Source organism: Sylvia atricapilla, chromosome 10, assembly GCF_009819655.1.
Source record: "Sylvia atricapilla isolate bSylAtr1 chromosome 10, bSylAtr1.pri, whole genome shotgun sequence".
Classification (NCBI taxonomy): domain Eukaryota; kingdom Metazoa; phylum Chordata; class Aves; order Passeriformes; family Sylviidae; genus Sylvia; species Sylvia atricapilla.
This window is the reverse complement of record NC_089149.1, coordinates 229,678-369,257: the sequence shown is the minus strand read 5'-3', so window position 1 is coordinate 369,257 and position 139,580 is coordinate 229,678. Positions and strand designations below refer to the sequence as shown.

Below are 139,580 nucleotides of genomic sequence, written 5' to 3'. Positions count from 1 at the left end.
ACAAACCCTCACAGAAGCAAAGGCCATGAGGAATTGTGTATTTTCTGTAGGGTTTAGGAGACACATCGCCAAGCAGAGTTCAAGTCCTGCACTAAATGTTTACTTGTTCTAAAGTATACAATGTACATGTTTAATGATTTTTAAATAAACATTTAAACCTCGATTTATCTCCCCAAACCTCAGCTCTCTCTGAGAACATACTCCTTTCCTACATCCACAGATAAGTCATTAGCTCTTCTATTACCATACATTTCCACTAATTCTGTGCTTGATTTCAGAGCCTCCCGGGAAACTTTTGGGAGGAACAGGAAGGGGGGAAGCCAAGCAGGTGTTCAAGGCTAAAAGAGAAGAACAGGACAAAAAAGAAGAGCAAGGAAGCAGCCAAACACCCAGGACCCATCCCGTGGCCAGGATCCATCTCGCAGGCTGAGCAGGGAAGCGAGGGCACTCCAACCCGTGCCTCCGCTTCAAGCCCTCCCCTGCGCGGAGCCTCCGGGGCGCGTCACTGCCAAGGTCGCGGCCAGCGCTGGGAAGAGCTTGGGGACAGCGAACCCCAGCCCGGGGCCAGAGCCCTCGCTGCCCCGCCGGCCGCACTCGCGTCTCTGCCCAAAGCTGCTCTCCAAGGAATCGCCGGGCCAGCTGTAGGCTGCGAGCCCGGCCACAGCTGGGCAGGGGCACGGCGCGGCTCCGCAGCCCGTCCCCGTTCCCCTTTCTGCTCCCAGGCCCCGCGGGGCTGCGCTGGGGCGGCCGGGGCTGGGGCACGGCGGGCGGCTCCGGGAGCGCCTCCGGGATCGGCTCCGGGAGCGGCTCTGCGGGACCGGGACCATCCCCGGGATCGGCTCTGCGGGACCGGGAGCGGCTCCGGGATCGGTTCTGTCCCCAGGATCGGTTCTGCGGGACCGGGAGCGGCTCTGAGGGGCCAGGACCATCCCCGGCATCGGCTTTTCAGGGGCAGGACCATTCCCAGAATCAGCTCTAGGGGCAGGACCATTCCCAGAATCGGCTCTCCAGGACCAGGATCATCCCCGGGATCGGCTTTTCAGGGGCAGGACCATTCCCAGAACCGTCTCTCTAGGACCAGGACCATTCCCATTCCCAGAACCGGCTCTCCAGGACTAGGACCATTCCCAGAACCGGCTCTCCAGGACTAGGACCATTCCCAGAACCGTCTCTCTAGGACCAGGACAATTCCCAGAATCAGCTCTCCAGGAGCAGGACAGTTCCCAGAATCAGCTCTCCAGGACTAGGACCATTCCCAGAACCGTCTCTCCAGGGCTCTCCAGGGCCGATTGTTCCATCCCCGAGCTCGGCTCTCCAGTGACAGGACCATCCCGGGACCGGCTCTCCAGGGACAGAACATCCCGGGACCGGCTCTCCAGGGACAGAACCATCCCCGGGTCGGCCCCCGGCCGTGCCCGGAGCAGCTGCCCGGGGTCTGGGTGAGCCGGGCAGAGGAGGGTCGGAGCACCCACCGCAGATACCCACCGCACACAGACACCGCACACAGACACCGCACACGGCCACCCCTCACTGTGCCCAGGTGAGTCACCCGCTCCTGTCCGCTGCAGTCGCTCTCCAACAGCCGCGGGTAGTTTTAATTAACTGCAGCCGCAATTGCAGGTTTTAAATTGGCAAATAAGGTGAGCATCCAGGCGTTGTGCAAACCACTACCAACTAATAGCACAAACGAGCAGTTTTAACTAACTAATTAACTAACTAACTACTACAGAAAGTGCTACAGAAACTGTTTCAGCCGTGGAGCAGGCTGCAGCTGTGCCAGCAGATGGAGGAACCACAGACAATTATCCTTCTTGTCTGCCTTAAAAAATACACTTTCCTTAAGCAACCACTTTCGTTTTAATTCATGGCTGAGAAAATATAACTATATGAAATTCATAGTTTAAAACATCGGAAAATAGAATGTAAAATAAAATATTTGAATGACAAATATTACTATTAAAATATAATATTAAAGGGGGAAACTTCCTTGAGCCACATTTTACTATTTTTAAAAACCCAGGATTAGGACAACAAAACTAATAATCATTAAAATGTTTTATTGACCCAGGGCTCTGGGTTTAGCTGGGCTAGAGTAAATTTTCCCCCAGTAACTGGTAAAGAAATGTGTTTGGGATGAAAAAGATGTTGATTATACCCTGAAGGTTTAGCTGATGAGCAGGGCTTGCACCAAGTCAAGGACTTCCCAGCTTCTCCTGCCCTGCCAGTGCAGAGTCAGCGCCACCAGGAAAGCTGAACCACTTGGTTTGTCTTGGGGTTTATCTCTCTCCTTGTTATTTTCCTTCATTGCAATTTCTTGTTGTTGTTATTATTATACACCTCTTAAACTACTCTTACCTGACATAACATTTTCTCTCACATCCACCACTCTCTAATTCCAACATGATAACTGATGTGAGACAGGAAGGATCTCAGTGGTGGAATTTTGAGTCTTAATTCAAAAAACTGAGTATTTGAGTTAGATCTGAAAAATATTCTACATACAAAGAGCTCAAAGCATTGCCCAGGTTTTCATCTGAGTATCAGGGTTTGCAGATACTTCACAGGCTACAATCTTTTAAGGCTAAAAGCATGCTCAGAATAATGCGTACTCTTCTCTCAAAATCAGAAATAAAAAGAGAATGAAAAACTTAGCTTATCAGGAAAACAAAGCTGTTGAATTTCAGATTCAAAAGAGAACAGAGACTGCTGGACAGGAAGAAGAAACCAAACTGGTGGTTTTTGCAGGACAGAAGTACAGTTCTGCCCTTGCGGTGTCCTGACACCGCACACCAAGGAACCCGTAGCTATTCTGGGAAATGCTCCACCTTATCTGCTCTGCTGTGTGTACCTGTTGGCTCTGCTCTCCGTGCCCTCCAGAGCAGCAGGGGCTCGCTGCAGGAGCCAGGGGAACACCAGGGATGACGTCTCTGGTGTGACCCCTGCGGTGTGACACCTCTGGTGTGACCCACTGCCACCCCCTCACCACAACATCCTGGCTTTGGCCTTTGGGGGTCAGCAGTGGGATTTCCTGCTCCTGTGGACAGTCAGTCACCAGCCGTCCTCCCCCTCACTGGGTGCAGCTGCAGGCAGAACACACCCCAGTGTCCCCAGGCTCACGGGGCACCGCTGTCACAGAGCCACAGTGACAGCCACAGGACACATCCGTTGTCACAGGAAATCCAGGGAAGGAGCAGAGACAGCTGTGGCTTTCCTGTGTGCTCTGTCCTGGCACCCCACACCTGAGGGCCCAGGGAGCAGGAGCTGGAAGGGAAGGCTGAGGCTCTCCAGTGGTTACAGCTGCACTGAGCAGCCCCTTCCCGGAGCCCTGCCCCGAGGGGGACACTGGGCACTGCCACACCAATGCCACGGCAGGTCCTCCCTCCTGCGGTGGGAATGGGACCTGTGCATCCTAATTCATCCTAGTTCATCCTAATTCATCCTAATTCATCCACTTCCACCACGGCAGATCCTCCCTTCTGCAATGGGAATGTGATTTATTCATCCCAATTCATCCCAATTCATCCCATTTCCACCACGGCAGATCCTCCCTTACTGAAACAGGAATGGGACCTATTTCTTCTGTCCTCCTGATTCCAGCATTCAGCCCATTTTCCTCCACTACATTCTGTGACAAACAAGAACAACCACCACCCAACATGCCACTTCCAGAGGCTAAAATAGCCCATTAGTATATTTTTCATACTTCTATTCTCTTAAGTATTAAAACCCAGACATTGCCCTATGAAAAATGTCATAATAAGAACAGTAAATAATAAAATTTTAGTCTCTTGGCAAACTTGCAGCAAGCCAAATGCACCCACATATCTCCAGTGTGGAAGGAGTGCCTTGCAGAGGAGCAATTCCAGCCAGGAGTGTCTCCCCTGGCCTGCACCCCGCCGGCTGCCAGGCTGGGCTCCTCTCTGGGGACACAGGCAAGGGGCAGAGCAGCCCTGACCACACTCAGGCCAAGAAGTGCCCCAGGGTTTGGGGGAGATGGGGACCAGCCCCAGCCAGGGACCCCCCCACAGTGCCCAGCCTCACCTCCTGAGCCTCAGCACCCTTCTGCCCCACAGGGACACCCACAGCAGCTTTCCCACTGGCTCACAGCAGCATGGACAGGGCTGCAAGTTCCACCAGCACCCACATTCCTACCACATTAGACAGAAAATCTTAAAATAAGGTTCTTCTTTTAGCACACTCAGCACAACTTGCAGTGGCCGTGGTGTGTGTGGTGCTTCCTCCTTCTGCAGCTTCCTCCTAACATCAGAGATAGCATCCTGCATGATCCCTTCCCCTGATTAACTCTGGTTTGCAGTCCAATGATTATTTCTGGAGGCAGTGATCACTGTCACCAGTTCCTGACCCAGTAACTCTATTACATGTTTATCAAACAGCTGCATTAGTTTCCATAAATAGCTCAAATGGAACTACACAACCTCTGGTAAATTCAGGGTAAGTAAATAAATAAATAAAAACGCTTATAAATATTATTCTTATGTTCAGTAAAGCAGGGTCAACTTTGAAACTTGACAGCCATGTCACAGAAGTCAAGAATTGCCTTAATACTGCTGTGGAGGAGTCACAGGGGACAGCACAAGGGTCTGACCTCAGAAGGGACTGAGCCTTTCGAATGGTTTCTGCAGCTTCCCTTTTGTGTGTTGTGCCAAGACAGCATGATTTGCGTGCTGAGAAAGTTCAGAACCTTTTTATATTTTACCCAATCAATCTTGGCCATCTGGTGAATCAGGCTTGCTGGCTTTGCACAACTAGCTGGCATTATCCATACGGAGTCAATGTACCTTGTGCTGGCCCAAGCGCTCAAACAAGAACAGTGCTGCAGTAGGAAAGGCTGTGTGCCAGCCCTGCCAGATTCTGGCACTGACACCGTCCCTCTGCCAGCAGCACTGCAGGAGCCCGAGGGACATGGGACAGGCCAGGTGACCGTGTCTGCTGGCAGGGCTGGACTTCTCACAGCAGCAGGACAAGAGCCTCCAAAAGGACCCTGGTAGGACAAGGAGACACAAAGAACAGACTAAAGTGACCCTGACCACAGAGGTGCCAGGCTCAGCAGGGCACAGGAGCCTGTCACCTTGCCCTGCAGGGACAGGGCTTAGCTCCATGTCCCAAACCATCCCTGGAGCTCTCTGAGAGATCTGAAGCTGTGTGTGAGCACTGGTCAGTGCTGGGCTGGGCTGTGGGAGCCCCTCAGGGCACAGTGCCAGGGGACAGGACTGTCTCTGTGTCTCCACAGCTGTCCCAGCAGGAGCAGAGGCCCCGTGCCCGGGGATGGACAGAGCTCTGGAGCCTCGGCAAAGAACCACAGCAGGCAGCTGAGGGAAGGTAAGGACATGGCAATGGCATGGAAAGGGGTGCAGAGCCTGGCCTGCCCCGTGGCTCCCTCTCACTGACAGACAGTGGATAAAGCTGCTGCTGTCAAACATAAACTTTGTCTGGGGTGTCCTCTGTGCTGCACCGACACAATGGACGTGACAAGGATTTGATGTCCACGTCTCTAGCCACACAGCTCTGAAATAATCCTCTGTTGTGTGATGCCTCAGCACAGAACACACTTCATGGACTTCTAAACAGTTTAGTACCTGCCCCCAGGTCCAAGCGCAGAAAGACCCACCTGTGGGTTCTTGGCTGCAGAAAACCCTACAGAGAAGGAACAAGTTCTTAACACACCTTGTGCAGAGAGAGGGTCCTGCTGAGACAACCTGGAGGGAGAAAGTGTGCAGGGACCCAGCAGAAGAGAACAGTTTTTAAATAGCATTTTTAAATAAAAATGCTATTTGCTATTAGTGCCTTCCCAGGAGATGCTTCTAATTTCAGCACTATCACCCCAAGCCCTACTCACAGCACCTCCCAGCTCTAACACATTGTTCATGTGGTAGTTTAATACCTACTCTCCAAACCACCTTTTACTTTTAAAACCCCAGCCAAACGAAAACAGATGCCTTGTAGAGCAGAGCTGAAGCCCAAAGACAGGATGGCAGGATAACCATCAGGAGGAGGTGAAGTGCAGGCTCTGGGGGTGTGTGCACGGGTGACACACCCTCCCCATGCTCCTCTGGTCCCTGCAGGCTCCAGAACACACCTGAGCTGATCAGCCTTTGCACCATCTGCAGGAGGTACAGGAAACAATACACCAAAGGAGACCGTGTTACCTGTTTGAGAAAAAATGTCCATTTCTAGTTATTGTATGGTTGCATTCAGGCTCTCCACAGAGACATCAGCTACTGACTCAGAATGGGGATAAAAGGAAATTCTTTCTTTTCTAAAACACAAGGTGGGGTTTTTCCCAGCTCCAAAGCACATATTTTCCAGTTGCTCAGGGTTTCACTTGCCAAATACAGCAGCATTATATTTATATCTATATTTGCTCTGTCCTCCCCACAGAGGATAATCCACCCCCACAAACATTCTGGCAAAGAAAAGCGGACAGCAGATGTGATTTCTTCTTGGAAATGCTTTAAAATGTAAATCTGACTGACTTGAGAAGACAGCTCAAGCTCCCCCATTACAAACCACTCACAGACGTGCTCTGTGTGCTGGGCTGCTGGAATTTTAAAGCCAACTCTGCCAGCTGCACATGCAGGTCCCTTGCAAGGGAGCACTGGGATATATTGCATACACTGGCTATCTCCACACTTCACTCTCAGAGGAGGAGTTTTACAGAACATTTTGACCAGGCACATTCCTACCCCTCATGTTTCATGGTAAATCGATGTTAAAAATACCAGTTCTTAAACACATCTCACTACCCCTGAGATGTCACACCACCAGAGAGCTGTGGGTCAGCCCCAGCTCACAGCACATGGGCTTGTGCCTGCAGGAAAGGGGCAGCCCTGGGAAATAGGTTAAAGTCAAACAGAGAAGCAAATGAATCCTCTGTTCAAAGCAACAGCATGTCCTGGAACATCACCAGAAGGTGAGATGGCACCACTCAGAAAATCCTCTGTGTTCCCTGCTGGAAATGCCGAGGTGTGGGAACGTGGCCATTTCTGAGAGGCACACTGGGTTTGTCTGGAAGTGAGGGCAGAAAACCCAGAGCAATTAGCAGAAAGCCCAGCACCACCCTGTCCTACTGAGACTCTCTCTTCTGTGCTTTTCAGGAATGAAGATACTGCAAGATGGTCAACTCCAGCACCATCTCCCTGGGGAACAACTGCAGCCACAGCACAGTGATCACCACCACGGTCATCCCCCTGCTCTACTGCTTCATCTTCCTGGTGGGGCTCTCGCTCAACGCCGTGGCAGCCTGGGTCTTCCTCTACGTCCCCAGCACAAAGAGTTTCATTGTCTATCTCAAGAACATCGCTGTGGCTGATCTCCTCATGAGCCTGACCTTTCCTTTCAAAATCCTTGCCGACTCAGAAATTGCACCTGCAGAGCTCAACCAGTTTGTGTGCAGGTACTCTGCCGTGGTGTTCTACATGAACATGTACATCGGGATCACCTTCTTCGGCTTCATCGGGTTTGACAGGTACTACAAGATTGTAAAGCCTCTGTTCACCTCCTTTGTTCACACAGTTAACTACAGCAAGGCGGTCTCTGTAGTCATATGGCTGCTATTAATGATTATGTCATTTCCAAATATGATTTTAACCAATGAAATCACTAAAGACAATTACTCCGCAACATGTATAGGTCTGAAAAGCCAGCTAGGCAGGCAGTGGCACAAAGCAACAACTTATATCTGCACAGGGATTTTCTGGATTGTTTTCTTTCTGCTAATCGTATTTTACACTTCTATATCCAAAAAGATATACAGCTCTTACAAAAAATTCCGGAGGAACTCGGACATGGCCAAGAGAAAAACCAGCCGGAACATATTCACCATCATGCTGGTGTTTGTCATTTGCTTTGTGCCCTACCACCTCTGCAGGACCCCATACACCCTGAGCCAGACCAGCTCCCACTTCACCTGCCAGTCCCAAAAATCGCTCTTCTACGCCAAGGAGTTCACTCTGATGCTTTCTGCTGCAAACGTCTGCCTTGACCCCGTTATTTATTTTTTCCTCTGCCTGCCCTTTAGAGAAAAGCTGTATCAAAAACTGCATCTCAAGCTGAAAGCTTCGAGTGAGGTTGAAATTTCTAAATCCAGAAGATCAAATACGCTTCGGGAAAGCATAAACATAGTGTAGGTTTGTCCGTACAGTAGTGCACATTTCAGGAGGTTATTCACAAACACAAATGTCCCAAAGAAACAACACGAGCACAAACAGGAGAGGGTTCAGCACAGCACCAGGTGCTGCTCCTCTGCCCAACCCCAGACCTGCCATGCCGATGTATTCACCACGTGCTGGTTCAGCTGATTGCATCAGGGTGTGCACGGCCCATCTGGACCCCAAAACCAGAGAGAGGGCACCTGGAACAGCACATTCTGGAGCTCCAGGCTGTGGGGCTCTGAAGGGACCATCCCCAGACCCCAAACCAGCCCAGGCTGCTTCTCTGGACTTACATGAACAGAAACATGTCCACAGCAAACTGTAACAACTCCCTCGTGCTGGTGCAGAAGGAGGTGAGACCATCACAGAGACACCTGGGGACACACAAACACAGCTGGCTAAAGACTCTGGTACATTTAAACCCAGAAAGAACGGTCTGCTGCTTTCCCTGCCATTTTTACACAGCAGTAAAGCATTTCTGTCTGTACTGAGGTAACAGCTAAAGCCACCAACCTGCTTTATACAAATATAATCTGTTTTGTAGTTTTATTTTTCATAGCAACTTTTTGGTTTCTTATTGATTTTATTATTATAAAGGGAAAATATACCAAGACCTAAAGTACCTGCTAAAGCTTTCAGACAATGGCTCTGGAGAGGAATGTCTTCATTTTACTTAACAAAGAAGCTACAGGAATAGAAATAGCAAGTCCTTCACCTTTCTGCTACTGCATTTCATCGCAGTCCAAACAGATCTAAGGGTGAAAAATCTTTCAACATTTGGTCCTTGCACCTTCTCTAAGGCTGTGGGTAACTTCTCCTGATCCAAGACCACTGGTCGGCAGCAGCAGGATTCTCCCACCCCACAGGATTGTACTCCTGTTAAAGGTCTGGGCACCTCCACTGGGTTCACACACAGCTTTTGGAGCAAATTCAGCTCCATGCATTTCCACCCAGCAGCAGAGAGGTTCCAGGCTGATCCCAGTGAGCACCAGGACCCCACACTGGGGGCAGCCTGGGTGTGGAAGCCGGGGGTCACCAGCCTGCCCACGGGGGCTGCAGGACAAATCTGTGTTCTGGTTGTGTTTATTAAAGAAAATACATAAAAGATATTAATATGGTTCTTCCAGAGCTCCCTGACTCTGTCAAACTGAGGCTCTGCCCTCCAAGCAAGGGAACCAGCCTGCTGGGGAAGGGAATCTGGTGCTTTGTGGGAGATCTTTTGTCATTTGTGGCAAAAACATTCAGTTCCCTACATGGCAGGGCTTGGTATTTGCCTACATAAGTTTATGTAATTGCAGCTGTGAAAGATCACTGGCATAGAGAGATGAAAACACTCCCACAAAATAATTTTTAATGACTTCTTAATTGCTCTGCAAGCTTTGAAAAAATTATTTATATTGTGCAATTGTTTCACACCTCACCAGATTACTGATGTTAGAACCACAAGAGTCCAAATGCAGGCAGTAGGGGAAGGGATGGTGACCAAAACCTGGGTTCAAAAGGGATGCCACACTTCCAACTTTTCGTTCATGTTGAAAAAAAATCCCCCTCCAAGAGTTTCCCAAGCCAGGAAATGGTTCCACGGCCCTGATCCTGCTGCAATCCCACACTGTGAGTGGCAAGTTCCAAGTGACACCAGTGTCAAACCAAGCCTCTGACCCATCTCCTCAGCCTTGCTCCTTGCTTTGCTGGATGAACTGAGGCTAATTTTTTTCAGCACCCGGTAAATTAATCCGACCACCTCTTTCCCAGCCCATCAGATACTCCAAGCCAGCTCCTCACTCACTCAGGGAACCCACGTTCCAATATCTGCTCTCTCCCATAACACTTCTGCAGGAAGGGCAGACCGTTCTGCAGTAAAGGTTTACCAAACCAGCACTTCGTCTTTCTAGACCTGGAAAAGTCCCCTGAGGGGTAAAGTGACTCCACAGTGAAGGAGAAGCTGGCTGACAGAGACACACAGACAGAAACAACGGCCACTGCTGCAGTTTGGGGATAAAAACCCCTACAAGTATAGGAAGAGCAGCTTTGCAAGAGCAGAACACAATAAAATGAGTGGATGTTTGCTCACAACTGGACACAGAATCACTCCAGATTATGAAACTTTGCAAACATTTTGACAAATGTGGTCTGAACTTTCAGTTTAAGGCTAAACTTAAAACCGGACATTCTTCAGCTGTTCCTCCACAAAGCTCTGGTGCAGGGTTTGTGAATTCCTGTGGATTCTCAGCCACAACCAAGGGCCACCAGCTGGAGTTTCAGTATTGCTGTCAGTACCTCACCCCCAGCACGGTGTCAGATCTTTTCTCACGCTTTCCCAAACCAATCAAACAACAAATAAAGACTTCCCTGGCTTCTCTAATGTGTCATTTTTATTTTTAATGGTGTTTGGAAAATATCCAAAAGTTTAGAATGTTCATTGCGATCAGCAAACAGAATCCCTATTAGTCTTCCAATCTGCCAATTAAGCTGTAACTCTAAAACAAACACCATGAGATTCCCAGAACCTAGAATTTCATGCAGCAGTATTAAAATTAACGAGGACCAACTACACTGCAAAATCCTGATTTCAGACAGATTTTCAATGTGAGATATATGCAGGGAAGGGGGGAAAGACAGTTTCAGACCCCGGGAAACTAAAATAAAGAAAAGCCACACAGTTACAGCCCCACACGCCTCTCCCCCAGGAACAGGAAACAGAGGGCTCTGGGCTGTTCTGTGAGCACTTATTTCTTTCTGTCTCTGCTCTTTGGGGTAATTCCACGTGATTCAGCCACTTGAACGCAGCGTTTAACTGCGTCAATCATCTCCTTTGGAAACCACAGCCCGTTGTCAGAGCCAGCAGAGGCAGCCCGGGCAGAGGTCACTCACAGCAGGGTGGGAGAGCAGTGCCTGGGGGACATCAGCCCTTGGCAGAGGATGCCCAGAGGAGCCCAGGACACCAGCACAGGTAGGTGGTTCCTGTCTCTGTCACAGCCTGTTTAAATCTCCGTGAATGTACAGCCCAAAATCCAAGTGCCAAAGCCCCCGGAGGTCGGGCTCAGCTTTTGGCGAGCCCCCCGGCTGTGGCAGTGGCGGTGTCCCCATCCCAGCCCCTGGGGGCTGGCTCTGCCCAGCAGGGATGGGGACAGGCTGCCCCAGGAGCAGGAGGTGCCTCAGCCCAGCAGCACTGCCTGCCCTGCCCAGACCCCCTGAACTGCTCCTGGGCTCGGGGCAGGGGGCAGCAGCCAGGACCAAACCGCCCTCCCCAGCCTCTCAAACCACTGGAGGGTCTGCAACCAATTTGCTTTACCAACTCTGCAAATCCAGGTACAATTTAACTGATTAAATTGTATGTACAGTAGTTCTCTTCTATTGTATAAAATATTCTGTACAACATAGAAAAGATAGAAAATATAAATAGAAATGGTGCAGTCTGATGCTAGACAAGACACAAATGTGTTGGTTCCAAGAAATTCAAAGGAGCAGCCTTTCCCACAGCCAGTCTCTGCAGCAGACTGACAGTGCAGCAAACAAACAAAAACCCCTCAGTCTTCCAGGGGTATTTAGTTAAATTAGGACCAAAGTTTTCTACTTTCCTTTTCTACTGAAGCCTACAAAGAAAATGATCAAAATTATTTATTATCTGCTTCTTTCAAAATGTGTTTTTTTCCTAAAGGCTCCATAAAAATACAGTTAATTTGTTCTCTGTTCAAGGAGGAATGTGATGGAATGTTTTGCAGTGTGCAAACCTTAGGACTGATGAGGACCATGTGCTCAGACATCTGACATACCTGTGTATTGCTTGGACAGTGCAGTCCATCAGAACTCTGCACTTTTACAGAACAGGAAGCCACAAATACCACTCTTTTTTCAGGCACAGCTTCAATCCGTCAAAGTTCGTATGATTGTTAGTAACCAGATGCTTGAATAGATTCAAACCCTTTTCTGTAGCATTTTGGCTGGGGAAGGGTGTTGAAGCAAACACTGCCAGAAAAGCTCCTGTAGTGGAAATGCTGCTCAGAAGGCTCTATGCTTTCAGAAACAAACCCAAAATCATTCCTAATTCTTCCTGCATGAGAACAAAGCCCTCCTCAATATTTGGGAGACAGCATCAAGAAGTAGAGAAAAATATTTCTTCCTACTTGTATTTTTGTTTGGAATTAATCAAACAAAATTCTAAGAGGATGACTGCTGTTGCTCAGGACAGGCTGATGTCATTGATGTCCTCTTGGTTCTTTTTGTAGGTCCTTGATTCCTTCTGCCAGCAAACTCGACTCACACAAAGAGTTTACAATGGCAGGTAACATTTCTGAATGCCATCTCCATGAGGAACTGGAACCTTTTACCTATTTTTACTACTTGATTTTTCTTATGGGAATTATTGGAAACTGTTTTGCACTGTGGGCGTTCACACGGAAGGACCAAGACCAGAAGTGTTTGAGCATTTACTTAATCAACCTCCTCACTGCGGATTTCTTGCTGACTTTGACACTGCCAGTGAAGATCATCGTCGACCTGGGAATTGCGCCCTGGAATCTGAGGATATTCCACTGCCAAGTCACGGCCTGCTTCATCTACCTGAACATGTATTTGTCGATCGTCTTCCTGGGGCTGGTCAGCGTGGATCGCTGCCTGCAGCTGACGCACAGCTCCAGGATGTACCGGATCCAGGAGCCGGGCTTTGCCAAGATGCTCTGTGCCGTGGCGTGGGTCGCGCTGCTCTTCATCACCGTCCCCAACATGGCCATCCCCATCCAGCACATCGAGGAGAGGCCCGGCGTGGGCTGCATCGATTTCAAAACCCAACTGGGGAGGGACTGGCACGTGTTCAGCAGCTTCGTGTGCACGGCCATCTTCCTGGACTGCTCGGCCGTGCTGCTGGTGGCCACGGCGCTGGCGGCGCGGCGGCTGCGGCGTGGGGAGCACTCGGCCGGGGCGCGCCGGGCGCTGCGGCACCTCGCTCTGCTCACGGCCGCCTTCCTGCTCTGCTTCGTGCCCTACCACGCCGTGCGCATCCCTTACACGCTGAGCCAGGCCAGCGCCAGCGGCGGCTGCGCCCTGCGGAGAGCCCTCTTCAGGGCCAAGGAGAGCACCCTGCTGCTGGCCATCGGCAACCTGTGCCTGGACCCCGTCCTCTACTACCACCTGTCCCCCTCCTTCCGCCTCACCTTCGCCGGCACCTTGGCGGGCCCCGGGGAGGCGAGGGCGCTGGCGGAGGAGCGGCAGGAGGCGGAGGAGCTGCAGCCCAGCCCGTGACACACCCGGCAGAGCCGACTTGGGGCTCCGGGACCGAGCCCAGCTTCGCCCAGGCTCCCTGCACACAGCGAGGGAGTGCCCCTGAGGCCTCGGGACGTGCCTCACGAGGAAAATGCCAAACCCCGTTGGTACAAGGCTTTAGACTTGTCAGGGGTGGCCCCAGCCCCATAACCACGACTGGACACCTTTCCCCAGGTAAAACCCTACAAACGCCGGGCTAACTGTGCCCCTCCTCTGACTGCTGCCTGCGGTCACACGCATTAAAATCGCGGCTCTGAGCTCTCCATCGTGCCCGTGTCCTTCATCAGCCACGTGCAACCCAGCCAAAATCGGGATTGGGGCCACGAGGATCCCCCCAGCCGGAGGGACCGACAGCCCGAGCAGGGGGAAAACACCACCAAGGGACACCTGAACCTGTGTGACACACTCACACAGCACACCTGGGCTCACACAGCACACCTGGGCTCACACAGCACACCTGTCCGTGTGTGACACACTCACACAGCACACCTGTCCGTGTGTCACACAGCACACCTGTCCGTATGTGACACACTCACACAGCACACCTGGGCTCACACAGCACACCTGGGCTCACACAGCCCCAGGAATACCTTCACAAACAGCTCAGAGGGCAGTGGTGAACCACCAGGCATCAGCAGTGTGTGAGAATGTGAGTTCAGACCCAAATATAATTTAGAATGATTTACAGCACACACCTGAACCCACCTTTACCCAGTTAGATTTTGTGCATTTACTGTATGAAATGACCTGGCGCTCTCAAGTGAAGAAATTATTTAACAGCAGTTCTTCAGCTGCAAAGCTGATGTGACAAGATAAACCAAAAGCATTTTAGAGGGCATTATTTACTCCAGAAAGAAATTTTAAATGTCATTGGTTAAAAATTATTGTATCTGCTTACACCACACCTGCAGGCTTCATAAATAAATCTCTTCTTCTTGCCAAGTTCCGTTGTCCCTCCTTGCTGCCACCTCAATGAATATGAGAAAAATAGTAGAAATTTCAAATTAATTGTGAAAGGAAGATAAAAAGTGTAATTATCCACAATGATCTCTTTGTTTGATCTATTTTCATAAAAATTTATGAAACAGAAATTAAGTTTGCTAATATTCCAATTTACAACTACTTCCAAACCTTATGCATATGTGGAAGAATCAATAATTGAAATTTTAAAATAACAAATCAAAACCCAAACTTCATGATGTAAGAAATTTAAAGAGGACTGTATATATCACACCGTACTTTCACCTGACACTCCCTGGACTGAAAGGATTTTAAGGTATAAAAGGATGTTGTCAAAAAGTTCTCATTGTTGTTTTAAAATAATAATAATTCTTAAGCAGTTTGAGGCCTGTTCAATATTTGGGGCCCTTTTCCAGCACAGTGGGAAGCGTGAGCACAAGGGCTGGGGTCTGGAGTGTCACCCATGGGCTCCCTGCAGTCCCCAGGAGGCCAGAGAGCAGCAGAAATCCAGGCTGGGAGCAGCGTGGGGTGGGCAGGAGGAGGAGGAGACACCTCCCTGTCCCGTGCAGTGCAGGGGGATTTCTTTGACCTACTCCAGTGTTCATTCTTCTGCCCAAGCCCAGTATAAAATGTCCTGTTGAGGAAGGTTTTGTTAGAGCCTGGGCCATGGTGGGATCCTGCAGTGCCTGATCCCGGTGATCCCTGCCCTGCTCTGCTCTCCCACCCCACAGTGCCACGAGGGGCACAAGCACTGGTCACCCACAGACCAGGGAAAGGCAGTGGTCACCCAGAGACCAGGGACAGGCACTGGCCACTCACAGACCAGGGAAAGGCACTGGTCACTCACAGACCAGGGAAAGGCAGTGGTCACTCACAGACCAGGGAAAGGCAGTGGTCACTCACAGACCAGGGAAAGGCAGTGGTCACTCACAGACCAGGGAAAGGCACTGGTCACTCACAGACCAGGGAAAGGCACTGGTCACTCACAGACCAGGGAAAGGCACTGGTCACTCACAGACCAGGGAAAGGCAGTGGTCACTCACAGACCAGGGAAAGGCACTGGCCACTCAGAGACCAGGGAAAGGTGTGGAACTGGTCACTCACAGACCAGGGAAAGGCACTGGTCACCCAGAGACCAGGGAAAGGCACTGGTCACTCACAGACCAGGGAAAGGCACTGGCCACTCAGAGACCAGGGAAAGGTGTGGAACTGGTCACTCACAGACCAGGGAAAGGCACTGGTCACTCACAGACCAGGGAAAGGTGTGGAACTGGTCATTCACAGACCAGGGAAAGGCACTGGTCACTCACAGACCAGGGAAAGGCACTGGTCACTCACCAGGGCTATGGGGAAGAGTGTGGCATACTGCAGGTGCCAAACGGGGTCAGAATTGTTTGGGAAAAGCAGTTCTCAGCCTGTCCCTCTTGGCTGACCTCTCACTGGTGACTGAGATCCGGATTTGCTGATAGTCAAATCAGAATTTTACTTTCTGATAAAGCTGCCTCACAAAAGCAGTGAAGGGTGATGTGCCCTGCAGCAGGAGGAACAGGAGCAGTGTACCCACAGAGCCTCCCAGCCCACTCAGCACACGGGATTTACACACTCCTTCCTCCAGACCTCCTCCACCTGTTTCCAGACTGTGACTTGCATCACTCTGACACATTACAATAAAAAAAAAAAAACATCCCCCCAATCTCCAAAGGCATTATCTGTCAGCTAAGGTCAAAACACTCCCCCAAAGCTCCATTTTACTTTTGACATTTTTAAGAGACACCGCATGTCTTCAGAACTCTGTATCTACGGAGCAGTAATGGGATATCACAGTAATAATGGGATGTAATATCCAGCACTTTTTCCTTGTGTGCTCCTGAGCTGCCTCTGCTGATCCCACTTGTCCCTCCAAGCTGGCCACCATCTCTGAAGGCTTCAAAATACCAACCTGCAAATCCAAGAGATGTGATTTCCCTTCTTTCCCCAGGATCAGTGGAAGCTCCACAGAGCAGTGATCATCACAAGGGCTGGAGCCAAGCACTGCACCCTCAGCAGGGGAACAATTCCCTCAGGGGGACTGGGAATTACAGACCCAGGAGCATGAAAGTTCCTGCTCCACAGCTGCCCCAGCTTCCCTGCTCAGACAAACAGAGCACAGGTCTGTTCTGAACAAGGCTGCTGACACACACAGCTAGGGCAGGGACAGGGCAGGGACAGGGGAAAGGCTTCTCTCTTACCCAGATAAAGCAGCACTGCTGTGGTGAGATGAGTGGGCTACCACCAGAAGCAGAGATGTTGGAGGTGCCTGAAGACAAGGCAGAACAGCCCAAAGACTCTGCTCCTCACTGCTGCAGACTTTGGGTGGCACCTCCAGAGCCGTTCCCACCCTGGGTGTTTGGGACACAGGGCCCTGGGACAAGGGAAGCCAGAGGGTCTCACCATCAAATATGTTATTTTGCCTCTGACTGGAAATAACAAATGTGGAGCCACACTGTTTCCTGTGTCAGAAGGCTGTACCTCAGGGCTTCCTCCCTTCCAGTACCACACTGACTCGCTCACGCACACTCAGAATGCACCAACCCCTCAGAATGATCAGGCTCTGGGTTTTCTGGGGTCCTGCACCTGCAGCTGCCCTGGCCTGGACAAGTGCAGACCACACCTCAGAGGGCTCAGAGTGTTCAAAGAACAGCATTAAGGTCACAGGAAAAAGCAAGCTTGCAGCTGTGTGCTCCTCTTAAATTATCAAAGTCACAGAATAAATTTTTTCATTCCAGAGAGATTTTGTACTTTATCTCCTTTAGATGAGCAGGAACCTGGTGTTGGATTTCCTAAAACAGTTAAGGATGAAAACACCTAGACAGGTAACTGAGCAATTTGAGGAACCAAAGCAATGTTAACTGCATTATTAAAACTGTTACAAGACTGCTGAGAACATGCAGTCAGAAAATGGATTTTCTCAGTGCTTGGGGAAGCAGACTGATCGTGTAGATACTATTTTGATCATCTTATCTCACTTTCCTGTCAAGCAGCCCAAGGCACTCAGATCTGGGTCTCTCACGTAGTTGCAAATGTTAAATTGAAGCTCCAAGACCCATCAGAGCTCCTTTCCCACAGCAGGGTGGGGAGTTTTGTTTGTCCATTTCATTTCCAGAGAAGTGAACTCAGAAAGATAAATATCAACTCTCTGCAGTTGTCATAGCCCCATTCATGAGAACCACATTCAAAACAAGACTTTTTCACTCCTAAGTGAAAAACATCTCTTGGCATCATAAGAATTCAGATGGACTTCAAAGACAACATCAGGAACAAGACTAAATACAAGTGCAGAGCCTTCCCACCGAAACACTTCAAGGTGCATAAATATCCATGGAGTTTCAGGATTCTACGTAGTGATTTCAAGAAATTCAGCATCAGTTCCTAAAACTCAGTCATCTCCTCTGTCCTCCACTCACTACTGCACACTGGCTAGAAAATCCTGCAGCCAAGCTGCTGTACCACGTACCCCCCACTGCTGAGGGCTATTTCAGGCCATGCTGAACCAAGCTGTGTTTTGTTACACAGGAGACTGACAAGTTCAAGGGTCTCACCAACCATTCTAAACGTCTTATAAAGGATTAAGAGGTGAAAAAGCCCCTCTTTCTCAGTTCCCTTCCACAGTGGTACCTGTGACAGTCTGTGACAGATAATAAAAGACAAGTAGTTCAGGTGTTAGGTGAAATTTGAGTAGGCTAAGCCCTAGGAAAATGACAGGTGAACTCACAGAGGAGTTGTCACAGACATGAGAAAATCACTATTGCATTCTCCAGCTCACCCTTCTGAGGACTCTGTTTCTGCCCAAATCAGCTCCTGCCCTCGCAGGGGCTCCTTGCCTCACGGGGGCTGCAGAGGAGCCACGGGTGTTCCAAGCCTGGACTGGTGCTGTGCAGTAGCAATACAGAGTGTTTACTGGATTACACCTTCACAAAAATCACCACTGTGGAAACCACTCTGGGGCTGTGCCTAGAGATGATTTGAGTCACGGAAATGTCACATGGGAAATACCTGTGGCCAGAAATAAGGTCAGTAGTTTTCTCTGCAATCCCATCTGAAAAGAAAGTGAATTTAGTGTTTTGTGACACAAAATAGATTTCTAGATTTTGAGTCCTCCTACTCGGGCAAATCTCCTGAGGAGCCCACAGAAGTCAAAGAGAACCAGAAATGAGAGGTCCTTTCGTTGCTCAGAGCACCTCACCAGGCAGTGGCCCTGTCCCTGTGTTCATTGTCATGTTACATCTTTATGGGCCAGCAGATCTTCCCACCAAAACAACTCAACAACTGCTATTGTCATCTGAAACTCCATGACCAACGAGCTGAGCCTCTGTCAGCTACCCCCAGAGCAGGGGTTTGGGCTGGTGGAGCCCCTTGGCTGCATGAAAACCTACCACAAGAGCAGCTGGGAGACAATCACAGAATCGTTCAGGTTGGAAAAGGCTGCTAAGATCACTAAGTCAAACCATGAAGGCAGCACTGCCAAGGCCACCACTAAAACATGTGTGATCCATGACAAAGGCTCAAACCAAGACGTTAAAACTGGACAAACAGACAGGAAATAGGTCCCAAACATGCTTCAGCTGGGCTCACATCAAAACACAGGCAGCAGGCAGCAGTCCTTCAAAGAGCATTTTTAACAATAACAATGTCAGTAGGCAGACGTCCTGGCTGTGGACATCCTATTTACAAAATAAAAATCCTTACAGGCTGACTTGAGCTGCCGACTGAAAAGAGTGTACACAGCCTCGTGACTTACGGCCTCTTCTGCCCGGGAAAAGCAGAAGTTTGTTGTGGGGAAGGAAACGAGAGACAAAAAGAAGACGAAGAGCCCCGCTCACGGTGACATCTCTGCAGCGCCGGGAGCGGGCAGCGGCCGACCTCCAGCGGCCGTGGGGCGGCTCGGCAGCTCGGGCAGCCTCCCGGGGCTGTGGGACCCTGTTTGGGGCTGTGGGACCCTGTCCGGGGCTGTGGGACCCTGTCCGGGGCTGTGGGACCCTGTCCGGGGCTGTGGGACCCTGTCCGGGGCTCTGCAGTGCCCTCCCCTCATCCTCCCGGGGCAGAGCAGGGCAGAGCAGGACAGGACAGGGCAGAGCTGCCAGGTGACAGCCTGCCCAGCAGGTGACACCTGAACGCACACAGGTAAGATGGATGTGTGGGTTCCCTGGCCGTGATGGATGTGTGGGCTCCCTGACTGTGGCAGGAGGAGGGAACTGCGAGATATTTAAGGTCCCTTCCAACCCAATCCTTTTTCTGTGCCTCTGCAGGTTCCAAAGTGAAAAGGCACGGGCACCGCCCGTCAGGCACTCTGCACCAGTCCCGAGGACTGAGCTTGAGCCAAGCAACAACTAAGTCTCAAAGTTTAATTTCTGGCGGTTTAATTTCTTCTCAGCTCCAGATCTGGCAAGGCAAGGCTAAAACTTTCAGAGCTCAGTTTTTCTTCTCTTGGAAAGAAGTCAGCACCTTCTCCGCCTCTGCTGTCCCTCAGATCCCTGTCCCTGCGGTGCAAACACGGGCACTCTGCTCTCACACCCAGCAATGCTTGATTTCCCCTCTGCACCCCTCACCTCGCACTGCAGCGTGGTGCCGGTAGAAGATTTCCTGCAAATCGAATGGACAGACCTGCACAAGAATGTCTGATACTCTGAACCGGGGAGCACAGCTCTAAAGGGCCACGCAGCCGTTTTCAAGGACACCTAACCTCAGCTCACAAAGCACCACAAGACAAGGGCAATAAAGGCAGACAGCCTGCATTTAGAACAGAAGGATGACTTTCAGAAGTTTCCCTACCAACACTGCCTTCTGAAACACAAAGGGAGAACGTTACTACAATTATATCTGGAAGCCAGAAGAACTTTGTAACACAGACAGAGGGAAGGAAGAAAAAGATACAAATGTACGTGCGACAGCGCTAAACCACATCAGTTGGCTCCAAAAGCAAATGAAAACAAGAAGGCAGCACCCAAGTGATAACGCATATCACACCCTATCTGTTCAAAACCACAGCACATCTGTGTGCTAAAGTCCTGATGTCACCCAGGCATTAGGGTTAGAACTGTCAGGAACCTCCTCTGCCTGCTGTGACAGCTCTCCTTCCTCAGTTTCTCTCTGATTGCCATAAAAGTGTGCTGGGAACACAAGGACAACTCTGGCAAGTGTTTCACTCCATCCCACCTGCTCTGAGTTCCACATAATGGTTTGTTGGCACGTTTGTCTCTCTGGAAATGCTCCCAGGTGTGTCATCCCCACCACACCACATTCTGCTTGTTCATGCGAAGCCACAAAAGCTCTGACTGACAGTGAGGAGGCAGCAGGTCTGTGCAGAGGGTCCTGCACTACAGCCAGCACTGGTGGGAACAGCCACTGACAAAACACAGGTGCAGTCACAAAACAGATCCACTTATGTGTTCCACTTTCAACTTTTACTCCAACCGTGTATTTTTAATGTCAGATATTTCTTCTTTTCTCCAAATACCTTCCAAGAAAACTCAGGAGTTTGACATTATACATACATCCAGTGCCATTACCATCTGCACACACACATTAAAAAAGGACTTAAGAATGCCAAGGATTTCTGATTAAATTTTTCATTGATCTCTGGAAATGTTTAGGAGTAGAGGCAAAATATAAAAAACTCCAAGAGGGCGTAGTGTAATCCTCAACATTTGTTTGGAATTGTCTCACCTGCCGCTGACTCTTGGCACTTGTCAAATGACCACAGCACCTCCAGAGCACCTCCATGGCCTCCTGGCTTTATCTGCTGTTCTATTTCATAAACCTTTGCCCAACCTGTGAAATAGAAAAAGAAATAGAGCTGCTGATCAGCTGGAGGTGGGAAATGCCAATTTCCCTGTCAAGCCTGTGACAGCCCTCTCAGCAGGAACAAGGGATCCATCCTACAGTGGCCCTGCACTTGGGAACGACAAACTGAGGGACATTCTGTGCAAATCTTCTCTGCTAAGAATCTCCTCACACAATAAAACATCATCTCCTTTCATTCCACACAGCAAAAGTTAACTTTTGGCATGTCTGAACAGTCACATTTCCCAATACATACACCAAGCTTCCTCTTACTTGTCATTTTACATCCTTAAGTAATTGCAGTTCAGTAACAGAAAACATCTGAATGTAAATAAAATTCCTGATGCTTTCCCAAAATCTGTCCTAGAATGAAGGTCAAGACCAGCACAGCACTAGTCTTGACACTGCACTCACAGAAATATCCAAACTTGGCTGCAGTCCTAATGACCAAAATGATTATTGGGATATAAACCAGTTCTTAATTATCTGGCAAGAAACAGATCTTGGCTGCTGGTTAATGGCTGAATTTCCATCTGGCACAGGTAAACTAGATGGAGCAACTTGAAGTAAATCCAGAGGTGAGCCTCATTAATGTCCTTATTTTCATTTCTGGAATAACTCCACACCAAGGCACCTGGGCAACAAGGAGTTACAGTCTGCAAGCAAGAGTACAAAACACGAGTAATTTCTTTTTCTGAACATGTGTGGTAGGCAACACCAACAATAAGAGTCTGTGAGATCAGAAACACTTTTGGTCCAACTGCTACAGTTAAAGAAACAAGACAGGCCTATGCACAACTACTTTAGAGGAATTTCCATTTGAGGAAATTCAACTGCTGTTTTATTTTCCTTCTTCGTTATTAAAAAAACCCAAACTTAAATATATATATATCTTTGATTCCCATTTGTATTGCTTCCATAACACCATCAAAGAGCACCACTAAAGGTTCATTTCAGCCAGATCCTCTCTGCAAAATGGTAACAGGTTAAAAAAAAATCATTTGTTGTTCAGCTTAGAGAAAAAAGCTACATGTGAAAAATGAAAATTTAAGAAATTAATTAAAATTAACTCCTCAGTCAAGACTTTAAAGCATAAAGGAGTAATTTAAATGCACCATGACCTTAGCATTTACTTCAGAAGAAACATTCTGCATCAACTGGCTTCAAAACATTCATTTCGCAGTGGCCTGTCTCAGGTGCCAGCACCCTGCAGCATTTGGCAGAGAGCAGAGCCAGAGCAGAACGTTCTTCTCGCTGGGTCAGGCCCTCAGCATCCCCTGGAATGGTGTCTACTGCCCCTGAAGGTGTCTAGTTCAGACACTGCTGCATTGCTCCTCAGGAAGTCCCCCAGCCCAGATGTAGGTGAGAATGCAGCTCCCTGGCAAACCCTTCCCACAGAAACATCCTCTGGGAAGACGGGGAGCTTGTCTGAAGGCAGGCTGAGCCACAGAGCCGTGTGGAGCTTGTCTGAAGGCAGGCTGAGCCACAGAGCCGTGTGGAGCTTGTCTGAACCCAGGCTGAGCCGTGTGGCAGCACGGGGCCAAGGGGGACAGCAGAGAGCAGAGCAGGCACACGCAGACACGAAGAGCAGAGGCCGAGCAGAAGGTGAGCAGCAGTAGAGTCACTGTCAGCAGTAGAGTCGCTGTCACACGCCAGAGGTCACAGCCCAGGACAGAGACCAGCCCGGCATTCCCAGAACAGAGCCACGTTCTGAAGGGAAAGTCACAGCCCACTGAGAACCAGAGGGATCCTGACCTCCAGCCTCAGGCCCCTCAGCAGAGAGGGGAGGACAGTCCCCCACCTGCCCCGCTCGGAGAGCACAGCACACCTGGGGACAGCCCTGCCTGCCCTGGGCTCCGCACTGCCCACGCCACAGCCAGGCAAAGCTGCGGCCCTGCGAGAGGGAGCTGCCACCAGCAGAGCTCTGAAACGCTGCCCCGAGCGCTGGGGAGTGTTAAACCAGCCTCACACGGTCCTGGGGAACCTGCTGTGGCTGACCTTCCCCGGGGAGGCACAGATCACAGCATCTGCAGAGGTCCCTGACCTGTTCCATGATGCTGCGGTCCCCAGAGCGCTGGTTCCAGCAGAGGACGTGCTCTGCGAGCCCCGAGAGAGACACCGAGCAAACAGCAGCAGGAGCCTGGGGGGAGTCTCACCAGGTCAGGGCTCAGGGAGGCAAACAAACACAGCTCTTGATTCCTCAGAAAATGATTACTCCCTTGATATTCCCGTGACTGCCGAGCAACAAACACAGGAGAGCAGACTCTTCTGTTCTACTGCCATAAAAGTGCCGGAGTGGGAAAGGCAATGTGAACTGCTCACAAACGTGACCAAACCAACACACCGTGTCCTGCCGTGGCCCCAGGCACCAGGGACAGGCAGGGCAGAGCCCGGGTCAGGGCACGGCTGCCACTGCCCAGCTCACTCAGCAGGGCCTCGGGGTGTCCAGGGCAGGGCGAGATGCACGGAGCAGACCCTCCAGCCCAGAGGCAAGGCCCGGCCATCCCAGGAGGCACAGCCTCTCCTTCCCCCAGCAGAGGTGCAGAGGACACAGGGACACCACGAGCCTCTCCAGGAGGCAACTCCGGGGCTCCCTTTGCCCACATCAGTGGACATCCCACAGCTGGCCCCTTCCTGACAGGGCTGCCGCTGTGATCACAGCTGTAACCCGTGTCCTGCCCTACAGAACGGCCTCCCCTGGCCCAGCAGAGCTGTCCTCTCCTCGGGTCTGGAGACCTGGGCACGTTCCTCCACAGGAGTTACGCTAAGGAAGCATGAGGACTTTCCCCCTTTCTACCCACTATTTATGCCACGTCCTCTCCCTGTGCTGCATCTCTGGGACAGCACAAACACGAGGTACTTTGGGAAAAGCAGGCTGCACACTGGGCTGCAAACAAGTGTAAAGAAGATTAACAGCAGCATTCTACAAATGAGCTGATGTTTAAATGTGCTATGGACGAGAACAGGCAAACCACGTGCCTTTTGTCTCTTAGCAATTCTCAAGTCAAACAATAGATAATTTGCAATAATTTGAATAGATAATTTGAAACTGGCAATAACAATAAAGTAGGCTGGTACTGACCTACATGGCCATGCATTTCGTGTCATGCTTGCCAAAGGCAAGAACCAACAAGTCTGATAAACAGGCAATAGCTTAAAAAACCCCAAACCAGATCACGAAATCCCTTTTACGCAGCCTTGTTCCATTTTAATTCCGGTTTTGCCTAAAAACCTCCATAGCTGTTTTTGAGCCCCCTGCAGAGCACCTGCAGTGCACGCAGTTAACAAAGCAGTGAGTAGATTTGATTGAGAAAAAACCCAAAGCCAGTGTTTGCTGAGGTCCCTGGCAGTGGGTGGGAGGACGCAGCCCTGGCCACACTCCACACACCGTGCCATGGCCCAGCCCCTGTGAGGAGCAGGGCAGGGAGCAGCAGCACCAGGACAGGAGAGGAGGACAGGACAGCAGCACCAGGACAGGAGGTGTGTGCCTGAGCCTCGGGGTGTGCTGGCTCTTCTGTCAGGCTGTAAGAGAAAACCTATTTGTATATATTCCAAACCTGGACTGAACAGTTCGCCTGAGCCTCCTGCACGCTGCAGCCAGAACAGCACTGTACATCCCAGACACTCGCCACGAACACCCTGACAGGGAGAGCAAGGGCAAGCAGGTGCCCAAATGCAACTGGATACTGAAGAGGGGCCTCCTGGTTTGGCAGGGTGCTGTGTGGTACCTGGGCATTACTTTAAAAAAAACAGCAAAAAAGAAATACAGTCGGGGGAAAAAAAATCAAAACAACAAAGCCCAAAGCAAGAAAAGAAAACAAAAACCAAAAAACCACAAGACAGCAGCTCAGCATTGCTGGCTTTAGAAGAAAACCCGCAGAAAGAAACCCTCTGAAATCTTCCTTTATGGAGAGCAGATAATCAGATAGAGCAGCCAAGCTCGATGTCTGAACCCCCAACTCATCCACACGCCGGGGGCTGGGACCAGCAGGGCACTCCTCAGATTACAGGGATCTGTCATCCTAAACCCTCGCTATCAAGTGACAGGGAATGCACTGAAACATCTGCGAAGCTCTACAGGAAAGCACAGGGAAGGAGAGCATTTACAGCATCCTCCAGCCAGGGCTGCGCACTGGGCACTCAGGACAGGACAGGGCACTGGGCGTTTAGAACAGGGCTGGGCACTGGGCACTCGGGACAGGGCTGGGCACTCGGGACAGGGCTGGCCGGGTGCCGGGGGTCTCGGGGCAGGGCTGACCGGGCACTGGGCTCTCCATCCGGGCTGCCGGCGCTGTCAGGAGCCGGGCACGCCTCTGCCGGGGCCGGGTGCCGCAGCCCGAGCGGCAGCATGCCGGCGCAGCAGAAGAAGCTGGTGTTCTGCACGGCCGGGCTGCTGAGCCTGGCGTGCGCCCTGGGCGCGGCGGCGGCCCTGGGCACCCAGCGCTGGGTGCGCGCCTCCGTCCTGTGCAGCACCGGAGCGCTGCTGGTCAACGCCAGCGGCCCCGAGCTGCACAAGTTCATCGGCCACGTCCAGTACGGGCTCTTCTCCGGCCAGCGGGTGCGGCAGTGCGGCCTCGGAGGGAGACCCTTCCACTTCTCCTGTGAGTACCCGGGGCTTCGGGCTGCCTGCAGCGCTGCGCCGGCGGGACGGGGACCGAGAGAGGGACAGGGACCGGGATGGGGACAGGGACAGGGACTGGGAGAGGGACAGGGAGAGGGACAGGGACGGGGACAGGGACGGGACTGAGAGAGGGACAGGGAGGGGACTGGGAGAGGGACGGGGACAGGGACGGAGACAGGGACGGGGACGGGACAGGGACGGGGACGGGGACGGGGAGAGGGACGGGGACGGGGACGGGGAGAGGGACGGGAACAGGGACGGGGAGAGGGACGGGGAGAGGGACGGGGAGAGGGACGGGGAGAGGGACGGAGCGGGGACGGGACGGGGACGGGGACGGGGACTGGGAGAGGGACAGGAACAGGGACAGGGAGAGGGACAGGGACGGGGACGGGACGGGGACGGGGACGGGGACAGGGACGGGGACAGGGACGGGGACAGGGACGGGGACGGAGCAGGGACGGGACGGGGACGGGGACGGAGCAGGGACGGGACGGGGACGGGGACGGGGCTGCCCACACGGACACACGGACACCGAGCCCACAGCGTGGCCCCGCCAAGACAAAGCTGCCCTGACCGTGCTCTGATCTGCAGGGTCAATAACTTGTTTTATCATACTAATGCAGCCTGGCACTAATGTGATCAAGAATCTATGGTGGAGTCACACAGATAGCCACATTCCAAAAGATTTATACTAGTACTTTTAAAAAGAATATTTGGAGGGGTTAATTAATCTCTGTCATCTTCCTCTGTGTGCCAGCATTACCACCTTACATCTGTGTTGGCAAAAAGAACGAACTAAACCAACAAGAACCTCAGGAAAGAGCAGGGCCACTGGCTGCTATTGAGAAACAAAGCAGCCCCAAAGTTTGCAGTCTGTGGCACTATTGGAAGGAGGACTGGGGGAGGCTGTCTGGGGAATGCTCCTGGCTTGGTACCTGACACACAGAATGTCAAAGTGTTAGTTATGCAAGGGAAGGTTGCCAGACTACGGACCAGAAACTATTTACTATATAACGTTTTCCCAAAATAGTAAACCAAGGTAATTTAATATAGTATTAGTAATTACTCTCTCTAAATTCTGTCAGTAGTCTGCTTAAACACTCAAGTTCCCTCTTGATTGCTTTGTGTGCCATCCCAGTGTGCAGTTATTGCACTGTGGGTGAATTTTCAGAGGGGTCTGTGCAACCCCCAGGATTTGGTTTAGTGCTGTAGTGAGACATGACCAGGGCTGGTCCAGCTGCCAGCAGCTCTGGGACTGACACTCAGGTTCAGGCAGTGACAGCCCTGAGGGGTCAGGAGCATTCACCTCAGAGAGCACTGAGAACAAGGTGCTGATCTGTTCCTGGGGCTGCAGCAGCCCCCTCCCATCACCTGGGTGCCTTGGAAGCTCACCAGGAGCCTTCAGGAAAGCAGGACAAACTCACAAAATACACAGCCATAGCTTAATGCACTCGCTGCACTTCAGCCTTTCCGAGGAGAACAGACATGGAAAACAGGCAAGATGATTTAGTTCTGTGCTTGTTCCCATTAAATGCTCCCCTCTGACCACTGTCTCTCTTTTAATTATAATTTGAATTTGCTCAGCCAGCAAACCCAGTTCAGCTGGGGAAAACTTCTGCTCCATTTGTTCCCACTCATTCCCATCAGTTTCTAGGTCAGTGGTTCATTTTCTAAAGGTCTCTGCCATGCACAGCACACATGGGTTCATTCAGCACCGTGGAGGAATGTTTTCCTCTCAAGACAACATTGCTTCTGGAATTAATTTTCCCTAATACATCACATATAAAATGTTAATGACAGAACCAGCTATAGATGCTGGTACCCAGGGGAGGATTCAATACCATGCTCTAATTTATTTTCTTAAAACAAACCATACAAAATTGTATTATTAAATGCAGAGCTCTGCATGTTTTCCCAAAACATCAGATAGTGTCACAGGAGCTAATGCTATTCCTTGTAGGAGTCCTGCACAGGGAAGCCGTGGGAGGGGTTCTGAGGTGTCCCCAGAGCCTTCGCTTCCTCAGGCTGGACACCCCCAGCTCTCCCAGCCTCCTCCATGGGCTCCTCTGGGCTCCCTCAGCAGCTCTGTGCTGTTTTGGGGCTGCTCAGCCCCACCTGGGCAGGGCAGAGGGGCAGCATCCCCCTGCCCTGCCCCTCACACTGTGGGGCCAGCCCAGGGCAGAGCACGGGGAGTTCCACAGCACCCCGTCCCTCTCCTCAGGGACCCCCAAGACATCCCACCCAGCCTGTGTCTGTGCTGGGGCTGCCCTGACCCACAGCCAGCACCTTGCACTTGGCCAAGCTGAACTTCCTGAGGCTTGCAGACGTTTGTTTCATTAATTTCCCTTCCATTTAGTCAGGGAGATAAATGGAGCCAATGCCCCATTACCTGCTGCTCTGTGGTGCTGCCTGGGGCTGCAGGGCAGTTCCCTGGTACAGACTTCACCAGGAGGAGTAATTGATGTGAGGCTGCTTTCCTCTGCTCACGTTACAGCCCCAGCAGAGCAGCACCAGGCACTATTAATTACCTCCTTCAGCCATGCCCACATGGATCAGGAGCAGCTGAGTGTATTTCACAGTTCCTTCCAAAGCACCTCTTTTTGCCAAACAAACAGGATTTTTTAAAAATCATTGCTCTTGCTGTCTGAATGACTATCCCTGTGTCCTAGACAAACAGGACTACAATCTGAAACAGAAGCCTAAAAGCTGCATAAAAATATTTAGAACAAATTATTCCTGAATTTGTGCATCCACAATCACGGCATAATTTTCTTTCCCATGTCACAGCCTTTTATGGGACCTCATGAACATAAATGAAAACAAGGTCTAAAGAAAGAGTTATTGTCCCACTCCCAGAGAAGAGTGGGTGGCCAAGCCCTCAGCCAAGGGAGATCAGCCCCATAACACTGGCACTGAGAGAGGCCTTGGTGACACCTTGTGCCAGACCTGCCTCCTCAAATAAAGCCTCCTGGTTTTTCCCCAGAAGATGCTTTCCACATTAAGGACCAAATATCACCCTCAGGAAGGAGGAGAGGCTTTCCCTGGAGCTGCGCTCTCTCTCTCTCTCTCTCTCTCTAGGCCAATGTATGAATCTGAGTTTCACAAAATTTTTCTGCCTCCAAACATCCATGAACAACCATTTCTAAATAATGGTTTCATCTGGCTGCATTTAGCAGAGCGGGATTAAAACAATTGTCATAAATGAGCAGGAACCCCCGGCCTGACATCAGAGACAACTTTGCCTAATATGTATAATAATAATGTTGTGTTTGTTTTGCTTTCAGTTTTTCCAGATTTGCTCAGAATTATCCCTGCAAGCATCCACGTCAGTGTCATTGTCTTCTGCACAGTGCTGATTGTCTTTGCCCTGGTGGCCGCAGGGTTCTTCACGCTCAATGCCTTTGGCAGCCCCTACGAGACCCTGCACGGCCCCTTGGGGCTGTACCTGTGGAGCTTCATCTCCTGTGAGTGCCCCGGGCTGTGCTGGGCTGGCACTGCCCCCAGCACCTCTTCCCAGGCCAGCAGAGCCATTAAACTGGGTTAAACTGGGCTAAACTGGGTTAAACTGGGGTTAAACTGGGATAAAATGCGGCTGCATTCACTCCAAACTGGCAAAGGCGAGGCAGCAGGAAGGCAGGTGACTCTGCCATAATCAAAGCCTGTGTTTTCCAGGTGGAAGGTGGGAGATTAGCTGCGGAAATCCCACGTGAGGGTGGGTGGCAGGATGGGAAGGGGCAAGCAGCTGCAGGGAGCCACGGCAGAAGGGCCCCAGGAACCCGGAGCTGGGGTGGCATCACTGGCACCACGCGCACAGTCAGACCCAGGAACCACACCAGAGCAGGAATAGGGGGAAAAAACAACCCAAATATGCCAGTGATGGTCCCACAACAGGAGGGCTGCAGGCAATGTGGGCGAGGCCAGCACCTGGAGCAGCACAGCCTTCCCAGGGACAGAGGAGCTGAGCAGCCAGAGGCAGGGCTGCCAGCAGCTCTGAGGAACCCCTGTCACACAGGGGTAGCAGAGGGTTGCTCTCTGGGCTGCTGGCCTGGCTGACGGGCAGGGTTGCCCTGATTTTACAGGGTATTGCAGGTTACAATTGTAATGTGACAAAGGATTCAGCACGTGTTTCTGTTCAGGGAGGTCCTTTATGCTCGGTGGGGCAATGAGCAACTTAAAGCTGAGCATCAGCCCTGACACTTCACTAGCTCAGGGCACTAAATGCTCCTGGTCCTGAGCCAAATTCACTTAGAAAAACTTACTCATTTCAATAGCCACTGGCTTGGGTTCCAAAAAGAATCCCTGTTAAAGCTGAGGGCCACATAAACGTTCTCCATGTGGCATTTGGCTGCAGCTTACTTCACACAGCTTGGCTGAGGGACTGCTGAGGTGATGAGCATCTCCCCCTCCCTTCCAGGTTCCTGTGGCTGCCTCATCATGATTCTCTTCTCCTCAGAGGTGAAGATCCACCACCTTTCAGAGAAAATTGCTAATTTCAAAGAGGGAACTTTTACGTTCAAGACTCACAGTGAACAGTTTGCAAATTCCTTCTGGACCATCCTGGTTTGCTCCCTGGTGCACTTCCTCAATGCCCTGCTGATCCGATTTGCTGGATTTGAATTCCCCTTTTCAAAATCAAAAGATTCCGGGACAATCACAGGAGCAGTTGACCTGATGTATTAAAATGATGGGATTTAAGAGTGTTTCAAGTAAAGCAATTTGTCACTATTACATCAACAACCAGCAATGGTACAAGCAGATGTACCAACTCATGAATTATTAGCTCTAGAGAAGGTTGAAAAAGGGAAGTTTCAAATAAGTGTCAATATGATGTAAGCAGAACAAAAGAAGATGTCATGTATGGTAATGTCTGGAGGAAAAAGCCCTCTTTCTTGGGGTAAGATCTTATTGAGACATTTTTTTCCTGTAAACTGTTTAAAAAGTGGCTGGTATGAAGACAAATAGGACTCTCAGTAGCGTTGCACTGAATCTGGAAGTCCAGTCAGTGGCTTTCAGTAGAAGCACACACTCACCAGCAGCAGCTCTGCCCTCCAGCCCTGCTGAAGGCAAGGATGCAGCCGTGACCTCGCCAGGGCAGCAGGGCCCAAGGACACCCAGCCAGGGACAGGACAATGCCCAGGCTGTGCCCCAACACCCCTCAGCCTCCAGCTCACCTGTGCAGTGCTCAAAGGGCACAGCCCAAACCCTGCACTTTGATCTGGCTGCACGTGCATGGCAGCAGCTCCATTTCCCTCCATGAAACTCTCGGAGTTTTTGCTTTGAACAAACCAGACTGTGCTCCAAACCCAAAGCCCTGGGAGCCCTCGTTTCCCCAGCAGCTGCTGCAGCTTGGTCACAAAGCTGGCACAGCGCAGCAGATGCAGAGGAGATGCCACGTGCTCCTGCTTGCCTGGGGGAGGCAGCCAGGCCTGGCAGTGCAGGACAAACCCTCTGCAGCTCACCAGGCAAAGGGCATTTCCAGGGCAGAGCAGCAGGGCTGAGCCCAGTACCTCCACCAGAGATCAGCCCTGCAAGTTCTTGTCAAACAGCACCAAGGAAACAACCAGGACCTCTGAAGAAGGGCAGCAACAACACAGGAGACAGGCTCCTGTGCAGGCTGCAGCTCAGCAGGGGCTGGGGAATGAACACAGGAGGGACTGGCCTGGGAAGGCAGAACAGGCTCTCGCCCCCTGAACATCCCCAGGTCAGCTAAAGCAAGAGCTGCTTCCCCAGGAAGGGCATCTCACCAGCAAACACCACCTCTGTGAGGTTCCCTGGGTGCCTTGGAGGTGAGGTGCTCCTCACAGAGCAAACTGAGGTGGAGAGCTCCATTTACCTGCAGGGACTGTGCCCAGCTGTGGGTGAGGAGCAATCCCAGCCAGCTGTGGGTGAGGAGAGCCCTGCCAGCATCCACCCCGTGCCAGGCACAGGTCAGACCCAGGGATCAGAGCCCTCTGTGCTTCAGCATCTACCAGCCCAGGAGGCCTTACTGACTTGGATGTCATTTTTTGTACTTTTACTGTGAAGGCAAACCACTGCTGCTCATTGTACAGGTTTGTCAGCTGTACCCTTTCCCGAGGGAGCTCTGCCTCTGCATCTCCCTGGGTTTTATCATGTGGAAGGGCTTCTGCAAGTCAGCACAACTCCCAGCCTTTTTCATCATTTTCTTCTTAATCTATATGCATATTTCTCCCAAAGTTAATGTATGTTCTTAAAGCATAATTTGTGTTGCATCTCACAGTATTGTTTACTATGCAGCAAACCCAAACACATTCCTTCACCATGCAGAGCAGCCCCAGCCTGGGGTCTGGGTGTCCTCACAAGGGTCACTGTGCCCAAAGTCCAGCCCAACCACCACCACGTCCCACCCTGAGCACCAGCCCAACTATTCCTAAGGCAAACCACAACTTCTTACCAGCAAAATAAAATTACAACAATGTTTGTGTGTTTGAGTGGCTGAAAGAGCAGGTATGGTCTGCCCAGTGCAAACCATGAGGGAACCCCAGCCTGGACCCTGAGGGAGCCCCAGAACAGACCCTGGACCTCCTTGCATCCATGAAAATGCCTCTCTCTGCTCCTGCCCCACTCTGGGAGACACTCTCTCTCCTGCCCCGTGCTGGAAAATGCCCCTGCTCTGCCCCACTCTGGAAAACATCCTCCCTCCTGCCCCACTCCTGCCCCACTCCTGCCCCTGCCCCTGCTCCTGCTCCACTTTTGGAACCACGCTCGTTCCTGCCCCGCTCCTGCCCCACTCCTGTCCCCCGCAGGCAGCCCCCCACGAGCAGCCCCCGCTGCGCCGTCCGCGCTCTGCTCCCGGCATTAATCATTGATGCTGCCGCACAGCCGGCAGACTGCGCTGGGCTGGGCTGGGCTGGGCTGGGCTGGGCTGAGCTGAGCTGAGCTGAGCTGAGCTGGGCCGGGCCGGGCTCTCCGGGCAGCTCCATCCCCGTGGGACGGGCGGGGACGTCGGCGCGTCTCAGCAGCGAGGGTCGGAGCGCGGCTGCCCCCAGCCCCCGTGCCCCGGCCCGGAGCATCGCCCGGATCAGAGCCCGGAGAATCCCCTGGAGCACCGCCCGAAGCATCGATCCAAGAGCCCGGAGCATCGCCAGGAGCACCGCCCGGAGCATCGCCCTGAGCACTGCCCCCAGAGCCCGGAGCATCGCCCGGAGCACCGCCCGGGGCACAGCCCGGAGGGAGCTGCCATGGATGACCGCGGCACTGAGCTCGCTGCACCCACGGAGCTGCAGGAAATCACCAGCAGAATCTCTGATCTGAGCAAATGGAGAGAAATCTTTAGTTTCCGTGGGTAAGAGTCCTATTCTGCTTCTTTAACAGAGTTTTAATTCCATTTATTGTAATTGTTAGAGTCATGTGTTATTACAAAACTTATGTAACAATGACAAACGGTCCTTGTGTACTCAGTAACATAAATTCTACAGCTCTTACTCTTCCTTTGTTCTGGGGTTCTCTTCTGGCTGGGCTCCGGTTTCTCCACATGCTATCAATACCTCTGTTGGGTGTTTTAATTTGTACTTTATTTTACGTTTTCAGTTTGGAATTCAACAGCACACCTCATCAAGTAACTCCCTTTCCAGAGGTAATACTTTCTGTTTGGTGAGTTTTGGGCTGTGCAGCCCAGGTATCTGTGGAGATTCATTTCTCATGCTGCTTCTTTGAGAAACAGATGTTTTCTTCAGATATTTTGAAATCACACCTGTACCCCTACTACCGAGTAGTCTAACACTTGACTAACTTTTCCATCAAAAACTAATGGTTTTCACGGTGAGTTTTGGAAAACAAAGATCCCCAAAATGTAAGTATTTGGAAAACCTGCTGTGCCCTTAGCTTGGGAGCCACTGAAGGCTATTCCCTGTAAGTCAGACAGCCGCTATCACCTGCTCCAGTCAGCAGCCCGCAGGGATGCGTTGGCAATGTCCGAAAGCAGCTGGAAGTGGGGGGCACCCACGTTCCAGGGCAGCCGGTGCCCGCAGCCAGGGGCTGTGCCCGCCCTGGAGCACGGCGCTGGGGGCAGCACAAACCCAGCACGGCACGGAGCCCAGGTGAGCTCCGTCTGCTCCTCTCCTGCAGCAAGGACAGAGCAGCGCTGGCCGAGGACCAGCCGGAGCCGGACAGTCCCCAGGGCCAGCGCAGCCCCCGGCCACCGTCCCCCGGCCCCTCGTGCTGCCGCGGGGCGTCTCCCTGGACACGGCCACGGTGAGCTGCCCGCTGAATTAACCATGAGCTGTAATTGAACCTCCCCGGGGGAAAGAGTCCGGGGAGCCTTTCCTGGTGTTGGGAGTGCAGGCTTCGGGCTGCTGTCAGCTGGACAGGGTGTGCAGAGAGGACGGACTGTTTAGGACACTCTTAAAAAGCACAGCTGGAATGAACCTTAAAGCTGATCTGCAGTGATTCTCCGGAGAGAACCAGCCAAATGACAGCAGAAAACATTTCCCCTGCTTAGGGCTTCCCTGACACACAGCCTCAGGACAGGAGCCAGGACCAGGGAGTCTCGGAATTGTTTAGCTGGGAAAGGGCCCTGAACACCACCAGTGAGGGATTTCAGCTCCTGTTTTGTGCCTGGCCCCAAAAGCACTGCTGTAGGGGCTGCTGTCAGCAGTTTGGCAGCCCGGCAGGCAATGGCAGGGTGAGCCCCAGTGCAGTCTTCCTCAGAACGTGCACTGTGCCCAAATGTAAGCGATTACACACTGCTACTAAGCCTCACCCCAGTGCTGAGGGATGCACCGAGCTCAGGGCAGCCCTTTGCTCTGCTGAGGCCCGGCTGCAGGCGGGCAGTGTGACTGCTCTGGCTGAGGGCACACACTGCAGAGAGCCCCTGGTGGCACAGACCCTTCCTGCGCGGGTGACACACCTGACCCTGCCCCCTCTCCTCCTCCACAGAGGCTGCAGGAGCTGCTCTTCAGGAACAGTCCCCCCGTGTTCAGCCGTGAGTGGGCAGCAGCACACTTCAGCTTCCACCCACCACACTCGCATCTGGCCTATGGGCTGCAGACAGGACAGGTAAAAGGGTCACACAGCGGCTGGCACTGGCTGCTCGGGGTCACAGCCACCTGTGGGAGCTGGCAGCCAGGGCAGGGGATGTCAGCAGCAACACACCTGCACCCCGCACACCTGTACCCCACAAACCTGTACCCTGTACACCTGCACCCCCCACACTGTACCCCACACCTGTACCCCACACCCCACACACCTGCAGGCTGACCTTTCCCCCCTGGCCCGGACAGGCTGCAGGGCTGCAGCCCCTCGCCGCTGGCCCCGGGCTGGGTGGGATGGATGGCTCAGGGCCAGCAGCCGGCTGCGGGCGGGGGCGGTGATACCTGTGTGAGATAGTCCTGGGAAGGCTCAGGAGAGACGGCTGGAAAACGCCTGCTTCTCTTCTGAGAATTAGACTTACCTGATTATTCCTGCTCCACCTAAACATCCAACAAGTGAAGTCACCTGGACTATCATTTTGTCAGATGGAGGTTTTCTTCTTTCTTATTTACCATCACAACACTGCACCCCAAAACGCAGGTGGCCAAGATACACACTTGGATTGTAAATCCCCTGAACTTGTCTGGAGGCTGAAATGCTGGGGACAGCCACGGGTGCCACTCCCCGCACCCCACAGCTCCATGCTCCCAGGGGGACCAGAGCCCCGGTGTGTCAGCACGGCAGGGAGCAGACACAGGCATCCTGCGCCTGCCTCACATCAGCCCTGGGCTGCCCCAGGACATCTGTCCCTTTGCTGCCAAGCTGGAGGGGACAAAACCAAACCCTGGGGCTTCAGGGCACACACGGTACCTGGAGCTGGGTGCTGCTCCCCCGCACGAAGGGAGGAAGGACACCCAGCCCAGGATCTCTGCTGCCCCCATGGCCAGGGTTACCCTGCAGCTCCTTCTCCATAGGGGCTCCTTGTCCCCCTGGCAGGGACTGCTGGCAGTGACCTGTGCTCCTGTAGTCTCCTCAGATGGCAGGGCTTGTCTTCTGCTGCTAGGGAGGAACAAGAGCCATTCTGGCGGCTGTGCAAGCACACATCACCACACACCTGCTCTTCACAAGAGAGACAGAATCCACACACCTGGAAAGGTAAGTTGCTCACGGGACACATGAAAATTATTCCCATGCGTTGCCTGGTCAGCACCAGCCTCTGGGTTCGGCCAAACCAGATCCAGGTTCAGGGATGCAAATACAGGTGGGGATGTGCACTGGGGGAGAAGCCTTGGCTGAGCCCCAGATGAGGCTTCTTCCCACCAAATCCTCTGATTTGGGGGTAGTGGCACGTGCCTCCCACCCCCGCGGTGTCACCGCCCTGGTGTCCCCTGGCACAGGCTGTGCCGGCTGGGCCCGGGGGAGCAGGGGCAGGCACTGGCCACGGCCCTGGCAGAGACCCTGTGGGCAGCAGGAGGAGGTGGCAGAGCTGTCGTGTGCCTCGTCACTGCCCCTGTCACCACGATGGCACCTGAAGGCTACAGAGCCAGCAGCTTCACAGAGAGAGTGAGTATGGAACCGGCTTCTGCCAGTGGGATTCTCCTTAAAGGTACCTTTGGCCTGAAACACAGAACCTCCCACACCTGCTCCCTGGCTCAGGCTGCACTATAAACAGTGATCACCCCAGACCTCTTGGACCCTGATACATCCGCCTCCCCTTCACCAAAGCCCATCCTCCTTCTGCAAAAGGACAATCCTGTCAGCACAAAGCTGCTCCCTGAATCCCTGCACACAGCCAGAGCTCTGTACCCCACACACCTTTATCCCACACACCTTTATCCCATACACCTGTACCCCACACAGCCAGAGCTCTGTACCCCACAAACCTGTACCCCACACACCTTTATCCCACACATCTGTACCCCACGCAGAGCCCACGGCTGGGGAAGGGGCAGAGCAAACTTTGCATTGTTCTTTCACTTGATTAACAGAAAGAGAGGATTCAAAAGCTCAGGTTTTGCCACAACTCGTGTCTCTCTTACACCACCCTCTCGGTTCTCATGCCCAACAGCTCCAGTTGTTCGAGTTCTTGGAGAAAGCTGCTGCTCAGGGGTTCATCTGTGACCACATAAACTCTGTAAGTGGGGATAACTGCTTTATCCAAGTTATTTTCTTGTTAAATTACATCTTATTTCCCATTCAAAATGGGCATTTTGGACCCAGCAGTGTCATCATCATCAGGACACCCACACAGTTAATGTGCAATTAGTTCATGGATCATTTCCAGCCTTTCCTGTGGGGAGGGATTCTGCTCCCATATAAATCCATATAAATCCCTGTGACTTCACCCGTTATTCCAGTTCTCTCAGCCCACAAACACTGGGTAAACAGGGTAGTATTTTGAGCACCATTCAAAGATGTGATTCCTTGCAGCCTCCACAAAAATATGGGAAAAATTGTACAAAACCCCATTTAGCCAATAACTGGAAGTTTCTTCTTTCTTTTCCTACCTGATCCTATTCAACAAAATTAGTTACAAAATCTTCCTGGAATAACACCCTACTCACCTAACTCAACACACCTAAGGCTGTAATGAAGCAGAGGAATTGTTGTAATCAATTATAATTTACTGGCCAGAATTCCTCCCCTGTAATCCCTTTTATCTTTTTCCAGTTCAAAGGCAAAGGAAACCATGGAGTGATCCTATTTTTATACAGTTTGCTTTTCTCTAGGACACTTGAAAGGTATATTTCTCTTTTCAAACATTTTCCTGTAGTTTGGTTACATCTTCTGAAAAGCCTTTTCCTTTCCTCCCATTCTGTTGTTCAGGCCGAGGGGTAGAGTGTTGCCTCTGGCACAGCTCCAGTGCTGCCCTGATGATCTCTGCTTGCCCATGCAGGCTCCAAGAGGATTTGGGTGACACAGTTCCTCTGCTGAATGTCAGTTCTGGAAATGTCACCTGTACAGAGGTAGGATCAGCCATGTGTCTCAAGCACTCTGGTTTTATTATTCCCACATACGATTTAGGAAAAAAATATCACTTGTTAATTAATCCAATGGGAAAAGAAGCATAAGTCCATAAAAAATATTTTGCAATTTTAATCATGGCTGTGCACTTAAAAAACAGTTGATGATGACGATGATAGTAACAATAATTTTTAAAAAGCCACTGGCAGCCTGGCATTCCCCTACTGGGGACAGACAAGGGCTGGCAGCAGGATATCACCTGCGAGGGGCGTTCGCTCCGTGTCCCCGGTGTGTGACGGGCTGTTTCCCCGTGTCCCCGGTGTGTGACCGAGCCGTTCACCCCGTGTCCCCGGTGTGTGACCGAGCCGTTCACCCCGTGTCCCCGGTGTGTGACGGGCTCTTTCCCCAGGCCGTGCTCAGCCTGCTCCTCACGGGCCGGGCCATCCCGGGGGCGCTCGGCGGCGGCCGGGGCCCGGAGCCCGGCGCTGGGGATGGCGAGGCCGGGGCACAGCGCGGCCCCGTGGGCTTCCTGCGCTGGGAGCGGGCTCCGCTGGAGCGGCAGGTGAGCGCAGGGACAGCCGGGGACAGCGGGACCCGCACAGCCCATGGTCCCGGTACAGCCCAGGGTCCCGGTACAGCCCAGACCCCGGTACAGCCCAGGGTCCCGGCACAGCCCAGGGTCCCGGTACAGCCCAGGGTCCCGGTACAGCCCAGGGTCCCGGTACAGCCCAGACCCCGGTACAGCCCAGGGTCCCGGTACAGCCCAGGGTCCCGGTACAGCCCAGACCCCGGCACAGCCCAGGGTCCCGGCACAGCCCAGGGTCCCGGTACAGCCCAGGGTCCCGGTACAGCCCGGACCCCGGTACAGCCCAGACCCCGGTACAGCCCAGGGTCCCGGTACAGCCCAGGGTCCCGGTACAGCCCAGACCCCGGCACAGCCCAGGGTCCCGGTACAGCCCAGGGTCCCGGCACAGCCCAGGGTCCCGGTACAGCCCAGACCCCGGTACAGCCCAGGGTGCCGGTACAGTCCAGATTCCCGGTACAGCCCAGACTCCCGGTACAGCCCAGGGTCCCGGTACAGCCCGGACCCCGGTACAGCCCAGGGGTCCCGGTACAGCCCAGGGTCCCGGTACAGCCCAGGGTCCCGGTACAGCCCGGACCCCATTACAGCCCAGGGTCCCGGTACAGCCCAGGGTCCCGGCACAGCCCAGGGTCCCGGTACAGCCCAGGTGCCGGTACAGTCCAGATTCCCGGTACAGCCCGGACTCCCGGCACAGCCCAGGGTCCCGGTACAGCCCAGGGTCCCGGCAATCCTCCCCCGCCCAGGTGAGCCCCGCGCTGCGGACGCCGCGGCTGCCCGTGTGGCTGTGCAGCGTCTCGGGCAGGCACAGCGTGCTCTTCGGCACCGACAGCCGGCTGCTCTCCGACTGGAAATCCGAGAGAATTTTCCACCTGTACTTCTACAGTGGGCAGCGGGAGCAGACCCGGACTGCCCACCTAACCATAGGTACGGACCCAGGCTTACCAGGGACTGAGGTGTGGGCGTCACAGACAACTGTTGTTCCTATGTTAAATACTCGATACAAAGTTTAAACCCACCAGGAAGCAGGACTGTTTCACGATCAATTCAGAATTTATAATTACCTTCTCCTCAACTGCCGTGGTTCTACCCCATCCAGCTCTCACTCTCTCCCCAGCAGTAGATCAGGGAGGGAACTGGAAGGGCAGAAGCTGAAGAACTTGGGGGTTGAGATAAAGACAGGTTAACAAGAAAAGTAAAAGCCACACACACAAGCCGAGGAAAACAAAGAATTAATTCACTTCCTCCACAGCCAGGCAGGTGTTCAGCCACCTCCAGGAGAGCAGGGCACCATCACACACCGCAGTGACTTGGGAAGACGAACACCACACTGGAAATTTCCCCCTCCCTTTCACTTCCTTCCCCCCCCCCCCCCCCCTTTATGTACTGAGCATGATGTCCCATGGTCTGGAATATCCCTTGGATCGTTTGGGGTCTGCTGTCCTGGCTGTGTCCTCTCCCAGGCTGCCATGCACTCCACCTTCCTCAGCAGCGTGGCAGCAGGAGGAACAGAAAAGGCCTTGGCTGTGCTGGCACTGCCCGGCAGTAACAAAAGCCCCTCGATATAATCGACCCTGTGTTTAGCAGGGATTCAAAACACAGCTCCATACCACACACTGGGAAGGCAGTGAATTGTACAAAACCTGCACAGGGAGGCAGCGGGGCTGGCACAGAGCAGAGGGCTGCCCTCCTGGCTGAGGCTGAAATCTCTCTGCCTGCCCAGCACCAGGTGCCACCGTGTCCCTCGTGTTCCCCAGCAAGTTTCATTTTCCCCCGGAGAGGAGAAACTGCTCTTGTAGCAACACTTGGGTTGTGAACCAGGTTTTGTGCTTGGGTGCAAGGCTCTTGTTTCTCTGCTGCTGAGCATCCTCACCTCCTCCCGGGGGGCTTCCTTCCTTGCTCTCCTTTCACTGCAGCGTTTAAAGCAAAGTCAGAACCTTGAAACTAAAAAGGGTAAATCCGCAGAGAAGCAGAGTGATTTGAGATCAACCGTCGATAGCTGGTGTGGCCACAGATCCTATCTGAGCATCTGCTCAGAAAAGCAACATGCAAATACACCGTGCAAGGAGCCCAGAGCTGCACTCAGAGCACGGGAATTTCCCGGGGGGGCCTTGGGCAGGGGCAGTCCCCACCCGGGAGGCCCTGCTTGCCCCTTCCCCTGGGGCAGCACATCTACACACAAACAGCTGCAGAAGCTTCTGCTTTCAACCTTCACTGAAGCCTTTTGCAGGGGGGGCGGGTTTTTTAGATTTTTTTTTTTAGACATTTCTTTTTCATTTCCTTTTCAGACACTCATTCACATCACTGGGAAGAGGCTCGAAGGGAAGGGCCCTGCAGCCCAGGGCAGAGGCGCCCAGCCCTGGAGATGGCAATCAGGACCAGGTGGCCAGGGGCCACCGTCAGCTGGAACGGGACAGATCCCTTCTTCTGAGGAGTGGGCAGCTTGGACCCTGCTCCTGAGGGGTCCTGGCATCCACCACACACTGTCAACTCCACTGTGTGAAAAATGAGATTCACTGTTTTGGTAAATTTTTTTAAATTTTTTTAACAAAAAAAGAAGACAATTAGGAAACGGAAATAAAGCAAAGGATCTTGGCTGGATGCAGCCAGGAAGCACACCCTACTATTCCAGAACACTTCTTTAAAATGATCAGTATGTTACATATTCAAATGACCCTAATGCATTATTCAAACGTTCCTTTGAGCCCAGATATTCTTCTAGTTTCAACCCCCCCAACCTGCCCCCATTTCATCAATTTAACATTTTTTACTCCTTGCAGATAAATTTCTTTGTGGCGCCACTTGGTTGTCCCATGTCTCACTCCCTGATAACAGAGGATCAATAAATTCTTCCTTTGGAGCTTAGGGGTTTGTCCCCATTATCTTCACCCAGATAATCCAAGAATGTGGGGAAATTCCTGATTATCTTTCCCATTCCTCTAGGTTAGCTACAAAAAGCATCGTACATCACATAGTTTCTACTTTAATATTACGCTATAACCTATATATATATATATACACATTCATCACACCACTTATTTCCAAGTTTCCTTAATAGCAGAAAATAAAATGAACTATATTAGTACATTATACCTTATACATTATACTTTACACATATCGCATTCATTTTAACATTTGCGGAAAGCCAACTTTCTAAAGTGTATCTGTAACACTGGCCACTGCAGCCTGGCGCTGTCTCTCCCCAGAGGAACAGCCCCTGGCGCACCGACCCTGGCCAAGAGGCATCGCCCCGCTGCAAGAGCGAGACCGGCCGAGGAACGGCGACCGGCGATCCTGCCCCACGGCCCCGGTACGGACACACGGCCCCGGTACCGATCTCCAGTCCCGGTAGGGGCACACGGCCCCGGTACGGGCACACAGTCCCGGTACGGACACACGGCCCCGGTACGGACACACAGTCCTGGTATGGACACACAGTCCCGGTATGCACACACGGTCCTGGTACCGATCTCCGGTCCCGGTACAGACACACGGCCCCGGTACAGACACACGGTCCCGGTACGGGCACACGGCCCCGGTACAGACACACGGTCCCGGTACAGACACACGGTCCCGGTACGGGCACACGGCCCCGGTACCGATCTCCGGTCCCGGTACAGACACACAGTCCCGGTACAGACACACGACCCCGGTGCGGACACAGTGTCCCGGTCCCATTACCAGGGCACAGACGGGCGGTCCCGGTACGGACACATGGTCCCGGTACGGACACAGTGTCCCGGTCCCGTTACCGGGGCACAGACGGGCGGTCCCGGTACGGACACACGGTCCCGGTACACACACGCGATCCCGTTACCGATCCCGTTACTGATCCCGGGGCACAGACGGGCGGTCCCGGTACGGACACACGGTCCCGTTACCGATCCCGGTACCGATCCCGGGGCACAGACGGGCGGCCCCGCGCGGGGCACGCCGGGAGCGGGGCGGGGGCCGCGCGCAGCCGCCGCTGGTCCAGCGCCGCCCCGTCCATCTCCATCCTCCTCCTCATCTCCATCCTCCTCCTGTCCTGCTGCTGCTGCTGTCCCCGCTCCCGGCGCGGCCCGATGGTGGCGGCGGCGAGGCGCGATGAGCCGCCCGTCCTCCGCCGGGCCCGGCCCTAGCAAACCCTGCGGGAAGCAGCAGCAGCACGCCCCGTCCCCCGCCGCCGTCCTGCCGGGCACCGCCGGCGCTTCTCCGCCGCCTCCCCCTCCTCCTCCTCTTCCTCCCCCCCAGCAGCAGCAGCAGCAGCAGGAGCTGACCTCGCTCTTCGAGTGCCCCATCTGCTTCGACTATGTCCTGCCGCCCATCCTGCAGTGCCAGGCCGGGCACCTGGTGTGCAAGCAATGCCGGCAGCAGCTGAGCCTCTGTCCCACCTGCCGGGGCTCCCTCACCCCCAACATCAGGAACCTGGCCATGGAGAAGGTGGCCTCGGCTGTCCTCTTCCCGTGCAAGGTAAGGACGAGGGGCTGGGCAGGGGGGCGGGCGGGCCCGGACCACCCCCTCATCCCTGTCCTCGTGTGGAAACCCCCAGCCATCACCCCCCTCATCCCTGTCCTCGTGTGGAAAGCCCCAGCCGTCACCCCCTCATCCCTGTCCCACTCACCCATCACCCCCACATCCCTGTCCACAGACCACCTCCCCAGATCCCCCTGCAAAGGACACCCACCCACCACCCCAGTCGTTGAAACTAGAATCCTCTGTTCTTTTTAAAGAAAAGGAAAATCCAAGCCAGGACCTCTCCAGCTGATCTGGACGGATCAGATCTAACCGCAACAGCAGATCTGACTACAACTCAGCCATACAGCCCATTTTATCTAAGTGCTTGTGTTAGGAAAAAAACAACCACAAAAGACAAGAAGAATCCATTTTAAGTGGAAATAAAAACTGAGTAAATCTCAGCTTGAATCCAGGGCTACATGCAAGTAATGTAAAATTTGCAGTGAGCAGGAGAGCTCTGGTTGATCACCCGTGTTTCCAGTGGACGGGTGGGAGCAGCGAATTCTAGTGCCGGTGCCTTTCCTGACGGCTTGTGTTTGGTCTCTTTCCAGTACGCCACAACAGGCTGCTCCCTGACACTGCACCACACAGAAAAGCCAAAACATGAAGCCATCTGTGAGTACCGTCCCTACTCCTGCCCGTGCCCTGGTACCTCCTGTGACTGGGAGGGATCCCTGGAAGCCGTGATGTCCCACCTCATGCACGCCCACAAAAGCATTACCACCCTTCAGGGAGAAGACATCATTTTCCTTGCCACAGACATTAACCTGCCCGGGGCAGTGGACTGGGTGATGATGCAGTCGTGCTTCGGTCACCACTTCATGCTGGTGCTGAAGAAACAGGAGAAGTGTGAAGGCCACCAGCAGTTTTTTGCCACTGTGCTGCTCATCGGCACCCGCAAGCAGGCGGAGAACTTTCAGTACAGACTGGAGCTGCACGGCAGCTGCCACAGGCTGACCTGGGAGGCCTCTCCCTGCTCCATCCACGACGGCGTGGCCGTGGCCATCCGCAGCAGCAACTGCCTGGTCTTTGACACGGCCACTGCTCACCTCTTTGCTGACAACGGGAACCTGGGCATCAACGTGACCATCTCCACGTGCTGCCCGTGAGGCAGAGCCAGCCAGGCTCAGCTGTCTGCAGCTTGTGCTTCACCAGGGTTTGGTTTCGGTTCCCGTTTTTTGCGCTGTTCAACTGTGTCATCCTGTGTGCTGAGGTTTCTGACTAGCCAACGGTTGTAACTTGGGGCAGACGAGAAACAGGAGTGGTGCTGTAAGTAACATGAGCTGGACAAGGCCTTTTAAAATTCTTGGGTGCCTTAGGAGGACTACACACACACGGTTACCTTTTATAATTTAATTCTATTTTATGCAAAGAGTGCTTCCATTAGATATGTGGCTTAAGAGGCTCCTGTTTGGAGCACACCTAAAAGCCCTTTGAGCAGCAGTGCAGACTCCCTCTGTCACTGGTGAGCTTTAATAAAAGGCTTTAGTATCACAAGAGGGTTTGGTTTGGAAGAGACTATCATCTGTTCCAATCCTCCTGCCATGGGCAGGGACACCTTCCACTATCCCAGGTGCTCCAAGCCCTGTCCAGCCTGGCCTTGGGCACTGCCAGGGATCCAGGGGCAGCCACAGCTTCTCTGGACAACCTGTGTAGGGCCTCTCGAGCCTCACAGGGAACAATTCCTTCCCAATATCCCATCTCACCCTGCCTGCTGGCAGTGGGGAGCCAGTGCCCCTTGTCCTGTCCCTCCAACCCTTGTCCCAAGTCCCTCTCCAGCTCTCTTGTAGCACCTTTAGGCACTGGAAGGGGCTCTAAGTTCTCATAACTTGCCCTTAGTGAAGCCACATTGGCTATCACAAATCACCTCCTTATTTTCCATGTGCCTTAGCATAGTTTCCTGGAGGATCTGCTGAAGCTCTTTCCAGGCACTGAGGTGAGACCTGACCACTTGTAGTACTCTGGATCTTCCTTATTCCTCTTTATAAAGAGGGGGGGGTTATGTTTCCCCTTTTGAGGTCAGTGGGAGCTTCTCTGGACTGCCACAACTTCTGGAACATGATGGACAGTGGCCAAGTCACTTCCTCCACCAGCCCCTCTGAACCTATGGGTGCATCTTGTCAGGTCCTATGGACTTGTGCACCTTCAGGTCCCTTAGACCTTCTCCACCCCAGGCAGGTCTTTGTTCTCCCACTCTCTCCTTGCCTCCTGTGAATTGGGCAGTGTGGCTGGAGCAGCCAGCCAGGCAGGCTGAGTACCTGAGCCTTCTCCACGTCCCAGGGAATTGTGTTTCCCATTTCCTTCCATCGAGGGTCTCCTTTCTCCCAAGTCTTCCTTTTATCAGTGGTGTACCTACAGAGGTTGCTTTGCCTGTTGCCCTTGATGCCCCCGGCCAGATTTAATTCTTTCAGGCTTTAGCATTCCTCACCTGATCCCTGGCTGCTCACAATCTCTCTGTACTCCTCCCTGTCCTTTCCTAGTAGCTGAGAAAGGAGAGAAATGCAACAGGAGAAGCTGTGAGGGGAGCAGTAGGTACTTCAGCAACGTTTCTCCATCCTCTGCTGCCTTATGGAAGGGAAGGGCACTGGTGGCTTTAACAGGAAGAAGGAGAGAAGGGGCTGGGGTATGGCCTGGCACCTCTCACAGGGTATGGAACTGCTGGCTCCTGCCTGCTTTGGGGGGTCAGGCCAGGTACAGGTGCAGGCAGGAGGCACCAGGCTCCCAGATGGCTGAGCCAGCGACACGGGGCTGTCCCCTGCAGCTGCCCTGCGACACACTCTGCTATTGATTATTGTGAAGGACTCATAATATAGCAAAAGCTTTATGGCCAGTGTCTTGTCATTTGCTATTTAAGTTTTGTTGCCATATTTCTTTTATTTTGCAATAAATATTTTGTAAAACCTCCGCCGAGGAGCTGTGCTAACACACAAGTGCATGGCAGCTGCTCCATGGTTACGCTGTGTGCTCAGCCATGCTGGGGTCCCCTGGGATCCCTGGGGGTCCCCTGGGATGGGCTGGCTCTCCCTGCAGGGCTCCTCGCCCTGCCACCTCCCAGCCTTGCTGCCAGACACACGAGCAGAGGAACTGGTGGGGATGTGAGCCCCAGGGCCAGCCTGACCTGTGCAACTGAGTCACGGGGCTGTCACCACAAGTGGCTGTAGCTCGCCCTGTGCCATGGCAAGGTTCAGCTTGGATCGCCGGCAGCAAATCCCGGCTCCGGGAACGGCTGTGCCCCGTCTGTCCCTCCCGTCTGTCCCTCCCGTCCGGGGGCGGCAGGAGCCACGAGGTGGCACTGCCGGGGGAAGCCCCATAACAGGGAAAAGGGCAGGGAAAGGGACAGGTGAGCCTCGATGTGAATAAATACTGAACAAAAGGAGGAAAACCAGGCGTGGCAGTGTTCCTCCTGGGAGAGCTCTGGGGTTATGTCCAAGCCCTGTGCAACCGTCCCCAGCACCTGGCTGCAGCCCTCAGAAAAGTGCACAAGAACAAGTCTGCCCTCAGTGAGGGGAAGCTCGGTCAGGCCACAAGAACATGGAAGTGACCATGGAAAAAACCTCCCAAGGAATTACTCTCTAGGCACTGAATACCAACAATTAAAGATGCTACATCTGGTCTCACTTACACTGTGCTGGCAGAGCTCCAGCACCATCAGGATGGTGAACTAATTGCCTCCAGCATAAGCAGGCTCAAAGTCAGGCCATGGTTCCAACAGCTGTTACCACCTGTGCTTTCATCAGGATTTAAGCAAGAATTCCTAACGATTTGATTAATTTTTCTATAATTGAGAACAACTTATAGTGGGAGGTAATTTTCATACTGAAAATTGGGACATAGGAGGATTTTTGCATAAAGCAAAACTATAAAGTGTATCTTTGAATACAGCAGGAATAATTAATTACTCCATTATTACCTATTAGATAATTAGCACACGTTATCATTAGGTCTGTCCACACCACTCAGTTCTGAAGGAGTGGCAAACTCTTGTTAGATTTCACCTCCAAAAACCCGAACAAAAGGAGCCCATCACCTTGTGTCTTTTCTTTTCTGACTGAAACTGGGTGTAGGATAAGGAATACCTCAGCTGGCACTGCCAGGAAGGGAGGTGTTTCCAGTTCAGGTCAGCGAGTAGACAGGACATTAATTTCAGGGTTCCGTCAGGTTTCGGGTTTTCTTCCCAAGGCAGCTGATACGACTTCCCAGGTAAAAGTCTGATAGTTCCTCAAGACATTCAGAAGAGGTTATTGCCTGGCTCTCTGAACAGAACTGACCTCTCCCAAGCGCCCAGCCCGGGAAGGGATGGTGCAGCGTGCGCAGGTGGAGCTCACAGCAGGCAGACCTGCACGCCAGGCAGACCCGCCGCCAGCCCACAGCACCTGGCAGGTGTCCTGCAGCCCCTTGGCTGCTCTCCAGCCCGCCAGGAGCCTCTGCTGTGGAAGGTGATACCCAGGGAGCAAAAGCTGCGTGCCTGGGAGGCAGCTTTTCTGTCACTAGAGTTGTCCCTAAGAACTATTTCCGCTTCAAACACCAATTCAAACGCAGGTGCGCAGGGCCCGATGACTCTCAGGGAACACAGCGCGGCTGCGGGCCCTCTGTGGGAGGGGCGGGGCGGGGGGCGGGGCCTGGGGCGGGGCGGCCGGGTGGGGGCGGGGCCAGAGAGGGGCGTGGGTGGGGCCAGAGGGGGCGTGGCTGGGTCCGGTGGGGGCGGGGGCAGAGAGGGGCGTGGTCGGTCAGGCGGGGGCGTGGCCGCCGCCCGCACGGTCCCGGCGTGCCCCGCGGCCCCAGCGTCGCCCTGGAGACGGCGCCGCAGCCGGCGGGCATGGACGGGCCGGGCCGCGCCGCCGAGCCCTGCGGAGGGGCGGACGCCCGCACGGACGATGGGGCGAGCGAGCCCCGCTGGCCCCAGCCCCCCTCAGAGGGCGCAGACCACCCGGCAGAGCCGCGGTGCGAGACACCTCTGTCCGGCCCGCAGCCGACCCCCACGAGCCTGCCCACCCTCCTGGCCGACAGACCCGAGTCCTCACAGGCAAACGTACACCGCGAGGTCAGTTGGGGCTGGGCGCTGCCCGCTGCTTCGTTCACACGGTTCCGTGGAGAAAACATGGAACCCACGCCCGCAGAGGAGCCCCTTCATGACAGGTTTTTCTTCTGCGGGTCTGCTGAAGCAGCGCTGGCTGTGCCCACCTGGGCAGCAAGAGGCTGTGCAGCCTTTCCCACTGCTGCATCCTCTGTTGAGAGTTTCCCCGCGGAATATTTTGTCTAAATCAGATACAAAATGAATATAAATAGGTGCAGCCACAGAATGCAAGCAGGGCACAGAGCTCCTCGTAACCCTTAGCAGAGCAGAGTCACCAAAGAGTTAATCTGAGGCACGAGGTGGGAAGCAAAGGAATTTTGTTTCAGGATATCCGGTACCCATCCTGGAAACACTCCCTGCTGCCAACCTGGTTTGCATCTGATCAGATGTGACCAGCTCTGTATCACCAAGTCTGCTGGTGCTTCCTCAGAAACTCCCATAACCGCAGACATCAGGTTTTTTCTCTGTAATGCATTCCAATCCTCAGCTACAGTGTTCTGTGCTCTCAGCTTCACTGGGAAGAAGCAGAGCTCATAAATATCACAGTAATTCCCTTTCTTTGGGGGCATTTACTGAGTTATTTACAGCACATCTGCTTTTCTTTTTGGTGGTTTCCCGAACCCAGTGTTTTGGGTTAAGGCGTTCCAAAATCTCGCAGACACAGATCTGTCCCGAGTGCCCTTAGAGGTGCTCCGTCACATCTGTTGCATTTTGAGCAGAGCTCTCTTTGGCCGTGCTAACTTGGGGACCTGGGGGCCGGTACCCCACGTCCCTCCTCCCCGCTCTCCCCGCCACCGCTGCAGGCAGAGGAGGACGCTGACCCCACACGCGAGTCGTGCGGCAGCCGGCAGAGGCCGTTCCCCGTCCCCGAGGATGCCGCTGTCCCCGAGGAGCAGGAGGACGTAAGCCCCGGGAGGGACGGGCAGGGCTTTGCTGTGGGGCGGCCGCGCTCACGGCTCCGCTCTCTCGCCTTCCAGAGGCTCTGCTGCGAGCACAGCCGAGAGCTCTATGAGCTCATAGTGGAGAGGAAGACCCCCGAGGATGCCAGCAGCCTTCCCGGAGCTCTCAGCACCGATGAGTCCGTCGGCTCTGAAGCCAACCTGCTGCTGTCAGAGGAGAAAGAGGACTGGAGGTACTGGGAGAACTGGGGATCAGGTCTGCCTAATGAACAACAGGGAGCTCTGAGGGCAACAGGAGTGGTAAGAAACTGCAGAGAGAGGGATGAAAGTAGAAAAAGCCTTTGCTTTAGGCACCAGAAGTTCATATTCCCTCTGGTCCCTCCTGGGTCCTCTATTGCCAGGCTGCACAAGCAGGTGGCGAGGCACATGCTGAGTGAAATGTCAATTCCAGTGCTGACAGATGAACTATCTAGAGACATGTAGAGCCAAAAACCCCCACAGCTGTGGGAAGGGACAGTATTTGGGTGTAGCTTCTACCTCTGTCACTGAAACAAAAGCTGGAGTTTGTATTTCTGTTTTGCTCCATAAACTGTATTTGGATTACAGTTTCCAGAGTCACACACAAGAACTCTACAAGTTCTCAGGCCATTTAGCAGGAGACCCAAAGTTTGTGCAAGAGTTTAAGCTTACAGGGAAAGTCTAAGGCACAGGGAAAAGGAAAACTAAACCAGTACACCTGGAAGTAAACTGTTGGTCTCCTTAAAAATCCTTCGCAGTCTGAAGGTGCAAGTGCATCCTATGTACAGAGCACACACAAAACACTGTCCCACTGTCAGATTCATAGGAAGCTACACAAGAATAGTGAAAAATATTCTTGGAGATGAGCTGTTTTCTTGATCTTGTGGGCATCTGTCCTCTTTCACATAAAATCCTGATCCAAGCCCCATTACAATATTCAGCTCTCCTGCCAGCAGAGCTGATGCCACTGCAGTGGCAGTCTGTTACTGGAATCTGTGTGGGCACAATTCCTTTCTGCTGAGGTATGAGTATTTTGGTGACACTCTGCTGCCTGTTAATTGGAATTGTGAGCACAGAGAAAAACAGATTTAGAAATTGTGTTCCTAAAGCAGAGATATCCACTGCTAGCAGCTTTCCAAACACGATACATGAGGTGTCAACAACATTTCTATTTTCCAGGCAGCAGAAGATACTCGTGGCCAGAGAGTTGGCTGACCAGTCTTTAAAGCTGACTGCCACTAGAGGCAGGACACCAGAGCCTGTTGTGAGTGCAGCCGAGCCCGAGGCAGAGCCCCGGCTGGAGAAGGAGCCCGAGCCGGAGTCCTGGCCCGAGGAGGAGTCCGAGGCAGAGCTCTCGCCCGAGGAGGAGCCCGAGCTGGAGCCCTGGCCTGAGGAGAAGCCTGAGCTGGAGCCCCGGCCTGAGGAGAAGCCTGAGCTGGAGCCCCGGCCTGAGGAGAAGCCTGAGCTGGAGCCCCAACTTGAGGAGAAGCCTGAGAAAGAGCCCCAGCCCAAGGAGCCCAAGCCAGAGCCCCAGCCCAAGAAGAAGCCCGAGGCAGAGCACAGGCCCAAGAAAGAGCCTAGGCCCAAGTCGGAGCACAGACGCAAGAAGGAGCCCAGGCCCAAGTCCCAGCCCGAGGAGGACCCCATGTCCCGCAGCGCCCTCGGCTACGATTTCAGTCTCCTGGGGAAGAAGGCGAGTACCTGCGGGACAGCAACGGGAGCACCTTGGACGTGTCAGTGCTCTGAGCAGTCAGAGCCTGGCAGTGCCCGTTTTCAAAGGGCAGCTGTGCCAGACTGCTCTCATCCATTTTATCCTTCCAATCTTAGGTGGAGAAGGCCAAACTGGTGCAGAAGTACTACAAAAATGGGAAGAAATTCCTTACCATGCTCCCAGACGGAACCTCGCAGTTATTGTATCCTTTACAGGTTTCACTTGCCTGCATTAGTCCAGGGCTGTTACTAATTTTAAGTGTGTCCCAGTCCACTTTATTACAACCCAGCTCATCACTCCCACTCACTGTCTGAGGAGCAGCAGCAGTGAAACCTGACACAGCTCCTGGGTTGAGGTTTCAAACAGCAGCCAGCAGCTCCAGTGAGCACCAAGTCCCAGCCCAAGGGAGCAGCACACTTAACACAGTGCTCTGGATAATATATCAGTTTTTACACCCCAAAGTAGTACCCAGAAGTCTTTAGTATGTTATAACAGACCAACCAAGCAAAGCAAGGGGTTACAAATACCTTACCTGGCAGCAGCTATCCATCTGGAAACGTGGCCATTATCATGACAGGAGACAAAGACCACCATAGTCTCATAGTACAGGAAGATGAGCTGAGGACGACCAAAATCCGAGCACTGTTTCAGTCTGATGGCAGGAGCACATGCTATTACAGGAATGGAGACGAGTGGTGCGTTCAGCAGCTTTTCTGTCTCCTCTGTGCATTGACAGTTCAAAGGCCATAAAGGGTATTTTTAATAGCATCCAAAAATAGACAAATTCAGCAGCTCATGGGCCCTGCTTCAGGTGCCCCCAGGGCAGCAAGGCAACCCAGCTGTGCCTTGAGAGGTGGGGAACAGACCCTGTCCCTGCTGTGCCTCTGTCCCATCCCTTAGGAGAATGAGACATTCTGCCACAGGAGCTTACAGGGTTCAGAGCTTCCATTTCCCTTTCTTTAGGATCAATATGAGCACCCAGGGTGGGCAGTATTTGGACCAGGCAGGCAACAGGGTAAGAAGGTGGATGTGGCCGAACTTGTCACCAGAACCACACGTCCCCCTGAGCCCCATTTTCATCTCCCTGAACCGCCACGTGGGGGTCAGGATCCTGGCCCAGGACAAGATCTTCGTCTCCTTCCTCGCCATGGGGCGACAAGCAAAATTCAACATGGGAACCAGAGTGCAGGTAACTGTTCCTGTGCAGAGCCACTCCTCACAGCGGGAGTGGGGCAGCCAGGGAAGGTCCCATCTGTGCTTATCCCGTGGTGGATGCTCCCTATGTTGTCCCATGCTCCTTCCCCCAAAAGCAAGCTGTGGAGGTGCACGTGTTCCTGCCACGCCTCTGGAGATGGGCCACTTGCCAGCTCTCTGCAAGGGGCCACAGTGCGGGACTCCAGTCCCAGGCAAGACCCTGGCTACATCCCCAAGGGTCTCCCGGCGCTGCCACAGGGAGCAGAGCTGTGATCCATGCGGGCAGGGTGCACGGCAGCTGTCCCAGGGGCGGTTTGTGTGCCGGGAGATGGTGGCGCCGGCCCGGCCCGGGTGGCTCTGTGACACGCCCTGTGCTCCGCAGGTCAGCGCCGGCAGCCAGCTGCCCCCTGCAGCCCAGCTGGGGGAGGATGAGCTCCTGCTGCTCGCCTTCCGCGTGAGGATCCTGCAGCTCTTCGACAGGATGCGCGGATGCATCAACTTCCCTTCCGGCGAGCAGTGGAACAAAATGCAGCCTCCCATGTATCTGATAAACCAGGCTGTGAAGATCCTGGAGCTCTGCATGGCTGCTGACATAAGCGATGAGCTGCGCAGCTCCATCAAGGCGATAGTAAATGCACAGCAGCTCTGACCAGTGAGTCTGTGTGGTGTAAAGCAAAATGAGGCAGAGACAGTCCCTGGTGCTGTGGCACCTGCACGTGCTCAGCAAGGTTTCTCCTCTGTCCCTGGCCTGGTGCAGTCCAGGGCTGGTGCACAGAGCCCCAGGTGGGTCTTGCTCAGGGCAGGCAGTAGCAGCCTGCACTGACAACACCGTGGCCATGGAGGCATGGAAGGGCATTGCTGGGGGAGAGCAGAGCAGTGCTGTGCTCCACAGCAGTGCACTGTTTCTGAGCAGCCTCCCTTCTGTCTCCAGCCCTGGCCCAGCAGTCACTTCAGCCTTTGGGTAAGGCACAAGACAACAACAAAGAGCTCAGCCAAGCCAGGCCTTGAACAGGTACACAGGCAGGTGTTTGCTCAAGTCACCCACACAGGCACTGCTCTGCCACTCCTGACAAGAAGGTGGCAGCAGCAGGAACGTCCCAAGCGTTCCTAGTGCCCATGCCCACGGCAGCTCAGCCAGCTGCAGGTACAAGACAAGGTGATTCCCTGTGCAGAGAGTGACCAATGACCACAGTGTGCCCAAAGCAACCACCTATCCGCGGCTCCAGGGAGCACCAGCTGCAGCCTGGGATGGGCTCTGGTTCACGCACTGCAAACACAGCTGCCACTGGGTGTTTAGAGGCCCGTGGTGCTGCAGTCAGCAGGGAGGAACCTCCCAGCCCCTCAGAGCTGCCGCTGAAACATAGGCTTCACGTGGCCAGCTTCCCCCAGGGAGGCCACACCTGAACTGTGGCAGCTGCCTGAAGGACAAGGCCAAGCCCCATGTGCCCCTCCCTGCACTGGAGGTTCTCGGGGCCTCATACACAACAAATACAAGGTCAGTAACTTTGGAAAGTTGGCTTTTTATGCACTTTTTCAATTGCAGTTCCAAGAATGTCCAGTGAGAAACAAGGCACTTCACACAGGAAATGGGAACTCTTTATTTCAATTAATGTTCTTGGGTTCTATTTAGGACAGCAGGAAGGCCCAGCTCATCTCTCAAATGGCCAAGGAAGGACTGCTGAGGCTGGCCCATATGAATTAAGAATAGCTGATCTTAATTTTCACTGAAGTCACCAAATGATGTAACTATTCTGCATATAATTTTGCTTATATAATTCAGTATATAATGCACTGTTTGACTCTGCCATAGATTTCGAAAAATATACAAACCTGTTTTAACCACATTAAAGAGATTTGATAGACAGCTATCAATTACTCAACAGTTTAGGACAATATCAGACACTCCTAGAACTTCATTTGAAACTACAAAAAGAACATAAATTCATATAAAATACAACAGATTAAACAAACTTCTCTTTTTCCAAGGAAAAATTAGGTATCAACTCAATCTGCCATTGTGTGAAACATGAATATAAAATAAGTTACCATTAGTAATGCCTGCATTGCTGATCTATGAACTGGTCGAATGAAGTCTTAAAAAAACTATACAGTATTATTGCACTCGTGGCTGTGCAGTGTGGACTGGCCAGCACTGAAACAGGGCTCATTGAGTGTTTGTCCAGGAGGCACAACGTGGCTGCAAGAGAGGCATCCAGCCTGCACCAACAGCAGCTGTCTTCAGTGCAGGCCTTCATGGATCTGCACCACGTGGCCTGGGAACCACCACCCAATGTCTGGGGAAAGACACCTGGGTTACAGTCGGCAACACCCCTCTGCCACAGCACAGCACACCTGCCCCGAGCCCCGCCCACGCCTGCCCCGAGCCCCGCCCACGCCTGCCCCGAGCCCCGCCCACGCCTGCCCCGAGCCCCGCCCACGCCTGCCCCGAGCCCCGCCCACGCCTGCCCCGGGCCCCGCCCACGCCTGCCCCGGGCCCCGCCCACCCAAACAACCTCTGTGACACCACACAGCGGGAGCTGATTCTCCAGAAAAGCAGTGAACTGAACAAACACAGTCCCAAACTGCAGACCCCAGGGTGCCTGTCCCACCTGGGCCCACGCCCTGGTGCCTGGAGGAGACTTACGAGAGGTTTCAGTGCTGAGGGATGGGGCTATGATCGGTGGCGGGGCATCGACTCCATGTGCACATTGAGCTTCATCTCGCTGTCGAGGATCTGTACCAGCTGCTGCATGGAAGGGAGGTGGCCAGACTCCAGCTTGGACCACACAGGGACATCTAGCACACAACACACACAAGAGAAATGCACCGTTACACTGGGAGCATCAGAAAACAGGCAGAGCTGGTGGAGACACGGAATTGAGGAGCTCTGGGAAGCTGTGAGCTGGTACTGAACAGCTGAATCAACAATGCTTCCAACCTCTGGCTACGCTGAACCCTAGCCCAACTAGGAGAGCAGAGTATCTAATGCTTCCATTTAGAAGTGTATCATATTGATGGAGAGGTGCAAAATACACATTGCTGTTTGTTTCAACCTGAAGAATCAGTACCGTTGTCCACTGGTACTGATAATCCCTAACAGAATTCTTTAGGATTCCAAGGCTAAAGTATGCTAGAGAACAGACAGGGAAAGCACCTAATTGGACACTACATGCCCCTAGCTGATGGTTTCTTATTTAACACACATCATACACATAAAAAGAATATAACACATATATTCCAAGAGACCAAATATCCCTCTGAGTAAGTTTTCACAGAGCTATTCTAAAATACCTGATATCTGTAAAAATCACTTTATAAGACTTCTATGATTTTCGTAATCTATTGTGACAGACAACATGTGAAGATCCAAATGGATGGCAATTTCCACCTATCACATTTGGGACATAAATTTCCTGACACCATCCCTTATTCTCCCCACCCCACAGCTCTAACACGTGAATATGTGACACCCCTCAAACAAAGTCTCAGCTTACCATTCAAAGTGATTTCAAAAGCCCCAGTGGACATACACTGGTTCTCAATCATGTTGCTCAGGAAGAAGACCATCATGCAGGCGTACACCTGGAAGGGAACAAAGATCCACACAGATCTCACCATGTCAGCCACCCCTGCTGCCGTTCACAGGTGCCTCTGAACTCCCTCTGTGGTGACTCAAGGAATGTTCCCATCTACAGATTCCTCCCTTTACTCCTTTTACACAGACTGTGCACCTTGCCTTCCCCAGAAAAGCACCAAACCAGCTCCAAAGCCACCCAATGGACAACCCTCTGCACACCTCTGGCCCCAGCACAGGGGGCTGGCAGTGTGACACGGGAACACAGCCAGTCACTGTCACAGCAATCTCCAGATCACCAAGGGCCCAGCTACAACCAGCACAGCAAGGCAGGTCACACGTGCATAGGATCCTCCTGCACTCCTCCCAGTTCCTCATCTGGAATTTTCTTTGCCTGTGGGTGACTAAGGAGGGAAGGATGGCATCTCCAGCAGAGCAGCTCCCCCCTCACTGCCAGCACCTCCCTGATCTCCTTTTCCTGTTCACAGCACACTCACACAGGTCACTGCAGGACCTGGCACAGCGACAGCAGCTCTGCACCGCGGCCAGCCCGGCCAGGCACGGGGGTGGCCCACTGCATCCACCTGGAAACTTTACAGCTCCTGGGCTGCAAACTGGCCAGGGAAACACCCAGGGCTCTGGGCAGCTCAGCACAAAGGCCTGCACATTTCAGTTCAGTGGAACAAATCTGGAATAAGGTTACTGTAGATCAGAGTGCAACACCCTGAATCTGCTGGCATCATCAGGACTGACTCACGGGGATATTCTCCCACAATGTCATGCCAGTCTGCTCTCCAAAAACACCCACAACATCTCAGCTTCATTTTTCTAACACCCTTCTAATTGCTGCCTGATGGAAGCATCAACTGCAAAACAGTTACAGGACAACAAAGGAGAGATGCTGTAATTTTAACATCAACAATACTGGCTTGAAATGCTACTCTTGAGCCCTAAAAATTAAAAAAAAACTTCTATCACTGTCAGCATGTTAAACCTCAGCTGCCCCTCTGCAGTAGCAGCAGCTTGGAAAGAGATCACAGAAGCACACCTGGGTTTGTCAAAAGCATAAAGCACAACTGGTAAGAATTATTCTACCATAAGGCTGTAGCATATGAAAGGTAAATCAGCCAGAACTGAGGGACTCACAGAGCATCCCCAGGAAGTAACTCTGAAGCTGCTTTTTCAGACTTAAGGAAGCATGTCCTTTACCTTGTTTTCCTGGCCCCACTGCCAGATGCTTGGAGCTTGCATGCCAAAGAAAGCAAAGGGGTCCTTGCCAACGATGATTAAGCCAATTAATACTAGTTTGAAGACAGACAGGAAGGATGCTATGTGCCTGTTGGAGACAACACACATCAGTGACTGAAAGGTTCTGTTCCTACTTCACCATAAACTGTAATTCACCTCATGATGAGAATTTTGACAATGTACAATCAAATGTTTCAGAGGAAGTACAAATATTTACAAAAAGGTTCATTTCACTGTAAAAAAAAAAAAAAAACCCAAACCAAATGAAACCAACAAAACAAAAAAGCAGCACATTAACAACACCCTCAATAAAACTCTGCTTTTGCACAGCATCCCAGAAAGACACTTTCCTGTAAATCACAGACAGATTCTTTTGCTCCTCAGCAGACCTCAAATGAGACTTTGCTTTTAACTTACATTTGCCTGAACTGGGTAGCAGACAGTTTCTAAAGCAGCTGCTCCATGCTACAGACCCGTTTAACTGATGGCACCACTGCTCGTGGAGCGTTTCCCAGCGATCAGAGCTCCCCAAGGCAGCCCACACGGAGGCACTGCGCCCTCAGCCTCCCACCACCACAGCCCTGCCAGAAATCGGGCCAACGACTGTTCCAGGAGCCACCCAGTAACTATGGCATCACTCCCCAGCGTGGGCACGCTGCTTTAACTAACAGCAATAACACTGTTTTGTCTTTTTCTGAATTTCTTTGGGCTTCCCCCTCATAGCTGCTGCAAAGGCCACTCTGGCTGCCTCCCCCTTGAGGTGAGCTCTCCCTGACTCAGATATTAAAATTCAACTTTCCCTTCCTCTGTGCGTCCATAACCCATTAGAGGGATTTGTCACTAAGTGCATAAGCCTGAGCAACAAACTGAATTTATGTCCAGATACAGCATAAAGAAAAGCTGAGAAAATTCACTGTTTCAAAAAAAACCTAAGTAGTTTATTTTAGGTTGGACATGGCAGGCCTCATCATACAGATATCCCAACAGTGATACTTGTATGGAAAACTAAGAAGGCAGAAAATCACACTTGTATGTCATCACAATAGGAAATCTCCTTAAGTTTGCATTTCCGGTATCATTTCTGTGTAAAAGCATGTGTTTGAGCACTGGAAGGCAGACAGACAGCACAGAGCAGGAGGCACCAGGCTCACCTATAGATAGGTTGAGGAAGGTAGTTCTCCCCTTCGATCCGGATGTCTGGGTACCGCTGGCTGATGACCCGCATGTACTCCTCAAACACCCGCCTGTAGCCTCAGGAGACACTGCACACAGACAGCACAGTCAGCACAGCTCCAGCCTGCACCCCACAGACACTGCCCAGCACCACCCACCCTCCTCACAGCCCCTGCAAGCTAAAACAGAACTAACGGGTTTTATAGCACAGAGAAAACCTGACCTGCAGGGAAACTACACATCACAAATGCCAACAGGTCAGCCCCGGGTGTGACACTGGTCTGTTCCACATCCCAGATACATAGACCTGGAAACACCCACTGGGCACCACATCACTCACTTTCCCTAGAAAAATCTGCTAAGTTAGGACTAATTTAGGGAGTCGATGTAAGCAATCCCTGCTCTGTACCAAAATAAAAAATAAAAATTAAAAAAGTCTTCACACAGAGATGTTTGAAGCCCTCTGGGGCTGGCCAGACAGGCAATGTCGCTCCCAGCCACCCCCATGTCAGCACGACACAGGAACTTCAGTAGTTAAATATTCCTTCTGCCTCGCCTTTCAGAAGCCGCCTCTATAAAACTGCGGCAAACCGTCGGACCCCAAAGGCAGCGCTTTCCCCGGAGAACTCCTGCAGTGCCCCACGGACGCGCAGGGCCCGGCCCGGGCTCCGTTCCGGCCAGGCCGTGCTGACGAGCGCTCCGGGCCTGCTGACATTATTTCTGCCCTCAAACTGGCTCCGTGCGCCGGGGCCGCCCCAGGCCTGCTCGGAGCTGCTGGCACCATCGGCAACACCCCCGGAATGGTGCAAAGGTGCCCGACTGCAATACGAGCACTGCATCAAAACACACACAGAATTACAGCCATTGCTAAGACATCGATTCCTCCCAAACGTTAGTCCCGCACTAGCGCGAGGCCACACACGGCAATAAAGGGCCCGAAAAGCGGGTTTTATGGCGGGAGGCCGTAGTGGCACACACTGAAAGAGCCGCCGCCCGCGGCCCGGTGCCGCCTCCCACGCTCCAGCAGGGCCGGACGCCCCGACAGGTCGAGCGGGCGGGAGGGCCCCCGGCCCTGGGGGTGGCCCCTCCACGGACGACAAGAGCGAGCGAGGCCGCAGCAGCGCTGAGGGAAAGGAAGGGGATAAGAAGGACGAGGGAGGGAGAGGAGACGGCCTGGCGGACGCCGCCATTTTGGCCGCCGCCATCTTGGCGGGCGCCCCTCACCAGATCTGGAACTTGAGCAGCGGCCCGGTGGCGTAGGCCATGCGCAGCTTCTTCGCCGGCAGCCCGCCCTGCTCCGCCGCCGCGGCGCCGCCGCCGCCCGGTGCCGCCGCCAGCCCCGCCAGCAGCAACAGCAGCAGCAGCCGCCGCAGCCCCGCCGCTCGCATCTCGCCGCCGCCTCGGCTCCGCGCGCCGCCGCCTCGCCACGGGCACGCGCACGGCGGGGGCGGGGCCACGGCCGAGCCCCGCCCCGCCCCGCAGCGCCCCCTGGCGGCCACACACAGCTCGGACAGCTCGCCCTTAGTAAACGCTCTTTATTTTTATCTACATCCCGTTATTGCATAAAGATCGCCTCTCTTTTTAAATAGAATAAAGCTATCAATTGTCTTCGTCGCCTTCCCTTCTCCCACCCAAATAAGGATAAACAATCTGTTTTAGGCAGTGTGTTCTCAGAAAAGGAGCGCATTTCTTGTTGGAACAGCAGCAGAACTGGCTGATGGACACTCATCACTTGCTTACAGCTTAATGTGCACGAATCTTCAGGAAAACATTTTTAAAGGCAAATGAGCAGCAAATCTCTGGACTCTCGCACCCTTGGTCATTTTCTGAAATGTTTAACGAACTACATTTTGCATGAACTTTTTGTTAGCACCATACTGGAGCTCAAGGGAGATTTAAACACCCAGTTCTAGGTCTTCCAGTTCCTTAAGGAGAGCAGCTTCTTTCTGAATCTTCTCCACCTGGAGCAGAAAAGCACAAAATGTCATAGATGTAGCTTATTATAAAATGAACCTGGAATAAACTGTACAGATCTCAGCCGTACCTGATTCTTCTCCAGCTGTTTGCCAGCAGCTGCCTGTTCTTTCAGCTGCTCAATTGCCTTTAGTTTCTGGAAAAAAAATTACAAAGAGCCACTCTAACACAAAAAATATTGGTGAAACAAGAATAGAAAAAAGTCTTAGAAGTTGCTGCACTTGCAATTGCCTGGTGCATCTGGAGGCAGGTCTCTATGGAAGGCACAACCCCTTAAGCATCTCCAGATGCTCCATCCAGAATTTCCCACCCATTACAGACATTTCTTTCAAGAACAGAACCTAGAGAACAGCAGTACTTCATCTCTGAAACAAACACCAGGCACTGTCTTACTGAAGGGCTCCATCACCATCCCTCTTCACCACACATTTTCCCCAGAAAGCCTGGAATATTAATCCAGAGACTGAGAGCAGCAGGAGGCAGCCAAGAGAAATGAGAAAGATTCCCTGGCCAGAACATAACAATTTCTGTTCTGGAGTTATTTAACACAAGAATTCTCAAGACTGGCAGTAAACTTGGCACTCAGAGCACAAGGCAAACCACAAGGCACTGTTCCTGCCAGATGCAGGTCCCAGCCACCACAGAGCCCGTCTGAGCACCAACACTGCCAGTGCAGCCCTGACCTCAGCTGGGGACTGCCTGCTCCTCCACAGCAGCCCTGGCCAGAGCCCGAGGGTCAGCTTTAAAACTCCTCCCTGCAGTGCCTCCTCTGATGGGGCCTCCAGGAGCTCTGGCACTGCTGCACAGGGAGGGCAAAGGGACGTGGGTACAAATCTGAGACGTTACCATGAAGGTACATGCATTCTCCTAAACTCAGCTCACCTTACACTTGCACCAGGTCTGACAGACCAGCCCTTGCAGAAATACTGTCTGTTAGAAAAAGAATCTCTTCACACCTTTTTCAAATTCTTTATCTTCTTGTCCACCTCAGGATCTCCCGTGGTGATGGCAGGCACAGTGTTCTGCAGGGCATTCTGTGGGGTTTTGACCTGGGCAGGGCCTTGGTGCGCATCAGCTTTGGCCTCCTGCAGACACAGAAACACAATCTAGAAAATACCTTGGATTACAAAGAGAATGAAAAACATCTCTAACTACTTTAAGAGGATCCATTTAATATTTCTTCTTTCCCCAGTCTTCTGGTGTATTCCAAAAGCTGGGCATGACTTGCTCTTAGGTACTCCATTACCCACTGATCTGCTTTCCATGGACAAAGGCTTATCTGGAACAGCTCACACACTGTTTCTTGTTTAATTTCTATCTGCTTCCTCAAGATCCCAACCACACACAGCACGGGGAAATGTCAGATTAAGGGTGACATGACAAACACATACACAAATATTTTACAAAGCAGACTGGGTCATTGTCTCTGAAGCAAAAGAAAGGGCTCGAAACCAGCGCTAGAAATTTTTAAAAATAGCATTAATATTGCTTCAGAGGTTTGTAGAAATGGGAAGGTTAATACCAAAAGCTGACTTTTATTTATCTAGTCAAAGAACAGTAAGTCCAGAAGTGACAGGCTGTCCTGTCTCTGGTCTGCCCTAAAAACACACCTCAGCCTGGACCTGCTGGGAACACAAAGCACCAGCCTGTCCTTACATCCTACCTGAAAGCAAAACATGTTCTGCAGAACGTGAAAAGTCAGAATCACTGTCCCCACACTGATTTTAGCTAATGTTTGCAGCAACTCAGCAAAGCTGTTTCTTTTGAATCACCCTTTTGTATCTGCTTTACTCTGGTTAAACTCTGCTGCCCTTCCCACACTGCCAGACATGCAACACGTGTGGAGGGCTCTCAGTGCACAAGGCACTGCTCTGAGACTGATTCTGCCCTTTGAGGAAACTAATTAATTAACATTATCCTTGTAAGAATGACTTTTGCAGTACCTGTTTAGCAGCTTTCTTTGCTTCATGTTTCCTCTGATTTTTGAGAGCTGTTTTAGACAGTGGTTTATCACTGCCTCCCTGCTGGGGTTTCATGTTCTGGGGTGGCTCATCCTCATGCTGCAGGATATGCAAAATGGTTAAAATCCCATATTCTATGTCTGCATAGAAACCCCAAAATCTACCTAAGCATCATATGCAAAGAGGAACCAGACAAAAAAAAAAAAAAAAAAAAAAAAGAGAGAGAGAGAGGAAGTGGGAGGGAAAGTATGCACTCCTTGGAAAAGCCAAAGAAGAGTGAAAAAGTTTTCAAACTCATTCACTCAAGTTTGCATGGGACTACCCTGTGTGCCCTAATGACTACACAGATTTCCAATAAAATAACAAAATCATGTTTTCTATCTCAGGAAGGAAATAAAATCCAAGAGGAACAATCGAGCACAAAATGACTGAAGCCTGGCATTTTGCTGTTGTTGACAGCTTTGTAACTCAAACGCCTGATGACCAGAGAGGAAGGCTGAGTGCTGGGAGGGGAGAAGGGGCTTCTTTGGGGGGGCAGTAGGTGCTGCCAAGGGGGGCTCTTCAGTGCTTTAAAGATAACTTTTAACTGTGGCACTGTATCGTTTTAATGCACGTGACAAGATCTTTTCCCCGTATAAATAAGCAGAATTATTTTACTGACTGTATCTTTTCCCCACTCCCTCTGTTCCCAGATGGTTTGTGAGAGCAGCCCTCAGCATGGCACACTGACTGCTCACAGGCTGAGTCTCCTGCAAAAGCACCAGGCTCAAAATCAAAGCTCTCTGGGACTCAAACATTAAGGGTGCAGCTGTTAAACGGAATTAATTGCTACTCAGCCTACTTTGAAAATTTGCAGAAAGAAACTAATTATACAAGGAGGTGACTGTACTGAAATGTGTTGAAGCTGTAGCTGACTTGGTAATGATCCAATCTCATTCTAGTAAGTACATTTACCTAATTAGAAAAAACAAAACATTACAAAAAACAAAACAAAAAGAATGGCTGTTGGGAGGCCAGTCAAGGCCCAGGCTGGCTGGGTTCAGAACTGGTGAGTCAAGTCACCCAGCTCAGAGGCTTGTCCTAACCAGAGCACTCCATTTCACCACGGACCACACTTGGAGTTTAGTGTTTCAGTGCATGTTGCAAAGAATATTACAAGTTTGCAAGTGCTTGGTGAAAGGACAGTATCTGGGCCAAAGAGATGAGAGCTTTCTAGCATACATTCTTGCACACTGCCAAAGAAGGTTACCAAAACCCCCGCAAACCCTGCCAGAGCTGTCAGTCTGGTTACTCTACTCAAGCTCCAAAAGCACCCAGGTGAGGGCAAGCCCCAGCCAGCCAGCCGGCAGCCAGGAGGGCAGTCCCAGCGGCAGCTGTACTCACCAGTTTGGAGCTGGTGGCAGGTTTGTTCCTCAGGGCAGGAGGGCGGTACGCCTGCGCCGGCCGGGGCTCGGCGCCGGGCACCTCCCCGGGCACCGCCTGGTACCTGACGGCCCTCTCGGGGAACACGCCGTCAGGGAAGGGCTGCCACAGCACCTGCCACATCTCCTGGTCGCCGGGCACCTCGCGGGAGTGCAGCACGGAGCCCGTGTAGTGCCACACCTTGTAGCCGTTGCCCACGCGCAGGCGCGGCGCGCACGTGGCCGTCACGATGTGCTCCCCGTCGGGACACCAGGAGAAGGACGTCGAGTCCGAGGCCACCGGCTTGGAAATCAGCTTGTAGTTTTTAACGTCCCACACTTCCATCTGTCCCCGCAGGTTCCCGAACCCCGCCAGCACCAGGATGTGTCCCTGGGGGCTGTAGTAGGCGGCGTTGCGAGGCCCCGTGCCAAAATCAAACACGGGGTCACATTTCAGGTTAAAAACCGTGGCTTTGGCAGGCATGAAACCGTACACAGCGCAGAACTCCACGGAATTGGGGCTCCAGGCAACATCGTAAATGGGGCCGTTTTTTGCTAAAGGAAAAGGAAAAACACGCAGCTGTTGGGAGATGGCTTTTTTTTCAGAGCAAGCCAAAATAAAATCCACAGCGATTCTTCATGCATTGCTAAAATGCTCTATTCCAATCGCTGACAGTGAAAATTAACTGTACTAACAACAGAGGGAAAAACAACCTTGTATCTTCTGACAACTTCAGTTACAGTTTGCAACAATAACTGCACTCATTCCAAATTACCTCTGTAGGGTCAGCACCAACACTTTAACAGTAAGCATAGCTTGACATGTAAAAAAAATCCGTTTTTTTTTTTTCCTCAAGTATGACCTCAGGACCTTCTCAAATTGTCCCACTGGAAACCTGCAAAAACAGGAGTTTTATACCAGCTGGATAACAGTTTCTCTTCTTTCAATCTAAGAAATATTGTGTAGTTCAGCTTTGTAGAGGTAAGCAATAGTGACCTGAGTTATCTTTGGACTATGCCCATGCACAGTATTTTATAAGTTGAATTTTAATCTAAGTGAGCACACAGAAATGGCTTTACACATAATGATCAAAACTTGGTACTGTTAAAAGCTTTTCTGGGGGTTGAAACATTAGAAGATAGTGAAAAATAATGAATTAGTGATGAAAACTTAGGTAAAATATCCAGAGGTAAATACAAACCACGGGCCATTGTAGCTGTTTGTTATCTGGGTATATTTACCCACAGTTCAGATAAATGCCAAGTGCATTACTGAATCCTTAAATCCAGAGCTGACCCAAAATGTTCAAACTGAGTTAAATAAATAGTTCATGCCCCTTGTCACACTGAAGTCCCATTATCCTTAGAAAGAAGGATGTATAGTCACACTGTATGTTCTCCTCTGAAACCTTTTCAGTGCCATTAACCCAATGCAGCCCAGACACAGAGGTGACAGAAAAGGGCATTTGGTGACAGCAGCAGCCAGAGATGAGGGCAGCTCCATGCAGGCTCCAGAGCTCTGCCAGGGCCTGCAGCAGCACCACATTTCGTCTAAAATGAAAAGCCCTCCGCAAATGCCAGTGTGGGAAAAAGCTTCAAAACTGCACTTCAAAAGAGATCCAACTCCACAGGGAATGAGGCACCTCTCACTCAAAGTGCCTACCACTTGCTTTCATCAGTTTGGGCTTTTCCTTAAAAAGGAATAGCTAAATTAAATGAAAAGTAATGGTAAACTTCCTGTTAAATACAGATGCAGTAGAAATAAAGAATGTTTTGGTAAGTATGTAGTTAACCAAGTAGTGTTCTCAAACTGAGAAACTGCTCCCAAAGAGATTCTATAACCTGAGTCATAACCCCAATTCTCCTTCCCCAGTGGAGTTACCATCAAGGGGAAATGGGGCACAGTACTCTTCCACATGTTTTGCAGCAGAAGGCAAACTGATAATGCTCCCAGTCAGTACTGTTATGGTAATTACATTCACAGTACCTCCAGCAAAGATAGTCCATCCCCAGTGCTCCCAAGCATTCCCAACAAACTGGCCTCCACAATCCCAAACAGGCCAGATGTTTGCACACAACAGCAAGAGCTAGAGAGAAGGAAAAAATCCCCCACAGGGGAAGTTAAGACATGGACTTCCAGTTCAAGCTGGACACTGGAATTAAGCACATTCATCTGCTGCTCCCCAATGTCACTTCTATGTCTTAAAACACTTCCAATTTTACAATACAAAATAAAGGACTTCTATTTTCCAACAGACTTCAAAAATTGCTCTCACTCTGCCTTGGCTCACTGAGTAACAATATCTTGCATGTGTAAAGGTGCAGATAGCATTATTCTGTTTGGTGACACACATTCCTGCCTGTTATGGATTCTGAGACATCAACCTGGCTCCACTCCTTAGCAAATGAGCATAGTTCCCTCCCTGTGCATTTGAACACCTTTCCAAGCAACTATCAGTGTATTAACTGAAAGCATTTGCTCTCTGCCACTAAGATGGTAAGGCTGTCGAGGGTAAGAAAATTCAGCTACTAAAAAAAAAAAAACCCAAACCAACCCAGAAAAAAGCAACACCCTCCTATAGAGAAAGACAGAAAATTAAAAAATAAAAATAAAAATAAAAAAAGAAGGATTTTTTTTGTTAAGAGGATGTTGTTTCAGAGATGAGTAAATGACAGAAGGAGCCCCGCAGGAGCTGCAGGAGTGCAGCAGGAGGAGCTGCAGGAGTGCAGCAGGAGGAGCTGCAGGAGTGCAGCAGGAGGAGCTGCAGGAGTGCAGCAGGAGGAGCTGCAGGAGTGCAGCAGGAGGAGCTGCAGGAGTGCAGCAGGAGGAGCTGCAGGAGTGCAGCAGGAGGAGCTGCAGGAGTGCAGCAGGAGGAGCTGCAGGAGTGCAGCAGGAGGAGCTGCAGGAGTGCAGCAGGAGGAGCTGCAGGAGTGCAGCAGGAGGAGCTGCAGGAGTGCAGCAGGAGGAGCTGCAGGAGTGCAGCAGGAGGAGCTGCAGGAGTGCAGCAGGAGGAGCTGCAGGAGTGCAGCAGGAGGAGCTGCAGGAGTGCAGCAGGAGGAGCTGCAGGAGTGCAGCAGGAGGAGCTGCAGGAGTGCAGCAGGAGGAGCTGCAGGAGTGCAGCAGGAGGAGCTGCAGGAGTGCAGCAGGAGGAGCTGCAGGAGTGCAGCAGGAGGAGCTGCAGGAGTGCAGCAGGAGGAGCTGCAGGAGTGCAGCAGGAGGAGCTGCAGGAGTGCAGCAGGAGGAGCTGCAGGAGTGCAGCAGGAGGAGCTGCAGGAGTGCAGCAGGAGGAGCTGCAGGAGTGCAGCAGGAGGAGCTGCAGGAGTGCAGCAGGAGGAGCTGCAGGAGTGCAGCAGGAGGAGCTGCAGGAGTGCAGCAGGAGGAGCTGCAGGAGTGCAGCAGGAGGAGCTGCAGCAGGGGGAGCAGGGTACTCACGCAGCTGCACCACGGCGCTCTCCCCGCCCGTGCCCACGTAGTGCAGCGTCTGCTCGCCGTAGTACGAGGCCCCGCTCTTGTCCACCTCGGTGCTGGCAACCACCAGCACGGCCGTGGCTGTGAACACACAGAGTCAGAGCACACAGCTGCTGAAACCACAGCGGCCGCTGCACACAACACCACAGACTGAAATCAGCTCTGCCACGAGCTCCTGCTGGCTGCTGGTCTAATAGTGCCCGTGTCGTTCTCTTTTGAACTGAGCTTCTCCTAAATGCTAACACAAAAGGACTGAATAGCTTCCTTTCTCAGGTGGAAATTGTCAGCCCAGTTTGCCCATTCACTGTTAGATCACAAGCAAGTGAGCATCCTTTGCAGCTATTAAAAATATATTAAATTACAGCAGAAACCCAACGTCCTGATCAATCCTTGAACAAAACGTTTCCTCACCAAAACATGTTTCCTCACATGTGTTACCCAAAGCTGTGTCCCTGGGCAGATTCATAGCAGGTAACCCTACCCCTGTCTCACCAGGGCAAGGGCCAACCTGCCCCTTCCCCCAGACACATGCACCCCAAAATGTTTTGAAACATCAATATTTCCAGTCTCTCACAGTCCCTCCATGTGTCTAAAGCCCTCCTTGTACTCCAAACTATGTGGGCTGAAGTAAAATGGTTTGTACAAAATCATTCTGAAACAGCTCACTGCTAACAAATAGCAAAGCACAGAGGCCTGTCAGCTCACCCCAGTTATGGATATGTATGCATATAGATAATTCTACAGACTAAGATTTTATCATTGCATGTGTGTTCGCAATCTAAATATACTATCAACATAGAAAAAGAAATTAAATAGGAATTTGTGATTCAACTGCAAAATTTACCAGCACGTATAGAATATTTTGAATCACAACACACAAAATGATGAAGGCCACAGGGAAGTGTGGAGCACTCCAGAGTGTGCAGAAATGCACCTCAGCAAGGTGTTAATGGCTGCCCCCAGGACTTATCAGCATGTGCAAATTAAACACAAACCCCACACAGTAACCGAAGTCAGTCAACCCAAAATAATCACAATATGGAAGTGTCAGTACACAGCTGCTATACCTTTTTTGTTCCATAGCATGGTCACCTTGTCAGCTTTGAAGAAGCTTTTGTTGGCCAGTGCTGACTGTGGGCCCCCGAAGTTGGGATACTGGTAGAGCCTGACAAAGGATGGAGCACCTTTGGTGCCTGGCACATAAACAGCGACCTGAAACAGCCACGAGATTTCACTGCAGGTTAAAGCCTTGGCAGCACACAGCATAGTTACTACCAGTACTGAAATCACAGTGGGGTTTTTTCTTTAAGAAAACCAAGGAAAACATTGGACAGAAAGACTGAATCAGAAGTACCTTGGTTGGCTGTGCTCCTGGGGACAACACGAAATCACTGACCTTCTGCAAATGCAGCTTATTTGCAATGGTATCTGCCAAGAAAAAGGCCAAAGATGTGTGATGTTAATGACAAACCACATGACCTGGATGTCCTAACCACATTTTTTTACAGGGCTGTCTCCTGGATAACACAGAGCAGTAAAGACAATCACTAAGGATCTCTGTTTCTAGGCAAACAACCTTTATTTTCCCATTTCACCACATCATTTTACCTACAAAACCAACTGGAATCAGGCCTATCTATATCTGAAACCCAGCACTTGGTATTTCTAAGTTCAAGAAGCAAAGGAAGCCTCTGAACCTGAGGTGAACACAGCTAGTGTTTGCAGCAGATATTCTTCACCTTATCTGTGCTGGATTGGGTCACATTCAGGTGCCATCACACAGAGCAGGGGCTCTCCCCTCACACCCCCATGGGATAACTCCCCAACAGGCCTGCTCTGGGCTCAACACTGCCCCTGACCACGCACAGCTGATGGCAACAGCATCCCTCCACTGCGGCCAGGAATGTGCACTGCCAGCAGGCATCCTGCTGAGGATGACATTCCATGCTTCCCACAGCTTGGTTAACATCAGCAGGGCTAATTCTCAGGAAACTGAATCCCTCATAGCCCTAATTCTTCTATCAACTTCATAATAAAACAAAACAAAAAATGCAAAACTAAATGCACACGCTGCTGTTCTCCCCTCAGTTTTCTTTATTTTCTTTACATTTTTCTTCTAAATTTTTATCTTTCTGCTTTTTTCTTCCCCTTTCCTTTTTCAACATCTATTGACTCCAGATATTTTACCACCAACAGTAAATCTCCTTGGTAAAATTCTTCAGGGTTCACTATTTCATTTTTGCCATCAATTTTTTAATGAGCCATTTTTAAGAGTCTATTGACAGAATATGCACAAGCCAATGAAGTAATCACAGCTCATGTTTTCTAACAGCAATTTCCTGGATCTCATTAAATGAGAAACAACATAGAATCAGTCCTCTTTAATTGAGAATCAGATGCATTTCATATCGTGTCAGTCAGTGAAAAGATAAATAAGAATGTGAAAACACACATCTTTAAAGCATAACAATTGTGAATTCCAACTGAAATAGAATGTAAGCAGCATTTAGAATAAAAGTCAAGTAAAGGAAAAACAAAGAAAAACTGGAAAACAAAACCCACCCCTCAAAATAAGCAGCTTTTATAGAAGGAATGAAATGTAGAGAAATACTCGCGTACTGAAGTTGTTGTTTTCAAAGAAGTGCACTTCATTGTTCACATTCCTGGCACAAATGCTTTCATCATCTGCCCAGCAAGGACACCTGCACATTAAGGGAAAAGTCAGAAACACGAAATGATGCTCATCTTTAGCACTCCAGGATTGTTTTTCCCCTCTGTTGTGAACCCAATGAGTTCAAACATGATACATTTTATGTGGATAAATAACATCTCTATAGCAAGAAATACACAGGAGGACTTGGTTATTGTCTGCCCAGCTTTGCTCTGTGGTGCAAAGTGACAGTAATTTACAATGAACTACACATAGACACTCACAAGCACAGATCCTGGCTCGCAGCAGCAGGCACTGCTTGGAAAGCCAACACCACACTAACAGCTCCATTTACCTGGATCAGATTTTAAAAACCACATTTCTTTGTAAACAATTAGGAAGGCTTATTTACCAGTTCTGCATCTTTTTCTGTATAAAAGACTTCAAGCATTTTCCAGTTCTCAGATCATGGAGCTGCAGGTTGGGCACCCCTGCTGTGCCATCCTTAGCAGCTGCAAAACAACCAGAGTGGTCTTTGAGGCTTCAATCTGCTTCACCCCAACATCCCACCTCACGGCTCTGCTAACACCCAAACACGCATGCAACTGCTGCCCCTGAGGGACCAAACCCATGAATGCTGACTGCTGTACACATCAGCCTCAGCCTGTCTGCAGAAAACTCACATTTGGAGGTGAAGGGTTTCCACTCCCCACTGCAAGGCTGCAACCACCAACACCTGCACAGCTTTTAAATGCAACCCAAAACCTGTCCTCGGGGCAAACACTGGAGGCATGTTCTCCACTCCAGTGTTTTGCTCTCTCACAGGAATGAAGTGGTTTTGTCCATTCCACCACAGTCACAGCTCTCTCTGCAAGCCATGCAAAATGGTTCTGCTGTTTTAAACTGTCTGTACTCCCCTCCTCACCCTAGCCTGCCTGCTGCTGTCAGTGATTTACTGCAGACCCAGAACAGCTCACTGACAGCTTGTGCTGCCTTCTCTAATCCCACAGCCTGTCCTGGTTCCCAGTCCCCACAGCCCAGCCTTGCCAGCTCTTCTCTCCCAGGGCAGCATTTACACTGTCTGTGGCTCAGGCACGACTGCAGCTCTCAGAATCAGGAACTCAAACCCTCCAAGGAGGCAGAGGAGGGAATAAAGCTCTGGGCACAGAGAACACTCCAGTCACAGGCCCCAGGGCAGGACACAACTACTCCAGGACAGAGTACCACCCCCCTTGCCTGCCCAAGAACACAAGGTGCCTGCACAGCACACTGCCCCAGGAGCACTTCCCAAAGTTTAGAGAACACATGATTAACTGACAGAGTAACCATGGGCTGGTGCACTCTGGCAGAGCGTGGGTAAGGAGGGCCAGCACCAGTTGCTCTCAGACAGAGGCATCCCTTCCTCCTCCTGTGCTGCCAACTGCCCACAGAGCTGTCTGCACCCTTTCTGTGCTGCTCACTCAGCCAACAAACGCACTACAGAGGCCAGCCAGCTGCTAACCCAGACATGCACAAAGCCTGAGCTGCCCCAGCTGGTACAATACTCACTTGCATAGACCTGCCACGTTGCCAGAACATTATTCTTTGGCGAGAATTCAAGGCAAACTGTCTTTGGGAGATCAAAGGAATGCAGTAACTCAGCTCTGGTGATATTAACAACATTGACTCTGGAACCAAAGATGGTATTTCAATAAAACATGCTTACAATAGTTAAATAATAGCTGGGAGAATTGTTCAAGTATTTGACTCTTCTAGATAAGCCCCAAATTTGGTCAGTGTAACAAAATTAGAAGAGCTTTTTTACCCCCATCTTCTTGTTTTTACTAATTTTTTCCAAGAGCACATTTTAAAAGCAGAAACCCAAGCATGACAGAAAACAAGAAAAGTGACCACTGGTCAAAATATAATGCATCTTTTCATCTGAAACACATAAGCTCTAAACAGCAGAGTGAACTGTATAATGCACCCAATCTGTAAAAAATGAACCTTGTCACATTCACAAGGTGCATAGACTCATTTTTTACTGTGGACTCTACTAACAGATTAATCCCAGACATGAGGTACTGAATGAAAAACCAGCCAAACAAAGCAAACATATCCAGGCTGCATGGGAATGGGGGCATTATAAACAGGAGAAGAACAGCAAATATTTCATCGGATAGTCAACAAATAAAGCTGCTAATGAAACAATAAACTCCATTTAAAGTGTACATGCAAACACCTGCATTAAGAGCAATCACCTTTACATAGACAACAGTAAATGAGGCAAAACTGATTCAATTTATTTCATACAAGCTAAAAAATTAAGATAATAAAGTGCACCCACTTTTCTCCATTGCACCAGGCAAAGAGGGAGCCATCCTTGCTAAAAGCAACAGCTTTGCAATTTTTTCCAGAATCCCTGAAGAAATAAGAAATGCACATGAGTATCCAATACTACCATAGTTAAAGTTTTCTTAACAAAAACGAATACAACAACTTTCCTGCTGTGCTCCCAAGGAGCCCTGTGGCAGGGACTGTCACCTGGCAGCGAGAGCTCAGGCAAATGCAAAGCCCTCCAAACCACCAATTTCCTGAAATCACTTATATCCATGCATTTTTCAATTCCAGAGTCTACCTTTACTTTGCAGAAAAGAATTTCTTCTGTGCCAGTGACAGCAGTACCTTTGGAATGCCGTGCTCTCAGTGAAGCTGGGGGGCCCATTCACCATGTACAGCCCTTCGGACCCTCTCACTGCAAGGGGAAACAAACAGCTCATTTCAGACGCAGGAAATTACCCAAAGAAGACATTTTTTCTAATTTGCAAACCCTTAAATGTGCCCATTTTTCCCCTTCCTTGCCCTAAGGAAATTCCAAGGCATAACCGAAGTGCCCCTGGAGCTCCCATCCCACCTTCAGGAACGCCCTCTCCGGGGCTGTGCCCGGCCGGGAGGCACGGAACCCCGGGGATGGGGATCCTCTGCCCAGCCTGCGCCCTAGGCTCACAGTAAAACAGTTTTCCTCCCGCCCAAATGCCATTTCCCAAGGCTCACGTACACCACAGCCCCGAGAGACCCCAAGGGAACCTGCGAGCACACCCTAAAGGTGAGCCAGGCACCGCGCTGCCTCCGCCGTGCTCCCCACCGGGACCCAAACGTACCACAGACGGCAGCGCCAAAGCCAGCCCGAACAACTGCAGCCCACAGACCCGCGTGGGGGAAACAGGCTGCTGCCTAAGGCTTACAAGTACAGAAAAGGCAAATCCGCATCCCTGATGTCGGGGACAGTTTGAACACTGAGATCTCGAAAAGGAACGTGACTTTTGGGAAGACCTTCACAACCCGCAGCGGACACGTCAGCGGGCTCCGAGCTGCCGCCAGCCGCTGCCCGCGCCCCGGCGCGGCCCCGTGCCCTGCGGCGCTCCCCACGCACCGACCCGAGCCCCGCGAACGCTCCCCGGGCACCCTGCGAGTGAATCACCCGCGGCTGAAGAACGAATTCCCCACACGGGGCCTCGAGAGCTCCCGGGAGCCGCGGGGGAGGCCGGCGGCGGGGCGGCTGCTCGGGTCACGGGCCGCGGCGAGCAGCGGCACCCCAGAGGAGAGCCCGGCCGCGGCCTGACCGAGCGAGCACCGGGCCCGGCGAGCCCTGACCAGCGCCGGGAGCGGCACCGTCAAGAACTCCACGACCGGACTCGGCCACGCCGCGGCAGCGCACGCCGGGGAAGGGACGCACGGCAGACGCCGGCGGGCACCGCAGGGGCACGGGAGGGGCACCGGGCCACCCCAGCTCAAATTCGGCCTCGCCTCCCGCCCACCAGCCCCGACCTGGACGCCGCCCGGGCCCGACACACCTGCGAGTAGCGGCGTGGGCGGCGCCATCTTGGCGCGCGTGCGGAGCGCCGTTTCCGGTTCCGGGTCGGTGGCGGAGCAGCGGCCGCAGCGCGCGCCACGTTACCGGGCGGGGCGGGGCCCGGGGCGCGTGCGCGGGTTGGCGCGCGCCGGCCCCGCCCCCGGCGCGCTCCCGGCGTGCGGAGCGCGCGGTGCTGACGCGGCAGCGGCGGCCGGGCCGGACCGGGCCGAGCGCGGACATGGTGGCCAAGCAGCGCATCCGCATGGCCAACGAGAAGCACAGCAAGAACATCACCCAGCGAGGGAACGTCGCCAAGACCTCGGTGCGCGGGGCCGGGCCGGGCGGGCGCGGGCGGGGGTGGCGGGGTCGGGCCGCGCTGCGCTGACAGCCGTGCTGTGCTCGCAGAGAACGGCCCCGGAGGAGAAGGCGTCGGTCGGGCCCTGGCTGTTGGCTCTTTTCATCTTCGTGGTCTGCGGATCAGGTGAGCGGCCGTGCGCGGGCGGCCGGGGCCGGTGGCGGCTCGGGCCCGGCGCTGCCCCTGCGGGCCCCGGTACTGCCCCTGTGGGCCCCGGTACTGCTCCTCCGGGCCCCTGAGCTCGCTGCTGGCGCTGCCCGGCGAACGCTCCGCTCTCCGCTCTCTTGCAGCCATCTTCCAGATCATCCAGAGCATCCGGATGGGCATGTGAGGGGCCGCTCCCGGGCCATGGCCCGCCGGCCCCGGGCCCCGCGGCAGCTGCCGAGGAGCGGCGCGCGGCACCGGCCGTGTCGCATTCCAGGTCCCTTCACGAGTCATTCCGAGTTTTCTAGCCCGTGCCACAGTGCCTTGAACAGCACCACATGTATAAAGCAATAAAAGTCTGTTGTTGATCTACAATCGTGGACCTACTTATTCGCTGAAGATCCAGCCTGGTCTCTGTAATACGTGGTCCATAGGAACTGACATCTGTCGTAAACAGCGGTCCCAGATCAGTGTCACCCTCGCTGTATAGCTGGAATGGTTTTGTTTGACGCTGGAAGCCAGGATTGCTGTAGAGGCTGGAGCCGACCGTGCAGCATGTTCCCGAGCAGCCCCCGGGCTCCGCAGCCCCGCCGTGCATCCTCCGTGTGTGCGTAGGGGAGGCCCACTGCAGCATGTGGCAGTGCTCGTCTCCTCACGCCACGGCACCGCCTGTAGCTTTGTCCTAATCCACGCGAAACGCTTGTCTGTGTAGGGGTAGTGGGGTAGAAGGACCCGGCACGGCCGGCGGCAGCTGCTCCCGGCGGGACCCCGGGCTGGAGCTTGCGGACTGCGGGAGCGCCGTGGCCACACCCGCGGCTCCCCGAGCCTCTCCGGCCGTGCCCCTGCTGTAAATACTTCTTGGACACCTTTCAACAAGTGGTGATAGTTTTAAATTTGACGATGTTGTGTGGGAATATTGGGTGCGGGGTGGGGGGGGAGGACGTGCTGCCCCCCTGCCCGCAGTTCTGCTTCTGTATGTGCAGCCCCTGCAGAGTGTGGTGTGTCTTGCAATATATATTTAATCCTATTTAAGGTAAAACCTGCCTTCAACTCGATTTCTTTTGACAATGGATCCAGTACTTAACTGCTTCCTTACTGGTGATCGCAGTTCCTTCTTCTGTAGATGACTGTAACTTGAGATCACATGGAAAATGCTGCTATTGATCATATTTCCCTGCTGATGGCCCTGACTCCTGCTGGCTCTGCTGTCTGCCTGGTGACAAAGGTGGTGGGAATTGCTCTGCTCGTGCACGCAGTTGCTAAAAGAAGATTTCTTTTTCCCAGGTTTCTTACTAGAAGACAAATTTTAAGTCTGGTTACACTAGAAATAATAGAAAATTAAATGGGTTGAGGTTAATGAAATGCCTGTTAGCTGTGAAGGAGCAGATCTTTTGTATGCGTTGTATTTGCATATGGAATCATTGGGACTGGTGTAAGCCGGGGCCGCCCCAGGGCACGGGGACCTTGTGCTGGGACACTTGTGTGCTGTGGCAGGGGAAGTCTGTATAATCGCTGATTTTAAATAAAGTTCTTTTCAAACGCAACTTGTGTTCACTCTGACGTGGGCAAAGCAGGGCTCTGCTGGGTGTTGAACGTCGGTATTAACACCAGGCACGGATTAATTGGCTTCTCCCTGAGAGGAGCCGCCGTGCCATGGGGCAGCCCCATGCTCAGCTGTCTGGGTGCTGTGCCATGGGGCCTGGGCTGGAGCTGCCAAGGCTCTGGGTACACCCAGCCACCGCTCCCCGTCCCTCTGAGGACCAGCCATCTGCCCACAGGGGTTCAGCAGGTGCCTTCTCCTCACCCCTTGTCTCTGTGCCTACTGGGAATGCCACAGATGTCCAGGGGGCTGAGCAGCTCCTGCTGTGGCTGCAGAAGTCATTGGCTGAGCCAGCACAGCAGCTGCTCCAGGGCTGTGGGAACCTGCAGAGTGGTTTGTACAGCTCGGTTCTTCAAAGTTCAGTAAATTCTTGCTTTGGGGCAAGCTGGCCACAGAGGTGTGTGCAGTGCTGTGCCCTGCAGCGGCACCTGTGTGAGGTGGGGCTCCTGAGCATCTCCTCTCTCCTCTGGGTACCTCCAGGGTTGGGGCTGGGCATCTCTGGAGGGGCCTCCTGCCCCCGGCTGTGCTCTGGCTCCACACATCCAAGTACAAAAGCTGCAAAACAGCGCAGTTGTTCCTTTCCCAAACGCAACACAGCAATGGCCAGTTTATTTCCTCTGCTCAGACGCAGGTTCTCGTTCGCAGACAGCTGACGCGGTGTGACGCTGGCTGCGCCCCGTGCCCCAGCTGCTGAGGTGACGTCATTAACCACCTGCAACACGCTCGGAGCTCTTTTTTTTGTCTCCTCTTCTCCCGTGAAGCCTTCCCAAGGCAGGCTGCAGGGCTGCGCTTCAGTAACGCAGCAGAGGCACCGGGTTTGCTTCCCGAGGCGAGAGGCGCCTGCTCTCCTCCAGGCCTTTCCCAGCTGCCGGCACCGCACAAAGGGCTGTGGCCACGGCCCCGGCGCGGTGTCCGTGTCCCGCCCAGCTGCGGGCCGGGCTGGATCTCGCAGCGCAGGAGGGGACGCGGCCGCGACAGGAGCCACGCGTTCCCCAGGAACAGACGCGCGGGGTGAACGACCCCGTGAACAGCCCCCGAGCCGAGGCGGGAGGCCGGGACAGGCGGCGTCAGGGAACCGGGCCGAGGCAGCGGCGGCGGATCCGGGGCTGCTGAGACGGCCCGGGAGCGGGACCGAGACCGGGACCGAGAACGGGACCGGGCGGCGGCGGCGCGGGGACAACCCCGGCCCACAGCGCCCCCCCGCGGCCGCCACGGCCCCCGCTGTACCGCGGCCGGACCCGCCGGCACCGGCCCGGGAAGGGTCCCTGCTCCAGGCACGGCCCCACAGCGCCGGCCGCAGCCAGGGAAGGGCCGCTCTGTGCTCACCTCAGCTGGCACCTGCCCCAGAGCCGCCTCGCTACTGTGCCAGCCTCCTGGCAGCTCCCCTCCGAGCCAGGGCCACGACCTTGAGGCTCTCCTCAGTAAGCATTTCCTCCGCATCCTCCACTGTTTCCGCAGGTTTTCCCCACATCTTCTGTCACGTCGTCTCCGAGCCGGAGCTCCGAGCCCCCTCTGCCCAGCTTCACTGCCTTCAGACCATTCCGTGACACCGCGACTGCAGCCCGCTCCCAGCCCACGGTAAAGCACACGCAGCAGCGGAATCCTTTCTCTTCATACCAAAGCTATGGCATGAGGTCGAAGACACGTGTTAGAGGAGCCGCACGTGTTCTGCAGAGCCGTGTCCCGGCCCAGGGATCCCGCGGCAGCCCCGGGAGCAGCCCAAGGAGGGCTCACAGCGAGCCGGGCTGGCAGCAGCAGCCGTGTGCCTCCGAGGCTCTCTGCTGCTGGCACCACGGCGGTGTCGCTGTGAGAACCGCCCGCAGCATTCCCAGACCCTTCCGCCAGTTCACAGTGCTCTCACAAGCCGAGCTGCTGTCCAGAGCTCAATATAGCTTATCTCTAGGAGAAAACGAAACACAACCCCCCCCCCCCCCCCCCCCCCCAAGCAAACCTGACAGGATCAGTTCAATCTTTGCTTCATCCCCTTTTTCAGATTCACTAAACGCTTTTTGCTGCCTCTGCAGCACCCCGGTGTGAAGGATATGTGCCTGTCACTGCCACACCTCACACACAGGGGAACAGCCACTCCGAGGGCAGCAGAGCTCCCCAGGACTGTCCTTCCTCATGGGCTCGGTGCTCCTCTGCTCCCAGCAGAAAAACAAGGAGCACCTGAGTCAGGTTCACATGTCTGTTCTGTTGCACTCCAAAGTGAACTGACAGAGCGTATCCTGCACAGTAGTTTTAATCAACTACTCACCTGAGAGACTTGTTCCCAGAAGACCCGGTTTGTCCCTTTTGTCTTCCTTTACCAGTATCATCCTCACTGCACAGCTGGAGCAAACCACTGAGGGCACTGGAGAGGAAAAACACACAGCTACTGGAGTATTTTGCTTCCTAATCTATGTGCACTAAGGTCTCACAGCCGTGCTCACAGCACAGGGGTGCAAGCAGGCAGAAAACACCAACCCACACCTCATGGGAAGATTATTTTGGTGTTATTTCAGCAAGAACTTTTTAATAAGCACAGAACACGTGGTTGGTCTGAGCAGTGCTGAACTGATGCTTACCACAAAGGAGGAGATGCTTCTCAGTTTCCAGGCCATTGACATCTCTTTGAGATCTGAACACACCAAAACTTGCAGTTGCCAATGTTTCTTCTCTTTTAACTTAGACATAAACCCGAGCAGAGTTAGAGCTGCTAAGGGCTCAAGTCAGATGTGCTAAGGTGCTGAGGCAGACATTCACAGCAGTGACTCAGCAGGCCCAAGTGTTTATTTAGAGCCAACAGAGCAAACCCAAACCCCTCAAGCAGCCACCTACCGCACCAGGAGATACTTCTCCTAGGAGAGAAGAAACCAGTCTGTTGCACAAGAAGTGGTAACCCTGGGATTGTTCTATTACTGCCTCACTGACACTGAATTTCTCCACTTTGTTCAGAAAAGAGCTACTGAATTTAATTATACTGCAACAACATCTACAGCCAAAAAAGTCAACAAAACTGGTTTAATTTCAGAAAATGTGTTAAAATATATATATATTTGTACATCAATTTGACACACTGCATTAGTTTACACAAATGATGGTCTTTCTTGAAACTGTATTTATGAAATGTACATTTTTAATTTAAATACTCAGTATACACTGCATTTAATCTGCATGTTGCATTTATTAAATACATTAAATCTGCAATGTAACAAAACGTTTTCTGCATACGAAATTCAAAACACCATTTTAAATGAACAAAAGATGGCTCACTTCATTTATTTGTTTTAACAACTAGTGCCTAGCACACTAGCTTAGCTCCACCAACACCAGCTGTTCTTTCTCTTTATTGACATTGTTCACAGACTAGTACATATTACACTAAGAGTGCTGGATAAAAACATGAGGTACGGAAGTGGTTCAAAGATTACAGGTCATGCAGATCATGCGAGACAGCAAAGAAAGTTGTGAATGAGAAAACACTAAATAAAAAATACATAAAGAGTGTGCATTATAAAATAAAAAAAAAAAAAAGAAAAACCAAACCAAAACAAAAAACCAACAACCAACTCAATTACACAGCTTTGCTTCTTTGGTTACAAAGTAGGTTGAACAATTTCACAGCTTTTTATTCCCACCCAAAAAAACCAAACCAAAAACGAAATGTCAAAAAGCAGAGGAATCATGGCCCCTTTCTCTCTATTAGAAAGTAGAAACAGAAATGAGCAAAGTTTTCTTCATCAAAATAGCCCATCACTTATTTATTATATCACAAGGACTGGTGACTACCTGTACAGATGCACTATGGTCTTCATACTTACACTCTATACAAAATTTACATTCAAGCTGGATCTTTACTACCGTAAATAAATACCAAAGGTCAATTGCCATTAGTGTTAGAAATATGCCAGGATTCTTTGTTCAATTATTGCCTAGACATTGTATCTATTAACGCAATCCCATCTATCATTTTACCCATACAGACATTTATTAAAAAAAAAAAAATTTCAAAAGTTCTGTGACATTGTTCATGTACATTATGAAAATAGCAGCCCTGTAATAAATAAAACAAATAAATGAAACTAACATAGGCAAATGTTACTTATATGAAAAGAACAGTGGCTCTGAAGAGGAATTGTTGCTCCTTACCAGACAGCAAGGCTCAAAGCAGCCCAGGAGCAAGGGGAACCTCAGAGAGCCACCCGAGCTCCAGCAGCCCGGGGAGGACGCCAGGCTCCAGCGGGCAGCCAGGAGCGGGGACACGGCCCAGCCTGCGGCCACAGCGGCAGGGGCAGCTCTGGGAGGGTGATTGTCTAATACTGAGAAGGCCAAACACACGAGAGAAGCAGGCTGCTGGCACAGGGACGGGGCGGGCTCACGCCGAGGAGACGTTGGGCTGCGCGGGCTGCGCCGGCGACGTGCTACTGGGGGCGGCCTGCTGGCTGGACAGCTGGGATAACTGATCGTTGTTGGAAAGGGATTTCAACAGTGCATTTTCTCGTTCAAGTAAAGAGTTTCTTTCAACTAATTCTTTTATTTGTTCCTTCAGGACTTCCACTTCTTCTCTCACTGCATACATCAAATGGCTTTTCACTAGATCCTGCAAGGAACAAGTGGACAGTTAGATCACAGAAAAGAACAGTTTCCTTCACCCCAGCCCCAGGAATTACTGGTACGGCTTTCACTGCAGTAAGCCTGGAAAAACAAAGCACTCAGCACGAAAAATTTATGAATAAATCAGCCTTTGAGTACAAACAACCCAGCCCTTTTGTGAAGTGGGCCTGGTATCAAAAGCTTTGTCTCCAGCACTCCAGTCACTTCAGTTGTGTGGAAGCCAAGGACGAGAATGGCACCTCAGCTCCTGAGACGGAAAGCACCAGCTCTGATGCTGCGACCTGGGGTATGGGTCACTGAGGTGTATGAGAACCAAACCAACAAGAAAGCTTTTACATCACCAGAAGCAAAAATCCAGCAGCTCTAACTGAAGCTGAGCAGAGTGTTAAGGATGGCATACCTCACCCTTCAGAAAAACCAGAAATGAACTTGGCTAGAGTAACAGACTGAGATATGCACTATATTTTCAGCACTCCTTCAAGTTCAATCACCTTGTTCACAGCAATTTGTAAGAAAATAGACTGAAAAACATTTCTGGGCGAGCAGTAAAAGCAATAATGGTTTGTGGTCATCCATAGTTCATACAGCAAATGCTTTTTTCAATTGACATTCTCAGTCTGACCCACTTGGAGGGATATCACAGCCTCACAGAAACACAATACAGCAGGAAACTTATGCTCAGTGATGAATCACATTAATGCTATTAGAAATAACAACTGATATTTTACTTACCATTGCCTGTTCTATTTTGTTGTCAATGGCAACAACACTTGCACCAGATGCACTGTAAATAGAATGAGAAAAGTCTGTGAGTGTTATTGTATCACTCGGGTAAAACTATGCACCTGCAGGACTCCTGGATCATACTGTCACTGGCAGGCTGAAGCTTAGAGTAAAAATTCAGTAGACATTCACAGGGAGGTGTCCCATGTCCCTCCTAGCCCTCACCCCATCCAGCTGTGACTCACAGGAAACACTGCTCCTTCAATCTATACCTTCTCATACTGGGCTTGTGACACCCAGAACCATAAAAATGCACTATAATAAACACTGAATCAATTGCTTTGATTCCTGGCCTCATTTTCCAGCTTTCTTCACTGAGGAAAACAAGAATTCATGGGATATTAATGGGATTCTTACCACCAGCACTATTTCTTCCAAACTGTCTTTGTAAAGCAATGAAAAAAAAAATACTATGATAGTATTTTTTTCCCTGGATTCACTTGAGTCTACCTTCCACATAAGGAGCTTCTGGCTCAGCACTGCCCCTGCAGCCTGTGGCAGCCACCAGCAGGAGGGCAAGACACGACCTGAGCCCCGTGGCCACTTCATGGCTCCCAGAGAATCCTCCCTGGATCCTGTGTGATAGCTGACAAACACAAGGCCCTGGGTCACAGCTAGGGCCAGGCTTGTTCTACACTGGTACAGAATGTCCACCAGCACACTTCAGTACACCGTGAGGTGTGTATTTACTGTGCCAACAAGATCCCAAACTGCATCTCTGAATCCTGCCTGACAGAAATCCAGCCCTTAATTGCTAGGGTCTGTTTCCATGTCATGCCACAAGCACACAAGCCAGTCCCTCACTCGCAGCTCTGGAGCTGGGATTTCAGCAGGCTGGGGTGTCCCTGTCCTCCCACAGACTCTGGTGTCTCTGTTCAGAGAGGAGCTGCAGCTCTCCCCAGGCCCTGCTCAGAGAGAGGAGCTGCAGCTCTCCCCAGGCCCTGCTCAGGGACAGGAGCTGCAGCTCTCCCCAGTCCCTGCCTGGAGAGAGGAGCTGCAGCTCTCCCCAGTCCCTGGGGCTCAGAGAGAGGAGCTGCAGCTCTCCCTAGATCCTGGCCGGAGAGGAGCTGCAGCTCTCCCCAGTCCCTGCAGCTCTCCCCAGGGCACACAGGGCTGCAGCCCGCAGCAGCCATCTCCCCTGCCAGCTCTCAGGGTCCCATCTCTCACCCAGCTGTGTGACACAGACAGCAGTTCCTGGGCAGTGACAGCTGCTGATAACACTCCCAGCCATGGACATGGCTATCAGCAGCGTGCAGCCACGTTTAGTAGAGTTAACACGGGGAAAACGCAAGGGTTGCAGTCATGCCGGAAAACTCATCTCACTGCAATTGTGCAACACACCAAAACCAAGTGTTAGGGAAAAAAAGCACTCAAGGCTTTTTACAAAGAGTATGCTCTTTGCTCAGTGTGCTCAGCAGTACTAGTCACAGATGTGAAACACAGCTCAGCTCCTGAAGAGTGATACTGGCCAGAGAAGTTAATCTAGTACCAGCACCGGGCTTTTACAAGCACAGGGCATCAGGTTTGCAGAGACTAAGGGAGTAACAGCCTCCATTTCTACAAGTAAATCCTGAAACCCAAACCAAAAGTGCTGAACACCCATTTCAGAAGAAAATTGTTCCAGTCTCTTACTGTCTTCTAAGCATCTTTCAAACCCTAAACCTCCTCAGAATAAAAGCTATTTGTAACTCATGCCAAGGGAAGTATTCCTTTCCATGTTGAATTAACCTGCACCAGACTCATCTGGCACAGTCAGAAGCATCTGTGTTCATGAACCACAAAACCCCAAGACTCTATGTCCTCTCACAGTCCTTCATGGACACCACTCTACAGGTCAGATGAGGCAGCTCTAAGAGGTAACAACAAGGGGACAATTAAAGCAAACACCACACTTGGCAGTGGCATCTACTTTCCCATCTTTGCAGCACAATCACACAACTTTGTCAATACCCATTACTCAAACTTGAGATTGGAACTTTGTTCCCCTATCCCCATTTCAGCTATTTTGTAGTGTGATTATTTTAAAAAATAAACCCCAGTACATCACTCCAAGTAAAGGCAATTCAAGCAGTTCCATGAGAAAGACAGGCAGCCTTCCCTCAGCTTCCCAAAGAGCTGTATCTGTGTGGGGTACTGCAGAGGCATCTTTCCTGTGTGTACCTCATCCCTGAGCTCCCCTCTGCCTGCTGGAACTGTTCCTCCCTGGAGCATGACTGGAGTGAGCCAGGGAAACCACTGCTTTACCACACATACCCCACACGTGACACCACACCAGCGGTGCTGGAAGCTCTAAGTAGCTTATACACTATTTTGTGATGTTCTTGCTGCCCTCATCCGCAGAGCAGCTGTGCTAAGACTGAAATGCTGAGTCTGGATTGCAGCCCTGCACACATCCCAACACCCCTCCCAACTGCAGCAGGCAGAGGCTGGGACCACAGAGACCCCCACTCACCACCCAGGAGAAGCTCCACACTGACAGAGGGTGCCTCAGTTTGCTGTCAGGATAAAACCTAAAGGCTGACTACACTCCATGTCACTTTCTAAAAGCAGGTGAGAATTAGATGTTATGGCAGCACAATTCCCATATGATTTTGTTTTCATTCATCTGACAGCTCTCCCAACACCAAGCAGCTCCTGTAGGACATGCACGAGCAGAGCCCTCCAGTGATAGCTACTCTCATGGGAAACTCCAAACGTGCTGCCAAAACTTAAAATTTTGTACTTTTCTCAAATGCTAAACTCTTGACATCAAATTCCAGTTTGCATAAAAACATTTTATCCCATGGCTGCAGAATGACATTTATGAATACAATCCAGTCCTTATGAAAAGGCCAGGAAGAAACTCAAAACAAATCTCTTAAACAAGCCTTTTTGGATGACTGAATGGAGAGAGAGTCTGACACATTCTGTGAGTGCACCATCCACAGTAGAGCCAATGCCCCAAATTGCAAATCCTGGAATTAGAAGAGGAAAACCACCATTTAGCTCTCGTAAAAAAAGACCAATTACTGATTGCTCCAAGAGCTACAGAAGTCTGACAATTATTGTCAAAATTGCAAAAAAAAATCCACATCAAGTACCACTGGGCAGATGAAGGGGTGCATTAGGCATGTAATATTTGTTTTCAACAGTAAAACTCCCACCCCACACTGAGCTTCTGCAGCCCACCAAGTATCAAACAGATACACTGAACAGGGCACACTTCATTTTGACTTGGACCTCCCAGTTAAGGTCATGTCAATGAAGGCTCTACCCAAAAAGATGTCATACTGGTACACCAAATTCACGCTGAAGCCCACAAGGTACACGGCAAGATTTACTGACAGCAAAACCAAAGATCCCCCCAAGCACAGTTCGCCATTCCCAGAGATGGATGGTAAACCCAGTGCTCTCCTACCTTAAACTACAGGTAGACAAAACCCCTTTTGTCAGAGAAACCCTCGTTTCAGTTTTAAATCCTCATTTTCAGCTGAAGTTTAAAAAAATCTCAGTGTCTTTTGCTTTACCTATGCAATTGTCTTTACCTCAGCTGACAAGTTCTTTCACTTTTCCTCTTCTGGGAGGAGGGGGAGCTGAGCAAGTGGCTGCATGGGGCTTAGAGCCGGCAGGATGAAACCAAGACAGTCCTTCTTGGCACCCAGGACGGGGCTGGAAGGGTTTGAGATAAGGACAGATTTGACTGGGATGTTCTAGATTGGATGGATAGCTGCTCCTGCTGTGCAGCTATTGCCTGGATGCTCCTGTGCCTGCCATGGGCTTGCCTGCCTGAGTGTGGCAGAGCCCATTGCTGGTTAGTGGCCACATTGCACTCTCACTGCTGCCCCAGTGCTCTTATCACCTCACTGCCATGCCTGGAACACTTGATAACAGCCACTAGCATGTGCCTGGGCTGGCAGGTGCCCAGGGCAGCCACACTGGGCAGGCTGGAGCTCCAGCCAGAAGGACTGTGACCGTGGATGAGTCAAGGGGCAGCAGCGACAGAGCTGCAGCCCTGGAGAACCCCGGCACAGGAGCAGGTGGTGCCCGAAGGGGGCCAAGCTGTCCTGGGACATCTGCACTGCAACAGGCTCCTGGCAGAACCCAGGGCCCAGTGGAAAGAGAAGTGCACACTGGAGCAGATGTGCTCCTGACAGACTGACCCTGTGGGAAGGACCCAGTGGTGCTGCAGCCCACGGGAAGGAGCCAGCCTGGAGAAGTTCAGGCAGGACTGTCTCTGTGGGTGCTATGCTAGAGCAGGGGACAGTGTGGGACTGCCCTGCAGTGTGTGCTGAAGACCACAGCGAGGAAGGCTGCAGGACCCAACCTGACTCAGCTTTGGTCTCCAACAGCTCCACACACACCTCTCCTGTCCTGAGTGATGAGAGATGAGAGATGGAGAGATGGAGCCCAAAATCACAGACTAAACCATCTCAGTGGACATCTGTGGACAATTTGCAGGCCAGGTGCAGAGAGTGCAGGAATGACACCTATGTATTAGAGCGGAGGATGGAAGGGGAGGTGGTGGTGGTTAAGGAGGCTGGACAGTGTGTGACCTGAGCATCAGGCAAACAGTACGGAATAAAGGGAATGGAACAGTATGGAATAATGTGCTGCACTGGGCTGGGATAGAGGTAATTTCCTCCACTGTAAGTAGTATGGGTTGTGATTTGGATTTGCACAGAAAATGGTGTTTGTTATTGCTGAGAAGCACTTGCTTGCACAACACCAGGCCTTTTCTGCTTCTCATACAAAAAAGGTTTACGTCTTAATGTTAACTTGCTAATGGCCACAGGAAAATTTAACCTTCAACATCACCTCATATTCACAGGCACCAAGATCCATTTCAATTTTTAATCCAACAAGTGCTACTGCAATCAGTGTGATATTTTCACCATCAATGTCATTAGATACAACTATCATCCTTCCAAGACACATGCTCTGAACTTCAAAATTCTAGGTAAAAAAGACTAAGAATCAAACGTCAAAGGTATATGCAGCTTAATTCATTCTGTATGCCTAGAAAAAGCATTGTTCATTTTTACGTATTTCACAGACCTCAGTAATATGTGTATTTTATGCCAATGCTGGATACATTAGAATTACACAGAGCCTACTTTGGCACAGTCAAGCACTAGACTACGTAATAGTGCTTCACACCTAAATGAGACTGAAGTCCTACTGACTGGATAATGTTAGCTAATTCTGAAGCTTTTCAGACAGTAACAGAACATTCTGTGTACAGCTGTATTGATGATTATCTGTGTACTACTATCCTAAGGAATTTCTTGACTTTATTGACACCAAGTTATCTCTCAAAAGACTGTCATAATGCAGGAGTTTCCTTGCTTTTTAGATACATAAAATGTATCACACCTCACAGCTGATCCTACAGGGCAGAGGACGTGAGACACCAAAGCTCTGTCCAACAGCCTCTGCAAGACAAATCCTCCGGAAAAGAACCACAGGTACTTCACTTTAAGTGGGAAAGGTGTTACAAATGGTCTGACAGACATGCCCAAGCAAAGTGACCACCCTAGCTTTTCTCTCTTTTGCTGTTATTTCTTTGAATCAAATCATCAATCAACCTTTCTGTAAACACCTGTATGGTAGGCTGGAGCGTTCCCACTTGTTTTGCTTACAAGTGAGTGAAAGCCCTGTGGTCATTTATTCTTTCCCCTCACTGTTTACTCATTTATGAGCTACTGTCTTACACTGGTTGAGCTATTCAGTCTATCCAGAGAAATCTTTTCTATTCTTGAAAGAGTTAAGGCGTATTTAATTAGCCACCATCATTAACAGATTTTCTGATAGCGTCCCAATGCAATCCAATCACCTATCCAGCCTGGAAAGAGGACCTGTGTGAGTATCACAGACTTCCACTATTTTTCTATGTCAAAGCCATTTGAGAATGTGTGATAACCTGAGGCTCTGAATTCACCACCTCAGCAGCTCCTACACACACTTTATGAGTTCATTTATACTGCGAAGGTTTAATGCTTCACAAATAAATTCAGTGGAAACATAAATCCTACTACTTTCAATTCAAATTTACCAATAATGTCTGTGCTTTAGGCAGACCCACCTAAAGCTGGCATGGCAGCTTCACTGTGCAAACACAACCCAGGCCCAGAAAAGCAATCACTCAGACTCACATCAATATGCCAAGAAGCCACTGTTCCCCTTCTTAAACCACACCAGTTGAAAAGACCAACATATGAGACTTGTGCCTTCAGCAACACCTGTGTGAGCACTGTGCAAGAAAGCATCTCTGCTAATGTGTCAGTAACAACCAGTATCTCCTTAACACTTACTGGTTTGTCACCAGCACTCTCTTCCTGCCACAGTGTGTTGGTGGAAAATAAAATAGTTTCTATCACTGGACTAATTCAGCAATCTCTTGTTCTCTACTGAAGTATCATGCAGCTAGCCCTTCTGATTTCAGCAGGTCCCCAGACATAGCTACTCATAGGGGAATAATCCATATTTGTTAGAAAAAATACTAGAATTACACAGAAATAGTTTTTGTTTACACCAAGGTCTCCTAAGCCAAGCCCCTCAGGTTCACAAAGTACTTCAGAAAGAGCTGCAAAATGTAATGAAGAGTTCACTGCCAGCAGACTCACAGTGCTGGTGCTCTGCAGTGTGTCATGCCCCCGTTTTGTGATGGGCAAACAAAGGATTCTGAGGAAGTCACACGAGCTCACTGTTTCCACAGCAGCAATTTCTCTTTCCCACACCAGAGATGACAAAAAAAAGCCCCACATCTTGCTGTTGTTCCAGCTCCATCCTGCCAGGGCTCCCACAACCAGCTGAACTGCTCACTGACGCCCCTGGCACCCCTGCCACTACCTTTTACTGGAAGTTTATAGCTGAAAGCTTCTCAGCTTCAGTCATCCAGTGAAGGAAAGCTGCCTAAAGTGATCTTAAAACCTGGTAACTGCAGTATAAACACAAAACCTGCAAAACCCTGTCAAAGACTTTAGTATTAGAATGGATTTTAAGTTGAAAACATGCATCCATCCTGATGAATTTCATTCTAGTTCTCACAAATGTTTGTTTTTACCACACAGATTTTACCAGCAAAGATGCAAGGTTATTGTAAAGGCAATAATTTACATTCTTCTACCTGAGTTTAACGTTCTTCTGCATCCCACATTCCCAGCATTTGCTTCAGGCATTGTACACAAACCTCAGACTTGTGAAGCCTCCATCTTAATAATTCATTATGTGATTTTAGGGTTTTTTGAATTACCTTCTTCATCTTAAGACTTATTTTGAGGCATGAAAGTAGAGAAACAGCTAAAGGCTAGAACACAAAGTGACCTTTTGGTCTACAAACCAAATGTGTACTCTAAGCCCTGAAGTTTGTTCCAGTGAAATAACAAAGTCCTTGAAACCTAAATACCAACTCTGTTCCATAAATACAGGGAAGCAGTATCATCTAGAGCTTAATGCAAAAACATAAATTTGTCCAACTTTCTGCTGAAAAAGGAAGATGTGCTCTGAAACTGAGCTTAATGCCAGCACCCCAGCAATACAACATATTTTTTTTAAGAAACACTTAGCATTAGTTATAGCCTTCATCATTGTGCAGTATACAAACTGTTGCCAAGCAAACTTTAAAAGATTCAGTTGAGCTGTGCAAGTTGAGAAGCCTTTCAAGTCAAATACAGCCAAGACAGTGATGAAATGGTTATCAATACTTCAACAGCCAAACAAAATTTACATTCTACACAGCTTGTTAAGCAGAAGTTTTGACAAGCCAGAGCAGCACAAAGCATTAAATCACATCACTAGGACTTTGACTTAATGCTGAAAAAAAAAATCCCTCAAAAATCATTAAAGCACAGGAAAGAAACAGTTTGCAGCTACTGACAAATTAGTAATGCACTTCTCTCAAGTTCTATCCATGCCATGTAAGACTGTTGCACTTGACTGCAGTTTCTCACCATGAGTTCAATGCTAACTTAGGTGAACTGTGACAAGGACAAAGTAAATCTCCGATTTCCACACCCAGCTTTACTTGAGCAGAATGAAAAGTAAGCCAGAAAGCTTCTTTTCCTGGTTTAAAGATAGAAATATCTTAACTTTGCCAAAATTGTGTTTAAACATAGTATTTTCATGATGTGTTTTCTGATACAGGACTCAACGCCAAAAAGTTTCCTCTTTTGGAGAAGGAAACTATCAGTATTTTGGTAAAGGTCAGCTAGGAGCTGACTAGCATTAAACTCTGAGCTTACACGTCATGTATGATACATGCATAATGGAAGGAGGAAGAAAAGAAGTCACGTGGTATTTTTAGAGTTTAGTTCCATGTTTCAGCACAAATATTTCACTTCCATGACCGCTTTCACCTCTTCAAACTGCAGAAGCCCAGTATGGAGTTGACAGGCAGCAGTTCTGTGCAAACACAAACAATGAGGAACTCGCAGAGAGCAAAGCAGTTCATGCATACCTCAGCATGTATGCATTCCATACTCAAGCATCCATACCTATCCCAGGTGGCCTTTGACTCGTGTAACTTGTTGAAATGGAACGCTTGGTAGAATGCAGTTGACGGATTCCTATGAGATCCAAGAATCAGACAGACATATTGAAAATGGGTACGTAATAAAAACACCAACTCTCTTAATTCAACCTGCATTACAAAGTGAATTAGCTGTCCAGACAGGTTAAAATAATGTCTGCAAGGCCCTGCTGTTTCTATGGCTTTGTATTAAGGACACAAGGATGCAAAACAAAATAGTAATTCTCCAGCTCTATGGATGTTCAGGCTATATCAAGCACAAAGATGAGACTGTAAGGCCAACAACGAGCATCTCCCACCCTGCTGGCAATGCTGTAGAGGATTAGCTGACCACTACCCCAATGCCAAACAAACCTAAAGCCAAGAGACACCTTTACCATTTTTGGTATGTCCCAAACTACCTCTGCACACAGTACCCAGTGTTTCCATCCTACTTAGCCCCCTGCTTTATACTCAGAACAGATGATTCCTCCAAGGGGACCTGGAAGTCAGAGCTCAATATGTCACATTCAAAGTACGACAGATCAAGTTACAACTGAAAAACAGAACCAGCTAGAAATGAAAAACGGAATGTCAACTACCTTCGTAAGCACCTCTCAGTCACCTTCCCACTTCCCCTTCCTGAGGTGTGAGAAGGCAAGAGCTGCTGGAGGCCCCTGGCCATGCACTCATCAGCGGGCTCTCACAGGCCCAGAGCACAGTAACCCTGCTGAAAACCCCACATATGGCCACATTCCAGCACCAAAGCCCTGAGGCAGCCCCACGAGGGCAACTGTACTGCCAGTGTAATTAGAAAATCTTCTCCAAAGTTTCATCTGAAGGTTTGTTGTGAACTAGATAATGGATGACACACACAGTTCTCTGCTGCCAGTGGCTGCAGCAGTGTTACTCTGAAGCTTAGAAACTCCCTTCCTCAAGCTGCTCATCCTCATGTGGGCAGAGCTACACCAGCCCTAGAGACAAATGCAACAACCTTGCTGAAAAAATCATCAGAAATGCACACATAACTTCAAATTCCTTTTGGAAGCAGTTTTTATATGAGAAGTTTATATCAACATTAGAAGTACAGGTATCAATCCCTTTTATAAGTTTAGGGCATGAATATTTCTAAAAACAACTGCCTTTAAGTTAATTGAAGTACAATTACTGTGTAGTAAAAATCACATAAACCCCCCCAAAACATCACAGAAGCCGTACCATAACAAAACACTAGCAGAAGTAATTAGATTCTCACGGCATGTGTATACCAAAAACCTTGTAAAGGACAATGATCAGGCATGATCAGGAAGTGCCTGAATTTAAAGTGTCCATCACTCCTTTTCCCACCTTCAGCACTGCACTCTTCAAAAGAAATAAAAAAAAAAAAAATCCATGCGAGTCTGGAATTTAGCTTAAAACTTTTTAGAGAGGTTGCTTGAACAAAACTGATAAACACCACACTCCTATGCTGGTAACATCCACATCTTCCTAAGAAACACTGCACACAACTCAAGTGATTACAGGAAGAGCAACACAATAGCTAAAGGACATTTGTGTAATAGGAATTCACATGTGGAAAACAAATGCCTTGTGTAGATCTAGAGAGCACTCCTTTGCTGAGAGGAAAGCCCAGGCTCTTCTTTCTAAGGCAGCTGTCAGGAGTATGTACAGCCCCTTCCTCAGAATGAGGCTGTAAACAGAAAGTCATTTAACTGCCAAGAAAAATTTACCTGTAGTATATAAAGCCATGTTGCTACTGTTAGGTATAAAAAGTGGTTTATAACCACACAGCACGTATTTCTTATGGTCTATTTTTATACTGATATCCTCCATGCTCTATATTTTTTAACTATTCTTAAGCAAGCATGTAAAAGATATGAAAAAGTTTTCCTTATTGGATTCTCATTTCTAAGCCCTAGTGTTGAAATTGCCTTTGCATTACTTCAGACAAGTAAGAGAACCTTTTCTACTCCATAGCTATATATTTTAAAAATAATTAATGGGAGTGTGTGTACCTAAACAGGAAAAGCAAATCCACAGCAGCAGCATGAATGATGCCTCACATGCAGATCTGAACTAATATGACTGAGTTTCAGACTGCTGAGGCATCTAGTTTAACCATAAGAAACAGTGAAAGGTTAGAGAATGGCTAAAAATGCCTTTCTGTTTGCAGAAACAACTGAGAAAACAGCTTACAGAGCAGTAAAACCTGGCCTGCTGCCGTTGTGCCACAGCTGGAGCCCACAAGTCCTCCTGACACTGCCCTGAGGGACTGCAAGGACAGCCTGGACCAGAGAAGCAGATTGCCTGTGTCTCCTCCCCAGCAGCCTGCCAGCTCTGAGGCCAAGGCTCAGTCCCAGTCCTCAGCAGACTGACACAGTGGAACCGAGTGCCAGACAGGACAGGAATGCCTCAGACACTGACCCAGAGAAAAGGCAACCACCTACCCTCCACAGAAGGTACTCCAGAACTCCTCTTCCTCCATCTCTGCTGAGAGAGACCAAGCATCCCCGAGGGTACACAGGCTGCATTTCACTCTCAGACTATGACAGACAACCAGCTTAGTAAATTTAACATTCAAAGTGTCTCTCAGGTGGCCAAAATGCCTCCATGTCCCTACAGAAAGTCATACAATACATACTGCATTTATGTCCTTTGGAAGCTCATGAATGCAAATATTCACAACTTACTCCCATGCTCTAGTTTCTAAGAACAGTTTTCAAGCAACAGAAAATTTGATCCAAATTTAAAGGAGAACTTACTCAGTTCTCTGTGTGCCCAGGACATCAAGCTGTCCCTTTAAAAGGGAAGCCTAGACCTCATCCCGAGTCTCACATCACAGCTGAAAGTGTATCCTCCCACTGCCATTCATCAGGACAAAAGCCAAATACAAACTTCACCCTCGAGAGCTCTTTTCACTAGAAACCATGCCTGTGAAAGCTGCTAAACCATCAAGTATACAGACAAATGCCTTTGAGTTCAAGTAATGATACTGGCTTTGGACTGGATCAGCCTGACATACAGCTGCTGCTGCACAGATGCCTTTTTACCACCTACTTCCTTTGAAAGAAATAGTAACATCATTGCTCATGAACAAGTTTCAGCCTTCAAACCTCAGCAATTGAGGGCAACAAGAAGAACACATGAAAAACAGCACCTTTTTCCCCAAATAAAAAATTCATACCACCTCAGACAGTTCTCTCTCAACCTCATTGAGTTATTTTCTTAAGGTTTGAGAACAGGAATGATGCAAAACATTCAAAAGGTCTAAGCACCTGTCTTTGAAGAATATGAAAACAACAGGTCAGACAATCCATGCTCAATACCTCTAAAGAAAACCAAAGAAGAACAGAAGCACATATTTATTACCCAGACAGCAGCAAGCTCACATGGGTAACCTTTACAGAAGCTCACTTTAGCCAAAATTCTGAGAACAATTAACAGATCTCACACAGAAAGCCACAGGAGATTGTGACCATGTCATAAAATGAGTTGAGCTTTTAACCACCTTGCATGACATTTTTGTTGGTAAGAGCTTGGCTCATACAAAGCAAGGCCACCATTGGCAACTACTCAGTGCACGTGGCTCTCCAGAGTGCAGTGGAAGGATCATTCATCAGTGCTCTCCCAAGGTCTCCTCCCAGTGTGTTATGGGATGCTTTAATCCATCACTTGGGCAGTGGAGTACAACTATCTCAACACCTGCCGATGATCTGCAACACTCTGGATAGCAGGAATAAAATTCAGGAAGATCTTGCCCAATTGGAGCAACGGTCTGAAATAAAAAGGGTGCAATTCAATATGGGTAAGGGGGAAGGAGCAAGCTCTGGTAGCAATAATCAGCTGCACAAGTACAAAACATGAGCAGCTGACTGCAATTCTACAGAAAAGAATCTAAACAGAATTTAAAAAATAAAAGCCTTGCAAGGGTGTCAAACCTCTACACAGGATGTACAGAGAGTAACTGAAATCTTGCTTTATTCAGCCTGAGCCCTCAGCTCCAATGTCATGGCCAGGTTTGGGTAGCAGCTCTCCAGAAGGGTATATGGCTACCTATTCTCGTAACCCTGATCCTAGAAGTAAGGTCATTAATCATGCAGTAATGCATCAGTAGGATGGGGAAGTCAACACCTTCCAGCTCCCATCCCTTGCACAGAGCTATAGGAGCTGGGCATTTTGCCCAAAAATGTGTTCTTTGGTCACATTTATCAAAGGAAGCACACTAGTGGAACTCTGCATCTGTGCAGCTGCTACAGAGCCAGAACTGAATCAAGCACTTGAAGAAAGAAGTGATGCAAAGAGATCTTGGAGAGGGAATGAACAAACTAACATATTCAGCCCTTTTTAACATCAGAATCACTACTGAATAGGTAAGACACCCAACAGTAAGGTAAGCATACGTTCTGAGCTCAAGAGAACTGTCACCATACACAGATGTGTTTGTGCACTAAAGGACAATGAATTAATCCCTCCTTAGCATCTGAAGTTTATAAAAGATTGGATGTACTTTCAGCCAGAAGTATTTCAAACCCAAGGGCTGTTTACTGGGGTACTGAGTGCAACAGGGACTGATTACAACTGGTCTCAAAATTACAGCACTTGGCAGGGTTCATCTGGGACCAGGGACTTGATGGTCACTTGATCACCATTTACCAGGGAACTTGCAGCACAGTTTACGGCATTTTGAGATGATGTTTACACTTGTAACAGAATTCCTTCTCCTTTTAAAAGACATTTCACTTTATTTTTAGCACCTACTATTTAAAGCAGCTGCAACTTTGAATGAGCTTTCTTACACAAGACTCAATCCACAGAACAGTAACTGGAGCACAAACCTTTGCAGGAGAAAACTGACAGGGACTAAATGTGGGGGAGCCAATGCAAAATTAAGGAAAATAACATCTCAAGTTCTGAAGTGATGTGTTTAAATTGCATATTCTGTTCAGGCAGTTTCTTAAAACCATTATACTTGCTATACATACCTTAAAAGACCAGCAAGAATTCCAAGCTCTAACACAGTTTTAGGTGCATTCCAGCTACAGGTAAGAGGAAAGGCTGATTCAGCGACCAACCCACATGACAGTTTCAGGGACAATGGCTCTCAAACACCACAATGGATTTAAAGGGGTTTCACAGGCTACCACAAAATAAAAATATTGTAATAGCATAGAGAAAGCACACTGCAGGGAACTGATCTTCACTAGAAAACCCAAAACCAGTAGCCCATATTTCTTCACTTTGCTCTCAAAAGAAGATTTTGGAAAATGATTTCCAGCAGTGACTAGAAGTCTCTAAGAAGGAAATGCAGACAATTATCACAAATACAGAGTATGAAGTCTGGCAGAGGCATTTCATTGATCACTTGCCTGCTCTGTTGAAATGCTGGCATCATCCTTCCTCTGCTCTGGGTGGGCTTAAATATTTAAAAACAACACCAAGAATATTTTTAAACCCCTACCAATGCTACAATTACTTGTTTTACATAATTATCTGATTTTAATAAGTAATTAAAAATAATAAAAAACATTTCATTATTACCTGTACTGGGTAATAACCAAACACTATTTCTGAAGGAGCTTTGATGAAGAGTTCAAACAGTCAATTCCAGTATGGCTATTTAATACTAATCATAGAAAGAACACAACAACCTTCTAAGTATCTTCTCATTCCTGATTTCAACAGCTGCAGCTCAAAACTCTGGGGCCCAGTTCTCTTGGGTCCCACAGATCAGTCCCCAGGTCTCAGGAGCGCTGCACAAACTGTAATCCTACCAGTGTGATGGTTTCCAGGATGCAGTAATGACCCTTTCCATCCTCAACACGCTGTTTTCCCACTTCCCAAAGGCAGGCTCAGTGCACTCCTGTCCCAGCCAGGCACCCCACGGCCCTCCTGCTCCTCCTGTCCCAGACACCTTAATTAACACACCACCTGCTAATGAAGCACGGCTGTTCTGTGAAGGCTGTCAGGGCTGTCAGTCAGGCTGAACTTTATTACATCATCTTTCAAACTGTCTGAGGACTAATCTGAGGGCTTCTGCTCTTAAAACAAAACATGTAACAAGTGTAAGGTTTCTTGTACTAATGATTTGTCTTCTCACTGATGTAGTGAACCTTCAGTTCTTGGAGGGAGGATACAGACCTAAGTAGTTCACATGAAACACAGCTTGGCTTCCAGGGGAAAAAAAAATCTGCAGCAGATTACATTTTCAGAGAGAAACTTAGTGATTACAAGCTGGTAACAGCAATGCAGAATCTCTGCCTGATCTAGTCAGGGATTCTTGCCTCTATCAAGTAGTTTTCAAGAAAAGCCACAGAAAAACTCACGAATATTACCCACGTTTGAGAGAACCAAGACAAGTTTAAAAAAAAAGCCAAAAGCAAACAAAGTCTTGTTGAAAAAAATGCCCATGGTCTCAACAAACACCTTGAACACCACTTCACATGGGATGGAGCCCTTCAGCATCCACAGATATCTGCCAAAGAATATCACAATGCCATGATACTCTCCTACACACAATCCCATGCAAGAGAGCAAGCTCTGAGCACTCCTACCCAGCAGACCCTGATACGCTGGTATAAAGGCTGGAGCAAAATAATAAACTCAGCATTTCTGAAATATAAAGATCCACATTTGCTAGTATTGCATTACAGAGCCAAAAATCTGCAAAACCTCTCAAAAGTATTGACTTCTATACAAGATGGCTGGTATGTATGAACATGTTACTGAAGATGAACAGGCTCCTGCTGCCTGTGATGCCCACAAAACCTAATTTCACAACACAGTGATGAAGAGCAAGCTGCCTGTGATTTCTGGTGAAAGTGGCCCTACATAGTGGAACAGGACTTGAAAACTCATCCTCAAATAAAACTGCACTAAAATGAGATTTTTTTTTCCCCATTAAGTTGCAGTGACAACACTTTCAGCTATTTCAGTCATCTATAAATACAAAAGGCTCCTGTTTTTTTGACAACAAAATATTTCAGTATCTGTGGAGGGGAGAAAAAAAAAAAGAGTGGATAAAACAGCTTCATGCAGACACAGACAAATCCCACCTGTCCCACTCATGTGATAATGGTCAGGAATGCATCTATAAGCAAACGTTTCAAATTACACACTTAGCTTTAAAAAGAGATGTTAGATCCTAGGCCATATATGGCATGGTTATTTCCACAGTATATTATAAACCAGTCTGCCTTCTCACACCATTTAGAAAGTCTCTACCCCTCAAGTTTCAGGCCAGCCTACACTGTCAGTGGGTGCTCACCACTTAGTTTAGAGAAAAAGTATTTTTAAAAATGGATTTGTAGGGCTGGTCAAGGTATTTACAGGCCTTGCACCCACCAAAGAGTGTTCTATATAGGACACATTCCCCAGAGTTCTCATCTACACCCCTACAAAAATAGCCAAAATAACTCGATGGAGAAGCAAGCAGGGGGTTTTAACCCTCATTTCTGACCACCCCATCCTCTACTGGATATTAAATCTGCTTGAGATGGATGCAGAAGCTTCAGACACCTCGCTGAAAGCCGTACCACCAGCTATCCAACCCACACGGCTCCCCTGGCAGCTCACACACCCTCATCCCCTCCCAGACTGGAGGGGCAGGACTCTGCCCTCCCTGCCGAGGGTGGGTGGTATCCTGGGCTGCACAAGGCAAAGTCCAGCAGCTGGAGGGCAGGGATCCCTCTGCTCAGCACTGCTGAGGCCACACCTGCAGGGCTGTGCCCTCATCCCCCTTCCAGTTTGTAACCTTTCCTTGTAGCAGACAAAGGCGCCAGCTGTCAGTGCCACAGGCAGCTGACACCTCTCCAGGGCACTAATTAATATTTCTGCCTTCTCTCTGCACTGACAAACCACTCAGGCAAGCTGTCACAATCCAAATGCATCCTTCGTAGCTTCAAAGGGAGAACAGATATACACATTCTTGGACTAATTTTGCTTTCCTTGACAAAGAAAATTAAGACAAGCATCCAGCTGTCCTTCATGTGGCCAAGTAAGTCACCTGCCCTGCCCGAGTAAAAATAGATCATCCCATAAGGCAAAGATTTCCTGGCACTTAATACACATTTGTATTTATGAAGTGTTAAGTTTAAAGATAGAATAATTTTAAAGAGGAATGAAAGTACAGTCTTACTCTGCACTTCAAGTGACCTCTTACGTCTGCAGAATCTTCTCAGAAGACAGTGGCTTTAGCAGTTACTATAAATAATTCTATCTTTATACTTTGTCAAATATAGGAATAAAAGCAGACACCTGTGCCTGACAATCTAGATTTATTGAACAGAACCATCCAGATGTACTTTAGCAGGAGGAATCTCACAGAAGTCTCTTAAGGAATCATTGCCAACACATAAAACACAAACAAGGTTTGCACTTCTCCTGAGCAACAGAAACTGCCAATTGCCAGCTTTAAAGCAGGAAAACTAATATACACCCTCAACATGCAACAGACTGATAACTCAAATATCCAGTACAGTAACTGGGAGTAACTCCTCTTTACAAAGTGTCACCTGAAGTCATAAAAATTATCACCATCTCCTATAAAAATGCAGCCTCAGAAAACTTTCAGCCCTTCTGGAGTCTGAGAGCAGTTTGGTAGTCCTACCTTCTCAAAACATCCAAATACTTCAGTATTCAGCTTTTAACAAGAAGTTAAAAATAGCTTCCATAAAACATATGCTGTTATTTCTGCCATACAGACAGCATTCAGAACCAGCTATGGAACATTTGCACTCTTCTGTAGGGGACGAGGAAAAAATTAACCCCCATCAGCTGAGCAGAACACTGGGGAGTCTGAGACACAGGGAACCTCTCCTGTCAGGGCTGGTCACTGCAGGCTTTAAAACAAGCTGAACAGTATCACTGTCAATTTCTTTCAACTATTCTCCTATTTCCTCCTTTTAGTAACTCTCTCACCTAAAACACTTGTATCTCATTAATTTTAAGAATGTACCCACTCCTCCTTAACGAAGGCATTTGAATGTTTAAACTGGGAAACAGTACTGTCAAGCAAGTAACCAGTTTTGTTTAGCTATCCTGCACCACTCCAAAACTGACTGCACAGCACAACAGGCTTTCTACCAGTCAGAAACTCATGCAGTGCTGCAGTAACCTTTGGTAATTTTTGTTATAGAAGGTACAGCAAGCAGTGAACACAACCAACTGGAGTTTCTTCGCATTAACCATCATTTGCTGCCATGAGCTGCAATGGTGACTCCAGAAGTCCCAGCTCAGTTTTCAAACTGTCAGACCAAAGGATCTCCAGGCTCTGGAGCGTGTCTGTCCAGGTGCCATTCTCACCTGCCTCCACACACACTTGCAAACACAGGCCTTCAGGAGGCGAGCTGAGAACAAACTGCAGCTATAGGAGAGCTCAAACCTCTACAAAGTTTATGAAGAAGGTGAAGAAAGGAATAACACTGAGTACTAATGCAATTCAAGTACCATGTACTTGTATGTATTTGCAGAATATTTACTATTTTCCTTAGGAGCACAATAAAATATGTATCTAGGGCAACACTTAACTGGGCATGGGATCACTTTTGTCCTTATGTGATGAACATGGTCTCAAGAGCACAGCTCTCCCAGCAGTTAGTGCTCCATACCAATATGTGATTTAGCTGAGCTGGGAGACACGCTGTGGAGAGCCCTGCACAATCGGGTTCTCAGCAGCTCAGCTGCCAGAGCTGCCAGTTCACAATTGCAGCCATTCATTTGTGTTCCTGGAATACAGCCGCAACAGTTCAGGCCGGTCAGTTATCTCTGGAAAATGATCTATACTCTGCTCCTTTTCCAACAACCCCAGTAATATTTTGCCCCCAAAGTCTGCCAAACATGTAGGAGGTTTGAACAAGCTTTCTCAGTAACATTCTTTTAACAGAAGCAACATATTTCTTTTCCTCCAAGAGCCAAAATAAAGTTATTAAGCCAGATGAAATATTCTGCGTGTCAATTACAAATCTGTGTATACATGGGCATAAGGGTAAGCAGAGAACCTGACACACACCAATACCAAATTCCTCTCAGGTGCTCAAGCTTCCCTCCCTCCAAAATATCAACACTAATGCTGAAGTCCAACAAAAGAAGAGCCAGACTAATTTTGAAACCTAGTTCTAATTGTCTTTTTTACACCATTAGTATTTTTCAGGCTCCTTGTTTGAGGCAGCAATACTCCCATCTGCCTCAGTACCAGTACTAGTTCCTCCATCCTTTAATACTGCTGCAGTTTATTTAATTTGCAGCCACATTTAAAGAGAAAAAATAATACTGTGTTATGCTGTAAATATTTCATAACTTTCACACAACTATTTCTCCTTTTTAAGAGCTTAGCAATTTGGACACATCAACTGAACTACTGGCTTTGCTTTTCAAGGAAGGTGTGACACACCAAAGGATTTTTTCTTTTTCATTCTTCTGGACTACCTATCCACCCTTTCTTCCTCCCCCAGACAAGATTTTCTAATTAACTGATTCTTCACTGTTCATCAAGTCAATGCAAGAAAACACGGTTTTTTACAGACTACTGTCAAAGTGTACTGGACTATGGGAACAGGAAATTAAAAGTCTTTGGGCAATGGCTTGGAAGAAAATAATCTATAAAGAGCTCTCTTTATATATCACGCTAGATCACCTCCACCCCTAGTAACCTTAGATGCTGATTGGTTTAAAAGAGCAGACTAGAAGACAGGAGTAATACAAAACACTTATTTTCAGAAATACATTAACCAACTTTTTACATCATGTTTACTTTATTGCTGATGTGCTGCTTTCAAAGAATTTCCATCTTAACTATTTTACCTTTAAAACAGTTCCTCTTCATATTGAGACTGGTGAGTGACTTTCCAGACAAATCCAGGGTACTGAGAGCTATACACTACTCCTTGATGAGTCACTGTTTTAGAAGATGACTACAGGAGAATGATCTACACAAGTCTGTGAAGCTCCAAGTATGTGCAAATACTGAAGTATAACTGAAGGTGGCAGAAAAAAATGTAGATACCTGCCTAAACACTGAGCCCCCTTTCTGGGGATGTTACACATTAATAGTAGGAAAGACAAAGAGAAAAATGCTTTCCACAGATTTACAGCTTCAGTGACCACCAAGTAACCCCTCTGAACTGAGCTGTGTGCGAACTTCCTGGACCAGTCAGCAAAAGCCATGACTCATGATGTATCAGCTCCCTTTTCGCCTTAATAGCTTTATCAGTGTCAACCCCCATCCTATTAATGACACTTGAAGGTCTTCATTAACTATTTCACCACTGATTCCAGTAGATAGGGCAGCTGGGCAAAGCCCAGGGGAGTAGTGGCACAATTTTAATGGCTGGAAAGAGGAAAAAAGCAGGACCAAGAATAGAACAGCAGACAAGGAGGAGACAGTTTTACAATAAAGCCTTCTTAGAGAATAGCACAAATAAAAACCAAGAGTTAGAACAGCCTTAACAAGCTGCTAGGTTTTCACTCTCACCTTTCCGTGTCTGAGGCCAGTGGAAGTCAGGCTACGGCAGGAAGTCAGGGGAGCAAAGACTAAACTTTGATCTACTGTCTCTATATCGATCTCCTACGTTATGTATGAAGTCTAGGTCTCTTTAAGGTGAGCTTTCATGGCTAACCAGGATCACCTTCCCAGCTGGGAAAGGCTCTCACACCACACATGTGCTCCTGGCTTTCTGACAACCCAGCACACGGCACAGTTTTATCACCCAGTGCAGAAGCTGACAAATGACACAGAGGCACTCCTTCACTGATAACCAGACATTAGTTTCTCTACTGAGCACCACAGCACGCCCTGGTATAAAGAGCACATTGCATCCCAGATCCCAGTTCCATTTCTTACTCAGGTCTCATGGCAAAGTATGTGAAAGAGTCTCTTTAGACATGAACACCACGTAAAGCACCATTGCAAGGTGGCAAGTTCAAGGACTAAACTAGAAAACTAACTTTAAAAATCATTGTTCTGGTAAGAGCACCAAGAACTGATTCACTGGAGTGCCATACAAAGTTAGATGCCCTTAATTTGAATAAGCAGGACAAGTTTTTCTCTATCTTTACACAGAAGCGATTCCCTTGTCATCAAATGCAAAATGCATTCCTTTCTTTCAGATTCCTGAATCAACAGAATGACTAAACACCAGACAAATCACCTCAAAAAACACTGAGCTATGAAAAGAACCCACCAGCTTGAAATCTAGCCTTATTTGCACAAGGCACTTTGTCAGCCAAGTTAGCAATGCTCTTAAGGTAGGCAAATTGCAAATAAATTTTAAACTTTTAAACTTTTTCTTTGACCAGTTTAATCAGAACCAGCAGAGGTTTCCAAACCATGTTTTTTCCTTGCAGAAAAGCACAGCAGTTACTTTCTCAGACACAGTGTCAGCCAGCTGCAGTGAGCACAGGCCTGCATTAAACCTGCCTGAACTCTCCAAGCATCCACTTTGAGGTGCTCTCTCCACCCACTGCACCTCAACCCCACAGACACAGCTGCTTCACTAAAACATGCTCAAAACAACACTGACTACATTATCTTAATGTCTGGTGCTATCCCAAGGTGAGGGAAGACTTACAGAGAAATTCACCACAAGACCTACTCACAATGGCCCAATGCCTGCTTTTAAAAACAAATATATTCCCTTCCTCCAAAATGCAGCAGTACTGACAGTAAATGCTGGGACTTAAATTCAGTGCTCAAACACTGTTTGATTCTTCTTTCCCTCAAAGAAGTCAATCAAGTGGGTTTGGCCTTCAGAGCAGTCGGAGGTGTCTATGGGAACAGCAGCCACACACCCACTCCCTCTCTCAGGCCCTCTCAGGAGCCTGCTCACACCACACCCCTCTGCTACAACTCACAGCTCCAAATCACTTTCCAATTCCAAAAAAACTCACTGTAAGGTTGTACTTCCCACGTGTCCACATCTTTGCCCAAGCAGTGTCTGTTTTCTCAGTACAAAGGACCATTCTCTGCAGAGCTTTCCCTGTATACAGACTTGCACACAAGCCCACATCCAAGTGCAGGTACTTTCCCTACTGACACTATAAAGCGCTAACTCCAAAGCAGGATAAAAATCAAGAATCTGTGTTAAAAGCTCTGAGATACACCACACAGATTTAACACTGCAATACAGTGTCATTTGAACCCAGCTGTCATTGAAGTGTTTTATAATGCATTCAAGAAAAAGGAGAGAACAGCCCTTCACACATCCTGAGCCACCGGCTACAGAAACACAGCTTCCAGTCTTTGACTTTGAAGAGGTCATATTATTCGGGCATTAGGCAGTTCAGGATACTTTGTACCCTATTTTGTGAGAAAAGTAGTCACACTCACACTCTGCAAAAAACCAAGTACAACTCACTACCGACCTAAATACTTTGCTATCGTTTGCACTCTTAAAATTTAGTCCAGATGAACCTCAGCATGACTTTCTGAAAACATGAATTTACAAAAAACACTTGGCAATAACTTGAACTTTTTTCCCCCCTAAAAATACAGATTTTTTTATGGCATTATAAAATAATTCATACCTGTCTTCATCACCATCAACAGGAATGGGTATGCCAAAAACAGAGCTAGCAAGACTGTTCATTGGAGTACTTGCAGGTAACTGAAGAGGATTTGCTAGAGTGTCTGGAATGGGAGGCTTCACAAGAGGTTTATTTTCAGCTATAAGAGAAAGTGGTGGCTGAGGTAGGGGTTCCGATTTTCTTCTAGTATCATCGATCTGGCCTGCTAAGGACTGGGCCTGGGTCTGAAACTGTCCGAGGCTGGCCTGAGGCAGACTGGCGGGGGCGCTGGGCGCACCTTGCATCATCGAGTGTCCGACGTGCTGGGACTGCACCGCGCCAGCGCTTCTGCTGACAGGAGGGTGGCTCGTCAGCTGGGACTGCACCAGCGTAGCAGGGACGTTTGGCATAGTAACAGAAGCTGTGGTGGACACACTAGGCACACTTGTACCGGGCACAACCGCAGGCACGCTCTGAACTCCGGGGACCACAGCGTGGGGAGCACCAGGCACTCCTGACACTTGACTGCTCGCCCCCATCGGATGCTGAGTCACAGATTTCTGTTGCACAACCCCGGTATGTCCAAGGCCTGGCTGCACCACACCTGCGGGCTGTGGGATGGCAGGCTGACCGGCCTGTGCCTGGCCACTCTGCAACAACCCCGAGCCCTGTGCGACCGCTTCGCTGGGCTGCGCCGACACCCCCAGCACTGCCGCTCCCACGGGTGAGGGGTTCTGGCCCGTCACCTGCCCCGCAGCAAGGCTGGAGGCCACAGTACTTGGAGCAGAGCTCGTAGTAGCCTGCTGAATAGCTCCTTGAGACTGCATAATTGTCATGTGCTGCATGTATTCAGCCTGCCCAGGAGGCTGCGTCGGCAGTAGATGCACTGGTGGAATCTGGGACTGAGAATAAGCAAATTGTTGAGGCTGAGTCACCGGTACGTTTGCCTGCTGCACCTGCTGCTGGGCCACAGGAATGCTTGACTGCCCTACTGTCACATTTGGAGATGCCATGCCTTTCCCGTTGGGTCCAGCCTGTGAAACACCCTGTGGATTTACCTGTGGCTGTGGCTGCTGTGGCACTATCAATTGCTGACTTGCTCCCGAAGCCCCAGAAAACACAGGCTGAGCAGTACTCTGAGGCACGGCCCCACCTACGGGCTGTTGCGGCTGCTGCTGTTGCCCAATGACAAAATTAGGTTGCTGTAGAGAGGACTGGTTCATTTTCTCTGTCTGAAGCAGCTGTGACACAGCAGCCAGGGAGCTGTCAGCTATAGAATCGGGGCCATGGGCTGACGCCGGCAAAGCCGAGATCACAACAGAACCTCCTGTGGCACCAAGGCCACTGTCCCTCTCTTGAGCAGCCTGCTCGAAGGTGCTGCTGTGCCTAATGCAATCTCCAGTCCTGCCCAGAACACCACCACCATCCGAGTCCCGGTCATAGTACTCCATACACGTCCATCGGCCTCGCCTGTAGGGCTCCCCAGTACCATGGTCCAGCTTGATCACCCTGAAGCGTGAGCTGCACGCGGCAGCCGCCGTCTGAGACATGGCCCCGGGGGCGGCGGCTGCAGGAGGCCCTGTGGAGGGCAGGGCAGCCTGAGCACCGCTGCCGCCCCCCACGGCGGTGCCCGCGGCAACAGCTGGCAGGGGCACAGCCGAACTTTTGGGCACAGCCCCCCCGTTGGGGCCTGCAGCCACCCCAGCGGCAGCTACGGCCAGCTGCCCGTCCAAAAGGAGATTGGGAGAGACGTTGCTGGGAGTTTCGGCCTCGCCCACGTTGTTGAGAGTCTCTTCGGAGGAGCTCCGCTCGCAGACGTCCTCGGGGCCGTAGTCGGTGGCTCGGGAAACATCAAATATTTCAGAAGACACGTCCTCCGTGCGGGACTCATCCGGGTCATCCAGGCTCTCGGTGTCCTCGGTGATGCTGCTGGCCACCTGCGCCGTGGTCACGCTGGTGATCTGGAAGCAGCTCTTCTTCTTGGCCGGCATCTTGGACATGTTGCCTCCGCAGGAAGGCGTTCGGCCGGCCGTGGCGAGGGGAGCGGGCCGCTGGGGCGGGCTGTCACGGCGTGCCGGCCGGGCCCCCGGCGCTACCGTACATCCTCCGGCGGCTTCCTGCGGCGGGCGGGGGGCGGCGGGGCTCCTCCTCTTCCTCCCTATCCGCAGCCCTCTTCCCGCGGCCGGGCCTCCCTCTCCTCCCTGCCGCCGCTCCGAGCGCCCCGCGGCTTCCTGCGGGCCGCAGCAGCGGGCCCGCGGCCCGCCCCGCGCGAGGGGCCCCGCGCTGGCCGGCCGAGGCCCAGGCGGCCCCGTGTCCCCCCCCCCCCCGCCGCTGTCTCCGCGCTCTACCTGGAGACCAGCGCCAGGCGCATCCTGCTCGCAACCGGCCCGCGGGCTCGCCCCACGGGCAAACCCCCGCCGCGGGCGGGGTGCCGGGGCCGCGGCGGCCCGGGGAGCGGCGCTCAGCGGCCGCGGGCGGGCGGACCCGCTGCGCTGCGCCGGCCCCGGAGCTCCCGGAGCGCGGTAGGGCCGCGGCTCCTCTCGCCCAAGATGGGGCTCAACTTGTGCGCTGCACCCTGGGAGCGACGTGGCCACGCCCCCGACGGGTGACGTCACGGGCCGGCGCAAAGCTCCGCGGCGCGGGGGTGGCGGGGCAGCGCGGCCTGCGGGGAACAGTTGGGCTACGGCGGCGCACGCCCAGGCCCCCCCTTCCCCCCGCAGGCTGGTCGCGCCCGGCCGCACGCAGCCCCGGCCGGCGGCGAGTGCGCGGCGGCGCCGGAGCGCGGGCGAACGCGAGAGAGCGCCCTCCTCGGGCGGGGCCGCGCAGCGCCGCCGCTGCGGTTGAACCAACGCCGGGGCAGCGCCTGGGCCCGAACCGCGGCGGCATCGGGGCTGGAACCGACCTCGGGCACCAGACTGCGCCCCATCCCCGCCTTGTCCCCAGCCCAGAGCACTGCGTGCCACCTCCAGGAATGCCTTGGACGCCTCCCTGGGCAGCCCCTGCCGAGGCCTGAGCACCCTTTCCATGGGGAAGCTCCCGCTGCTGGCCCAGCCTGAGGCCGTTCCGTCTCCTCCTGTCCCTGTCCCCTGGGAGCACAGCCCGACCCCTCCGGCTGTCCCCTCCTGGCAGGGACTTGTGCAGAGCCACCAGGTCCCCCCTGGGCTCCTTTTCTCCAGGCTCAGCCCCTTTCCCAGCTCCCTCAGCCCCTCCTGGGGCTCCAGCCCCTTCCCAGCTCCTGCCCTGCCCTGGACTTGCTCCAGCTCCTCAAGGTCCTCCTTGAACCGAGGCGCCAGAACTGGACACAGCACCGGAGGTGCCTCAGCAGTGCCCAGCACAGGGGGAAAATCCTGATCCCAGCCAGGATGTGCCACTCTAATAATGAGTGTAATGAGAAATGGGCTATTGGGACATTTAGTGTGGTCTAGCCACGAAGAAAGGTAAATTAATAAAAGGTAAAATATTTAAAGGCTAAGGAACAGGAATGAATAAGGTGAACTGATTCACTAACAAACCAGAAAGGTTTCTGAAAAGTCAGGTATGAAAATTGCTCCAGTCCACGGCCAGGTTAGCCGAGATCCACACAGTAAATCACACAATGGCCTTGTCAGCATTACACTGATAATATTTTTGCAATGTTGAATTAGTGATGAACAGTATTCCAGTATGTTGGGCACAAACACACTAATATTTTTATTGTGTCAAGTATGTACATATTCCCTTTTTTCCTTCAAGAAAAGCCTTTGCCACAGTTAGGTAAATTCCCAGGTGCCTTCTGTTTGTGTGTGTGAGCACCAGCTCTGTGGGACCCTCGTGGTATCTGTGTCGGGGTTTTAAGAGCTGGACAGGACAGATGGAGCAGGCAGTGGAAGGGCAGCAGGCTCCTTCTCAGTGCTGTTGTGTCCCCTGAGAGGTTTGGGTGTCACCCACCCTCTGTCACCTTCACCATTACACCCTTCACTAGAGGGATCCCCAGAGAGGTTTCAGTGGCAGAGGGATCCTTAGTGGCTTTCCTTTTGGTTCTTCTGTTCTCACTGCAGGTGACTTTACATATTTTGCCATTTAAAGATCATACACCAGTTTTGTGACAGAAGTATCTCTCACACAGTCCCTCAGCCTCCAGATTGAGGGCAGAAATGCATCCACAAGTAACAGAGCACTGAAAAAGAAGCTCTTCTGGAGTGTGATAGTTGTAGGTATCCAGTGAAAATGGCACTACAATGTTCTGTTCGTTTGTTTCTATCATTTTAAATGGTCAAAAAGTGGTGCTTCCCACTGATGATGGCTGAAATCTGTGTGTCACTAGCATGCACTAAACCCCTAATTGCTTATGGAGTGCACAGTCACACACGTGCTCACACCCAGAAATGAATGCATGGCTGGAGAAAGATGTATATTAATAGGTGTATGTGTGTATTTAAGCTTTTGAAAAGCCCTCATGTAAACTTTAAAATTGTAATGTTTTTCAAAAGAACAATGTAGGACTATTAAAGGGAGTCCGTTTATTAGTATCTAGAGTGCATGGGTTCAGATATCTCAGCCTTTAATAACATTAGGTGATTACTGTTGGAGACTAAAATCCAGCCTGGGGATGCCACTGATCTGACAATAGGGATCTACCCAAGTGTCAGGAGTCCAGCTTGAGACTGATTGAGGGGAAGGCAGTAGGAAAAGTTCAGGGGATTGTTTTTTTACCTTTGCTTCAGTCTCCAATTCAGTTGGTATTGATCTGCAGTACCACTTTGGACAAGTTGTTTTTCATTCTTTGATCTTCATTTTTTTTCTCTCCCATCCATCATCTACCTTATGTGCAGATACAGAGAACTGTTGAGGGCTCTGCTTTCCGTTCTTTTGTGTGTTGAGTACTGAGATCTAAATTTTGGTCAGGCCATGTGATACTGTCTTAGCGATAGTAACATACTGGCACAGTAATGAACAAGTGATAAGTTTATTTATCCCTAGGGTCTTTTCAAATTTGAAGGGAAATTTAGGAGTTACTAAAAACTGGGTCTTCTAAGAGTGCACTCCATTTCTTATGATCTTATATCAAATCCTGCATTAATGTTGTAGATTTTAAACTAAACAGTAGCATCAGAAATTCCTTTCTTTTACTGTAAACTGTACATTTTCCTTTTTATGAAATTCATGGTTCTAGACAATAAGACAATTACTCGAATTATTCTTGTTTTTAAAACTCCTCTAAATTACCCCAAATGGTCTTAAACCCAACTGAGATGCATTTGTAATTTGAATTTCAAGCTGTAAGACACAAGACTTGGAAGACAAATACCAGGTTACAGAGTGCTGGAGGGAAGAAGGGCACAGAAAATGGCAAATTAGTTATTTGAATGTCTAAGTGGGATTTTTGCATTTATAAACGCCACTAACTATCCAGAGAACCATGAATAGTAGCTGCAGTATTTAGCTTCAGGCTCTTCTTAAAGTTTCATGTGACAAAGAGCACAGAATTTTCCTCCCCCCGACTCTAAAAAAATTACTCTTTTTGTCTTTGTAGTGTTTGCAGTCTTCTACATGGGAAATGATAGGCACTAAATCCAACAGCTAATGAAAAGAAATCATAGGAATGACAAATGAGAGAAATGGACACTGTTTCATACATTGAAATACATTGAAAGTGCAAGCAGAAATTAATATGAAATACCATCAGCTGTTGTCTGCCTGATCCTGACCCCTTTCAAGTCAATGGCAAAATCCATCAAATGTCAATAGCAGCTGTTTTACTTTACTGAGAGATGTGAAAATCTAGGATGTACATTTGTACAGATCAACAGACAGGCCTTTAGTATATTGGGCTCTTCTTCATGATGGGCACCTTTACTTTTTCTGTAGGTCTTGTGCTGCACCCCATTGTGGTGTTTGGATAGGAGCAGTTCCTCTAGTCACAAATAGTGTGTCAAACATCACTGTGCACACCTGAAGGATTCTGTGAATAATTGAGGGAAATGACAGCATTCTGTGGAACTGGAGTCTGCTGTTTCACTGGGGGAGTCTGAGGTGGTCTCTGGGCAGATGAGTTACTGCCAGCACCTTCTGGGTTGTATAAGCCCCTGTATGGTTTTCATCTGTGTGATTTGGCTGTTCTTATTCACACAGTTGTTCTCAGCCTTGCTGTCTGCTCTATTTTGAACCATTTGTGGTTCAGAGGCAGAGGGAAGAGAAGTATGAACAAAATCTGAGCTGCAAATCTAGTTTGGGTTTGTAGTATGTTCTTGATGCTGAAAAAGATCTGTGGATTTGGAACTCAACATAAAGCAACTACCACAGTTTTGTCACTAGTGATGAATTACTGCTGCAAGAACAAGGCTTTTAGGGAAGGCACAGAGCAGACCTGGGTTTGGGCCATAGTTTTAAAGCCAGGAAATCAATCTTGGCTTTAGGATAAATGAGACAGTTGGTCTGTCTTTTCTTTCTCAGTTTGAACGTGAAACAGTTTGTAAACTGTTGCTATTTAGCTAATACACTGGAATGCAGTGAAATTTAAAGACATGCAACGTTTCTTCAATTTGATGTATAAATAGATTATGGCATTTTCAGCATTCCAGTCTTATGATCAAGTGGAATCCAGATCAGGTTTCATTTAACCTAGTAAAGAGAGAAATGTGCATGGTTTCAGATAGCTCCTGTGGCATTCAGCAGCATATTCTCTCATATATTTCAAACTCACATTGAGTAAAGTGTGATATCAATATTGAAGAAAATCCACATCTCTTTCATAGACTTGGTGTGTCTGAAATCTTTCTGTTTGTAGTGGTTTTATTTTAATGGACATTCCAATAATGCATTGCTGGATTTCCTAGAATCTAGAGTGCTCATTTTCTTGAAAACCTCTTCTTTGAACAGTAAGTAATCACATTTCTCTGTGAATAAACCATTCTTTAGACTTTTCACCAGCTTTGTCAATTACCTCTCAGTGTTAAAAGCATGAATAATGGCAGGTCATTTGTTTTTAATATGTTTTCAAAGCAAAAAAGAGAACATACACAAACTTCAGAGAGCTTGTTGTATACTTTAAGTAAGTACTATGTGGCACAATTCGATCTGTAGTTACAGACCCATTTTCAGGACTGAGTTCCTAAAGGACTTCTGTAATACTTGGCATAGAAGACTAAGAGGAAGTGTGGAGAGGAAAGATGGTCTGCTTTTAAGATGAGAGAGCAGTTTCAGAGTAGACACGAAAGCCATTGCAACTCCATAATAATAATGTTTAGATGGCCTCTTAAATAGACTTCCCAGAGAGTCCTGATTGTTCAGAGCAGTGGTATCTGTGCTAACGAGTTGGGACAAAACATCCGCTTGGTCCAGGTATGTGGGATCCTCAGGTTCGAAGGGGAATGTGGACCTGCACCCCTCGCATTTCACTTCCAGAAGGGCAATGCCCTTTCTTCTCCTTTTACTGCGAAGCAGGAATTCAAAAGCAGAGATCAGAACTGGATAAATAAAGGTGTGGGGAAACTTCTACATATTTAACTTCTGAGCAATTTTTGACAGATCTATTGCTACCACATCATGTAGGACATGAGACAACAATCAGCCAAAACTGGTTCCCTGGCCTTTTTTGCATAAACATGCTTCAGAAAAGTTACAGTCTGGATTAGCTCTAACTTTTCGACAAAAGCACAAATGTGGGGTTTGTAGCAGAGAGTGGATCAATGTATTCTCTGTCTCTACAGAGAAACTGTGAAAAGTGAAGATTTATTGCCTAGTCCTTTGATGCCATGGTCTGTTGAAGCACAGAGAATGGCCATAACAAGTGGGTTTAGCGTTCTTTTGTAGTGTTCTCTACAAATGGCACCAGGAATGAGGAAATGTGTCTAACCCTTGTATGGACATCAATTGACTCAATGGTATCGAGTGAGTTTCTTCACCTCATTACATCACACTTACTCCATTTTTGAAATCAGGTTGATGACTATCAAGCATTGTTCATTGTTTGAGATCTGCAGTTATAAAATAGGAGCAGCACAGAGTCAGGATGACAGATGCCCCACATGCAATTTTGGGATCCTGGCCTGTGGCAGGAGCTGTGTGCTGCCCAGATGGGTTATCCAATAGCCCACAGCAGCTGCCAAGTAACCACCAGAGATTATGAAAAATCTGATACTCAGAATTAAAAACTGTGGAAGATCCAAGTTTACTGCAAGACTTCTCCCAATACTTCCTTATAATTCCTTGTTTGGGGAACATTTTAAATTCATCACCAACATTATTTTTATGTTGCTAATTCCCAGAGAGCTATTCAAGTTTCATGCATTGAAAAGGATAATTGTGCTATCCAAGTAGGTCTTCAGAAACTGACTTCTTTGTTTGATACCCAACAGCTGCAGTCACTTGTAGGTGTTTGGCCATCAATATAAAAATCTGGCTATTATGTATTCAGCACTTATCCTGGTACTATGTAGTTTACAGTGAGCAAAGATGTTCAAGATGTAGTCTGATCCTTTGGATATTGCTCAAGGAATAACATTTAAAATTATGCTTGACCCATGCCAATCCTAAGCAATTTCCACCCTGTTGGAAATCTCTGTATGATAAATTTGTTTTCTGTAATCCAGGATGTGTCTTTGCAACCGTCACTTTGTATTGCACACATATGTATGCCTCTAAAATTGTCTGGTTCTCTCTGACAAACATAAGAAATTTTCAGAATTATATTAATTTTGGGGACATGCACTTATACTTTGGACAAGACTAAATTTATAAGCCTTGAAGGTGTAAAGTATGGCTTTCATCCTAAATTTAGTTTTATTTTCAATTCTGTTGGTAAATTTTCTGTACTGATTTCAAAGTCATAGGGCATGTTAGCTGGATGGCTAAAATTTCTAGAAAAAGGAGGTTGTGTATTTATAAGGAAAACAGTAATATTCAGAGTGACATCAGTAAGGGTTATAAAAATAATTAAAATAGTTGAGTTTAGGAATTAATACATAACCACACAGAATAACAAGCGAGGAGAAGGAAAATGCCATTCCTCTGTTATGCTCTCCTGTCCCTCATGGCCTGGGGAGTTGGACATGAGATTGGATCCATTACTTTAAACAGAATACCTCTTCTGTGCCCCAGGTGAGCAGACACCTAGTGAGGATGGGCACTGAGATCTTGCAGTCCCTCATAAATACAGTCTGGTTTCACTAGGGAACATTTCTATGGTTTTGGCAGTACATACTGTGAGCCTGGCTGTTTTATGCTGTGGGAAAACCAGAGTACTTGTTCCCCTGTGCATTCTTACCTGGAGATGGCTTGTGGCAGTCTGTGCTGCCAGCCTGTTCTCAGGGCAGCGAGCCCTGCGCACCCTTCTCCCGAGCAGGAGCTGTCCTCATGCCTGCCAGAGACTCTGCAATGTGGCGGGACTGGCACGGGGATAAGATCACACTTGTTCTGTTCTCTGACCTGAAGGAATGTAAACTTGCTGACCTCATATATCTGCTGATGTTGGCAGATGCTCTTACTCACAGCTCCTTGTAATTCAGCATTGTGCTTATTCCTCACACTGCACCGTGCTGTGCACAGGCTAACTACACGTGGTCTTGGGGGATGCCACCATTCCACTGAGCAGAAGAGCAAACTCCTCAGGTAGGCTGACTGAGGTGAGACATGGCCTCGAGGTGGTCCAGAGGCCCTCATTCCCTGGGCAGGCTCCTGAGAAGGGACCTGGCTACTGGGTTAGTTTCTTTAGACAATGCCTCAGAGGCTACAGTGTGATGGGCAACAGAGCCTCCAAGCCCACCACCCGAGTCCAGGTGAGCTGTGGGGAAATCCTCTTGAACATCTGAGACACTGGACACCTCCACAGCTGCCTCCCTGCAGGGTGGGAGTACACACGGAAAGTGCCTATGAATTCCTTTGGAACATATTTATTACTGGGGTGACTTCCACACGGAAGTCTGCTGCCAGCAAACCTCACAAGTGTGCAAACTGCATGTGCTGTCTTACCTGAAACCTGTCTTCTCCATCCTCTGTTGCAGCTCAGGTTGGCCCCAGAGGCAAATCTGTGACATTCCAGTTGAACATGGTTCCACATGAAGGTGACATAACCCTCTGTTCCATTGGGGCAGAAAAGGGGCTTCTGAATAGGATCCACCTCTGAGCAATGCATGGAAGGAACAGATCATCCCATTAAAATCTGCAGTCACCTTCAAGGAAGTGAGAAGTTGGCACTAACCTCTTATCATATATCCTCCTTTTCTCCTGTAAATGGGGGGCTGGAGCACCACACTTCTGTGTTGTTAGGGAATATGTCTGTGCTGGCCTATACATTGTTTGGCTTTACTTGGATTTCAGGAGCTGTAGCAATATGGCTCATGATTCACATCTCTGGTAGGTTGTAGTAGCAAGAAGAAGCAAACAGCTGTTCTTGTATTTGACATTTTAAGTGCTTTTTAGCAAGGTTACTATCCAGACAAACCAACATTACTTCGAAAGCTACTGTGGAAATTCACAAAGAGACAATTATAAAATGTAAAAACAAACAAAGGTGGTGTTTTCTAAACACGAGTCTAAGGGCTGACCACTGGCTCTGCATCATATGCTTTCCAAAGGGCCCATAGATGTGCTATAAAGAGTAAATTCAATATGTAGCAAACTTTTAAATATAGGTCATGGTTACATGCAAAACTATCAGTTCACCATTAAGGATGACTGGCTGAGAGCCACACCTCCCCAGGAGCATTACCAACTCCAGTGAGGATCGCTGTGGGAGCAGAGGGAGCAATTTTGGGTTGCTTATTCTAGCAAAGAACCTTCTTAGAAAAGTAAGAAAAAGCTCTTTTTTTCCTGCAAAAGTTGTGGCATTATCCCCTGTAACCTTCCTGAAGGTGGGGAGTCACTGCCACAACCTTGGCACCTCTGGGGAGTCGTCACAAACCCTGGCATTTGTCAATGCACCAAGTTACACCGACACCCCCACTTCAAAATGCAAAGGGATATTGCTGCAGGAATGAATCCTCTTTCTTAGAAGGAGAGGCATAGAATGGATCAGGAAATGAAAACATTTAGTCTTATTCCTGCTGCAAATGCTTGAAATGCATAAGACAATTATCTAGGGAGCATGACAAGGGTCTGACAAAACTTGGCAGTTTTAATTAATGGCCTCTATTCAGCTGTCAGAATCCAGTGGGTCTGCTGACAAGACAGTGATGACAGATCAACCTCCACTGACATCCTGGGTAGATGCCTTTAAAGTAGTAAAACATACATTTAAAACTTACACTTAAGGCATATGCACAAAACTTGAAGTCTTACACGAGTGCTCAGATTTGTACCTCAATTACAAATTCCCTTCAGCGAAGCATACAATTTAAACCCCTAAACCAAGTCAAACATGACACAAAAATTATTAATTATTGAACAAAAACGTATCATCATGACCATCTGTGGATAAAAAGAAGAGGGGAGTTTCACCACTGCAAATACAAAATTCACTGTTTTAAGACCTGGAGTGAGCTTGGAGCTTTTTTAATTAGCCAGAGGAATAATGGATTTTGGAATCATTACAATGACTTAACATGGCTTTGGGCACTATTGTTTTGTTTTGCAATGACAGAGACTTCTGCAGGAGAAAACTGTAGAATCCCAGCCTAAGATCCCCCATTGCAGAGGTAATGTCTTTAGCCTCCTGTGGAGCCAGGCCTGGCCAGCTGCCTGGGAATGCTGCTGAAATGCAGCACCTTTCACTGCAGGTGTGCCAACAGGGATCCCTGCTGCGGCTTTCTGAGGAGGGGCTCAGAGCTCCCTTTGAAAAGGAAGCTCTCTGTTTGCTGTGAGATACGTGCATTGCACCTCCAGGGAACGGTTCTGGCTGACCAGACTGAGCCCCACGGTGCCAGGCTGTCCCAGTGGTAGCAGCTGAGCTGCCCTGGCTGTGCTCCTGTCCGTGGTGGACAGTGGGTGCACCTGAGAGCAGCAGCTCTGAGCTGTCTGTATCCCCACGGCATCCTCACTGCAGCTGCCTTCTTGCTTTGGAGGAGGTTCTTGTTCAGAGAAGGTGCCCTGAAAGATCTTTTCTTTGTAGGAGAAAATGAATGTACTCAGGCCAGCCTGGAGAGCCCTCATTTTAGGAGAAGCCTTGGAGTCTTTTGGGAAACAGCCTTCACCTATGTTCTGCCGGCTGTGGATGAGAGTTTATGTGTGCCTCTGACAATCTAGGGAGAGATGTGCACTCACACCCTTGCAGGGAGACGCAGCAGAGAGCACTTCCAGCAGGGGCTGAGGGCACCACACAGAGTTTTAAAGCTGGGCACAGCTTCCCTGCTGGGGAGATCTCCATGGCTGGTGCAGGGACAGGAACCACGCCTGACCTGCACCACAGCTCACTACACAGCCAGTGGGAAAAGCTCTCCTGGCAGCAAAGAGAAAGCAAGAAAGTGAAAAGTGACAGGAACAGGCCTTCAGGTTAACCCTTGTCTCCATATCACCCCTGAGAGTGAATTCATAAGCACCCAGCCCATCCATTCCTGAGATCCTCAGTGTAAACTGGGTTTCCCTCTGTTCACTCTGTGTGAGCACTTGTGCAGCTGCTGGCAGATTTTGGAGGCTCTGAACCTATGACCAAAAATAGGTGGGTCTGGTTTCCCCAGTCATCCTGTTCAGTGTTACACATGCCATGATGATGAAGCACTGTAAATCATGAGTCTGCTTGCGTTCACTGATAAACCAGTCATGCAAAAGGTTCCTTGGAGTAGGAATTCAGCAGAAGGCATTTCACATCTGTCAGAAATAATTCAAGGGTGTGGAATGACTAATTGGGAACTGCATGAATAATCAGGACTTCATTTTCAGCAAGACAAAGCCATGAACTTTTGTCTGGCACACCAGTAGGGAATATGTTCCCTTCATTAAGGCCCATGTTTCTGGGGACTGATGCTAGCAAAAATACAAGAAGGAGGGATTTTTATGATGATCACAAAGTGTCCACTTTAAAAGTGTAGCTCATAAGTCTAGCTAAAGGACAGAACTGTTTGAAGCAGTTGATGCTATGTAGACCTTAAAAATAAAGGATTGAACAAAAAATAAAGACATGAAATTTGAGAGTAAGATAAAAAAACCAAACAATTAAATCAGCCTAAGCCAAGGTTTTTAATGTTAAGCAAGGACTCAGATCTTTCACTTGGCCAAGTCTAGAAATCTGCCAACCACTACTAGTTCCCACTTGTGTAGAAATGAGGAGCTGGGTGGTTTTTTGTTTGGTTTTTTTTTTTTTTTTTTTCCCTAGACTGCAGAGCAAGCAACAATAGTTGTGCTGGTCTGAGATTTTGATTTGCTGTGTAAGAACAACGATGAGAAAGGGGGAGATGGGATAATTTTCCATCTGCCCTGTGCCAGCTTCAGAGTCCAGGAACCCTCCAGGGTCAAGATCTGGGGCCCTCAGTTTGTTCCACCAGAACTTCCAGGACTGCATCCCTGCACACAGAGCTGTCTGTCCCAACAGCTCTGAGAGCTGTCAATACTGGCAGCACTCAGGGGTTGGAGACTTGGCAAATGTGATTAATGGCAGGGAAAGCTTTATAAGCTGAGCAGAGGCTGGGAGAAAGCTTCTCAACTCTGGTCACAGGTTATTGAACAGACAAAAGCATGTCAAACAATGGACATTGCAGGACTTCTGTGTGTACTGAGGTCCAGAGATTGTCACTACAGATAAGGAATTTCCAGTACATTTTTTCTTTATACAAATTGTAAAATGCCTCCCAAAAGTACTGGTTAGGTGACAGGATCTGCTCTTTCAAGGACAGGGCTGTAACAGTGTGTCTTTTCAGAGTGCAGCTACAGGGCTGAATCCATCATGACCACAACCTGTCAACACTTCCTCTGAGTTGATCCCATGTGAACCACACGGTGAGTGGGAGCGCCGAGAGCTGAGCCCATGAGCAAAGCATGTCTTGGAGCAGGGTGAGGAATGCAGAGGCGTGTGCTGGAAGGTGTGGCAGGTATGTGTGAGCTGTTAATGACCATGCTGAAGAAATCCTGGTGATGCAGAGGTGAAGGAGTCCAAGAAGTGGAGGTGTCCAGAACCCATGCTGTAGGATCAGCTGAAGGATGGATCTGCATCCATAGCAGCTGGTGCAGGTTCCTGGCATGGAAATGCTGTTCAGCAGCAGTGCTTCTGAATCTCCCACGCTAGCAGCAGGTATGGGCCTGCACTGGTATTATCTTGATTTTCATAGACTTTATCATGCTTTTCAGAGTCATCCCGTCTTTCATTTGAGACTTCACTGGATAGGGCACACCATGGTTACTACCACTGTCCTCTGAATCAGCCTCTCTGTGGGTGACCTCCTCCACTTACAAATGAGGAAAGGCAGAAAAATCAGAGTTTAATGGATGGAACTCTGGATGGAACATGGATAATAAACCCAAGAAGTTTAATAGATGAAAAGTGGCAAAACCACTGACTAGCATTTGTAAAGCTGAAATGCAAAAAGCTTAAATTCTGCAACTTGAAAAGTACAGAGTCCACCCAGTTGTGAGTCGAGACTGTGGCAGGATCTGACTCTGCCTGCTCAGCCCCTGCAGCTGAGGTTCTCTTTCTCCATGTTACGGGCTCCTGCTGTAGCACAGCAAAGGCACCTGAACCTCCTGACATGAACACTGCTCTGCCTGCCTGCACTACCTTGCTGCAAGGAGTGGCTCTGAATTATGGCTGGGAAACATTCACCAAAATCGATTCCCCCAGAAAGTTTGGTGCCATTCACCTTATTTTCTCCATGGGCTTTTTCAACCCCCTTGAGGTCCCACTGAGGAGGGCTGTAACACCCCTGGAACAAGGTCTGCCTTGCTGGGGAAGTGACCTGTGGGCATAAGTGATTTTTTCCTAACACCTGGCAGTTGTCCCAGCCAGCTCTCACGTGCATGTCCTCCGGCCAAAGGAAGGATGGGGGTCAGGCTGCTGGGGGAACAGGTCCTGGCCCTGTGTCCAACCAGCACGACATGCCCAGGCATGCCACCAACAGACATTCCCAGGAATCCAGGCAGGAAACATGCCATGTCCATCTCATCCTGATTTTTGGTATTTCTCCACCCTAAACACTTGGCTAGGTGATTGTTGTTTGGCTTTTTAGATATTTCTGTGTGGTAACTGAAGATGTTTTCTACTAGGCAGGGGTCTTGTTTCCTTTAGAGCAGCAGCCTCAGCTCCTGGAAGCAGCAGCTTCAGTGGCTCTACGGGGCATCTACTGACCTCAGGCCTTATTCTTTCACCTGTCTTGTCACCAAGCTGTGTCTGCTGGTGCTGAGGGACTGAATACATGATGCCAACAGCCCTCCCCTCTGGGGAAGTGCAAAAGAAGCACCAGACGTTGATTTCCAGTTGTCTCTGTTTACATTTTGTACTGGAAATTCACTGATAGGCATTCAAGCATGAAATGCAGTGATTGTTTGGAAGGTGTCCAGAAAACCCTGACATTCTGGGAGTGACTTATCTTTCTGTGGTTTGTCTAGCAGAGAGGCAATGTGGTTCACTGAAATTTTTCTCCCCATTGTCTGAGATGATGCTAGTTGCTTCAAGTCGTAAGCAGTGAGATCTCAGGGCTGTGAAACCCTCAGAGCCAGGAGTGGCACCTGCATTAATACGGAAAGACACAGAGTTTGTTTCTGACCCATTTCCATGCCTCAGGATGTTCTAATTGTGTGCCATTAAGTTGTGCTGAAGCCAGACAGGGTTCAGGGTGGCGTGAGGCAGCTGGGCGCTCACTGCAGGAGGAGGAGGAGGAGGCTGGTGGGGCAGGGGCAGCTCGAGGCCCATCACCAGGCTTGGCCTTATCTCAGCTGTCACTGTGAACTCTTCAACCCGAGCCCTGAAAGGCTGAACATGTTCCACAGTTTCACATTCGTCCTCTCTTTCACTGACTTTCTCTTCAAAAATTCCGACTGCTGAGGGCCACAGCCGAGTGGGAGCCCTCTGGGAACTGCAGTGGGGAGCGGGCTCTCCCCATTCCGGGGGGCTCCCAGGAATTGCAGCACTGGGGCTGGCAACAGGAGCCCACTACCCTCTGGGAACTGCAGTGGGGAGCGGGCTCTCTCCCCCCAATTCTGGGGAGCTCCCAGGAATTGCAGCACGGGGGCTGGCAGCAGGAGCCCCCTGGCCCCTGGAGCCCCGGGCCAGCTGTGCAGGGCAGCGCTGGCACAAGTGGGCTCGGAGCTGCTGCAGGTGGGGTCAGCTGCTGCACCCAGCAGACACTGAGCCTGTTTGCCCAAGGATTAAGCAGGGTAAGCCTCTGGCCTTGTCCATCCCCCATTCAGGGGCCCAGTCCCTTTACCTTTCTCTGTCCCCGGGGTATTTAAAGGCTGGTATTTCGAGGCCCTGGTCCCCTCGAGAGGACAGCTGGGGCTGGCAGGACTGCTGTGGCCACGGTCCCCCTGAGCCCTGTGCCATGCTGCTTTGGGCAGGCACGGCTGCTGGCGTCTGGCGTCTGCTCAGCTTTAATTTGAGGTGTTTAAACTTGGCAAAGTGGCTTTTTTTGGATCCATATGAATAGATCAGGTGGTCACCTGTGTCAATATGTTTATTCACAGATCCTAGCTGCTTTCAGCGACCAGCCTTCTCTAAACATAATTAGGGCTATTTAAGTAGTTGCTCACAATTACCTCTCGGTTCACACAAAACACCATGAATTCTCTCACTGAGCAAAAAAAATCCAGGTGGCACAAGGGTGAAAAGCAACAAGGATTTTGCTGTTGAGTGCCTCAGATATTTTTATGATCCTACTGTAAATGGATGTTTACCTCTGAAGAGCTGCCCACTCTGTGTCCTGTGCCATTATGTCAGCTCTCAGACCAGCAGCTTTACCTGTCAGTCTCCCTTGCCTGGCTCATAGTAATTAGGCTGGAGGTAAACGCCGCAAAGCCCAGTTTGGGGCTGGATGTGAATAGAAGCTTTTCAGCTTTTGTCCTTTTGCCTGCCCTCAAAAATTTGATTTCTGGGATTCCAAAAGGCCATGACACTGAGTGTCTGTGTGAGTGTTGGTGAGCAGAGCCTGGCCCCACAGCCGGCCCCAGCAGGCGCTGAACTATCGGCTTATCTGGAACATGAAGCTCATTTTCAGCACCACACAATTTTCCCTACACTGATGTTATCTTTGCCATCGGCTACTGGCACGCAGCAGCTCACATATGCCATTAGCAGGTGGCAGAAGACATAAATGGAATTTTCTCTCGGAACATTTCTTCCATTCTTCCTCCCAGACTGATGAAGTGCAAGTTCAAGCTAAAGGCATGTAGTGACTACAGCCCATTCCCAAACAGGGCCATGCAGAGCTAAAGCAGGCTCCAGGAGCAACACTCACATCTTTCAGTCTCTCTGCCATGTTACCTCCTCAGCACACTGCCCTTAGAACGTGGGGAGTGCAGCTGTGTGTGGCTGCACTCCTGGCACCCTCGTGGCAGCTCCTCAGCTCTTTTGGGATCATCCAGCAGAGACGTGGGTGGGAAGCTGGGGCACCTGCCCATGCTCTCAGCAGGCTGCTGGCAGCTTGGCAGAGCTCTGGGCCCTAGAGATGAACACAGAAACTTAAGGATCAGGCAAACAAATTGCCAGAAGAGGCATGAATTCAGGAACACAACATGTGCACACTGTGTGGCCTCCAAAAGGAGGAGGCAGAAGCCTGAGGAGCTCCTCATCATCCCACATTTCTGCTGCTGTGAGCTCAAGCTGACCTGCCTTCCTTCAGAGCCACAGTTAGAAGAGCCTGGAAGCTGCTGCTGGAACCGTGTGCACTCCTGACTCACTATTCACTTTTGGATCTGGATGTCTTATACAGGAAAATAAATGGCTTTTTGAAAAATCTTATTCAGGGCTCTTTTATTTTTAATATGATTTTTTTTCTGTCTCCCTCAATTGCAGCAAATGCTGCTCAAAGTTGCTCCTGAACTTGATGGAAAAGAAACATAATAAAGACCATGGCTCAGGAACCCCTTGGTCTCCAGACCTGACAGAAACATTTATTTTTCATCTATTTTGTTTAGTCCCCAAAGTACAATTTCATTCCAGGTTCATGAGTGTGTATTGAAAAACAACAGATAACTTCCAAAGTCAGAAAATTCTGTGGAATTGTACATCTAATGCTTTGGATTCAAAGTTAAACTTTGGTGTTTTTTCCCCACAAAGAGACTTAGATACTTTACCAAATGAAAAGTGTTTCAGTGCTACAACTCCCACGTTGATGGTCTTGTCTGTCTGACCTGTCTCAGGGACTTTGTTTGGTCAGATAATGCAGATGGGGGCAGGGACTGTCACTTGCTTTTGTTCGTGAAAACCTTTACATTCCAAGGTTATTTAAAATATATTTTCCCCCCCTACAAATATAGTTTCTATTGCCCAGTGAGCTCTCTCATCATATGTGGAAATCCCATTCCCTGGTTTCAAAAAGTCTCTGGGTTTTTGAATGCTGTTGCTTTCCCACCTGGGGGTGGTCCCTGTCCTCCTTCCCCCCGTGGTGCTGGGGCTCGGAGCAGGGGCACTGAAGGGAACACTCAACTACTGAAGCCTGCTGTGGGCACAGCTGCCACTGGAAAGGTGCACAGGAGGGGCACTTTTGTGCCAGCCATAGAGAACGTTCCCTTAGAAAAGTATTTTGCCTAAAGCCCACTAGAGATTGTAGCCCCAGATAACTGGCTGGCTTTGGTCCAGGATCAGAGCTGAAGCTCTGCAGAGGGGGCATGGCCAGCCCCTGGTGGGAGCATTGGTGGCCACACAGGCAAAGGATCTCCTGTACCAGGTGACCCAAGGCAAAAGGAAAGAAAAGGAAGTAAGGAAAACAAACAGGGGTTGTAATAGTTCTGTTGTACTTGGAAAAAGAAAAAGAACTTGTCATCTGGCTAAGAAAGCAAATTCTACAGGACCCTAAATTTCCTACCTATCTCCCTAGAACAGCTTCTGTCAAGTCCCATCAATACCTCAATATTCTCCTATGTTCCTTTCTTTTAAAGTTCAAAGTCAAAAGGTGACCTTGAGGTGGCTGCATCTATTTGCCCTTTTCTTCCCTTGAAGCAAACAACAGTAAAATTCCCTGGCGTATTTCTCTCCTTTCTGAACCTGCTTTCCTCCATAAAATCAGACCCCTTTTCACACATGGGTGAACCTAGAAAATCATTTAGGGTGGGAAGCACGTGAACCACTCAGGTAACTGTATATTAGAGGCCTTTTGAAAGGTCATCTATTTCTGGGTAATTTTTCCAGCTACTTTCTTGGTGAACTGAAGCTCACTGGCACTGAGCAAAGAACAGAGTGGCTTTGCACAAGGCTGCAGCTCCCTGGCCCTGGGAATTGCCCACCCCCAATCGCTTTGGGGGTCCTTGGATTTTTTTTCCCAAGACACCCATCCCCACCTGTCACCTGCTTGTGCCATGTTTGTGTGGCTCCCCTGTGTCCTGGGAATGGCTGAGGTTTTCAAACACACTGCTCATTAGATTCTACACTTTTCTAAAAAACGCTGCCTTTTCAGTTGCATCAGGACATGAAAAATCACCTGGAAATCGTGAGACACACAAACAGACACACACACAGACAGACCATGAGTGCTGGTGAACCTGCCTGTCCATGGTTGCTCCCAGGGCATTTCTCCTATGACAAGGATTCCAGGTGGGCTCACACTGCAGCTTTGCCTTCTCGGCATCACAAATTTGGGTGTTATTCCTAACAAACCATAAAACTTTGCAATAATAAATAAGAAACTAAATTATTAATTTAAATGAACTGACAAGTGTTACAGCCACAAGATGGTCACATAATCCCAACTTCTATTCATAACCAGACAAAAACCATCAAACAACATTAAAGAAAATTTATGTTCTTTAGTAATGCTATTTCAAGTACAGAAATATATAAATTTGGTTTATACTATGAACGGAAGCAGAGAGGACTTCTCTAGATAAAATTTCTATTTTAGGAGAAATTTAAATTTCCTAAACTGGTCTTGTTTTATAAAAACAACCCAGAATGGAGAAGAGAACAATGACACTTAGGCTGTACATTCATTAAAGCAAAGGCTTTTTTTAAACTGCAAACCTGGCAATCAAGGCCCTGATTTGTCCTCCTGGGAATGCAAGACCAGTCAATAACAGTGCGGTCAGCTCCCAGTCCCAGATTCCTAACTGCTGCTCCAGACACTGCCCAGCTTCTGCCAAGTTTTCCTGTGCAGGGTTCTGCTCCTGAGGCTGCATTCCTGGCTTCTGACAAAAGCCACCACACAGCTCCAAACACGGCAGTGGTCACGGCCAGATGTGTGTGCAGAGAGGCATGTGAAGAGAATAGCTGAAATTTTAATGAAGGAAAACATAAGTGACATATCTATTTGAGAAAGCGATGGCTGTGCAGTGCAAGTGCATCAGTGCCAGCCTCCAGAGCTGCAGCCAGCAGTGCCTTTGCTGCAGGAGAGCAGGAGCCCAGCTCTGCCCCCATGCCTTGTGATTCCATTTACCAGTTATTGCAGTTACTGCTTGGAATGCACTTCACCGGGGAAGCAGCAAAGCCCCACGGACATTCTACATGAAAGAAACATTGATGTGATTCTGTTAAAGAGAACAAACGGCATTTTGTGGGTTTCTGGATTTGCCCAAGTCCTGTATATTTGTATTTCTTGATACTAGTGCAGAGTAGAGGAGAGATTAAGGCTGTGCCTTGGCCCCAGGCAGTCTGTGCCAAGGTCACAGCCAGCAGCCCCAGTGCCCCAGTCAGGGGCACTGCACTGGCCCCAGTCAGCACCCCACTGACCCTGCACTGACCTGCCCTCGCCGCCACACAACATTAATCCTGACTATCCAGGAAAATGAACGATTTTCCAATGGCAGAATGGACTCCATTTGGTGATCTTGGCAGGCTCCAACCAGGTGAAGGTTGACTCCATTCCAGTCTCGTGAGCACAAAGGAAGGCATCAGCTGTTCCAGTGACGTGTAACGGGGCCACAACATGGCTCTGACCCCATGGCACTGCCAGAAAATCTCTACACCAACATGGCTTAAACCACTCTAGGCTGAGCTTGTCCTAAGTGTCAGATCTCTGCATGGTACTCATTCCAACACAGACTCTAAGGCTCACCATAGTAGAGAGAAAGGCAGCTGAGGACACAAAACATCAGAATAATTTGAAGCATTCACTACTAAAATGCAGTAGTGTATAAATTAAAAAACCTGTTAGCATTTACACTAAAATCAAAAGCATCCCTGCTTTTAGGCTTTTACATTTCATGCTGAGTTCAACAATAAATATTCCATCACAAGAACTTATTTTGAAAGTTCAGCAATTTTTAAGACACCTCAAAGAGAGTTTAAAATGGCTCCCCAAAGCAAGGGGCCTTTCCCAGCAGCCAGAGTGTGCAGAGGGGCTGTGTGGGGCGTGGACTGGCTGTGTCATCACGGAGCCTGCCTGTCACAAGGGGGTTGTGGAGGATGAATCCATGAATAAGCCATGGTCAAGGTTTGCTGTGCTGACTGTTCTCACCCACCGAGGGCCCAGCCCAGCATGGATCAGCTCCTGTGGCTCTGGCAGAACTTCCCTGCCAGCCACAAACAGGGCAAGACTCACCCAGAGGCTTCACGTGGCAACATCCAGCAGGACTGGAGCCTGTCTGGTTGCAGGGATGGCTGCTCTGCTGCTCAGGGCTCCTGCACAGAGGCTGCAATCCCATACACTGTGCATGGGAGAGATGTCTGAGCTCAGCAGGTCCTGAAGCATTTCATCACCAGTTTGGCTTGTTAATTAGTGCTCCCCAGCCCCAGAAGCAGCAGCACTTCACTCCCAGGTGAGCCACCAAGAGCACCCAGCACTGTGGGTGGGCCAGGGGCACGTGGAACGTGGGCACTGCTGCAGAGGGGACACAGGCACGTGGGAGGTGGGCACTGCCAAGGGTGGGACACAGGCAGTGCTTCAGCTGGGATGTGGGCACATGGGATGTGGGACACTGCAGGTGAGTCATGGGCACGTGCCCATTGCTTCCCCAGCAATTGTACTGACCTGCAGTACGAGGAAGTTCTCATCCAGAATGCCAAAGAGCAAATCCCCACACTTTCCTGCAGTAGTTAAATCTTTTCTTTATTTATCAGAGCAATATCCTTCAGAAATCAAATGCCCAGGTCCTTCCTCCCCCACTGCAGGGTTCCTGTGATACCAGCAGACCCAGAACCAGTGACTCCTGTGCATCACTCACCCCACAGCACAGCTGTGCTCCCGGGGCTGGCAAAGCAGGCTCCAGGGCTGGAGAGTGAGTCTTGGGGGAGTGTTGTCAGTCACAAGGGTGACTGTACCTGTCTTAAACATTTGCTGACCCCCTGAAATGAGAGATGAAATGAACTCATTAAACTATTCAAAGTGAGGACAAAAATAAAATTACTCCAGTGAGGAATGCCTGCATTTTAAAGAAATTATACAGGTATTATCAGCTAAAGAGGCTGCTCTCTCTTCTAGAACATGCTGCTGCTGACAAGACCTGAACATGTTGGCTGGTATCACCACTAACACCTGAGACAGCAAACAAGAGCTAATCCTTACACCCTTCTTGTGCTAATGACTGCAGGAGATAACTGGTGTCCCTGGCAAGTGTCCCATTTAATTCAATTAACTCCAGCCAAGCCCTGGTGACTGCACTGGCAGTGTCAGAGAAAGCCAGAAGCCAGATCTGGAGTCAGATGGTAAAACCAAGGCAGCCTCCACCATCCCTCTGTGGCCCAGTCCCCAGCAGCCACAGGCAACAACCAACCTGGCATCCACAGCAGCTTCTACAAAAGGGTATGGAACAGCATCATTTTTTCCTGAAAATACTCATCCTTTTTTTTTCTCAGAAAACACAGGCAACTTATTTCACTGTATATGTTGCTTATTTGTTCTGAAATGCTGGGTTATGTGTTGGTTTAAGCAGCAGTTTCATAGTGTTCCCACCCCCTTCCACAGGTCCCAGCCAGCAGGAAGATCCTGTTTCTCCTAACACAAGGCAGATGTCTGCCAGTTGATCTGGGGGCACACAGAGCTGCTGGCCCCTCCAGGGGACCCTGACACTTGCAGAGATTGAGGTGTCTGAGGTATGAACTGAAACATTCTGATAAACGTGGAAAATAAACCATGGAAAACTAAGCTGCAAGGAACAATTGGCATATCCCCTCAGTTGATACAATTTCCAGGTCTGATTGATAGTAAAAAAATACTTTCCAAATATTTTCTTTTCCTTTTGAACATTCTTCAGCTGTAAGCTTCAACAGGCAGTGATGTATCTGCCAACGCACATTGTTCAGTTAAGAAGTTCTGAAATAGAAAGAGATGTGCAGAGAAGTTTCCTTGGTGGCACTTTTGAAGTGTTAGTCTGGGATAGCAGGTAAATCCTGAGAAGTCTGTCCACTGCCAACATAAATAGAAAGTGTATTTGAAGACAGGAGATCATCCATTCCTTGACAGGGCTGTCATACCTACTCTTGTCAGTTCTTGGTAACAGTTTTATTTGAAGGCCAGTTCAGAACAAATAACTCCCAGATAAAGCTCTTCTTCTGGAAAACAAAGCCTTCAAACCCTCAAAGGAAGCTGTAAGGACTCATATGTGACCATCAGCTTGGACGTGTCTCAGAAGCAGCATGAGCCAGTGGAGATTTCTGAAGCTTCACTGAGTTTCTTTGTGGAAAATTTGTTCCGGCCTTCCAGCCATCCTCCAGCCTTTGTGTATCCTCCAGGATAGCTGAGAGCACAATAGGGAAGTCCAAACAGTTAACACTGTGTTGCACCTGCAGATCCACTGGAGAACAACAATTCTCTGCAAATAAAGCTCAGCTGCTCTATGTCAGCAACTGGCAAGGAAGTCAGAAAGCCTGTGCTGTGGGTCCACTCATTAACATTACATACATGTTTAAATAGACTTCTACATCCTATGGACATTTTTCCCATGCTGTGGCTCCATTGAATAAAAGTGTTGAGCTCCTGGTACAGATGTTGGCACTCGTCTCCCATTTGTTCCCACCTGTGTGTTTGGTATTTTCCAGAAAAGAACCAACCTCCCTGCTGAGCTTCAAACCCAACTGTGCCCAGGCATTTCCAGACAACCCAGGCTACTCTGTCAGGCACCACTTTTACACCAGCTCAAGATCCACAAGGAATAACATGGGGAGACCGTGCAGAAATACCTGCAAGCAGAAGAATGCCACAAAGTGCAGCCACAGCTGGAATTCCCACCCCTGACAGTGCCAAGGAATCCTGGGCAGGCTGACCTCAGTGCTGCTGCAGCCATGCTGCAACCCAGAGCAGGGCTGCAGGGAGCACTGCACATGTGTCCAGGAGAGCACCTGGCTGCACTCACACCTTGCCAGCAGAAGTGGGACAGAGCTGACCACCCTTCCTAGTGTCTCCAGAAAGCTGCAGGTGGCCACGGCTGAAAGAACATTCCGGTCATCCCTTGCTGCTTATAGATACAGGGTGCATGTCCATGGCACTCTGCAATTAGCAGCCTCCCCCCTTCAGATCTGTGAGTGAGCCCCAACAGGACTGTGTTGAGCTTTATCTTTTGCCAGGTGGGGTGTCAGCCAAGGGAAAATTGTGCCTCATGAGAGCTTGTGCCCATGTGAGCCATGTCTATTGTGGCAACAGTGGGACAGCAATAAAAAAAACTGTATGAAAACCCCAGGCCCTTTCAAAGCATTTCCAAAGGCTGCCCCAATTTCCCTGCAGGGTGTCAGGTTCTAGGAAGCCACCACCCACACAAAGCAGCTGTAGAACCACATCTAAAACTGCTTCACCTGTGCTACAGAAAGAGCTGACAATGGCATTAGCATGAAACTAAAATTAGAGTCTAATTGGGTTCTGCAGTCGCTGAAATTGATGACAGCTCAGCAATTAACATCTCTGAATTTTCTTGAGTAAAATAAACCTAAAATCTGCTCCCATTCATGCCTCTCCCTGCTCCACGAGCACACGCTGCGGCAGCCTGGCAGGCTTTGCACACAGGGGAGTTCTGGCACCTCTGCCAGGGCCTGTGGGGTTCCCAGCAGTTCCTGGGGCAGGCATAGGTGTGGGAAGAGTTACAATTTGTGCAAGAGTTCTATGGTCTCATTTTTAGTTCATTGTTCTGTAAAACATTTGGAGTTATTGGTCCATAAAAGCATCTCATGGTGGTACATTTGGAAAAGCCATGTCATGCTTCTACCTCCACTCACAGCTGAAGCCTCTGACTGCTGACAGAGCTGAGCTTCCAAAGCCAGCCCCCCTTCTGTCCCTTCCTTCAGCACCTGGCTTGATTTCGCTGTGGCCAGCAATTTTACCTGCACTCTCTGGTCCAGATGTTGCTGTGGCTCTTCATGAGGATCTCCCAGTTCTGCTGTGACCCATGAGGCAAGGAGGGGACATGGCACGAGGCCTGCTCCTCACCTGAGCTGTGATGAAGACCAGGTCATGGCTGGGCCCTGCTGCTCCTGCCTGCAGACTCACTGCCATCACCACTCAGCTCACTGCAGTCACTCCACTCTCCTCCTCCCTTCTTCCTACACTTGCTGCAGGCACAGAATGTTCCCCGGCTCCCACAGCCATGCCTGGGGCATGCCAAGTCCATATGCTGCTGTCCCTTTTTCCACACATTTCCAAAGGGCAAAAAAATTCACTCATTGAAGATCCACTTCTCTGTGCACAGTTCATAAAGCAAAAGAACAAACCTGGCCAAGATGGCCACAAAAACATGTCATTGTTTAGAAAGGCTTCACTTGACAGCCAAAGAGATCAAGTGTATTATTTTCAGGTAAAGTAATATAAGCAGTTCTATTTTCAGTGCAATGTGCCTTTTTCTTAAGTAAATCACTTTTGGCCCATTTGGTTTAAAGCTCTTGGAAGCCAGGAAGAAAAATGTCTGCATGTGTATTATATATACTATACTACAGATATTACATACCCCTGCATTATACTCCAGACATCCATTCCTTCCACCATTTATATCAGTATTTCAGGCTATGATCAGAGCACTCTTGGCTTACTCTAAAACTCACCCCCACAGATAATGAGCAAAGAAGTTTCTGCATTAGGAGTCCACAGCTGATGGCTGTCCTTGGCTGTCCCAGGCAGTGAACCTCCTGGAGATGCTGCTCCATTTGAGGGACCCTGATGTTCCATGGTCACTGTCCGTGGGCACAGGGGCTGGAGCCCCTCTCTGTGGCTCAGGGGCCATCAGCCTCACGCCCCACTCTGCAGATGCCACCAGGCTTTGTCCCCAGCAGCATCATCACGGGAACTGGGGCTTCACTTACAGCTGGCTGCAAAATATAGATTGTGAACAGCATGGATTTTCAGTGCCAGATCTTTTCTTGACTGATGCTCTCAGCTGGTGGTAAGTTCGTATTTCAAGGTAACATCATATTCATCAGTGTCACAAACAATTGCTGCCTTAAGAATCAACAAAATCTTTCCCTTCATTAAGTCTCACCTGCAGAATCCCCACATGCAGGAATATGTCCCATGGCTCTCTGGGATGCCAAGGTACAAGCAGCATAAAGACCCATGTGCTGGGTGACAGCTCAGACCTGAGGCTGGAAATGTCCTCCTGAGCAGCAGCAATTGCAGCTCACGTCACAACATTCCTGGTAACAACAGCTGAAGATCCCTGTTTCAAAATGACTGAATGAATGAATTATAGCCAAAGCTGAACCCTTGTACTCATCACTTCAGCAGCCTCATGGGGCTCACTCCCCTCCCTGTCCCCTAATGTATCTGAATTATCCTCCCAAATAGCTTTTTTTCTACCAACATATGTACAATATGTACATCTTTTCAAAGTCAAATCCCTGCAAGCATTTCTGGTGCTGCTTCCAGTCAGAAATAACCGTAATCTGATCTGCAAGCCAATTGCATTTCTGTTGCTGAATTCCTTTGTACAAGTATCTTTGCTTTGAAAGAGTTTGGCAGCAGTGAGGCACAGGCTAATTTTACTTATAAGGTGTGAATGGAAGAAGATCTGCAAGTTTCTGAGTCATAGAAAGGAAGCGTCTGTGGCCTTTCACCACTTCTGTCAGGAGAAAATGTCACGGTTCAGCTATTTTAGATGTGACTGCAGACCGCTCACTGCGTCCTGCAGCTCCCCAGCTCCCACCACCCTCACGCTCTCTCCAGGCAACCAAGACAATTCCAGTCTTCTCTTGGGACCTGGGGAGCTCCCAGCCTTACTCAAACCTGCTGGTGTTAATGGATGCATCACCACAGGCTGCCATATGAGAGAGTTGAATAAATTATTAATTTGGCAGAATTCAGCCGACACTTTATGGGAAAAAGGGATGACCAAGGAAAGGGGGAGCTACTTCCCACATCACACGTCACTAAAATCCCTGAGAAGGTGAGGGCCTAAGCTACAAACACTGATGCAGCAGCAGCAAACTTCCAGGGTCTGCACCATGCCTACAGCCTGACTCTGCTACTATGTGAACAAGGGACAACAATCAACCAACTCCTGTGCTGCCATGAGAGCTCTCACCCGAGGCCAGGCTGTCCTGAGTGTGGAGACAGCTCTGCTGCACTAGCTGTGGATGCTCCAAGGAGAACATACAGGTGTTCAGCTCTGCTGCCTCCAGTCCCAAAGGTTTCATGGTCTCCAAGATGTTGCTGAGGCCACGTTTAGCCAGCAGCTCAACCACCAGAGCCACTGGCTAAATCCAACCATGGGAGCTCATTGTGCCCAAGAGGTGAGGTGGGACAGCCTGTGCTCACAGTACCTGGCAGCATGGCCTTCCTGTGTGGAGGGGATGTGTGCAAGTGCTCCTCTCACTTTTTAATCTCTTTATCTGCTGCTCATGCCATACCTGATCTCCTCCAGGCCAACAGGGATGTGCCAAGGACTGGCACGTTACAACATGTCATCCCACTGTCACCACCTGCTGCTCTCCAACCCCAACAGGTCCTTTTGCTGTCCTGTCCTCGACTGGGGGACATCTTCTGCTTAGAACAGGGTTTACAAACAGCAGGCATGGTATCAAAACTGCACAGCAGTATCAGCAGGAGTGGAGGGTCCTCCACCTTCCAGCTGTCTGTGGGATCTGCCCATCGAATATATGGGTGAATTCTCGCATAAAAGTCAGTATTGGGCATGCTTATCTGGCTTAATCATTCCCATTCACTGCCACATTCAGCCTGATCCAGCACAGCTCCATGGCTCCACAGCCACTGTCAAACCAAATTCTTCCCTGACAGTCTGTGGACATGTGTATTTGTCATCTGCAATCTATTCCTTGATTTCTGGCATGTATTTTCAGTGCTTTCTCTTGAAAGCTTTTTCAGATTTCCCTGGGCTTCTCCCTAACCTCTGTGAGCAAAGCCTCACACAGTTTAATTGTTGACAGCTGTGTCAGGAGAAGTTTGGTTTCGTTATTTGGTGGGTTTTTTGGTGGTGTTTTTTTTTTTACATTGCTCTTGCTGCAGCACACAAGCTACTACACAAAGGGCTGCCTGGCTGTGTACTGCACCAAAATGTGGAAAGCAGATCGTGTCTTCTGAGGGAAAGTTTGGGGAGGTTAACTGTTTGTGATGTTTTCCAGAGATAATTTCAGCTCCTCACATGAAAATGCTGACAAATAAAAGGCAGCTGAGCAAACAGATGAAAAGCTTGGAGTACTGGGTTGGATAAAAGTGAGTCTCTCCTCCTTTCCTGGAGCTTGCATTTCGGTTTCACAGTAAAGAAAAATCCAATTAAAAGGAAAAAAAGAAACTCACTTCTGATGTTTTTTTCCAAAGCAAAATATGGGAAATACAGGGAACTAGATTGATCTCCCTTTTCTGCCAGGCTGAACTCAAATTTGAAACATCTGCTCACACAACTTGAGACAAGCTCTCCAAGTCAAATAATATAAGCTCAAACTCTTCCTGCCATCAGTGCAGAACTATCAGTTAAGCTTTTTGTGGAAGCCTAAGAACCCAGACACTTCTCACGTCCCCTGCAAGCACTGAATAACCATGGGTTCTCACTCCCAGCAAATCACTTGCAAAGAAAAATTAGCACCTTTTCCTATATTCGAAACCCTAAAATCTGGGGGTTTTTTTCTAGAACAACACTGTGCACATTATCCTTCAGGAGTTATTCAAACTAGGTAGTACCAGCTAGATAAAGCAGTATCTCACCTAGCACAGAGGGATTAACTCAGGTGATTGCAATGATGAAGGACAGCAGAAAACACTCATTTTTCAATATAGAATCACAGACCGGTTTGTGTTGGAAGAGGCCTTTAAAAACCATCTTGTCCACCAACCCCATCATGAGCAGGGTCACCTTCCACTAGACCAGGCTGTCCCAAGCCCTGTCCAGCCTGGCCTTGAACACTTGCAGGGATGCAGCCACAACCACCCTGGATAACCTGGTCCTCTGTTCAGCTACAGTCTGCAAGGCAGAGAGTAGGATTTTAGCTGAAAGGATTAAGAATTTGCTTGCAGAACTTGCACACAGGCCTGGGTTCAGGGCTCACAGCTCTCACTGCAGCCCCAAGCTTGACAGAAGAGGACCCACAGCTTGTGCAGAGCTCCATTGTGATCTAAATGCCTTTTTAAAAGTGTATTAAAGTATATAAAAGTGTATAGGTATCGGAAACAGAGCACTGCCAGATCAAGCAAGAAGCTACAGAACTGTGCACAATCCTGACCCTGTTCCTGCTCCTGCAGCCCTCCAAGAACTCTCTGTATTCAACATGTTTTGGAGCATGAACCCCATTCTGTCAGAGAAACAGACTGGAAATCAGGGGATGTTTCAGACTCCGCTTCCAAAGTCCCTGGCTGTGTGTACAAGTCACTTGGTTTCCCTGCTGTTTTCCCCAGCCTCACATGACATTATGTACAAGTGGGGACTGTCCCCAGCTGCAGACTGCACAATGCCCCAGTCAGGGAACTGGATTGGGAGTGAGGGGCTCTGGAAGCCACCGAGGAAAGGAGGAAAAAGCGCGTGTAGCTCAGCGCCTGCGGTGCCTTTCCCGTGCAGAGGAATGCCGCGGTGGCTGGTTTGTCTTCTCCCTGCACAGCGGTAGATGGAGCCCTGTCTCCCTGCTCGGGCCAGCGCTGGGATCAGCAGGAGCAGGGCTCAGCTGCAGTTCCCTGCCAGGACCTGCCGAGGGGACAGAGCTGGGGGTCACACAGGACGGGCCGCGGGCTCACAGATCCTGCCTGGATCACGACATTTGCTGAAACTTGTGACTAACAAAAACATTCGACTAATCACAGTATTGCCTTTTCTTCCATTTAGGCACTGGGTAATGTTCTTTCTTTTTAAAACTGTGGCCAGGATTACATGGAATTCACTAGTTTCATTTCTTTGGCAAAACAAGGAGCGACAAGGTTTGCTTGCCGTACTTCGAAAGAACATATGTAATAGTTGTATTGTGGCTGTGAGCACTGGAGACGACGTTATCTAGAGGATTTGACAGGAACTAAAGGTCAAGGGATCCATGGTTCATTTCTCAACCCCTGCTCCCAGCTCTGATGCCTGCAGCTTGTGGGTGACAGCAGGACAGAGAAGGGATGAGGGAACACTGACAGCCATTTGCATCTCTGCGAGCTGGGGAAAATGCTCAATGAGTGTGTTGATTTTCTCTTCCCACCTCCACACCCAAGTGCTCCTGCCAGTGACACCAGCACAGCCTGCAGGGACGCAGGCAGCCTCTGGAGTCCTGCACCACTTGGCCAGAACTACTGCTGCAGTCCCATCAAGACACGTCAGCCAGGTCCTCTACAGAAACAGCTGACAAATGGAATATCTCAGAGCAGTAATAGCAAAATCCACAGAATCACAGATTATGCTGAGTTGGAAGGGACCCACAAGGATCATCAAGTCCAACTCCTGGTCTTGCAGAGTTACACAACGTTCCTGAAGGTGTTGTCCGAATGCTCCTTAAACTCTGTCAGGCTTGATGCTGTGACCACTTCTCTGGAACGCCTGTTCCAGTGCCCGATCACACACTTCTTTTAATATCTAACCTAAATCCCCTCTGACAACTTCAGGCCATTCCTTCAGGTCCTGCCACTGGTCACCACAGAGGAGAGATCAATGCCTGCCCCTCCTCGTCTCCTCATGAGAAAGCTGTAGACTGTGATGACACTTCAGTGTCCTCTTCTCCAGGCTGAACCCTCAGGCACTCCTCATTTGGCTTCCCCTCAAGGCCCTTTACCATCTTTGTTACCCTCCTTTTGACACTCTTTAACAGCTTAATGCCTTTCTTATACTGTAGTGGCCAAGACTGTTCCCAAGACTCAAGGTAAGGCCACCCCAGAGCAGAGCAGAGCAGAGCAGGACAATCCCCTCCCTTGCCCAGCTGCTAATGCTGTGCCTGATGCCCCCAGGACACAGCTGTCCCTCCTGGCTGCCAGGGCACTGCTGACTCATACTCAACTTTCTATCCACAAGGACTCCAGGACCCTTTCCAGGGCTCTGCTCTCCAGCATCTCATTCCCCAGTCTGTCTGTAGATCCAGGACTGTCCCATCCCAGATACAGAACCTGGCACGTGCCCTTGTTGAACTCCATGGGTTTGGTGATTGCCCAGTCCACTTTGAGGTCTCTCTGCAGGGCCTCCCTGCCTTCAAGGGAATCAACAACCCCTCTCAGTTTTGCATCATCTGCAAACTTGCTTAGTATCCCTCCCAGTCCTGCATCAAAGTGATTTCTGAAGATGCTGGAGAGCACAGGGCCTAGGGTGGAGCCCTGCAAAACTCCACTAAGGGACTGCTGCCAATTTCATGAGCCCCTGGCTCATGAGCCATCTGCTCACCCATCCCATGTTTACACAGCTGTGAGATGGACTGTTTGCCCAGAGGGACATTATGAGAGACAGTACTGAAAGCTTTATTGAAATCTCAAAAGATTACATCAAGTGGCTCCCCATGATCAGTTAGGTGGGTTACTTTGTCGTAAAAGGAAATCAGGTTTGACTTAGACTGCTCTCTCTTTTTTCTAAATTCTTTGGAGATTGGTTTTGTTTTGGTTGGTTGGTTTAAAAATGCACCATGCACATCCTGCTTCATTCTGCTGCACATCCAAGTGCAGACTTGACTGTAAATACGAGCAATCCATGCTGCCAGGGAAGGCTATCCTCAAAGCTGGTGTACAACCTGTTGTTCTCTGGAAACATGTACTGCTAGACAAGCAATATATAAACCCACATCTTGTCTTTAGATTCTTTGAAGAAGACCATATTATGCAGGTAGGAAAACTGAGAATATTGCAGTTACATGAGATGCTGGAGATTATATTTGCCAGCAAGGTAACTCAATATACATCTATTCTGGCACTCAATAATTAAAGAGAGGCCCCCAGCAGTGAACTTCAGGATGATTTGCTCACAGCAGCAGCTCTCCATGCTAGAGAGGGGCCAGAACTTTCAGTCAGGCACTCACAACCACGCACCTCATCTGCACAGTCCAGCTTCAAAACATGGGTGGGCAGTGGTTTTAGCAATACTGATTTTTCATTTCTCCAAATAGAAATTAACAGAAGAAGGGAGATTAGACACGCACCCCTGAAGACAGGAGGTTTCTACTGATTAGCCTAGAAGTCACCAACTTTCTGAATTCAAGACCTTATGCTGCCTCTGATCCTGCCCCTGATCCTGACTAGATATAATGGTCAGCTCACACAGGATCAAGCCCCAGCCCTGAGTAAAAATCTAGGTAAGGACTTTGGTGTTTGATCTTTACAAAGCAGAAGCTAACAGCTACAAATAAAATACTCCAGAGCAGCGAAAATTAAACAGTCCTGCAGTCACAAGTGTTGGCATATGGAAAGCTGCCACTAAGCTAATAATGGAATTGTCTACCACAGCAGAGAGGGAGGTCCCAGCATCCCAGAGCAGCCACACATCTGGAGACTGGGAACACAGCCATCAGCAACCTATGTTTAAGTAGCACATTCTTGCTACCTTCCTGCCAGCTGCTCATCTTCTCTCACCACAGGCCAAGGGCAGAGGCCCACAAGCAGTAATGTGGCACTGGGGACAAACTGGAGCAGCTACAAGCACAAAGGTAAGTCCCTGAGTAGAACCCTGACTGTCTGTGTACACCTGCTTTTTTCATGTCACAAAATATTGGCAGCTGGTTCATTTGTCACACACCTGCATTTTCACACTCAGGACAGCAGCCACTTTCACTGGTTCCTTCAGGTATCTGTGAGGAGTGTAGAGCACTGGGGGTGACCATTCCTGGCTCACTCCAGCCTGGCCCTGGCACTACTTCCTTGTCTGCAGCAGAGCCACCCTGCTTAGGAATGAGAGGAGAATCACAGCCAGGAACTGGAACATGAACCAAACATGCACATATCACTCACAAACAGAGACAGAGAACAATTTCCAGACAGGTGGCTATGGAACTTGCACAAGGTATTCACCCATTAATGAATGTCAGAGAAAACAAAGTCAGGACAGTGATGCAGCCAGACAGCAAACAGGCTACTCACCAGCAGCTGCCTGCAGAGGGGAGCTCCGGCAGGATGGGAAGACCAAAGCATGGAATGTGCTACAGGAACCAGCAGCAAGAATACAGATGTATGATACAGTGGTGGGAGGAGAGGCACACTCACATGAAACACCCATCACCTCATGCACAGTGCTCCTGGAAGTGCCAGATGAGGCTGATTCACAGCACTCCCCTCAGTGTCCTCCCCTCTGTAGCACAGAGAGCTGACAAGAGATAGCAAGTGCTAAAGAGCAGAAGGGAGATAAAGCACTAAAGAGAAGAGGGAGATAAAATGCTGGAGAGGAGATATGCATGAGTGTCCAAACACACAGAGGAACAAGCTTGAGAATAAAGAACGGGTAGCTTTAGCACTGAATCACTGCTCCTCTTCCTGAAGTACCTGCCTCATACTTGTAAAGATTTTCAAGGCACCAAGCTGTAGAAAGGTGTATCACTGCTGGATAGCACAGGGCAAACCAAGTGGAAACAGAGCAACCATGCCTCTAATGGATCCACCATTCTACAGAAGAGCAGTTTGTGCTGGCTAAGGGTGTCTAGGAGAAGATCCTGCTCCCAAGGAAGCAAAAGGAAAGGAAATTCCAAGAAGTTTCTTGGCAGTATGGTTCTGTACCCATGACATCCACCGCAAGGGGCATCTATTGGCTCAAGAGATGTACCATCAGTGTTGACAATGACTACAGCATGGTTAATTAGGCCATCTTCCCTCTTTGACAATAAAAGAGACCCAAGTATCTCAGATTCACCAAAGCAGATTTCTGTCCCAACTGCCCCCTTCAGAATACCTGTGAAAAAAAGTCTTAGGATCAATCAATATCTTGTTCTCCAAGTTCACGCATAAAATAGACCTGGTGCATCCACACCAGCTGCTGTTCAGTCACCCTGAACTGATTGCTCATAGCAATGACAGATGTGCACAGGGCTCTCCACTGCAGGTGTATGCTCCAGAAAAATCTAGTCCTCTTGGCTTGCAATTGTAGCAAGAAAATAAAACCTCAAAAAGAATCTGCAGGTTCTTCTATTTAATGTTTCAGTATTTCCTGGTCAGAGGGATGGTCCTGCACCTACCAGTTTTCCCAGCAAGTACAGCTGCTGTCTTCCATGTGCTCAAGGCCTCCAGCAGTAAAATTCAGCCAACAATTTCGTCCCTTCAGAGACTTTACTTATTGAGACTGCATCAACTGTCTGTAGAATAAGGCTTTTACATCATGGCTCATTGGGAACACGAGCTTCCAAAAGCACAGAGCTGCAAAACGTGAGCTTGTTGTTGGCCTTTTGATAACGTTCCTTTGAGCTTGCCAGAGCAGGAGTTTGACTCCTGCAGCATGGACTACAGGGGACACACCTGGGATCTTATGGCCAGGTTCTGGATATCATGGCCAGGTTCTTCCATCCATTAGGAGGAAGGGATGGCTTTTTCCTTGCTCAAGCTATGGATTGGTGTGGCCAGGCATAACAGGGAACACCTCTGGACATGCTCTTTCCACAGCTCAGGGCGCTGATCATGGCCAAAATAAAGACTTTTGGCAGCAAGGATGGCATCCTGGCCTTCTCTACCTGCGGCTTGTGCATTTCTTCTCTCTTTGGTCCCTTCATGCTCTCCTATTCTGCTGCCACCCTGGTCTCCTGCCCCTGCTATATCTCAAGCAGTTCACCACACAGCACATTGTGAAGGACAGAGACAGGAGGAGGGGGCACTGGGAGGCTCATGCACTTTTACTCCATCCATTTCTGGGAAGGTGACACTGGACCATGCACAGCAATGGTGTTAATACCACACAGGGCAGCAGCTCATGAATTGAAATAGCAGCAACACTGACAGAACTCACCAGTCTCAGAAAAGAAAGCTGATGTGGAACTGGCTTGTTCATCTTTTCCATGACAGGAAACATTTCAGCCTCTGTTATCAGCACAAACATTGTCTGCTCCCATCACGCCGTGCAACTCGCCACACTCCATGTTGGGACCACATGAATAAAGAATGCCAGAGTGTTACTTTTGCCTTCCACAGGCTCAAAATGCAACAAAACTCAACCCTCTGTTGTGCTTTGCAGGCTTCAAAGCATTCAGCTGCTCAGTTTCTCATGTCACAGCCCATGGCTGTATCAGCCTTCTAAGTAAAGCACGCCGGTCACCCAGAGCCAGCTGCTGCAAGGAGCACAGGACAAGTCCAGGGCCAGGAGCCCTTGGGCCAGTGGTGGCCACCAGCTGTCAGCCAGACTGCCTCAGCCAGACAAATTTCAATCCAAATACATACCAACTGAGTGAAGATGCAAGGAAGAAGAACTCTCATAAGTACATACACAGCACTGTCTTCAGCTTCCATTTTTTCAATTACTTTTCTGCTTTATGGCCCTTAACACAAGAGGAAAAATGGAGGTGAGCTGTAGAAAGCAATCAATCTCTCAGCTTTTCATGCATTCACACCAAAGCAGAGCTTGGATCAGGGACACCCCTAAAAAGTGCTGGAAAACACATCCAAAGCTTCATGAAGAATTGCTTTTACGGGACACAGGTTGTTTTGGAAATCATAAGCAAAAGGCATTGAAGTGTAACAAGTTTTTGAAAGGTCAGCAGAAAATTCCTGTGGCATTTTAGACACAATAAAACCTTATGACTTCAAACTGTTAATCAGGAATGCCATAAAGAAGCCTTACCGGAAATCAGAAGTGAATCCTAGGACTTTGATCTAAGCTGGAATCCAACTACTTCAAATCTTGCTGCAGAAAGGTTCATAGCCCTGAAATCAACACAAAGGACACAGCAATAAAGGACATGTAAGAATAAGACTCACTGGGTCTTATTTGCCCTAAATTTGATTTAGTAAAACCAGGATAAGATAGGATGTTAGCCTTGCCTTCAATGGTTCTGAGCTGTCCCTCAGATAGTATTTGTAGTAGAGGAGCTGTACTCTAAAATTAGACAATGAATTAGCTAGATCTTTTGAGGATCAAATTCTTTGTATACTTCTCACTAAAAGCTGACACAAACAGCTTTCTCTTTAGTGACTGCACAATTAGATTTTGAGGCATTGTGTGCTTGCATTGGACCAAATTGCTACAATTCACCTCTTTATTCAAGTGAAGGTTTTCTGGGGAAACAGCAGTTGCAATAAGGAGCCATCCCTGGGGCCCCAACAGCACAAACTGCAACTCTAACATACCCGCCATTCCAGATTTCCTTCTAACCTAAATTATACACAGGTGGAGGTTTTGTCAGCTGTGATTTCACTTCATGCAGAAGGTGATTGTCTCTCAGGCATGCAGCAGCAGCCTGCACAATGGCTCAGCAGCCCCTGGGCTCTGCTCTCGAGGCTGAGACAGGGCTCCAGCCCTGGGGTGTCACAGGTATCAGGCATTTGTGTGTATGAATGAGGTACACAGTTGTCTCAAATCTGGTATTTGTATGTGCACCTTGGAAATATAAAATCAAAAGATTTTATAAAAACTTGGCCATCAAAACATGAAAGCAAAAGAACATATGGGCAGAAATCTAATTTCAAATGACAACCAATGTGTTGTTGGGTTTGTTGTTGTTGTTGTTGTTGTTGTTTTTAATGGCTATCAGTTATCTACATAGACCTTGAAAAACACTCAGAATAAAGGAGAGATGTCCCATTGTTTACTTTTTCACCCCAGGACAGCCTAAAGTGGCAGCTTTGGTCATTTTTTTCCAGAGTTTCTCAGGTTATGATGTAAGGAGGCAAAAGATATCTATGACTGATCCCTGCCTCTCTGCCTCTCTGTACTTCATCCCTCT

The 139,580-nt window shown here is 49.7% G+C and overlaps 10 protein-coding genes across 18 annotated transcripts; 7 read left to right on the top strand and 3 right to left on the bottom strand.

Moving 5' to 3' along the window:
- Nucleotides 1–7,121: 7,121 nt before the first annotated feature.
- Nucleotides 7,122–8,235, top strand: P2RY14 (purinergic receptor P2Y14). Its single transcript, XM_066325605.1, has one exon. The coding sequence runs from the start codon at nt 7,134–7,136 to the stop codon at nt 8,145–8,147; it is 1,014 nt and encodes a 337-aa protein (XP_066181702.1). The 5' UTR covers nt 7,122–7,133; the 3' UTR covers nt 8,148–8,235.
- Nucleotides 8,236–11,036: 2,801 nt separating this feature from the next.
- On the top strand, nt 11,037–14,372 carry GPR171 (G protein-coupled receptor 171). The gene is made up of 2 exons (XM_066326420.1): nt 11,037–11,121; nt 12,398–14,372. The coding sequence occupies exon 2, from the start codon at nt 12,447–12,449 to the stop codon at nt 13,407–13,409; it is 963 nt and encodes a 320-aa protein (XP_066182517.1). The 5' UTR covers nt 11,037–11,121; nt 12,398–12,446; the 3' UTR covers nt 13,410–14,372.
- Nucleotides 14,373–25,557: 11,185 nt separating this feature from the next.
- On the top strand, nt 25,558–30,510 carry CLRN1 (clarin 1). The gene is made up of 3 exons (XM_066326419.1): nt 25,558–25,810; nt 29,115–29,294; nt 30,245–30,510. Exons 1-3 carry the CDS (start codon nt 25,558–25,560, stop codon nt 30,508–30,510), a joined length of 699 nt encoding a protein of 232 aa, XP_066182516.1.
- A 2,519-nt stretch (nt 30,511–33,029) lies between these two features.
- On the top strand, nt 33,030–41,031 carry MINDY4B (MINDY family member 4B). The gene is made up of 12 exons (XM_066326462.1): nt 33,030–33,133; nt 33,379–33,406; nt 33,916–34,041; nt 34,726–34,845; nt 35,822–35,913; nt 36,156–36,321; nt 36,827–36,892; nt 37,429–37,499; nt 37,655–37,823; nt 38,132–38,284; nt 39,049–39,229; nt 40,591–41,031. Exons 1-12 carry the CDS (start codon nt 33,030–33,032, stop codon nt 40,731–40,733), a joined length of 1,419 nt encoding a protein of 472 aa, XP_066182559.1. The 3' UTR covers nt 40,734–41,031.
- Nucleotides 41,032–42,322: 1,291 nt separating this feature from the next.
- SIAH2 (siah E3 ubiquitin protein ligase 2) lies at nt 42,323–45,703 on the top strand. Its single transcript, XM_066325650.1, has 2 exons — nt 42,323–42,754; nt 43,351–45,703. The coding sequence occupies exons 1-2, from the start codon at nt 42,389–42,391 to the stop codon at nt 43,906–43,908; spliced, it is 924 nt and encodes a 307-aa protein (XP_066181747.1). The 5' UTR covers nt 42,323–42,388; the 3' UTR covers nt 43,909–45,703.
- Nucleotides 45,704–47,615: 1,912 nt separating this feature from the next.
- On the top strand, nt 47,616–53,203 carry ERICH6 (glutamate rich 6). The gene is made up of 6 exons (XM_066326461.1): nt 47,616–47,840; nt 48,677–49,005; nt 49,970–50,483; nt 50,618–50,703; nt 51,044–51,196; nt 51,465–53,203. The coding sequence occupies exons 1-6, from the start codon at nt 47,616–47,618 to the stop codon at nt 52,342–52,344; spliced, it is 2,187 nt and encodes a 728-aa protein (XP_066182558.1). The 3' UTR covers nt 52,345–53,203.
- Nucleotides 53,204–53,269: 66 nt separating this feature from the next.
- Nucleotides 53,270–59,116, bottom strand: SELENOT (selenoprotein T). Its single transcript, XM_066325603.1, has 6 exons — nt 58,915–59,116; nt 57,669–57,779; nt 56,479–56,605; nt 55,190–55,277; nt 54,340–54,491; nt 53,270–53,989 (listed from the first exon to the last, which is right to left on the bottom strand). Exons 1-5 carry the CDS (start codon nt 59,076–59,078, stop codon nt 54,367–54,369), a joined length of 615 nt encoding a protein of 204 aa, XP_066181700.1. The 5' UTR covers nt 59,079–59,116; the 3' UTR covers nt 53,270–53,989; nt 54,340–54,366.
- Nucleotides 59,117–59,209: 93 nt separating this feature from the next.
- Nucleotides 59,210–73,077, bottom strand: EIF2A (eukaryotic translation initiation factor 2A). Of its 3 annotated transcripts, none has more exons than XM_066325600.1 (14): nt 72,978–73,077; nt 71,809–71,878; nt 71,471–71,545; nt 70,693–70,811; nt 69,557–69,656; nt 69,114–69,196; nt 67,849–67,922; nt 67,562–67,706; nt 66,459–66,575; nt 63,009–63,580; nt 61,608–61,724; nt 60,621–60,749; nt 59,735–59,800; nt 59,210–59,651 (listed from the first exon to the last, which is right to left on the bottom strand). In XM_066325600.1, exons 1-14 carry the CDS (start codon nt 73,003–73,005, stop codon nt 59,586–59,588), a joined length of 1,761 nt encoding a protein of 586 aa, XP_066181697.1. In that variant the 5' UTR covers nt 73,006–73,077; the 3' UTR covers nt 59,210–59,585. The 3 variants fall into 3 exon arrangements, 2 of the variants coding, with proteins under 2 accessions (XP_066181697.1, XP_066181699.1); XR_010744335.1 differs by having other exon boundaries at nt 59,592–59,651; nt 60,547–60,749; XM_066325602.1 differs by lacking the exons at nt 69,557–69,656; nt 70,693–70,811.
- Nucleotides 73,078–73,116: 39 nt separating this feature from the next.
- On the top strand, nt 73,117–75,019 carry SERP1 (stress associated endoplasmic reticulum protein 1). Its single transcript, XM_066325604.1, has 3 exons — nt 73,117–73,298; nt 73,382–73,457; nt 73,622–75,019. Exons 1-3 carry the CDS (start codon nt 73,215–73,217, stop codon nt 73,660–73,662), a joined length of 201 nt encoding a protein of 66 aa, XP_066181701.1. The 5' UTR covers nt 73,117–73,214; the 3' UTR covers nt 73,663–75,019.
- Nucleotides 75,020–78,175: 3,156 nt separating this feature from the next.
- TSC22D2 (TSC22 domain family member 2) lies at nt 78,176–104,991 on the bottom strand. 7 transcript variants are annotated; one of them, XR_010744340.1, is made up of 5 exons: nt 102,458–104,991; nt 88,926–88,997; nt 88,325–88,833; nt 80,404–80,455; nt 79,572–79,657 (listed from the first exon to the last, which is right to left on the bottom strand). XR_010744340.1 is itself a non-coding variant. In XM_066325646.1 (4 exons), exons 1-4 carry the CDS (start codon nt 104,434–104,436, stop codon nt 79,433–79,435), a joined length of 2,328 nt encoding a protein of 775 aa, XP_066181743.1. In that variant the 5' UTR covers nt 104,437–104,987; the 3' UTR covers nt 78,176–79,432. The 7 variants fall into 7 exon arrangements, 4 of the variants coding, with proteins under 4 accessions (XP_066181743.1, XP_066181742.1, XP_066181745.1 ...); XM_066325646.1 differs by lacking the exon at nt 88,325–88,833 and having other exon boundaries at nt 78,176–79,657; nt 102,458–104,987; XM_066325645.1 differs by lacking the exons at nt 88,325–88,833; nt 88,926–88,997 and adding an exon at nt 83,322–83,408 and having other exon boundaries at nt 78,176–79,657; nt 102,458–104,987.
- Between the last annotated feature and the right edge of the window lie 34,589 nt (nt 104,992–139,580).

Bases quoted from the DNA above. Each gene is read 5' to 3' on its own strand.
- P2RY14 (XM_066325605.1), top strand. From the start codon at position 7,134: ATGGTCAACTCCAGCACCATCTCCCTGGGGAACAACTGCAGCCACAGC.
- GPR171 (XM_066326420.1), top strand. From the start codon at position 12,447: ATGGCAGGTAACATTTCTGAATGCCATCTCCATGAGGAACTGGAACCT.
- CLRN1 (XM_066326419.1), top strand. From the start codon at position 25,558: ATGCCGGCGCAGCAGAAGAAGCTGGTGTTCTGCACGGCCGGGCTGCTG. The intron at 25,811-29,114 runs GTGAGTACCCGG...TTTTGCTTTCAG, and splicing joins GAGACCCTTCCACTTCTCCT to TTTTTCCAGATTTGCTCAGA. The intron at 29,295-30,244 runs GTGAGTGCCCCG...CCTCCCTTCCAG, and splicing joins CCTGTGGAGCTTCATCTCCT to GTTCCTGTGGCTGCCTCATC.
- MINDY4B (XM_066326462.1), top strand. From the start codon at position 33,030: ATGGATGACCGCGGCACTGAGCTCGCTGCACCCACGGAGCTGCAGGAA. The intron at 37,500-37,654 runs GTATATTTCTCT...TTGCCCATGCAG, and splicing joins TTCTCTAGGACACTTGAAAG to GCTCCAAGAGGATTTGGGTG. The intron at 39,230-40,590 runs GTACGGACCCAG...TTTCCTTTTCAG, and splicing joins GACTGCCCACCTAACCATAG to ACACTCATTCACATCACTGG.
- SIAH2 (XM_066325650.1), top strand. From the start codon at position 42,389: ATGAGCCGCCCGTCCTCCGCCGGGCCCGGCCCTAGCAAACCCTGCGGG. The intron at 42,755-43,350 runs GTAAGGACGAGG...GTCTCTTTCCAG, and splicing joins CTGTCCTCTTCCCGTGCAAG to TACGCCACAACAGGCTGCTC.
- ERICH6 (XM_066326461.1), top strand. From the start codon at position 47,616: ATGGACGGGCCGGGCCGCGCCGCCGAGCCCTGCGGAGGGGCGGACGCC. The intron at 47,841-48,676 runs GTCAGTTGGGGC...CCACCGCTGCAG, and splicing joins AGGCAAACGTACACCGCGAG to GCAGAGGAGGACGCTGACCC. The intron at 50,484-50,617 runs GCGAGTACCTGC...TTCCAATCTTAG, and splicing joins TCAGTCTCCTGGGGAAGAAG to GTGGAGAAGGCCAAACTGGT.
- EIF2A (XM_066325600.1), bottom strand. From the start codon at position 73,005: ATGGCGCCGCCCACGCCGCTACTCGCAG. The intron at 71,879-72,977 runs GTGTGTCGGGCC...TTCCCCTTGCAG, and splicing joins GCCCACGCCGCTACTCGCAG to TGAGAGGGTCCGAAGGGCTG. The intron at 67,923-69,113 runs GTACGCGAGTAT...TTTTCTTGGCAG, and splicing joins CTTTGAAAACAACAACTTCA to ATACCATTGCAAATAAGCTG.
- SERP1 (XM_066325604.1), top strand. From the start codon at position 73,215: ATGGTGGCCAAGCAGCGCATCCGCATGGCCAACGAGAAGCACAGCAAG. The intron at 73,299-73,381 runs GTGCGCGGGGCC...CTGTGCTCGCAG, and splicing joins GGAACGTCGCCAAGACCTCG to AGAACGGCCCCGGAGGAGAA. The intron at 73,458-73,621 runs GTGAGCGGCCGT...GCTCTCTTGCAG, and splicing joins CTTCGTGGTCTGCGGATCAG to CCATCTTCCAGATCATCCAG.
- TSC22D2 (XM_066325645.1), bottom strand. From the start codon at position 104,436: ATGTCCAAGATGCCGGCCAAGAAGAAGAGCTGCTTCCAGATCACCAGC. The intron at 83,409-102,457 runs GTATGAATTATT...TTCTAATTCCAG, and splicing joins GTTGATGGTGATGAAGACAG to GATTTGCAATTTGGGGCATT. The intron at 79,658-80,403 runs GTAAGTAAAATA...TGTTCCTTGCAG, and splicing joins ACAAAATAGAACAGGCAATG to GATCTAGTGAAAAGCCATTT.